This window comes from Thermobia domestica, chromosome 15, assembly GCF_964235325.1.
Source record: "Thermobia domestica chromosome 15, izTheDome1.hap1.1, whole genome shotgun sequence".
NCBI lineage: Eukaryota > Metazoa > Arthropoda > Insecta > Zygentoma > Lepismatidae > Thermobia > Thermobia domestica.
This window is the reverse complement of record NC_137468.1, coordinates 90,954,369-91,098,547: the sequence shown is the minus strand read 5'-3', so window position 1 is coordinate 91,098,547 and position 144,179 is coordinate 90,954,369. Positions and strand designations below refer to the sequence as shown.

At 35.8% G+C, this 144,179-nt stretch overlaps 1 protein-coding gene and 1 long non-coding RNA gene across 5 annotated transcripts; one reads left to right on the top strand and one right to left on the bottom strand.

Moving 5' to 3' along the window:
• The first annotated feature begins 29,916 nt into the window (after positions 1–29,916).
• On the top strand, positions 29,917–118,439 carry dsh (Segment polarity protein dishevelled). Of its 4 annotated transcripts, none has more exons than XM_081739961.1 (15): positions 29,917–30,178; positions 37,602–37,671; positions 44,109–44,227; positions 44,747–44,832; positions 47,315–47,383; positions 55,035–55,172; positions 61,844–62,078; positions 64,636–64,764; positions 68,214–68,341; positions 77,736–77,819; positions 80,140–80,274; positions 84,235–84,402; positions 86,874–87,101; positions 99,484–99,747; positions 117,410–118,439. In XM_081739961.1, exons 1-14 carry the CDS (start codon positions 30,018–30,020, stop codon positions 99,735–99,737), a joined length of 2,004 nt encoding a protein of 667 aa, XP_081596087.1. In that variant the 5' UTR covers positions 29,917–30,017; the 3' UTR covers positions 99,738–99,747; positions 117,410–118,439. The 4 variants fall into 4 exon arrangements, with proteins under 4 accessions (XP_081596087.1, XP_081596086.1, XP_081596089.1 ...); XM_081739960.1 differs by having other exon boundaries at positions 55,035–55,211; positions 117,407–118,439; XM_081739959.1 differs by having other exon boundaries at positions 29,918–30,178; positions 55,035–55,211.
• On the bottom strand, positions 95,417–99,477 carry LOC145671143 (uncharacterized). The gene is made up of 2 exons (XR_014128456.1): positions 96,967–99,477; positions 95,417–96,932 (listed from the first exon to the last, which is right to left on the bottom strand). It is a non-coding gene; the product is annotated as an uncharacterized LOC145671143 (long non-coding RNA).
• Positions 118,440–144,179: the final 25,740 nt, after the last annotated feature.

Below are 144,179 nucleotides of genomic sequence, written 5' to 3'. Positions count from 1 at the left end.
TAAAGATATTCGGGGGGGTGTAGGGGGGTGTTGGGGGGTGTAGATTACTCCCTGGGCCCAACATCAGCTCTTCATGACGGATGCTGCTCAAATCATTGTTTCTTCCTTGGATAATCGTCATGGACAACTACTACCAGCTTTTTTGCTCCTCGTTTTCATTCCACGAAGGTGAAAAGGCGGGTGGATGGCAATAGACATCGCAAAGTTTCTGAGCGCTCCACTGTCTCCATCGTCTGAATGCTTCCACCAGATCAGGATCGTTTCATTCAGGGAGATATGTTCACTGTTTGTTGAACTCGCTTCAGCAAAGAACCAACATTTGTTTTTAACCTCTAGCTCCATTGGCACGGACTCCTAAGATGCTCAATCTTCATCGTCACAGGCAATCTCAAATCCAACAATACAATAAGTCATTCCATTAGAATTAGGAACACAGATCCATTACTTTTTTCTAAAAAATACTTTGATCCAGAATACGATAACATTAAGTACATAAGGCTCTAACTTTGCAAATGTCTCCCTAGTATCAATATTACTCAAGACTTGCACCACGCTTCACCATCACCAAAGTATTTCGAACCCATAATGATCAAGGACCAACTTACATAATGCGAATCTTAAATAGATCACAAAAGACCATCGACACTTGGATACAGATATCTAATCTCTTTCCAATTGTAGAAAAATGTAGATGTAAACAAACCCACCTGACTACCATTTTGTCCATGACCAGTGATTTGTTATAACGATATTGTGCATCATTGCGTTAGATCACGTTAGATTACTTCCATTTTTGTATTTTGATTTCGGGATAACGGTGCATAAAAGTACATAATCTGTCATGTAGAAGAAGAAGAAGAAAAGAAATTATATTGTTGATTATAAATAGAAAGATTTAAGATTTAATCTCAATAGTTAAAAAAATATATGTTGGTTTTATAGATGTTGTCAACTTCATATAGTTGCTTGTTTAAAACGTTGCTAAGACAACTAACGGACTGTGGGCTAAAATATAATTAAAATATTTGTTTTTTGTTATATTTTAAATGATGCCGAAAACACGGAAACTTTTGAGATTAGTTTGAAGTTAAGTAAAGCTGTCTCAACATAACTTTCAACACGGAATTTACTTTACTAAGCAGTGGAAAAAGGATATATAGAAACATCAAAATGAATGTTTCTGGAAGTGAGAATATAAATGAAGGAAGTGGGGATGTAGAGCTACCAGGTTCGAACTCATCAACAAAAGTAGCTGACCTTATAAAACAGTTAGGTCAATCCTTGTCGCAGCAAATGGATACTCAATTTCGAGAAACGGATGCTAAATTTGAACAAATGGATACCCAATTTCAGCAAATGGATACTCAATTTCGACAAATGGATACTAAATTTGAACGAAAGTTTCAGCAAATGGATACTGAATTTCGACAAATGGATACTAAATGTGAACAAAGGTTTCAGCAAATAGATACTAGATTTGAACAAATTACACAGGTTATGACTCAGCAGATGTATAATAAATTAGATCAGATTACGCAGCAAATCAACACCAGATTTATAACTATATAAAGTGCAGTAGATGTGGTTGAAACACAGGTGAATGAGCATACTAGTCAGATAAGGGAATTGCAGGAAGAAATAAATGCAATCAAGGATAAATTTTATACGGCAAATGGTGAGCGAGTTCCGGCTCTTAACATTGATCCTGTTCCACATGGAGTTAGAGTAACAGCAGATGATAGGGATTCTTCTGAAGGATATTCAATGCTAGCATTTTGATAGATGGAAGAAGAAATCATTCGCAAAAACCGTAATAGAAATATTCATGTAAATCCAATCCTTGTAAGCACACTCGCAAGATTAGTCATTTTAGATCTAGTGAGATTAGGTCCTTGACGAAATTTAGTGGGAAAACATACGACATTCCGGCCAGTACTTTCTTGGAAAAATTCGAAGATGAATGTGATTTAATGGGAATTGATCAGTCTAAATTTCTGAAAATATTGCCTCATGTTTTATTACCCTCATGTTCTGTATGGTTTAAGGTAATCAAAAATAATTTACGTAATTATTTGGATTTTAAGAATGCCTTGCTTACTAATTTTGAGAATTACTTCATGTTGGCCAATAGGACGCCCTAGTTCGGAATCGGCATTTTAATCTGAAAATGGACCGAAATCTCACTGATTTGATGATATCTGTGTACAACGATTTAAAATTAATTAAACCATATCAACCGGAATCAAGAGTAATAGCCTCAAAACGAATCTTGTTACTTTTCAAGTTAAAATAAATGCTAGTTTCTGCGCAATGCGTTAATTTTAATCATCTCATTATGATAGTCCAAAATTTTGAGAGTAAATTCACGTTACAGGCTAATAATAATCGAAATCAAGCCAATCATAATCGTAATCAAGTTAATTATGTACCAGTACAAAGCATCAATGTGAGAGAACAAGGTGTTCGTAATGCGAGATATAACAGTATGTTCAATCGTAATGAAAATAGAGCTGAACCTATTTTTACCGGTATCAGAACCGAATCTAATTTTAGAAGGAACTGGAACAACAACCGTAATGCTTTTCGAAACCAATCGAATAACAGATCTAACTTTACCCGAAATAGATTTCGCAATAGATTCATAGGTGGCAGGAATTCACAAAATAGGGATCCGAGTACCGTTGAAGTACATAATAGGCAAGATCGTACACAAGATTGTGGCGTACAATGTAGCGTAACTGAATCGTTTATTAATGGCAATTTAAACTAGAAGTGACTGTGGGATGGGTTAAAGCCACATCAGCGACTTATCCACGAGAATGTTTTCTGTAAATGAGACTAATATTAAGATTTTAGATACTAGTGATAATTATCAATATATCCTCATCGCTAATTGCCATTTAATGTTCGATGATGATATAGAAAATGCATGCACTCCCGATAATGATTTTGTATTTTTGTAATAATTTAGTACTGCTAGAAAACGTCTGAAAATTAATGATATTCCTCTTGAAGCTTTGATTGATACAGAAGCTAGTGTGTCATTACTATCGTATTCGTTTTGGTGTAAACTTACAAAAGATTATTCTAATCCCAGATTGCAGAAAATAGATAATTTAGTTCTGGTTGATTATACAGGTAAACATAAGAAAAGGGTTATGGCAGCGTTTCCCAACCTTTTTCAACTTGCGGCACACTACAGGTGTAACTTGAATTCTCGCGGCACACCCATATTATATATATATATATATATATATATATATATATATATATATAATATATCTTACTATTATTATTTGTAAGTATAAAATACCGTGGTATTTTTCTGTGATTACTGATCTCCTTCTTACAGAGTAGAAGGCTCTATCACGGGGTTTCCCCCGTGGTAAATCATTATGCTTATTTTTCATTCTAATTTTAAAATAGAAAACAATTGCAATGAAATATAGGACTCGGGTTTTTAAAAATTCACTTTCTCTATCGAAAACTGTATCTAACCTTTCACTAAAAAGGAAGATCACTAAATAACGAACAAATAAACAAATCTCCTATACCTTTAAAACACAAATGTAGGTAATTTGTATGTATGTTTGCTTTGTTGAATTTATTGAATGATATGTTAAAATTTCAAGTTACGAAATAGTCCTAACAATAAAGAAGCAATAATGGTTATGACAATGATAAATACGTTTTTCAACATTAGAAATGTATAGAAAAGTAACACAGTATGAAACTTAAAATTGTAGATTTATAGTAGAGGTTCATAGTAATGTGAAATACAAATATACATTTTCCCCTATGTCTTGCAACTTGGTACCTATAGAATTAATAATTTGTTTCGATTTCCTCGCGGCACACCAGCGGACCATTCGCGGCACACCAGTGTGCCGCGGCACACCGGTTGGGAAACGCTGGGTTATGGGAAAAACACAAGTTGTACAAGGTCTGTATGATAAGTAATGAGACTCGCCGCGCCGCGGCGCGCGTGTCGCTGGAGCGGGTTTGTCGGTGATGGAGGATGTAGGGGGGGGGTCCGAGCAAAGCAACGCACCGCGCGTCAGTTGGCTCCGAGCCTTAGTGGAGCGCGGACAAGCCTTGGACAAAGCCCTTGTGAACATTCTTGTCACGGCGGAAAATCAACAAACATGGAGGGTTCCATCGAACAGCGTTATGCGATCAAATTTTGCGTTCGCCTGGGGAAAACGGCTACTCAGACGCTTTCTCTCATCACGGAGGCCTACAAAGAGGAAGCCCTATCCAAAGCCCAGGTGTTTCGTTGGCACAGTGCGTTCCGGAACGGCCGGGAAAGCGTTGAGGATCTGGAGAGGGCTGGACGCCCGACAACAGTGACTACGGACGAAACTGTGGCAAAAGTGAGGGATCTCCTGAACTCAGACCGTCGATTATCGTTGAGATTGATTGCTGATGAACTCGATATGAAGCACACAACAGTGCACAAGATTGTGACGGAACAATTGGGAATGAGAAAAATCTGTGCGAAACTGGTGCCGCGAGTGTTGACTGACGAACAAAAGCAACGACGTGTTGATTGTTGTCAGGAACTGTTGAACCTCATGAACAGTGACCCTAACTTTGAAGATGACGTCATAACAGGTGACGAGTCGTGGGTGTTCCAGTACGACCCTGAAACGAAACGTCAAAGCGCGGAGTGGCACACTCCTGCGTTCCCGCGCCCCAAGAAGGCCAGAATGTCGAAGTCAAAGGTGAAAACAATGTTGATTGTTTTTTTTGACAATGTGGGGGTGGTCCACAAGGAGTTTGTACCCCAAGGACAAGCCGTCAACGCCGCCTTCTACAAACAAGTCCTTGAGAGACTGCACAGGAGCGTCAAGCGGAAAAGACCGGCGATCGCTAGCCGGTGGAAGTTGCATCACGACAATGCCCCTGCCCACACCGCCTTCTTAGTGACCTCCTTTTTGACCCGGATTGGGGTGGAAGTCCTTCCACAACCACCCTACAGCCCAGATGTGAGCCCGGCCGACTTCTTCCTCTTCCCGAAGCTGAAGCCACGCTTGAAAGGAACCCGTTTTGCAGACGTCACAGCCATCCAAGCAGCCGTGACCACATTTCTAAAGGACATGCCGGCTGCTGACTTCCAGGGGGCGTTTGCAGCGTGGAAACATCGATTGCAGAAGTGCATCGACGCAAGAGGAGAGTACTTCGAAAGCTTTTAAGTCCCTGTACAGATCAGATCAATAAAACAATGTTTCCAGACCTGGTCTCATTACTTATCATACAAACCCTGTAATTGCAATACAGGATTATGAAAACTCAATTCCCATTTTGGTTATTAATGAATTAAACGAAAATCTACTGATAGGCCTAGATTTTCTTACTCAATTACGTGCAGTTTTGGATTTTGAGAAAACATTTTCAATATGTACCCTTCATGACAAAATCATTCAAATTTAATTCCTAGCAGTGATAACGTTGCATGCCAGTGTCAGCCTTTTATAAATAATGTTCTTTATGTAAATGAGTGTAATGATATGGAAAAGATTATGGATTATAGAAGCGAAAAGCCTATTACCGATAACAGTGATCATTCATTTCAGAGAAGTGTGAATGAAATTATAAGTAATGTAAGGACTACTAATAAAAATTTTGTATTACAATTCAAGGATATTCTTTATAAACATAGAAAGGTATTTTCACAGCTACCTGGATGTTGTAAGGACTTTGTGTACGAAATTGAAGTTGATACCGAAAACCCAATAGTGACAAAGCCATATATTATACCATACAGATTTAGGGAAAATGTAAGAAAACAAATTTCAGTAATGTTACAAGACGGAATAATAAGTCCTTCACAAACTGTACATTTGAATCCGTTACATGCAGTACCTAAAAACATGGCAAACGTCTGAGAAAAGTTTTAGATTTATGAAAATTAAATAAATATATAAAATTACAACAAGTAAGATATCCTTGAGTGGAAGAAATTCTTAGCTCATTACAAGGAAATATCATATTTGGAAATCTGGATCTCGTGATGGCATATAATCAGATCTTATTAGGAAAAAGTTCAAGACCTTACACAGCTTTTTCATTTGGAGGGCAATTATATGAATATAATAGAGTTGTTTTTTGTTTAATTAATGGTAGTGATGCTTTAGCCTCTTGTTTAAAAAAAGTGATAGGAAAAAATCTTCGTACAGATGTGATTGTCTATGCAGATAATATTTTAATCATGGGGAAAACTCCTAAAGATTATTTAGAAAACTTGAATGCAGTACTGGAGCGTTTGGAAAAGGCAGACTTAACTGTAAATATCGAAAAATCTAAATTTTTTAGAGAATCCATTGAGTTCTTAGAGTACTCTATAGACTCTCAAGGAATGTTTTAGTGAATCCAAGGTAGAAGCTATAGGAGATTTACCTGTTCCCACTAACTTAAAAGAAACAGGGCAAGTTCTGGGATTATTTAATTGGTTTAGAAAATTGATACCTCGATTTGCAGAAATCGCTCAACCTCTATTTTCAATAACTAAAAAGGGAATCCCATGGCAGTGGGGTACTTTACAAGAACATAGTTTTAACAAATTAAAAATGTGCATTATGGAAAACATTCGTATGAATCGGAATTTTTATGTGCAATGTGATGGTTCATTATCTGGAATTTCTGGCATATTATGACAACATAACCCTACAACAAATGAGCCAGCTGTTATTCATTGTGTTAGTCGAACATTAAAGAACGCAGAAAAGGGATATATGATTACAGAGATCGAATTACTTGCGGTACGATTTGCACTTCAGAAATTCGCTCCATACATTAGTGGATGCCATTTTACAGTTATAACGGGTCATAATTCGTTGCGACATCTTGAAAAGGTACGATTTAATATTCAATTATTAAGATGGTCCTTAGAGCTTCAATCTGATTTTGAGGTACAGCACATCAAAGGACTCGACAATGGTCCAGTGGATACATTATCGACATTGTTTCCAGATGATAATCATCGAATATTATGCATTAATGTCTTCAAAGTTTTACAGCATGAGCTAGCTAAAATATCCATTGAAGAATTGAAAGAACATCAAAAGAATTATGAAGATTATTCCAAAATTATATATCATTTAACTTCTTGCCCTCAAAATTGTGATTGTCCTCGTAATTGGAACTCCTTATATCAAATATCTAATGGTGTACTTTTGATTAAATATTTTAAATTTAAAAATAGAAGAAAAATTTGCATTCCTCCATTATTGGTACCACGTACATTAAAGGCATATCATGACGATTTTGATCATTTTGGATATTTGAAAGTATATTCAGTAATCTGTAAATCTTTTTCTTGGAAGTCACTTAGGTCGCAAATTAAAAGTTATATCAACGATTGCGAAGAATGTATGAAAATTAAACATAACTATCAGTCTATATATAAACCTATGATGTCGATACTACTTGAAAAACCTCATTCATTTATTTCTATAGACTTGTATGGACCTCTTCCACGAGCAGTTACAAGTGAAATTTTCCTCTTTACAGTAATGGATATTTTTACTTGATATTTATTGTCATATCCTCTGCGCCGGGCGACTTGCTCAGCAATTGTAAATCGAATTTTGAATGTATACATACCGCATTGTGGTCCAATAGAACATATACTTTGTGATAATTGTGGACAGTTTCTCAGCTATGTGTTCATCCGTGCCATGAACAATGCTAACATTAAAGTGTATTTTGTTACACCATATCACCTTAATAGTTCCATTGTTGAAAATGTGCATAGGAATCTCGGCATGCTACTTAGACATTTCTGTCGTGACAAACATACTAATTGGATTAAATACGTTACAGAAATTACCTACTTTTTGAATTATTCGCTTTCGGATACATTGGGTGTCGCTCCAGCGAATATCCATAATGGAACGGAGTTTATACAACCAATAGAACATCATTTTGATGTTAAGCTTAATGAAAATGAGGAAATGGACTGTTCACATCTTGTGAGTATGGTGCGTATTCGTAGAACTCAGAAGATTGAAGATCAACAAGCAGGTAAATCTAAAATTCTAGTAAATGATCTAGTTTTCACGAGGTTGCATCCTCAGAGCGATGCGTCATTAAAATTATTTATAAACTTTGTGACTTATACGCAGGGCCCTACTTGTGTATCAAACAAATTAGCCCCAAAGTTTTTGAATTGATGGATGTGAAAACTGGTAAACTTGGGTTTACGTAATATTGACGAATTGAAAATATGGCGTCCGTCAAAACATACTAAAAATAAATGGATACAGCTAGTTAAGACTAGTTCCTTCAGAAGTTTTATCCAAGATTAACTTAGATAATGTTGAATTTTGAGATTGATTCTTGATATCATAATTTCTTAACTTGTATTATTTCATGTTATGATATTGATTATTTTATTTCATTTTGTGTATTGTAATTTCTTTATATTTCATACTTCTGAATTCTATGCTAATTACATTTTATGCATCGATATAAATATTATTTATCTAAAGCTATGTTAATTATGCCCAAATGGAAGAAATAAGTTATATAGTATTTCAGCATATACTGAGTTGCTTTGTTAATGAGCTCCCATAATATCAATTTGAAGAATCTATTTTAGAACATAAATAATTAATAAATTGATCATGTTTTTTCGAATTAGTCCTCTTCGTCGATAATTTTATAGAATTAAAATGGAATTAATTGTTAAATAAATATAAAAATGAGATCAAATGAAATTAACGTACATATGTATTGTAATTTATATATATGAGGGCTATTCGGAAAGTAATGCAATCTTATATGTAAAGATAGGTAAAGGTCCAGGATTCTTTCTTGAATTATAACCAATTAAAGAAGTCCGTCGGGAGCCATTTATACAACGATATTATGTGTCATTACGTTAGATTACTTCCATTTTTGTATTTTTATTTCGGGATAACGGTGCACGAAGTACACAATCTGTCGTGTAGAAGAAGAAGAAGAAGAAGAAAAGAAATTATTTGTTGTTGATTCTAAATAGAAAGATTTAAGATTTAATCTCAATAGTTAAAAAATATGTGTTGGTTTTATAGATTTTGTCAACCCCATATAGTTACTTGTTTATAACGTTACTATGACGACTGAAAAAATAAAATAAAATTAATGGAGTCTTGATAATAAAAAAAGTAATAGTGATATAAGTTGTCGTGCCTGATTTTATGTGATTTTACCGCGTTGATATATTTTAAGAATTACACGGACTGTGGGCTAAAACAATAAAAAATATTTGTTTGTTGTTATAATATATATATATATATATATATATATATATATATATATATAGATAGATAGATAGATAGATAGATATAGATATAGATATAGATATAGATAGATAGATAGATATTGATATAGATATAGATAGATAGATAGATATACGTGTGTGTGTATTATTTAACAACAGATTTAGTTTTATTTCAACCTCACCCGTACTTAGACATATAGTATTTACTACGCATGTATATGCTTTCGCACGCCGACCCCGCTCGTTTGAAATTGTAGAATGGAGAGTTCCATGGCGACGACGAGTGACAATAATACATCTTCGTCTAGTGTTATAAAACACAAAAGACAACTGGAACACAGGCAATCTCGTTTATATAACGATTTAAGAAAATACAAATTTCCAACATAGCAGTAGTCAGTGCCAGTGCGTTAATTATTTACCAACCAACCGTAGCCTTACAGTTGGATATTATGCAATGACAGTAAGCTAGCAGACAATCTTGCTGTTCACATCTCTCGCTGCCGAAGCACGTGTGAGCCGCGGAGTAATACATTTCGCTTTGTTTACGTCTACTTTGTTCTAAGGCTGGAAAATTTTACAAAATAAGTCACCGTGTCAAACCATTTCAATCGTTAGAAGAAGAAGATCCGCCGCACAGTGAGGTATTCAATCTTGAAATCCGGACAAAAATATTTACCATTTAGTATCATAAAATAATCGATTAGGCTAAATTAATTCATGTTTTCCTACAGTTTTAAAGATATATTAAAGCCAAGTCCTAGTCCTGCAGTTTTGAACAGTCAGGAAAATCAGGGAAATTATATTATCTTGTTGATTAATTATTTTTTATTGCTTTAAAGTGTCTATGGCAAATACTTTGAAACATTTTCAAATTCTTAGTTTTGCTATTAACTAAGATTTACTAAATCAAATAACGGATAAAGAAAGTAACATAAACATAAAATAGAAGCAGCAATACACTTTTTTTTACATCTACTGTACGGGGTGTTGAAAAAATTCTGGAACAGGCCAAATATTTGAGAAACTATAAATGCAGTCGATCCGAAGTCAATTGGAATCATTGTTGGTGGTAGGGAAAAACATTATGACGTGGTTAAGGTTGTCAACCGCCATCTTGCTGGTCGCCATATTGGAATCAACTTGTTTATTTTAAATGGCAGTATGGTTATGTGACATATTGAACAACATCCCCGTTCGAACAGAAATCCAACGGTAAAATTCTTTTCAAACTCTGCAACGGTTTCGAAGTTGTAAATGAATTTAGGATAGGTTAGGTTATCTTTCAGACTTAAATTTTGTTATGTGTAGAGCATTGTATGGACGGAAACTGACAGTCTCTATTTTTTCTTGTAGGTAGGATAGCATGTTAACTCGAGAGGAAAGAATCGAAATTATCCTTTTGGTTGGAGGACGCGATTAGGATGTCTCTCATTGAAGACTGCTGCTATTATTGCTAAACTGCGTCCTCTAAGTCGAAAATATTTGTTTCTAGCCTCAGCTGCCTCCTCTCAGAGTTGCTCAATAGGCAAAATAGCATGTTTTATGATTGTTGGGCCATGAATTAAAGCTTTATTTAGGGCTGAAGTCATCGGGTGTCAATTATATAGTTTCACATTAAGTTCTCTAGTGGAAGTAGCAAAGATCTGAAATTTCTCCACGTCTATTTCGTGGCCACTAGAAATTGCCTACAAAATAATCTTCAAATTTTTAAATCAAGTTTAAATCCACACCAGTTATTTAGGCAGTAGTTTCGTGGTCAGCAAAGAGCCCCCTTGTAATGTTATAATCGTTCATATTGTCATGGCCTTGCTTAGGAACTCTTCTCTGAAGCTGGTTTTAAATTCTTTTCTTTTTCTCTTTAACTATGGTTTATTGGTTTTCTCTTCTGGTTTCCCTTGCCATTGTTTAATAGGGATTTTGTAGGCTAAATGTAATATTGATTCGAAAAACTATATCCTTGTATGAAGGTCAGACAATCCAAACAAGGACAGACAACAAATTTCATGTGTCATAATTCATGGTGCAGTTTATGAACTTAAAAGTTTCAGTACATGTTATTTATTACAGAATTAATTGCACGAAACCCTACTTCAATAAATTAATGTTACTTTTCTGTATAAACTCAATCAACTAAAGATTACTCTCACAGGAACATATCAGGGAACTGCTGTAAGGCCCTCTAAATTTATGTAAAAACAAATTAGACATAATTTATTTTTTTTTTTTATTTTCATGGGGCAGATTGAACTTTTAAATGCAAAAGGAATCCAACTAGAATCAGAAAATTTTAAAAATTCTTAACTTGTAAACTTCATATTTTTTTTCTTGCAAAAAGTTCTTGACATTTCATTACATATTTAATCACCAAGACTTATAGCTAAAAATGTTCACATATCATAAAATTAAAACTTTTATCAATGCGCTTTAAAACAATACAGTTGTGTTGATAATGACCTTAATACAATTAGTAAAATTAATAACTCAAAAACTGTACTCATCAATCAGCGCATCACAGCTTACTATCACAACTCAGTCTGTGAGTACTGTACAGGTTCTCACCCCACATATCTGTGTTCAAAATATACAGCTTCCGCTTCATTTAAATACATACAATGAACAACATTCTACTTACAACACAAGTGCAAAAGAAAACCTCAACAAGAATCTTTTCGCTCTTAGCTAGTAGCCCCACTCCATACTCATTACTCGTCCACTAATACTGAATTCCCCTTGTCTCAACTCCTGCTACGATTTGTAAACGTCTCGCTTTCACTACATTAGCCTTACAAAAGATACATATTTTTATTCTCCTATATATACTCCAAAATATCATTCATGTCGCTCGAGTCATTTTTCATGCTTCTTTCAATGCAACTTACTCTAACACGCTCGCACATTTTCATAAGACAAATTTCTTAACCTTTTCTTAACTATCATCGTCTACTGAACCTCATTATGGTTCTTATTCTTTAATATTCGATCTTTTTAAAAAAAAACAAACTCTCATTTCAAACGCTTCTGCTCGAGGAAATTGTCAACACTTTTCTAGTAAATGAAACCTTTCTTTGAAATGTGAACCACTATCTACATCGCCCGCTATAACATCCTTCACCACGACAACCTTCTTCCCGCTCAGCGAGCCAACGGTGAGTACCTATTGCTTTTTACCATACTTTACACTATTGGTACCATACTTGAACGTTTGCGTATCTTCCTGAGCATGTCATCACATTATTTTCTCGAACATCGCTATTACTCTCATCACCATCTATATTGTGGTAGTACTAATCTTAGATTTTATTTTCAAGTTAAATCTGAGTTTCATTTTTAGTTTATGAAATATGAATATACGGAAATAAGTTCACTTGTAAACAATTGTAGCTGAAGAATTACACCACGATGTAAACTCTGTTGTACAATCATGTCTGTGAATTTGTCTTATGTGCTTATGACAGCTTTACTTATAAAATTGAACTCATTACGAAAAGCTAGCACAGACATACTTCTTTCTTTCTAAATTCCGACATTTGTTCTAGAACTTCTCGATCCCGGACTCGGAATACTTTTATTTCTGCACGTGGCTGTTTACGTCACGTCCACAAGCTTTTAGATTATCATTCTTAATATCCTGATATAAAAATATTAGAAGAGACAGATCTGGGAGTTCATGGAGTTTAGGTAGCTTATGGAGTTGGTTCAGAATTTCTGTCCATCGTCATCATGGTCATAAGGAAAAGCTCTACTCTTTTCAAGTTTAACACCACCCAATCAGTGGGTGTTCGGCATAACCGCTGTACGACTAGTAAAGGACTACTAGTCATCAGTACTCTGTCTCTGAGGTAATAATTCACCATCAACAAGAACTATATCAGGATCGCAGCAGAGCAGTAATCAAAAGCATGGAATTGGAAGATTCATCCTCATCAGAACTTACCAGGTAGGTGTCAGAGAAATTGTTTGTGCGAGGCTTTCCAAGTTCAGAAGACAATTCATTATCAGACACAAATTCACAATCAAAATTAAACTCTATCAACAATCTTTTAAGTTTGATTTGAGATTCAATTATTGTATCTCTCGCAAAACACCCCAAATTAGAACCTAGAATTAGAAACAATCTCATATATCAACAATATCAGACCTGAACATCCGATTCCACTTGCTTTTCTAAAACATAACCAATAAAAACAAACATTATGTGCTCATTGCAGACATAAATCTTCATATTTTGTACAAATATCGAACATGCCAAGTTTACGTAATATGTCACTTCAAATACTGCAGGTATTATTTGTAATTTACCATTATCTCGCTCCGTCTCACAAATAACTCCCAATATGGCCATAGCCTGAAACACACTAGCTTTCCATTGCACCGAAGTCCTTGCACATCTTGGCAGCAATCACGCACTCATTAAGCTGATGTATACACATACGCAAGCCCCTCATTCTGTTAATCTAACATATCTCGCCCAACTATACGACAAAGCAGATTGCAACAAATTCCATGAATGCATTTCTGTGTCTTTACACAACCCAACACCAACCACAGACAAGCACTTGTCCATCATTATAAATGCCATCAATTCGACCATTACTCGTGCCTCTGACAATCACTCGAACTTCATACTTCATCTGCCTACTCTAATCCATTTAAACCGCATTTTCTACTTCAATATTACTCTATGGCTTATCCTTAGTATCAGTTGTATCGAGAAGCAGATTGGAAGCAGCATCATGAATACATTTCTGACTCTTTACACAATCACCCACTACAAACTACATAAGTCCCGTTGTCCAACACCATAAATGCCATCAACCCCACTATTATTCGTATCTCCAAACTTTGCATTTCGGCTCCAATTCTATTTCGAGTAATCTGCACCTTCCATGTTTATCTATCATTTTCTGGTTGATCGCCTCCCCGACTCTCTATCAATCAGCAGTTGTCTCATTCTATATTTCTTTTATTTGGAGTAACTCAAGGTTCTGCCGTATCACCCATCTTATACATCTTCGCAGTAGCCTAGCTAGAATTTTTTCAGGGGGGCCAATGAGGGGCCCAAGAAAATTTTAAGGGGGTCATCTCCAATGAATGAGAAATTCTATTCACACAATATTTTATATATATATATATATATATATATATATATATATATATATATATATATATATATATATATATATATATACAGTGGCGGAGGTTGGACGTTAAAAATGAGGGGCAAAGACATGATCTGAATATTTGCATATAAATGTTAGTTTTGCTGCTTGTTTCTATTATTTTGTTTGACGAAAGGTTGTATAATTAATAGGGTACTATATTTTTCAGTTGAAATACCGTATATCGTATTCAGGGTTGAAAAAAAAACATGTTTTTTTTTAAAAAAAGAACGTTTTTTATGTTTAAATCATGTTTTTTTGTTTAAAACGTTTTTAACGTTTAAAACAAAGTACTTTGTTTTAAACAAAAAAAACATGTTTATTTTGTTTAAAACAATAATCTAAATAGACATATATGTTACATTTTTACACTCTTAGGTATTGCTTGCCATCTATATTTAATATCTAGATCAAATTTCGGGAATTCCCTAATCTCGATCCGCCCAAATGTTCAATTCCGGAAAAAGAAATCGGAATTTTCTCGATCTCCGTTCACAGAGTATGTAGTTTAGTTTCTTTGTGTTACGTTCTACTGGTCGTCTGCATTCTTAATCTTTAAACGCCCATTGACGCTTGGGGGATAGATTCACAAAAATTGTTACGTGTAGCAATGAAGTAGGCTACTACATGGTAATATCGTGTATTTACACTTCTTGCTTATATGGGTAAGCAGGGAGGGGGCAAAGTTAGCCAATTTTTGAAGTTTAAGATTTTTGACGTAAATTTACATTTATTTTTACAACAAATATCAATAGCTCAGTCCTTAATTAAGCTAGAAAGATGATTTGGTACCAAAGTATTTTAGGGATGAAGCTTTCCGTCAGTTGCTTTTTATGTATATAAGGGTTCGTATGTACGGCCGAGAGAGGGAGGGTTAAGTTTTTTTTAAATTTTTCATCAGGTTTTGACGGGTATTCCTCCCCCCTTTGTGGTACATCCATAAAAATTGATATGTGAAGCAACGAAGTTGTCCCCTACATGATACTAACCTGTATGTGTACTTATTGTTCATAGAGGAAGAGGGGGTCAAATTTGGTTAATTTACATTTATTTTCGGGACGGGCCCATATAACATAAGATATATTTCACTGAAGTGGTTTAGAAGCATAATTCTTGTTCGTAAAAATGATGTGTGCAGTAAAAATGATTTGCATATGAGCGTGGTACTATAGTGAGGGAGGGGAGAGAATGTTTAATTCAATGAATGATTTTCTGCGCATATTTTTTAAAAAATATTTCGTACATAAAACGAATTCATTACGCAATGCCAGCAATGGTTACCATTTCTTATATTATTGTCACAAGTATGTGACCTACATATTAGCATCATTTTGTCAGTGTAGGGTGACTGCAAGGGTTGCCAGGGCCCCGCAAAGTCAATATTTTCATATTTTTAATGATTTTTTTATGTATGTTCTTTTTCTACAAATACGGCGGGAATTTCACGAATGTTACCTCGATGGAATTTGTGGTCTATAAGCTTTCCAATGGTGTATAACTCATGACTCTGTGATAATTAGGGGGTCACCAGAGCCCCGAACGTGGGAGTCTACCATTTTGTTAAAATCCCAGGCGGGTGTCTAGAGTTAATTGTGTTGTTATGCCGTAGACACTAATCATTATTAGCTACCCATGTTACAGATGGAGATGTATCTTGAAAACTGTTTAGTTAAAATATGTCATTTGCTTCTTGTAGGCTAGTCACTGCTCTTTTATGAGTTGTATTGTATTTGCAGAGCATTTCTTCTAGCTTATGGTGTGAGAACTGTTCATTATTATGGAAATGATAGTGATCAAAAAAAACTCAAGTTTTGAATTTGTGAATTTGGATCTTAGAATAGTGTATAGTGTGTTTAACCTCAGTTATTCTTGGAAATTAAGAAATGTTCAAATACTTCACTTGAATTTCTGTTGGTTTAGTCATACGCACACTGATGTGCAGATTATGTTCAGTAATTGCTGTTATAATAAGAATATAACTCTGCTTGTAATTTACTTCATGCACAAATCCTGCGGAGGATGGGTTGTTTGTTAGAAAATTAAATTAGCTTCTTCAATCTGGTATTTTAGTTGTTTTAAACATGTCCAACCACCATCGAAAAAAACACGTATAAAACAATTTGTTTAAATCGTTTAAAACAAACTGAATAAAACAACAGCCCTCGTTTTAAACATGTTTTAAACACTTGTTTTAAACATTTTGTTTTAAACATATCAACCCTGATCGTATTTCATATTTTATTAAGTAAATTGACAAGAGCAAGGCCAGTAGGTAGTAGCCCTTTGTACTCGTAAACAACAAAAGTGTAAGAAAAGATTTGATTCCTTGCTCATGAACATCTTAAAATTCTGTCTGGAAAACTGAGAGATCAGAATATTGAATAACAAATTTGCAAAACAAATAAATAGAAAGGATAATATTAATCATAGTAATAAATAATGGTGCTTGTTTTGCAAAAGTCATATTGAAACAGGGATTAATGAACAACTTAATTTTTAATTACACATGCTACTAAATGTATGTTATTACTCTTAGAAAATGAAAGACAGTAAATACTACAACCATATGCTACGACATTTAAAGAAATATTTGCTTTTGCAACTTTCCGAAACATGCTCGTTGCCATTAGGTGCAGTTTTCACTTTCTTAGAGCACATCAAAACACAATACTTAGAATCACTTTATACTCCAGTTATACAAAATAACACTAAAACCTAGAATTGTGTTGAATTCACTAAATTTAATTGTATATACACTCGTATACTACTAACACACCACTTCACTCATAAATTGCACTACAAAACAATGGAAAAGATAGAAGTTGTTTTTTATTACGCTTTTTCCCCTTACTTTACAAAGAAGACATTTTAGGAACTGTCAATTTTTGTGCAATTAAAAAATAACTTGTAAAAGACCTTTTTCTTCTTTCGCGAAATGCTCTCTGAATTAGTTTCAAAGCGGCTGACTAACATATCGAGCCCTTATAAGATGTGAAAGTATGCTGAAATTGTTGTGCTCCAATAGGTTAATTTTGGGGTTATTTTCTCTGGCAATTAAAACACAATTCCTGTAGTTTTCTTTACTCCACGGGAAGACAACCAATACATACTCACGGCAAATATACGGCATCATTTTTTCTATGAACCAGTAAATACATACAAAAACTTTACTTTTCTAAATGAAACTATATACATTAATGGGTTACTTCAAAAAAGAGTGGGGGCAATTGCCCCCCTAAACGCCCCCATATATATATATATATAAGGAAGTAGAAAATCCGAACTAATTGAGACTACAGGTAGTTCGGATTTTCGAAAATGACCAAGAAAATGTCATTTAGACTTAAATATACTGTACGCTATGCTCTTTTATCGATACAGTGGTTATACAGAGTAGTAATTGCGTGACTTGGCCGAAGTTTGGACTTTGACCCCGACATTTATGACGTCATAGGTCAAAGGTCAATGACCTTAGCCCGGGGTCAATGACCTAGGGGTACCTAGGACCACCCCCTCTAAATTTTGGCAGGGGTACCATGGCCCACCCCCTAAATTTTGGCAGGGGTACATAGGACCACCCCCCTTAAATTTTGGAAATTGCCAAATCTAAAAATTGGGTATGGTAGCCTAGGACCATAGTATGTACCCCTATCAGTATGGGGGTCTATGTCGTTCCCTTTCATGGGTAAAAAATTTGCCAAATATTCAAATTTCGGGGGTTTTTGACCTAATTTATCCCCTTTGATGAGGTGTTATTATCCTATATAGTTATATGGGCGTATACAGGGGTCCATTACCTTTCATAAGACATGGGTACATTGATGCACCCTTTAAATTTTTGGAAGGGGTACCTTGGCCCACCACTTAAATTTTGGAAATTGACCAATTTAAACATTGGGTATTATAGTACAGGACCCTAATATGTATTATGATAAATTTGGGTGGTCCACCTCGTTCCCTTCTAGGGGTACAAAATTGCCAAAAATATAAACGTAAGCAATACGTTATACCACGTGTTTGGTTTTTGGTCGATTTTATCCCCTTTGATGAGGTGTTATTATCCTATATAGTTATATGGTCATGTATAGGGGTCCATTCCCTTTCATAAGATATGGGTATATTTGTGCACCCCTTTAAAAATTTGGGAGGTTTACCTTGGCCCACCCCTTAAATTTTGGAAATTGCCCAATTTAAACATTGGGTATTATAGTACTGGACCCTAACATGTATTATGATAAATTTGGGTGGTCCACCTCGTTCCCTTTTAGGGGTACAAAATTGCCAAAATTTTAGTACAACCACGTGTTTGGTATTTGGTACATTTTATCCCCCTTTGATGAGGTCCTATTACCTTATATGGTTATATGGTCATGTATAGGGGTCCATTATCTATCATAAGACATGGGTACATTGGTGCACTCCGGGAGGGGTACCTTGGCCCACCCATTAAATTTTGGAAAATGCTCAATTTAAACATTTGGTATTATAGTACAGGACCTCAATATGTATCATGATAAATTTGGATGGTCCACATCGTTCCCTTTTAGGGGTACAAAATTGCCAATATATAAACGTTGTACCACGTGTTTGGTTTTTGTCCATTTTATCCCCTTTGATGAGATTCTATGATTACAGGGGTCCATTTCCTACCATAAGACATGGATATATTGTTGCATCCTTCTTAAATTTTGGCAATGGGGGGTCCACTGAAATTGTCCAATTTAAGCATAGTACAGGACCTCAATATGTTTCGGTGTTCCTATTGCCAAATTTTTAAGTACAACCACGTGTTCGGTTACTGACTCAATTAAGGTTATAAGGTATGGACGGGTATCCCCTTTCAATTTGGTAGGACCCTTCGGGTGTAGTACAGTCACGTGATCAATGATTTTGGTTTTGATGCGCGACGAGGTCCCTGGTCAATGTTCTCTAGGAATTAGGTGGAAACTTTGAACAAGATTCTTGGCATTTAAACTTTCTTTTTCAACTTTTCAAACTAAAAAAATCAAAACAAAAAATTGAAACGAAAACTTTTAAACAAAAATCTTGAAACTAAAAATTTTTCAAAACAAAAATTTGAAACGAAAAAATTTGAAACAAAAATTTTGAAACGAAAAATTTTCAACAAAAAAAATTTGAAACGAAAAATTTTCAAACAAAAAAATTTGAACAATAAATTTACAAACAAAAATTTCAAACAAAAATTTTGAAAAAAAAATTTGAAAAAAAATTTTCTAACAAAATTTTTGAAACAAAAATTTCAAAACAAATTTGAAACGAAAAATTTTTTAAATAGAATTTAAATCAAACAGTGATCAGCTTTCACGGTTAACCGTTAAACTTTTATCCGGGTTTTAACTATTCGATTAACAAATAAACGGTTTTCAACTATTCGATTAACAAATAAACGGTTTTCAACTACTCGATAAACAGATGAACTGCTTTTTCCTTTTCACACCAGTGAGCGCAAGAATTTACAAACTAAAACAAAAAAAAATTTGTACTCGCTTTAAATACGCATCATTTTTGAAACAAGGTGTTAGTGTTCATCATGGATACACAGTGGAAACATCCATTTACCTGTATTCTCGCAGGGCCTAGTGGATGTGGGAAAACGTATTTTGTGAAGCGATTACTGTCACATCTCTCAACCATGATCAATGCAAAATTTCGTAAGATATACTGGTATTATGCAGAATGGCAAAACGTGTATGCAACAATGCCGGTTCCAGTAGAATTTCACGAAGGACTTCCACGAATGAAAGATTTTCAGCCTCAAGATGGACCACATTTGATTATTATTGATGACCATATGCGAGAAGTGAATAGTGATATTGTTGATATGTTCACAAAAGGATCACATCATCGAAATATTAGTGTGATTTTTATAACACAAAATGTATTTCATCAAAGTAAAGCAAATAGAAATATGAGTTTAAATTGTTCGTATTTGGTGTTGTTTAAAAATCCACGAGACAAGTCACAAATCAAGCATATGAGTTATCAAATCATGCCTGAGCATCCACTGTTTCTACAAGAAAGTTATGCAGACGCAACAAGAAATCCACATGGTTATTTACTGATGGATCTTAAACAAGATACATCCGATGAAATGCGATTTCGTACAAATATTTTTCCCGACGATTTGCATCATTATGTTTACGTACCAACAAAACATGTTTAAATTATTGTGCATGTGAAAAGAATGACTTAGTCTGTCACGATGTCTCCTACAGTGAAACACGCTGATCTGCTACGTGCTCTGCACAAAGCTAAACCAAGATTGCGTAAAGCTATTATTGCCAATGCAGACGCTTCATTAATTCATAGTATTTGTGAATGTTGTTATAATGTCTTAAAAGGCAATGTTCCACTGACAAGTGCGCAGAAGTCAAGATTAAAGCGTTACAAGAACACGCTCCGCTATCTCGTAGACAATACAAAATCATTGGATAAAAAGAAGAAACATTTAGCCGTACAACAAGGAGGATTCTTACCTGCATTACTTGCACCTATTGTAGGAAGTGTGTTATCCAGTATTTTGTTTAAACAATAAACATCATGGAACATAGCAAGAAGATGGTTTTAGTGCCACCAGAAATGCTTCAACGAATGCATGCATCATCATCCCGTGTGAGTGAAAATCGAGAATCTAATCTCGATCGTGAAATGCAATCTATATTGGATACATCGTATCCAAGTGATGAAAAATGGAATCAGTACAATAAAATATTACAGAAATATCTTTATGTGATACGTAAACAAGAAGAACCAATACCACTTACAATTATATCAATGAAACCTGATAGTGGCGTCCCGAATGTTGACGATAGCACGAAACAAGAAATTTTAGCCGCAATACCACAAATGTATCGTAAGAAAGCCGAACTACTATTCCGTCGTTTAAAACAAGATGACGCAATTACGTGGGATCATAAAGGAACAGTGTACATCAACGACAATAAACTACATGGATCCAATATTGTAGATTTAATGTGTGATGTGACTCGACCGAGGAAACATTCTAATCCTCAAGGCTGGGAATTGTTTTGCAACTACCTTGCATCGTCAAACCCACCTCAAGAATTGATTGGTAATCCACGAAGATTAAACTATATTGTCAAGCATAATAGTACAACAGCATCTGAAGGATCTGCACCACCAAAACCGACACCTGAATTATTTTCTTCCGAAGAAGAAGAAGAAGAAGAAGAAGATGATGATGATGATGTTTTAGAAGTCCGACCAAAAAGAAAACGTATCATTCCACAATGGTCAACGTACAAACCATGAACAAAAAGTTGAAATCCATTTATTACAATCCAGCACACCCTGCATCATTTTCTACTGCAAAGAAATTATGGCAAGCCACAGGAAAATCTATACCTCTAGCCAAAATAAAACTTTGGTTAAACAAACAACCTACCTACACGTTACATCGTCCTGTACGTCGTCGTTTCCGTAGAGATTTTTATCTTGTCAACAATATTGATGATCAATGGGAATGTGATTTAAATGATTTACAATCCCTTCAAAACTATAATGACAATTACCACTATATTCTTACAGTGATTGATGTGTTTAGTCGGTACGGGTGGGCTGTACCACTAAAATCAAAAAGTGCCAAGGATATAGTGAATGCATTTGAAATGATTTTCCAGGAGAGGAAACCAATTGTGCTACGTAGTGATCAAGGAACTGAATTTACCAACAAGACAGTACAAAAGTTTCTCAGGAAACACAACGTGCAACATGTTACAACAAAGGATCCAGATATTAAAGCCAGCATCGCAGAAAGATTTAATCAGACATTGAAACATCGTATGTGGAAATACTTTACCAAATATCAAACATACAATTACATCAAAGTATTACCTTTACTTGTAAAAGCATACAATGAAAGTCGGCATTCCAGTATTAAAATGGCACCTGCAAACGTTTCTCAGGACAATTTACTGGAGGTGTGGCATAACTTGTACGACAAAAAGCTACAACGTTCAAAACAAGATACGGATTTATCTGCTGGTGATACTGTTCGTATAAGTAAAACAAAACGTATCTTTGACAAGGGTTACCTCGAGAACTGGACTTGGGAAATATTCAGAGTAAAAGCCATTGTACCAAGAAACCCACCAGTGTATCGACTAGAGGATTTAAATCATCAACTCATCGATGGTGTTTTCTACAGAGAAGAATTACAACCAGTACCGCTCCCTTCGACGTTCCTCATCGATAAAATATTACGTACAAGAACAAAAGGTCGCAGAAAGGAGTATCTCGTCCAGTGGAAAGGATATCCTTCCTCATTCAATTCGTGGATCCCTGCAACTTCATTGAAGAAGAAGAATGGAACCTGATCAAGATTTTTACGTTACACTTCCCAGTAATAGTTCCATGGATTATTTTCCAGAAAATACATTGACTTCATATATTACGAAATTACAACGACGTGTAGAGTTTCGTCAGAAATGGGATGTGGCAATTGTAGAGATTCATTATCCACATTCTTTGCTGAACATTAACAGTAAAAACAATAAAATATATTACAAATCATCAAGTAGTAATGATCAAGAACCGTGGAAGGTTGTAACGATTCCTGTACGCTATTATAACAATATACGGGATCTTATTCATGCAATTAATATACATCATAAAGAAACCAATTTATTTATATCTCATGACGCAACTAATAATATATGCCTCATAAGACATCCCAAAAAGGAAATCCATACTTCTGTACAAATCTCACCAAGTGTTAGTTTAATGCTTGGATTTGAACCGAAAAGTGATTTAAAAGATATGGAAAAGGGACAATATACACCGGATGTATGATTAGGCTTACCATCACAAATGTACGTCTATTGTGACATTATTGAATCTGTCATTGTTGGAGATACAGTGGTACCCTTGCTACGAATTGTCAACATGGATCCTGTGAATCATACTTTTGGAAGTCATGCAGTACAAATCTTTAATCCTGCACATTATGTTCCGGTGGAAAAAATGAATTTTGAGCAAATACAAATCGATATAAGGGACAGCACAGGTCATCCTATGCCATTCACCTTTGGAACGGTGTCTACAAAACTACATTTCCGTCGTCGTCGTCATGACTGATCCGTATTTGCAATACTACCAAAAACAAGCGTTATCCGGTATCGGCAACGTCTATGTGGGAAGTCCCTATCAAGCAGGACATGGCATTGGAAGTTTCCTTGGTGGCTTATTTCGTTCAGTGTTACCACTTGTGAAGCAAGGAGCTAAAACTGTGGGAAAAGAATTATTAAAATCAGGTGCCAATATGATTAATGATGTTGTGATCTCGAATCAACCGCTGGAAGAATCGTTTCATCAACGGATGCAAGAGGCAAAAACAAATTTACAAGAAAAAGCTAAAAATAAGTTGAAAACTATGCTGGGAAGTGGATATCATAAACGAAAATGGGATGACTGCTCTCAGTTTGAGGTTGACCTTCCAACGATCAACAACACCATCAATCCTACAAAGAGACGTAAATTATCACATAAGGAGAAGAAGAGATCATTGGCATCGTCACCAGATATTTTTGATTAATTCAACGATGGCTTTCTTACATCATCAATCCTGTGAATGTGTAAAAAGTGAATTGGACATTTTTTCAACATTACCCACGCAAACCAGTGTTCTGGACAATCGTATTATTGGCTACAAACCAATTAGTTCAATAGCTGAAAATTCACCAATAGAATTTGTAGTGAGTGGTAGCAGTGATGAATACATTGATTTGCCACAAACCTTATTATACATCCAAGCACAAATTGTGAAACCAGATGGTTCCCCCTTCATCAATACGGATAAAGCAATTGCACCTGTCAATGATTTTCTAAATGCTATGTTTAGTGAAGTACAAATCTACTTGAACAATAAACTGATTTCATTTCCGTCACATAATCATCCATATCGTTCGTACCTGGAAAAACTGCTCAATTATAGTGATGGAGCTAAAAATACACATTTACAAACAGCAATGTGGTTTCAAGATACGGCTGGTCATATGAACGCAACCACAAGTGAGAACAAAGGATTTCAACAACGCTATGAACTGACAAAACAAAGTATGAAATTCGATATGATTGGACATCTTCATTGTGACATTTTTAATCAAGATAAATTTTTAATTCATGGAGTGGAATTACGTGTGAAACTTATTCCTGCAAAGCCAAACTTTTGTCTCATGGCCGGTGAAAGTGGTGTCAATGCAAAAATCAATATTCTAGTTGCATCGTTGCAGGTGAAAAAAGTCAGCATCAGCCCTAGTGTCAAATTGGCACACAATAAAATTTTACAATCTACACCGGCAAAGTATCCTCTGACAAGGGTTCAAATGAAATCATTTACCATCCCGAAGGATATACAATCCAAAACTATTGATAACCTGTTTATGGGAACATTGCCAAATCGTATTATTGTAGGATTTACATCGAATGAAGCATCCAGTGGAACTATTACCACCAATCCATTTGAATTTCAACATCTAAACATTAATTTCTTTACATTGTACGTGGATGGAAAAGCTGTACCTTCAAAACCATTGCAACCCAACTTTGAAGAAAATCTCTACATTTCATCGTACCACACATTGTTCTCAGGCTCTGGCATACATTTTACCAATACTGGAAATACAATTTCAAGAGTCGACTACAAGAATGGATATACACTGTTTGTATTTGACCTAACTCCTGATTCTTCTGCTGGAGATTGTCACTATTGGAATTTACAACGACATGGAGCCATCCGATTGGAAGTTCATTTCCAAGAGAAATTAGCAGCACCTGCAAACTGTATTGTGTATGGGGAGTTTTTCTCACTCCTAGAGATCGACCACCAGCGCAACATTATCCTGGACTTTTAAATTACAAGGTACGTATACGTTATGTATCATTTCCATTCACGATGTTGAATACATTACAATTAGCTAGTGCTTTAAACGGTAGTCCATTATTCAGAAATCATTTTACCGGGGTATTTGCAAGCGATGAGTTGCCCTCACGGATTTCTCTTCCTCTGGCAATCATTGTAAATACAGATCGATCCACAAAATTAGGAAGTCATTGGATTGCAATTTATATTGATAATCGCGGTGTTGGAGAATATTTTGACAGCTATGGCCTTCCTCCTTATGTACCACAACATGTTGCATTCTTAAAACTTCATTGTATATACTATAAATATAATAATAGCCAAATGCAAAGTCTTGGTTCATCCGTATGTGGCTATTATGCTTATTTTTATTTGTGCTGTAAAGCCCAAGGAAAATCTCTGCGTGAAATTCAATATTTGTTCACAACAGTACCCACGGTTAATGATCGTAGACTGCTGCAATATACCTTCCAGGTAATTTTATCATATTTATCATTGTAAGTGTATTTGTTTTATCATCATCTATTTCTATACTAATCATCTTTTTCCTCGTTCTTTTTACAGAATTCACAATACGAAGTTTTGCAAGCGGGTGCTATGCTGCAAAACATGGAAACAAATCATCACAATCAAGAAGAGGAGGCGGTCTAATGAAGAAACCCAGCTCAATATACAAACATTGTCAATAAGAAAGAAAAAGAAGAAATCAGAAAAATGAATAAAATACAATTTATGCTTATTTAAGTGTTTTTATTGTCCATTCCGCATACAACGTTATCAGATTCTCCTAAAGAACTGTGCGATATAAGACGAGAACCCTGGGCAAAGTTTCCACCTAATTCCTAGAGAACATTGACCAGGGACCTCGTCGCGCATCAAAACCAAAATCATTGATCACGTGACTGTACTACACCCGAAGGGTCCTACCAAATTGAAAGGGGATACCCGTCCATACCTTATCAAATAGGATAAATTGAGTCAGTAACCGAACACGTGGTTGTACTTAAAATTTTGACAATAGGACCACCGAAACATATTGAGGTCCTGTACTATGCTTAAATTGGACAATTTCAGTGTACCCCTTGCCAAATTTTTAAGAAGGGTGCAACAATATACCCATGTCTTATGATAGGAAATAGATCCCTGTAATCATAGGATCTCATCCAAGGGGATAAAATGGACCAAAAAACCAAACACGTGGTACAACATATTTCTTACGTTTATATTTTGGCAATTTTGTACCCCTAAAAGGGATCGAGGTGGACCATCCAAATTTATCATGATACATATTGAGGTCCTGTACTATAATACCAAATGTTTAAATTGGGCAATTTCCAAAATTTAAGGGGTGGGCCAAGGTACTCCTCCCAAAATTTTAAAGGGGTGCACCAATATACCCATGTCTTATGATAGGTAATGGACCCCTATACATGACCATATAACTATATAAGGTAATAGGACCTCATCAAAGGGGGATAAAATGGACCAAAAACCAAACACGTGGTATAACGTATTGCTTACGTTTATATTTTTGGCAATTTTGTACCCCTCAAACTCGGGACCATTGCATAGTAATCACCATACGTGTACGGTCGCTTAGCGTTTGTCTCTAATGTGTGATGTCCCTGCTTCAATCCTCAGTCAAGGAAGTTCATGTTTTCCCTGTTTCGGTCTATCACCATCGTTTTCGCGGGAACATTAAATTAAATTCAACATTTCCAAGAATCGAACTCGGGACGATTGCAAGGTATCCATGTTCACCCCTGAAGCGGAACAAAATGGATTACAAAGTACTTATCAAATTTAAGGAAATCATTTTAAATATGCCTCCATATAACGTAATAAGGCTCCAAAGGGAACGATGACTCCCAAAAAGTAAACCATTGTACTCTATTATATAACGAAAATGTCTCGTGAAAGATAATAGGATAAGTTAAAAAAGTCCAAATTTTAATATTTTTATACTCATCAAAGGGAACGAGGTCCTATAACCCCCCCCCAACTCCTGATGTAAATCAAATGTGATCTTATGTGTCCTGAGTGATCCCTGCCCCTGAGTAAACATAAACAAAAATATTTCAATAGGTAATGCAATCCCGGGCCAAAACATCTCTAACTCATTCGCTATGGTCCATGTGGGGGGGTCCCAAAAGTGAAATAGGGTCACCCCGACGTCAAACAATCACATTACCTCAAAACCAAATACCTCTACTTCATTCGCACCAGTAATGAAGGTGGTGGTTCAATGGTAGAGCGTTCACCTCTGCTGTATGGGGTCCCTGGTTCAAACACCGCAAAAGTAATTTTGTGGTGGGTAACATTATGCTCCAGTTTCCTCCCACACTTTCATTCCTTTCTCATCGTCACCGTCTCCTTTAGCCTAATCGTGGGACGTAAACTAAAAATTTCATTTGCACCAGTGTTAGTCCATCTCATCAAAGGGATAACAATCCGAACCGCATGAGCTCCTTCCGGGAATCGAACCCTGGTCTCTCACGTTAAAGGCGCATATGCTAACCGGTTAGCCACAAAGGAACTCCAAAGTTTCCGAGTTTCATATTAATACTAATTTATACTATTACTGGGGTCTACTAATTCATAATGTAATAGGTCATCAAGAAAGAAATCAAACCTTGTTTTGGTAATTTTATACCCATAAAAGGGAACGAAACAAGCCATCATAAGCTCCAAGCTAAAAATCACAGTTCAGTGACGTCAAACGAACATATTAGATCGAACCAACTACCTCTAATTCATTCATATCAGTAGAGGTGCGGTGGCTCAGTGGTAGAGCGTTCACTTCTGCTGTATGGGCCTTTAGCCTAACCGGCATAATCGTGGGACGTAAAACTAAAGATTTCATTTGCACCCGTGTTAGTCCATCTCATCAAAGATATAACAATCTCCAAATTTTATGCCATAAAAGGGAACGAAAGCATTCGTAAACCTGTATTATTTCATAACATAATGAATCATCAAGACCATATTTTTAGTAATTTTAAAGAATCATCATGACCTCTGATCCAATATTCCCAATTCAATGACGTCATAGCATGGCCAAGGTACCTCTGACTCATTCGTACCATCTTGCATGGCCCCTGAATAAGCATAAGCAAAATTTCAATAGGTGACGTAATCCCGGGCCAAAGCATCCCTGATTCATTCACTATGGTCCATGGGGGACCCAAATTGGATAATTAAAAGTTCGGTAAAGTAACGCAATTACTACTTACAGTAACAGTAATTATAACACCGTTCTTAAACTCACACTTAAAACTTAACTTGTATAGGCCTAAGGCAAAATAAAAGTAAAAATATGTATGAGAAACAAATACATATGAATGAGCTTTTGTAACAACACTGACTTCACACAACGCCGACGGACAACCCTATTGTTTGTTTATCGCTAGCACTAACTGTAAGACGAAATGTAAAAAGCGTCGGAACCGCGTTCGGACTTTTGGCGCTCGGATTATCGACGTCCTACTATATATATATATATATATATATATATATATATATATATATATATATATATATATATATATATATATATATGTGTGTGTGTGTGTGTGTGTGTGCGTCAGTGTATGTATTCAAGGTGATTGTTTTCATCTTCGTTGCTCATGATTTTACTCTTTTAATAGTATATGTGTATGGAAATTCAATAGTGTATGGAATTCTGAATAATCCATTCTGTAGATTTTTTTTTTTTTTTTTTTTGTAGGAACGGGGGTCTTCTGTATGTAGTTTATTATTCACCATTGAAAATACGGTGCTTACTGTGCATTATTGCGGCGAAGAATTCACTCCCTGGCCAGCAGCTCCTCTTTACTCTTTCTTTCTCTCTCTCTCTCTCTCGTTTTGGGGGGGGGAGGAAAGGGTAGATTTTGTGTCAACAACAGAGCAGATATCGCTGCTACGGTTATTTCATCTTCGGATGAACTCATATTGTGAAATAGAAAAACAATAATATTTACAATTACGACAGTTGATTGTCTTGTACGTAACACAATCTTCAAGTGTTTTTCGTGTTTAATACAGCGACCACGAGATGCTCTACTGGTAAAACCTACCTAGTTTTATGGATCGTCTTAAACCCCTACATCACCTCAGGATAAAAGAAATTGCATGGAATTTAAGCGACACTGTCAAGTGGTAACCTGGGTTGAGGACTTAGTTCAGATCCTTGTGAGACGGGCTTAACGCAACGCAAATGTTTGCTGTAGCTATTGTAACTGCTATAATGATTATAGTTAATTAAAGCGTACATTTTCTTTGCATGAATCCTGAATGTGTGCATGGTGACATCTATGTGTATCAATTTAAGGTATAGCAATAATATGGATTATCACTTTGTACAATCTTTCGCCAAATTCTGCGTAGTGTTACGCAACATAAAAAAATGCAAGATGTCATTATATTTGCTATAATGATAATCGCAAACGAAATCATTGCGTCGCAGCAAATTTTTCCGGAATGTGTTCGTAGATTGCCTCTGCTAGGGTATTTGGGGAAGGTTCAACACTTCGATATATCGGCTACATTTGTTTATGTTGTTGACTCGAGGCGTGAAACGAGTAATCGAAGTCATCGAAACGATTAATAGACGAAGGAGAAGGGCAGAAGCCATATTAGGTTTGGAGGATTGTTATTTAGTGAATGGCGAAGTATTTACATCTCATTTAGCATGGAAGAGACTAAAATCATATATCACATAGATGATGAAGAAACGCCATATCTTGTGAAGTTATCAATAGCACCTGAGCGAGTTACGTTAGCAGATTTTAAAAATGTATTGAACCGCCCTAATTATAAATTTTTCTTTAAGTCTATGGACGATGATTTTGGGTAAGTACAAAATATTTGGTCGTATTTTTTATATTAATAGTCATTCTATTAAGTTACTGGTTCTTGAGTAGTTATAGTGGGAGATTTAGAGTATTTTTGACATATTTTCCCTATACTTCTAGTTTCTTGTGGAAACGGCCCAAGACAGCTATTGAAATGTTACGGGTGGGAATATTTACTTCGGAGTATTTGTAAGTTATTTATGTTTGCTTTTCGTTAGCTAAATTTTACGTCACAGACTAAATGATGTCACATCGTTGCCTCAACTGTGTACTGAGAAACACCAGCTCAAATTTTGAATTACAATGAATGTGGTATCCTCCCACTTTTTTGTTTTGTTACCTTTACCAACACAGTACATACTGTTAGTTGAAATAAGCTGTTGGGTTGAAATTAAGCCAAATTTAACACAGTTAGGGTGCAGTTTTACTATATGGATCCACAGATTGTAAAATGTACGGAAAAATTTTGGGGAAGTCTTTAATTTGCACATTTTATGTCGAGAACCGAACCCAACAAACCCTTGCGGGGCTTCTAACCCGTTCCTACAACTACTCTTACTCCTATTACTACTACTAAGTAAATGTTTAGCAGACAGGGTCCAGAAGCACGTAAAAAATTACAAAATTTAGGGAAGAAATGGAAGATGCAATTACATAAGACCTAACATAACCAAATCTAACCTAAACTAATCTAAACTGACCAAATTTTAATTAAAAGGAGCGAAGTTATATATTTTTTTCGAAAATTATGCCGGAACCCTACATATATAATCTAACAAAGTGACCTAACGTAACCTAAACTAACCTAGTATGAACAGAAACTACCGAAATTGTAACAGTTTTAGGAAAAAGTAGCTGGACCCCTTGTGTGAAACATTGTCCCTGGTACTTATACTATGCAGTACAACTGCATGCGAGTTCAGATTTGTGTTGACAGTCTGAGCCACAAAAAATAGTTTTTGTCAATTTTCAGTACCGTATTAATCATGGGTGATACCTGTGCCAAATATTGTTTCTCGTAGATATACTACATAAAATATACTTTGCACTTAGGTGATATCCCTCTGCCTCTGAGATAAAGGAAGGGGATAATTTTGGAACTGGAGGGCCAAAATCAGGTTTTAAAATCACTATGTTTACAGGGTGATATTACGTAAGGGTAATTACTAACATAACATAACGTAACCTAAACTAACCTAACCAAGCCTAAACTATCAAAAGCATAGAAAATTGACTAGTTCATCTGTGTCTATTGTCACAGGTAGAAAGGTGAGAAGAATATAGAATTTCTCTTAGCGCAGATAATTAACATGTTGAAATTCCAACATTTAAATCATACAATTCGGATAGCAAGCTCAAATAGTACTTATTACATGTAATGTTTTTATGAGGTGGTATCAGAAAGTTTTGAAAGTGCTTTACATACCTACGTTTATACATATCGCCTTCAAATTAGTTAGCTTGTACAGCAATACATCGCTCAGCGTTTCTTCCATTATTGAAGTGTGTCTTGGAAGTCTTTTCGAAGCGTGTCAAGACCTGCAATTCGTGCTCGATTTCCGCAGTGGTTTCCAAACGGCAACCTTTGAACTGGGGTCTTCAGCTTCAGGAAGTTGACTAAGTCTGCAGGAGCCAAATTTGGCGAGTAGGGTGATTGCAGAAGTGCGATCATCTTGTTTCTCGTGAGAAACTCATGTATGAGGAGAACACGGTGATGGGTCCATGACATTTGGGCGTGAGGTGTTTGGACGCATCACCTTTTATGCAAATAGGTTTACCTACCTGTATGTTATACTGTATTTCGTAACTACAGTCCGAATGTTTAAGCACTAAAATATGAAAATAGGCACTGGAAATTTCGAAAAGAAACTTTCATAAATAGTTCTGCAAAAGGTGAAAGTAACATCTTGAACACATCACACTTTCTGTACATCATGCACAACTTGTCTCTACCAGTTGAAAAGAAATGACAAGGAACTACAGCAGACTGTGACCGTCCGGATGGCGAGTATCCGGTCTCCATATTATGCGGCCTAGTTATATTTATATATATAAATATATATAGTAAAATAAGACATGCTATGTAATAAGGACATATAATTTGTGTTTAAAAAAATACGTACTTCTCTCGTTAATCTTCAGTTATTTTAAAGATGTGTGCAATACTGTACATATTTTCATTTCATCATTTTTGTTCTATAATAAATGATTAAACCGCATGGTACAAAACATAAATGTTTATTAAGTATAGCCCGTACCGAGAGGCCAGAAAAAATGAATGAGAGCTGGTTTTGGAATAAAAATGGTGTTTTTAATGCTATGTATGGGTGGTTCAGGAACTGAGTATTTATTGATTGATTTATTTATTTATTATTTTTTAAAATTATTATTCGATATACCCATTAGGCCGGATAGTTGAGACACTATAGTATTAATAAAAAGTTATTTCAGATTTCATAAAAGTAGGCACTAACTATACAGTTAAATAGGAAGAAAGGGCCAAATAAAATTTTATGTAGGTAGCCTGACACCCCAAAATAAAGTTCTGTCCTTTATAATACATCTAACGTAAAGAAACGATAATGACCGATTTGGCGCTTTATCGATGAATTTCGGAGGACAAAATAAGCAGAACTAGTGTACCAGGCAATGCTTCGAGGAGAAGACCCGCCCAAGAAAAGAAGAAAATATATTCTTGCAGATGAAAGAACGCCGTATTGTACAAAATTTTGAAACTGTTGACATTGTAGAGTAATGCTGGGTTTGGTCCATAATTCCGTCATGAAATGATAATGTCATGGTACGTGTAATATAAGGCAAAATAAATCATTCAATATGTATTCGGGGTATTAGATTTCACTGTTTACTTCTTATTTTACTGTTGTTTTGTTTCCAATTATCTCTGTTACAAATGAATAGTAATAAGCAGTAATACAATGTTATGAATAGCTATGAAGTTATAAATATCCAAAATGCCCATTCCTATACGGTAGAGATATTATAAAGGTAATTTCACAGAAGTTTATTTTGGAGTGTCATAGGATGCCTACAGCAAATTTTATTTTAGCCCAATACAGATTCATGCTGAAAAAAAATGCAGGTCATTGTCTCAGATTTTTCTGAAATTAGAAACAAAATAATCAGATCCTTATTATTTTTTTTTTCTTTCTGCATTATACAAAAATTTACTAGAACTAAACTGAGCACTTAATGCAATTGAGACTTTCAGTTATTGTTTACCATAGTACACACTATAACATAACGAAAGTTTAGAGTTTTGAAGATGGGTTTTTAAAGAAAATTGGGGTCAATTTCTAAATTTTTTAAATTTTAGAGTGTGTAGTTATTTCTTAAGACAGAGTTTTTTGTATTGTTAGTGCCTATTTTCAAGGCTTTTAGTGCGTAAACATGCAGGTTCTTGTTATGAAATGCATTATAACCGATTTAAGTAGATTAATGTATTCAGATATACGGCTTTGTGTCCATACGTCTCGCCCCCAAATATCTTGCTCCGCACAGTGACAGTGTCCATTGTCACCGTGGAGCAGTTAGTTTCTCGAGCGCCATAGATCTGGTCGTTTTCGCAGGATGTCCTCTCTCAGACGCTTGCTGTAGAATTCGCTGTTGACGGTTTGACCCATGGGGAGGAATTCGTGATCATGCTACGAATGTCGAAAAAGACAATAAGCATGCACTTGGTCCAGCTGCGGACCTGCCTCACATTTCCGGTCTTGGAGATGGGCTCTTCCACTATGAAGACTGTTGCTTTGTCTCAGTCTCGTACTCATGCCAAGTTTCGTCACTGGTAATGATCCTCGACATAAAGGACGGGTTATCTACGGCACGCAGACGGACTTTTTGCCAGACTTGCCGAAAAATGCCAAGCGTCTCTGGCGGATTTACCCAGTTTCACACAATTTCACGTTCGCTCGTAGTTCTAACTGCTGTCCACGATGAAATCACAGACGTAATAAGGCGCGTGGTCAGAATAGCACCAGCTCACAACTCCCAATGTACACAGAATGATGTCTCTTGACACATTGACTTATGAAGGTTGGTGCTTGCTGTGTGTGTGTGTGTGCAGCCTTGTAGTACTATCTGTTGGTATGTTACAGGATTAGTCTCGAAACTTTGATACGACCTTGTATATTGCAAAAATAGTGTTTACTATTTATTATTTGGTTAGACGTAACATCTAAGCTATATGAGAAGTGCTTAAAGTGGAATCAGAACCACGTGATTTCTTATTGGCGATCGAATCTGGGTCTTCGGAGCCCAAGTTGCGTACCGTAACCACATGACGACGAGGCAGTTTTTATGTGTTGTTTACACGACACAAACTGATAAATGGGTTATAAGTAATTATTGAATTAGAAATGCGTATTCAAAATGCACCTATTCTCTTTTAAGTTGGCCAGTTTTCAATGGAACGGTTGATAGCGAACATAAACAGGTTTCACTGTATTAATCGAAAACAGCTTTACTGTTTTTATCTGTCCTAAATACAGTTCGGTCTTCAGCCATGGTAAGTTTGTGAAAGACCCGGGTCACCACCGCCTAGAGACAAGGCGAAATAGCTGCTACAGTGACATTACACAAATGATCTTACCAAATGAGTATCTGACTCTCCAAAAGCTACAAACTTCAGAGGTTGTAGAACTGGAGAACTACTATTTACTATAGCGTATAATGTATTCAAACCTTTTGCTTATTCGTTCTAATATTTGACATGTCCCTGATAAGAAAGTGCATCTGCAGTTTTGTGGCCTTTTTTAAGCTTTGAAAAAGAACATATAACAAGTAAAACACTATCCTCAAATTACGACAATAGGTTATTGTTTTAGCTAATACTGCATTCACGAAAATGTTTTTCGTTTTCCTATTACCATAAGAGCATCGTTAGTGCACACTGGAGTAAGAATCATGACTTTACATCTCTCCAATAACATTTATGACTAGATTTTAATATTCAATATTAAATATAAGAGAAATAGAAGCCCTAAGGGAAAAATAAAATATGAATTGACTTTCGGTAATCTGGTACGCCTGTTGTAATTGCGATACATTAGAAGAATAGAAGCTAGTTGAAATTAAGTGTAGACTTCCAGCAATATGACATCTAATGTGGCGAATAAAAGAATTTTTTCCTGTTTTCATCAAAAGAATAAAATATTTTATTGGTTTTAATTAGCGCTATCTGCACGACAATTTCCAGGATTGTTGATCAATGTCATCAATAGTAATTACGATAGCAGATCTGGTTTCAGGCGGTGGCCCTTCCGGAGGCACGAAATTTCCCCTGGGGCAAATAACTGATCGTTCTCGATAAGGGTTACCTTTAGCCTTTGGGGATTCGACCCCCGGGAGAAAACATCACTGATGGTAAGTAGCGACATACACTTTAGAGAAAGAATCCCATTCGCGATGTTTTACAGGTTGTGAGTGCCCGAGTTACTATATTTTTTCAACAGGAAGGCATCACTCAATATCAAAGAAAGATACTGATGCAGTAAAGCTCATTTTTAATTCATTAAATTGTTAATTTTAATTCTAAACAAAGTTAGCAGAGGTGGTTTGAGACCCATTATGTATTTTGGAAGCTTTAATACGTTTGAAAGCTGTCTGTTACCTTTAAGCGGAAATAAAATGCCATGTCAAATAAGACTGAATTTTGATTTCATGACACCCGTCTGTGGGATGGTGACGGAAACGGATTAAATAAATGACAAAATTTTCAGTTGTGTTATAAAGCCTGTTAAACTCAACATTCGAGGTTCTCCTTTTTTAGGGCATGTAGTTAGTACTGTGTGGTACTGATCAACACTACAAAATCAAAATATTTGAGATATATTAAAAAATGGATTTATTTTGTTCCACACACACACACTATATATATATCTATATATCTATCTATCTATCTATCTATCTATCTATCTATCTATATATATATATATATATATATATATATATATATATATATATATATATATATATATATATATATTTCAAAAAATAAGATCAGAAGGCTACAACACGAGTGCTTGGACACATATTTCCAAACGAAGAATGTCATTTGAGTCATAAATTACCTTTCAGCTAAAACAAATCTTGAACGACTTCATAAATAGAGCATTTTAATATTGTGCCGAAATTCGCATGTGGGAAATGGCACCCGAAGCGCCATCGTTGGCGGCCTGTACCGCGTGCCAGGATTTTTTTTTATTATTTTACAGAAAAATTACAGATTTCGTACTTTGTCCTGAATTTTAACATCCGTTAAATTCAATAATATCTATGATTATCAAGATAAGTTTTATTTTCTTCCTGTCTGAATTGATCTGAACGAATCCAATTTTAACAGTGTTGTAATTTACATATCGTAGTTGCGCCTCGAAGAACCGCTATGTGACATTTTTATCGAAAAAAGTTATGCTGTGCAAATAAACCTGAAAGCTGTCAGGCAACGTCCCTTATGATGTGATAAGTGAATATTCAATTGTTTCATCACAACAATGAAAAAATAATAGGACATTAAAATTAAAGGCTTCAGGTTCTCACCACGTATGTATTGACTAATGTATACAATTGTAATGTATGCTTATAAAGGTGCAAAAGGTAAACCGACATGTGCTACGTATACACAGAAATAGTAATATTTATATTGTTGAAGCAAGTTAACGCAGGCACAATTTTATTATATTTTTTAAGTGTTTTCGTGTATATTTGGCAAAATTTTAAGAGTTCTGAATGTTTTGCTTTTCATGGAAAGTTGTGCTTTTAACACAGCGGCTCTTCGAGGTTCAGCGACGATGTGTACTCTTTCATTTACTGTATCTAATGTTTATTATACTATTAACTGTATTATTTCGATGTTCCCTGACTTCTTCCTCATTAGAGCGGGTAGCTCGTTGTCAGTACGTTTACAAATTATTTTTAAAACACTTCAATGCATATGCTTAAATTTTATAGTGTTGATTTTACATTTGTAACCAGTGTGCAATGAACAAGTTTCGCGAAAGATATCCAAATTGTTCGTGTATACTATAAAGATAATAATTACTTAATCAGATGGTACCAATATCTCTCAGTTTTTTAAAGAAGTGCAAGTAATATCGTTTCAATCTGGGCTTCTCATTCTGTATAACCTTTGTGTTAACAGAGTCCGTTAAAGATTTGAACAGATATATATTTAAAGAAGACTGTTCAAATCTTTAACGGACCCTGTTAACACAAAGGTTATACAGAATGAGTGGCCCAAATTGAAACGTGAGGAAATTAAGGTCTTTTGCCCTCGTTCTCTCCTACTTCTAAAGGGTTTTGTTAAAAATAAAAACATTATTAATGCTTTTAAAAATGTATTTTAACTGGTATTAGTAAATCAATTATAATCCAGCTATTAACTATGTATGTGTTTATTACAGTGTGGTGAAGGAGGAAATAGTAGACGATGAAGCCCATCTACCTTGCTTTAATGGAAGAGTAGTATCTTGGGTAAGTGCTGTAAAGTCCGTTTGACCTCACTGATCCTCTGATATGATAATTTCTCCAATATTTCGGGTGAAAAAGACCAACTGTCATCATTAAAATAGAACTAGGTTGTTTCGAAGTCTTTGGGAAGGGATATTAAAGATTTTGAAACTGGACTGCAAAATTAGGCTGAGAAAGCGCTGTTCTGTGTAATTGGGTTTTAATATTTAGAGCTTTCAACTATTGCTGCTCTTTTTGTTGTTTATGTTGTAATCATCAAACAGTAAAACCGACTTTTTTACTTGAAGACTTTTGATTTCCTTGAGCAGAGTTTGAATTTGGATTTCTTAAAATAGAAATTGATTCCAGTTTTTTTTTTATTTTTTTATTTATTTATTTATTTATTTTTTTTTAATGTTGACATCACTGGTGCTCAATTATTGTCTTCAAATGTATGCATGTGTGGGTATATTATCGTCTGTTATTTTGGAGTTCCTAACATTCTAATTATTGCGTTCTGTTATTGTCGATATGACTCATTACATTGGTAGACTGGTCGCTATGTTCCTGATGGAAAGAAAATGACAGTGTACTGATTCTGTATCCATTTAAGTAAATCCTTTACTTTCTTTGAGAAAGAGGAGGTTTCTTAAGCCTTTTTAATATTATATTGTCAAGTTCAGTTTTCTACAGTTGTCCCAAAGGTAATTATATGTAATTTGAGAAGTCCAAACCCAATAACTTGTTAAAGAAATTTAATCTACAATTTTGTTTTGTTTCGTTTTATTTGTTTGTAGTTTGGCGTACATAATCTTTCGAATACCGGAATACGAAATCTATAAATAGTTCATTTACTAATGACTAGTTTCAGCAATTAATAATATCTGATAAATATCGGTAAGACCTATCTAGAAGAAGTTGGACTAGAATGATCAGTAATTTTATTTATTTATTTATTTAGACATTATTCATTGATCTTCAAAGTAGAAGTAGCCGCGGTGGCTCAGTGATAGAGCGTTCACCTCTGGTGCATAGGGTCCCAGGTTCAAATTCTACTTCCGCCAAGTGAACTTTGTGGTGGACAAACTCCGTGTGCGTGGGTTTCCTCGGGGTTCTCCTGTTTCCTCCCACTTTCTTCATTTCTCCATATTCATTTTTCATCATCACAGTCTTCTTTAACCTAGCCGGCATAAACGTGGGACGTAAACCTCAAAAATTTCATTTCATTTTTAAAGTAGAAATAGTAATATGATTCATTGATCATATTGTTGGAACTAAGTCTCCGAGTTTATTGTACATGCGTTAATTGCTCAACCGAACGATACTCTATGGGAGCCCTCCTGCTGATCTGCTGGCTATCGTGTGCGCCCTTGTTGCACTAGCTTCTGGGTTCAATTCGCTGTGGGAGAATATTAAAATTTGAACGTTTTAGGGGATTCAAATTCTCCTTTAAACTATAGGTTCATGTCTCATGTAGCCTCGGTGCAGAGAAAGAACGCTAAACAACAAGGAAACCGAATACTGTTTTGGAATATGAGCTGTTCCATGTCTAATCAACACACCGTTTCAGATCGACCCCTACAAATCGCAATGATATTTTATATTCATAGTGTCTTCGATGTGTTGAACAAGCGGAAAGCTGAAGTTGACTTCTGAGCTGGTTTCGAAATTACAGGCCCCCATTAGAAGCTAATCTCAGCACCATTTTGTTTTCTGTTTGTTTTTACAGACTTTTTTTTTCACTTTTTTAAAAAAAATTAAATTCAAATGTTGCACAATTTGCCATTATTTACCATATTTCCACAACGGTTTGAGTTACCGAATTACTGCAAATCGTATTATGATCTGCACATCTATTGAAAGCCATCTATGCAGTTGGATGAGGTATTTATGTAAGCAGTTTTTCGAAATAACGGCTTTTGAAAAAATTCAAATTTTCAGTTCCTTGTATCCTTGATCATATTCATTCGAATATTTGAAATTGGAGATATCATGGCTATGATATTAGACGCTAAATTACTTTTTGATGTGTTTTGCCTCGTTTGTCTCACTTGTGTTGTTATTGCTATAGGGGAACCAGAATCTGGATGTTTGTGATGCTGTAACGTCTTTAGTTTGTAACACTGAATAACAAACGTAGTATTATGTTTTCGTTTATCACGTACATTTAAAATATGTAATAACCTGACTTAAAGGCATTTGAAAAAAATACAACTTTATGTTGGGTCCCCATTCTCTGCCACAAACTTATTATTTCTATTATTTCCGTCCATTTTACAAGAACTTAAAGCGATTTTCAACTCCACATTCGGAGGTGGGAACTTGTAACAAATGATTCGACGCTGATCCCAAAATAATACTTTAAGGATACATTCATAAAAGTCCGAGTATTTTTTATATAATTTTCAAAATATGGATTTTGAGAAATTCAGATTATTGATTTTTTTTCGAAAATTGGAAAAATTTGTGTATTCTGTAGTGTTATATACCATCTGGAAGCCCTTTTCATTGGCTTTAAAATTACACCTTAACCGACATCCTCTCTTAGTTACTTTTGGGGCACCTTGTATTTATTTTGGACAAAATTCCAGTCTAAATTTTTTCAATGATCCCAGTGGCAAGAGATATACAGTAGGTTCTGCTTCAGAATAACAGTTTCCAATGAGTATTGCTTTCTTCACTCTTTTTGCTAAAATCATTTCTACGAAAAAGAATACCTCAGATTCCTTATTTAAAAATGCGTATTATACAGGTTGTTAGTATCCATATGGAATTAGAACATGTAATATATGGAAAGTTTAGATCATGCAATTATCCAAGTGAACATAAAGCGGGCTCTGATAAGTACAGTGGTTGTAGCATTGCAATGGTTTCATTGGGAAATAATTGATCACTTGCTCCTATATAGTCTATATTGTATCTATTGATTTTCACTTCGTTGTACCACTAATGAACTTAAAATTACAATATTCAACGTAGTAGTAGGAAACTGGCGAAATGCAATGATGTGCTTGTTTCACTTAGCGTAAGAAACCATAAAATATGAAACAGAAACTAGAACAATATTGAGTGATTCCAATTCAAATCGTCCAGGGTGGTTCACACGACTGTCTCAGATTTAGTTTATTTTTTAAAATAAGAAACTATATACAAAATTATGACCCATATTTTTTTCTTTTTGCTGAAAAAAAGTTTTTCTTTGATATACAGCCTTCCAAAATGGCTGCCCTCCTCTCGGATTGCTCGAAAAACTGAAAAACATATCAAATTAAAAATTTTATTGTAGAGAAACGAGTGTACTTAGTAACATAATCGCAATAGGAGGAAGACTATAAAGTTGTATGTTTCAGTGGAGGACCAAAATTCGTCTATTGGTCCAATAGGAATTGCGCAATTCACTCGCAATGTTGCCAACTTTGGTGAATTTTTTGCTGACTTCAAACACATTTTTTTCTGTCCTCACGAGCAATATCAACCATCTGTTTCTAGCATCGAAATCTACTCCATAAGGTCTCTTGAAAATGTAAAGGACTTAGGTTTCTGATTATTACATCCCACGTTATAGCATGATGAAAAGCTGAAAATTTCATTAAGATGCCATGTTTGGACGCCATTTTCTCAAAAAACCCACCTTTTAAAAATCTAAATTTTTTTACATGTATTGAAGAAGTACCTAGGTATTTAATATCAACCGTTCATGCGGTTGTAGCCCCTAACATTCGCAATTAATTATTGAAATATCGATTTTTGTACTTGGAATATAAATATTTCCTATGGGCATTTAGGTCCTATACACAAGGCGAATTGAAAGGGAGTATGAAAATTTTGAGAGATGAATCCTGACATCAAATCCAGTAGAAAAGTTCCTATAAATATGAGTCGAATTCCGCTTCGTTTTCGAGTTACAGTGTTTCCAGCTCGGGACCCAAAATCGGCTCGGGACAATAGAAAATAAAATATGTACTTCGCGTTAAATCAGAAACTGTGTGTTAAAGCTTTGATAAAATTCAGAAAGTTGATTTGTATCAATATGATGATTCTTACTTGCGTTGCAAATCGGTTGGCAGTGTTGCCAACTTGGTAGAACTTTTGTTTCCAAATGACACTACGTGGATTTTATTTGATATTCGGTATTCATTAATGATTGTAAACATCACATGAAGCACAATTTTCCCCACATCACAGTTTTCGAAAACTTAAATGCATTTCATTAAAAAGTTTTATCTCGTGCGTTATTAATAGTTTGCGTGATTCGGTGTCGAGAACATCGTCCTAGTGTTCTCTGGAACCATGAAAATTGTTTTCACTGGTAACATGACATTGTAGTGCACTAATTACATTGTTTGTGTGAATAATAATGGAGAAGTACTGTTACAGTAAGGACCGTATTACATGTGTTGATTATGCTAAAAGTCATAAGAGGATTGTGTATAGAAAGAATTCTAGACAAAAATCTTATCTTGCGGTAAACTATGTGGATTACGTACAGCGTGTCTGCCCAAACGTACTATTAGGGGACCTAAATGCCCATAGGAAATATTTATATTCCAAGTAGAAAAATTGAAATTTCAATAATTAATTGCGAATGTTAGGGGCTGCAGCCGCATGAACGATTAATGGATATTATATACTTAGGTACTTCTCCAATACATGTAAAAAATTCAGATTTTTAAATGGTGGGTTTTTTGAGAAAATGGCGTCTTAATGAAATTTTCAGCTTTTCATCATGCTATAACGTGGGATGTAATAATCAGAAACGTAAGTCCTTTACATTTTCAAGAGACCTTATGGAGTAGATTTCGATGCTAGAAGCAGATGGTTGATATTGCGAGTGAATTGCGCGATTCCTATTGGACCAATAGACGAATTTTTGCCCTCCACCGAAACATACAACTTTATACTCTTCCTGCTATTGCAATTATGTTACTAAGTACACTCGTTTCTCTACAATAAACCTTTTAATTTGATATGTTTTTCATTTTTTTTGAGCAATCCGAGAGGAGGGCAGCCATTTTGGAAGACTGTATATCGAAGGAAATTTTTTTTTCAGCAAAAAGAAAAAAATACGGGTCTAATAATGTTGCATGTAGATCCCATATATAAAAAAAAATGAAATCTGAGACTATGATGGGGACCAATTGTGGTTTGCCTGGACGATTTGAAATGGAATCGGTCTATTGTAGCAAAAGTCAACAAGTTCAAATGTTGTTACTTTTATGTGCGTAGCTCCCTGTGCGCGATTAGCGGACGCGCCTTTGGCGTGGGAGATCCAGGTTTCTATTTGTGGCAGGAGCTCGTGATTCGGATCCCACGTTACTGTAGGTCCACGTCTCATATAGCCTCGCTCGTGAAAGGGATGCTAAACTCAAAAATCACATCACATTAAACTATGTATCCTGTAGCAGCACTATATATATATACCAGTGTAGATATGGTAACTAAGAAATAATTAGTAAAAGGTAACTAAGAAAACAATAACATTAAAAATTGACGGAACAGTGCAATTATATTTCAGACAGGTAATTGTGCATATGTGTAAATTATTTTTTTAAAAAATTATTTTAGTAAGGAACCGAAAGGTCGTTACAAAAAATGTTTGTATATAATTAAATAATATTGGCAGAGCAGTTCTTTAAAGCAAGTTCAGTCAACGTATTAAGATTCCCGCTCAGTTTATAAAGAGAAAAGAATATTTTTTTTCTCTGTATAAATCAGTGGACTGATAAATCTAGATGGCCCAGGCACTCATCACGCCTAATATTGTAGGGAATTGCTGCTATTTTAATCCGAGCTTCATGACGCGTGTGGTGTTATCATGTTCTGTCATATAGGACGGTAAAAGCTGTTGTATCACCAACTGTTGTGTGAGAGGTTCATTTAAGTGTACTTGATACTTCTTAGTAATAGTTTTCGGTGTATTAATCATCCTTAGAGATTTAATATAAAACATCCGATGTAATATCGAAGAAACTTTTTTTTTTATTATGTATTTAGTAAGAACAGCTGCTCTCAAGTATTTTTTGTTTAATGGATGTTGAATAAGTATTGTTTTAAATGAGTTGTTCATTCCTTCTTCATTCTGTTATTAAAGTAAATGTTGAAAAGGATGTTAGTTCTGGTGACAAGATTTTTGAAGTTGAGCCGTTAATTCTTTTAGTAGGCAAATGGGTAACCTACTACGACAAAGCTGGAAATGTGTGTGTTAATTGTACAACAGTGTAGAATAGCTGTGTTGGATAAATTGAGAATAACCATACTTATTGTACTGATGTTTATTTATTGCATGGTCGATATATTTAAGGCTTAGTAAAGCATAGGGCATTGGATCATCTGTAGTAGTATATAGCCAACTTAGATATAACAACAGTGTAATATCTCGTTATATTGTTTCATGTATATATCTGTCAGCATTGGTATTTAGCATAGTTATTGATTTAATCTGTTTTGTATGTTATTCGTAGCTTGTATCTGCTGAAGGTAGTAATGTGTCGGATGGGACTTCTCAATGCACAGAGAGTATTACACACTCAGATATTAAGCTTCCCATTGATCGAGGAGATGGACCGCAAGCTCCATTTCAGTAAGTACAGTTGCTAGCTATTCAAGTGGTCTTGCGTGTATAAAGCTCTCAAGCTTTTATTTATATATATATATATATATATATATACTCTCTCTCTCGCTCTCTCTCTCCTGACTAGTTTGAGTTCTAGAAAATCAGATACTATCATTAAAAAAAAGTACCTATCTTTTTCATACTTCAGAATTTAGCTTTCATTTAATCTGTAATTTAATACAGTCTATCTGAATAAATGAAATTCCTGCACATTTTAAAAGAAAAGTGGGTTCTTAGTTTTAATTTGTTCAGTTTTATACACAATGCCTCTTTTAATTAAAGAGACTGTTTCATTTATAGAAACAATTTAGCGTTCTCGTTTGTTTTAATCAATAAATAACCTTCCTATCTGTTTTTTGTAACTACACTGTAGACACTGCGTGAAATAAAGGTATAAGGTAAATTATAACTATTGGAAATATAATAGATATGTATTGAATTCCTGTACCTGTACTGGTAAATTAAATCAAATGTTTCATATTCCAGTATTGGAAATGTGCCTCACCCAGGAAGGACAGCTATTGAAGATTCAACATGCACAGAAACGGAATCTATTATCAGTTCGAGACAAGGTAAGATTTTAACTTGTTATTGTCTTGTCATAAATGGAACGGCTCGGGGATACAAACTGGTAAGGACAGAAAATGTACTGTTTAAGGTTCGTCATAATTTCGACCGATCATCATTCTGATACAGCAGCATTTGGAACAAATTTTTCACTGCAATTAATCGCCTTGCCTCTTCTGTTTTCTTTTGTACAAATAGGTCTATTGTTGTATTATATATGTATATTGAATAACGTGTAATATTCAAATAATTCTATAATTTTTGGATCAATACTAGCTGTACTACGCTTTCACGAATAGAGACTAGGCTTATTGTAATCTTCCATATAACGAAGTATTCTGCTGTAATTTTTACGTTGATGAGCGTTATATTAATCATTATAAATCAGGATCTTGTGAGATTTTTCTTCTTTAAAAAAATTCATTTCCGGTAATAATACTATGTAATAGTAAAGTAATAACTCCAACTATATGTGGACGAATAAAACCATGCCGTAGGGTTCTACATTTCAACATGGATCCCACCGGACGCTTCACACCTTTTCTTTTTTCTTATCTCCTACTTCATCGCCTCTTCATGAGGAGAGGCTACGGTGGCTCAGTGGTAGAACGTTCACCTCTGATGCGTGGGGTCCCTGGTTCGATCCCAGCTTGCACCAAGTGAACTTTGTGGTGGACAAACCCCGTGTGTGAGGGTTTTCTCGGGGTTCTTTCGTTTTCTCCCATTTTCTTCATTCAACCATTTCATTCATTTCTCGTCATCACCGTCTCCATTAGCCTAGCCGGCATAAGCATGGGACATAAAACTCAAAGATTTCATTTCATTTCCTCTTCATGATGAATCAGTTAAGCAAAATACCTTATATTGTGGTGTCTTTATTTTGTGTGATCATATTTACACTACGTTCTTGTAAATCATTTCCTGTTTCTGTGTTCGAACAATATCAAATAATGAAACATCGTAACAAAATGCAACTGTATCTGATAAATACACTGGACTATTTTTAGCTTTCAGTATTGCTTGTATTAGTTGGTCATGGAGTAAGAGGTTTGAGTGGACTAGCTGCTCGAAATTGGCCCTACACGTATAATAATATTTAAGTCGAAATATTGTTGCGGTCCAGAAAGGGAGTTGAAGTTCATCCTCATGTTCTCAATCCAGACTTGAATATGTTGTTGGAAACAAGGAGAAAGGCGCCCCATCGGACTTTATTACTCTCTCCTAATCGTCGTCGATCCATATTTTATTCACTTAGTACTATCTTTTTTTGCGTTACCAGTTTCTAAATCGCATATCCGCCACAGATGTTAAGGTTAAGCAGCTCTTCGGTTGTAGGAACAGCTCGCTTCAAATGCGATTCGATTTGCAGTTACGTGTGCCACATTAGCTCTACGGTTCTTGGTGACGACCGTAGAGCCCCCTTCACCGAATCCCCCTTAGTGTTCGACAATCCCTCTTTTGGACTTTGTTTCCCTTCACGATTCTTCTTTTTTAATAACGTTTTGCCACGAGTTGTGTACTGTCACACCACCTTCCATACCGGTTTGTCTGTCAATTTCGGTTACACATGCTCCAACTGAGCACTCACCTGCAGTTTGCACTACCAACGACTGGTCTATTGCATACTTGAATCCGCACCACACCCTTTAGCGTATTTCACAGTATCATCCAACAGAGACTAGCCCGAGGCAGTCGCAGTGCACGAATGTCTGCTGTCATTAACTGGACAGGTACATGTCATAATACATAGATATTTCTATTATTTTGGTAAGTGTGTGTTTGTGTGTCGTGTATATAGTGAAAATATAATCATACACACTACGAAAGGCAAGAGGGAACGAAACAAAGAAACTTTGAAATGGGAATGAAAATAATTATAAGGAAATTCAGTTTGTTCGTCTCATTTTCTCATATAATTTCTCACAGTTGAAGATACCATACAATTCGGAATTGAGCAATGTGACGGGTCAGGATTGAATCTGGATCTCTAGATTTGTTGTCCGGCAGTTGGTTGTATGTAATTGGGCTAAACAGCTATCGTATAAGTGAGCGCGTGCTGCCAGTCTAGGGAGGGATTGTGTAATAAAGTGAATAATGCACTAACACAGCAATTCGAGACTGGAATCGCACTTTTTTTAACTCTGAATTTTGTTGCATTTTTGTATGTAGAGAATTTGGTATTAAAACTAATAGCTTGATGTAATAACGAGAGTTCAAATGTGCATTAAATGTTGAAAATATCAGGAAACGTCAATTTGCAGTTTTTGTGTGATATATTCCAAATCGAAGTTGGAGTTAAATCGGTTATCTTCCGGCAGTTGTTCAGCCACGGAACAAGAAAGTTGGAAAATATCTGCCACCTCCCATTAAATTTAATATTAAATTTAAATGCAGTTTTTATTTATTTTCTTAAGTTTTATTTTCTTTATTTGCTCTCATTTTTTTTAAGTTTCTAGCTTCGTTTTCTTATTTTCCTATTTATTTTAGGACATCATAATATTCATAAAGGTTCAAGACATCATGGTGAAAAGTACGAAAAATACAATAAGTACAATGGTAAGTTTTTAGTTTCTTTCTTGTGCCAGTTCTTGTAGTATTTTATTTTTGCTGAATTGCGTACGTTCTGTTTGTTTATTATTGTTTGTAAGTTAAGACCGTGAGTAGTAGTAATTCCCTAATGTGTTCATGGTGGAAAGTTAACTTTATTGTATTAACAAACGTAGTAATGAAAGTGGTGAAGAGTAGAAACGTCATTGTGTTGTTATTGTGCAAAATAGGCATGAAAAGTGTCTACATTTGAAATAATTCTGTCTTGTGCGTGTGTGTATAAGCACATGTGTTTATGAAACATTGAATGTGTTTGTTAGTTATTTGACAACGTGATCTGTCTTTCGAAGTGATGATACGAGAATAATATATAATTTTAGACCGTTAATTACAGTTGCCAGCAAACATGTGTTTTTCTTGTCAGTAACTTCTTAAAGTGCAATGAAATGAAAAATATTCAATTCGACGTTTCAGGCGTATGACCCTTATCTAAAGAAGATGGTAGAGCGTTCACCTCTGGCGTGCGGGATCCTTTTCCCGATCCTAGCTCGCAACAAGAGGGTTTTGTGGTGAACAAAGATTGTGTGCGTAGGTTTTCTCGGGGACCTCTTATTCCTCCCACTCTCTGCGTTTCATTCGTTATCATTACCGTCTTCCTTATAAAACTTTGAACTAAAAGGAGATGAGTAATTAATTGCAATAAATGATAATGAAAAAATATGAAATGAGAATGTGGGAGGAAGCGAGAGAACCCAATAAGATGTACAGACACGATGTTCCATCTCAAACTCCTTTGGTCAGGAACCTCTAACACCAGGGCAAAGCACTCTACCAACGAGCTACTATTTCCCGCTCCGTTTTAAATAAGTTAATTCATATGTAATAGCTTCAGTAGATAAAAACATTATCTCATTAGTTTAAACGTTTTCATTAACAGAGTGTCTACTGAGTTTCATTTTCAAAATTCCACTATATTCAGTTTAACTATCAGCAAAATTCCTGTACCTAATACAATGATTTTTTTAAAGTTCTTTAGGAATAATCACAATCTTGATGGTTTCAGGTTTGTAATTGTTTTACCATCAAAAGAGTATTTTTAATAAATTTAGTTATCCTTTATTTTTTTTAAATACAATGATTTTTTAACATTTTTAAAGGATCTCCCAACTCCCCTCACAGCTCTCCACTCCACCCATTGTTTTAAATGTCTAATTACAAAGTGTATACAACTCATTTCATTTCATTTCGGCCTCCAATTGGACACCTTCTTCATAGGCACGACGGTTTAGATCCAGTTGTCTTCTTCCTAATTATGTAATAAATATGACTATAAAATATCATTCGAATTAGTGCTTCACATGAACCTTTGTACTTTAGAATTGCCGGGATTCAATGGGTTAAGTTCTGTAGATTTGACATATTGTATTAAATAAAATTGTTAAGAGCACTAAATTGATACAATAAATTTGATTTAGTTTAAATAGTAATTTCCTAGCTATTCTTTTTTTTTAAGGTGGTTTATTAATTAAAGTTCTTAAAAGTGTACTTTTATATATATATATATATATATAAATTTAGATTGTTGTCTTGGATGAATTGTAATAATTTTGTAATTAATTCCCAATTTTTTGTGTATATAATCATATTTGTGGAGACTGGAAAAGTATGGAAGTAATTAAGATGTTGTTTATTGAAAATATTTCTTTTTTGTTGTAGCAGTTCACATTGGAATATTAGATGGTTGATGTTTCCTATTTCTTTTCCACACCAGCACTTGTTTGTTTCTCTTTTTTGTATTATATTCAACTTAGTGGGCGTTAAAGCAGTATTAAATATTAAACGATAATATAAAATTATTTTTGATCTAGGCCAACTTTTGAGAGAATCCCATGTATACTCCTTTGTTATGTCTGTTAGATTCCAATAATGGATGCCAGGTCCTTCTTGTATTTTCCTTTTCCATGAAATGATACGTTCTTCCATTTTATTTCTTATGAGATATTTAAAGTTGTAAAATGGAATTTTAATGTTCGTTATCATTCGTGTATTCACTGCTTTCTTGGATAATTTATTGCGTTCTTCATTCCATTTTATATTTACATGCGCCTTAGTGTATATTAATGTTATTTTAAAATTGTTGTTTTTTAGAATAAGATATAGCTTTTTAATCAACATTATGTTCCATGAATTTTGTATGTGCCACTTCGGATTATTCACTGATTTTATAACACTTAAAGCATCCGAACAACTACATGCACATCTGATGTTAAGTTTTTTTATGTGTAATAATGCTTGCCTTATTGCAAAGGCTTTTGTTTTGGAAAAATTAACAATCTCAATGGATACAGAATTGTTTTTAAGACTATTAAAACAATTACAAAAAAAGTATTGTTGACAAGTTACCACTTTCATGATTTTTTCAGTATGTGGATCAAAATTCCCGTATTTCCAGTATCAAAATTAAATTCAAGTATTTCCAGCATCAGTAGACATCCTGATTAATATACAACGGTTTTTAAAAAAAATCTACATTAATATTTATAGGAGGTTTTGACAAAGGAGAGTGTAGGGGAAAAGTAAGCAGTTTTGCTGGTGACTGTAATCAATCAAATCTGTGTTTTCTGGTCCTACTATGATTATTTGTTGTCCTGATTTTTTTTTTGGGGGGGGGGGGAGAGGTAGTGATAAATTATTTTACGAAGATCAAGTTGGGCAAATTTTGTATTCTTACACATCATGTGATTCATGTGGATTGTCTAAATTGTTTCCTGTTTTATCGTACTCGCGCAGAGTAGTGATGTTCATTCTAATGCCACACCATTTAAAATAAATAAATAAATAAATAAATAATTATAATAATAATAAAACATATCTAAAACTATTCTCTCTTCTTTTGATTTTGACCCTTCCTGGAGTCTTCCTAGTCAACGTTACTGCTTGTTTCTCTTTTTTTTCCTTATACACTCATCGTCGAGGAGAATTTCTTAAGTATTTGAAAAACTCAGTAACATCCAAAAATCCCTTTTAAATTTGTAGTATCCCATGTAGATTCCCGCACTTCCTCACTTGCAGAAATTAGTTCTTTGATATTAAATTTTTAACTTACCAATGCCACTGATGTAATTAAGAAAATGCAACCATCGTACAATGGTTGAAAAAATACGTTCTTCCACCCAAACGACGCGTTATGGTTCCAATTTACAAATAAAAACATTTCTATTTAATCTTTTTGGATACAAGGCGAGTGTTTTGTAATTATAGATAATGTTTTCTGTGGTATCCATTAGCAAATGACTACGCATTCATTTATGTACAGGGTTTGTATGATAAGTAATGAGACCAGGTCTGGAAACATTGTTTTATTGATCTGATCTGTACAGGGACTTAAAAGCTTTCGAAGTACTCTCCTCTTGCGTCGATGCACTTCTGCAATCGATGTTTCCACGCTGCAAACGCCCCCTGGAAGTCAGCAGCCGGCATGTCCTTTAGAAATGTGGTCACGGCTGCTTGGATGGCTGTGACGTCTGCAAAACGGGTTCCTTTCAAGCGTGGCTTCAGCTTCGGGAAGAGGAAGAAGTCGGCCGGGCTCACATCTGGGCTGTAGGGTGGTTGTGGAAGGACTTCCACCCCAATCCGGGTCAAAAAGGAGGTCACTAAGAAGGCGGTGTGGGCAGGGGCATTGTCGTGATGCAACTTCCACCGGCTAGCGATCGCCGGTCTTTTCCGCTTGACGCTCCTGTGCAGTCTCTCAAGGACTTGTTTGTAGAAGGCGGCGTTGACGGCTTGTCCTTGGGGTACAAACTCCTTGTGGACCACCCCCACATTGTCAAAAAAAACAATCAACATTGTTTTCACCTTTGACTTCGACATTCTGGCCTTCTTGGGGCGCGGGGACGCAGGAGTGTGCCACTCCGCGCTTTGACGTTTCGTTTCAGGGTCGTACTGGAACACCCACGACTCGTCACCTGTTATGACGTCATCTTCAAAGTTAGGGTCACTGTTCATGAGGTTCAACAGTTCCTGACAACAATCAACACGTCGTTGCTTTTGTTCGTCAGTCAACACTCGCGGCACCAGTTTCGCACAGATTTTTCTCATTCCCAATTGTTCCGTCACAATCTTGTGCACTGTTGTGTGGTTCATATCGAGTTCATCAGCAATCAATCTCAACGATAATCGACGGTCTGAGTTCAGGAGATCCCTCACTTTTGCCACAGTTTCGTCCGTAGTCACTGTTGTCGGGCGTCCAGCCCTCTCCAGATCCTCAACGCTTTCCCGGCCGTTCCGGAACGCACTGTGCCAACGAAACACCTGGGCTTTGGATAGGGCTTCCTCTTTGTAGGCCTCCGTGATGAGAGAAAGCGTCTGAGTAGCCGTTTTCCCCAGGCGAACGCAAAATTTGATCGCATAACGCTGTTCGATGGAACCCTCCATGTTTGTTGATTTTCCGCCGTGACAAGAATGTTCACAAGGGCTTTGTCCAAGGCTTGTCCGCGCTCCACTAAGGCTCGGAGCCAACTGACGCGCGGTGCGTTGCTTTGCTCGGACCCCCCCCTACATCCTCCATCACCGACAAACCCGCTCCAGCGACACGCGCGCCGCGGCGCGGCGAGTCTCATTACTTATCATACAGACCTTGTATATTCTTCCGTATATCTAACAAGGTACATTCGCGAAGTTTCCCCTCGGGATTAGTCTAAAATTGATTTAAATGCAAAGTTCTCCGCGGTCCAAAGTGTATTGTACTACTTTTAGCGGCTCATACGGGTAATTTGCATATTTATGGGCCTTCATATGTCCGGAATTCATACACCACTATAACGCTTGGTCACAAAATTTCTTTTAGTTTCTTTAGATGTAACTGAACATGAATGTGGGCATATGCAAAATAAATTGGATCAAGTACTGCTTCTCTGACACGTGTTATCCACACCAGCCACCATCTTGGATCCGCTATATTGAATTCAACTTTCGGTTTTTCAAATGGAAATAGGTGCATGTGATACATCAAATTCATACAAAAATTTCTCGGAAATTGATTGGTGTAGTGAGTTTTACGGTAGCTTGTACCATTTGCAAGATATTGCATGTTAAATGTAAGGCACTTCACAAATTCCACTATTAAAAAGTTGTGCAGGACCCCGAATGTATATGTAATCTTTTGCGTGATTTATTGTTGACGAAATGTTTTCTGAACGTACATACATACAGACAGACAGACGTAAATAGGATATGGTAGATCTTCATCAAAATCTGGTCGTATCTAGATTTACATTAGGCATTTTGTTAGTAATACTATACTTCCTTGTTATAGTATAACATGGAAGTAACAACAATCACTCACAGAAATGTAAGATTGACACCAATGTTGTAGAGAGTTTGCTTATACCTACAGTACTTTTCCAGTTAGAAATTGTTTTGATTTTGGGGCCGCGGTGGCTCAGTGGTAGAGCGTTTACCTCTGGTGCTTGGGGTCCCGGGTTCGATTCCAGCCCCCGCCAAGTGAACTTTGTGGTGGACAAACACCGTGTGCGTGAGTTTTCTCGGGGTTCTCCCGTTTCCTCCCACTTTCTTCATTCCACCATTCCATTCATTATTCATCATCACCGTCTCCTTTAGCCTAACCAGCATAATCGTGGGACGTAAAACTCAAAGATTTCATTTCATTTTTTGTTTTGATTTGTCAACATCAAAAACGTAAGCGTAACTGATATTACTCTGCAATGTCTATTCACGAAGAGCCTAGAGGGATTTAACATGTAATATCTCGCAAATGGTACAAGCTACCGTAAAACTCACTGCACCAATGAATTTCCGAGAAAATTTTGTATGAATTTGATGTATCACATGCACCTATTCTCATTTGAAAAACCGAAAGTTGAATCCAATATGGCGGATCCAAGATGGCGGCCGGTGTGGATAACACGTGTCAGAGAAGCAGTACTTGATCCAATTTATTTTGTATATGCCCACATTCATGTTCAGCTGCATCTAAAGAAACTAAAAGCAATTTTGTGATCGAGCGTTATAGTAGTGTATGAATGAATTCCGGGTATATGAAGACTCATAAATATGCAAATTACCCATATGGGCCGCTAAAATTAGTGCAGTACATATTGAGCCATGTAGAACTTTGCATTTAAATCAGTTTTACATGAATCCCGAGGGGACACTTCGCGAATGTACCTTGTAAGACTACTTTTTACTTCTCGCGTGTGGTACAAGTGCTGGGTTCGATTCCCAAAGGTTTGGATTTCTTGATAAATTAAATAATTATGTCTGTGATAGTTTCCGCCAACCTTTTGACAAAGTCGATATAAATGTAACAGACTCCAGGAAGACTAAATGTATTTTTCTATCTTTGGTTTATATATTGACTATAATTTTAACCAACGTTCTCTTTTCGTGAGAAACTGATTCTATTTTGTACGAAATATAAAAGAATATACCATATGAATTACGGTGTTTCACGCAGCGATGAGTACGTTCGTTTTATTTTTTGAAAATATGTTTCAGCGTGGTTATGTTGTAATCCAAGTTTCTTAGATCTTTTTTCGCATCAATCACTTCTCGTGTTAGCTTCAGTGGTCAGTTGTTGCTCATAATACACTGCTCTAGTTCATGTTGTATTCAAATATCGTACTCACCGGCATAACCGTGGGACGTAAAACTTAAAGATTTCATTTCATTTCAAATATCGTAATACTGTTTTAAATAGAAAATGGGAAAAGTCACAAACTTTACTGTTCAACTTAATAATAATAATAATAATAAAATTACAACGGGTTACTACGGAACGTGAGATAAAAGTTAACTAAGAGTGGAAGGAAAATAGCAAAGAACAAAGCTAACCAACAAGAACGTTTTAAATTTCAAGTTTATTATTATTATTAATCTAGTGTGAAGAGCCATTTTTGATCTTAAGTATGTTATTGTGATAATTTAGAGAACGCTTTCAATAGAGAACTGTCCTCATTGTATCAGTGCGAAACGAATGTATGATTGTAGGAATTCTGATTACAATTAAAAATAATAATAAAACCTGTGCTGTTCAAATTGACTCGTTTTACTGTAATTGTATTTCTTATATTTCGAAAAGAAATTTATAAAAAATTGTTTGCGCTTCGTGTAGATATAAATACTTTTAAAAACAATGAAGTAAATTATTAAAATAAGAATTTTTTCTTTTTTCAGTCAGCTAGCTTTCGCATTTCTTACCTTTTTGATTATTCTTGTAGCCTAATAAAGACCATTAAATTGAATTCCAGATGCGATTAAGCAGATCATTCGGCTGCTTAAAAGTTCATATTCTGAGACTTACTCTTTGAGGTAACTCTAATGCTACTAAAATTTTAGACTGATTGTGACAAATTAAAAATTTTTTAGATTTACTTAGTCGCATTGAGTTATTTTTGATGAAACACAAGTAAACTGTTTTCGATACGTATAAAATTTCTAATTGCCTATAAGTGTCAATCATTTCTTCTTCTTCAAAAACTGTTCTGTTTGTTCACTCTTTTGGTTGTCTGTGTTCCTATATGTAATACATACATTGGCATAGTTGAATACTAAAGGTTACTTTGGTGTTATTCGTTTCGAACGAATATTTTAGTTATTATTAAGATTAATTTCGTATATTTAATGGTGCGATATTTTACAGGCTTAAGGATCAATGGTCATAGCAAACATCGTTCAGGACATGGCTATGAGTCTTCGTCTATGTTGAGTTCAGACCTGGAAACGACAAGTTTTTTGGAATCTGAAGACGATGTTTCCAGTAGAATTACCACTACAACAGGTAGAGCAACCAACATTTCTGTAGACAGGGGAACAGCAGGTATTACATTTGCTTTGTTAATTGTGAGTGTGAAAAAATATTATTGTTGACGCTTCAATTATAGTAGCCTCGAATATTGCGTTCGTAGAAGTTCTAGTTTATGTAAACGGCATGCTAAACGTTGTTGTGTTGATTGGTATGTTATAATATTGTATATGTCTGATGTACATTTTTAAATAATATATAATTGTATTTCCATACCTTTTGAACCGAATTTCCAATCCGTTACTATTTCCTTACTATGAGTACCTGCTGGTCCCACAATGAGAACATTGTATCCTGTTCTTGAAACAAAAATTGTTTAAAAAATGTACACAGCTTTCTTTTATTTTTGATTGGTTGATGAGTCAATAGTGTTAATTTATTATCTGTACGTTTTTATTTTTGTAGTATTATGTGGACAATGGAGATGTTTTAATGAAAGTATTGTCCTATAGCTTTTGTTTTTCATGATTTCATGTACACTATGTGATCAAAAGTATCCGGATACCTGGCTGAAAATGACTTACAAGTTTCATGGGGCCACCATCGGTACTGCTGGAATTCAATATGACGTTGATCCACCCTTAGCCTTGATGACAGCTTCCACTCTCGCAGGCATACTTTCAATCAGGTGCTGGAAGGTTTCTTGGGGAATGGCAGCCCATTCTTCACGGAGTGCTGAACTGAGGAGAGGTTTCAATGTAGGTTGGTGAGGCCTGGCACGAATTCGGCGTTCCAAAACATCCCAAAGGTGTTCTATAGGATTCAAGTCAGGACTCTGTGCAGGCTAGTCCATTACAGAAATGTTATGGTCGTGTAACCACTCCGCCACAGGCCGTGCAATATGAACAGGTGCTCGATTGTGTTGAAAGAGATACAATCGCCATCCCCGAATTGCTCTTCAACACTGGGAAGCAAGAAGGTGCTTAAAAACATCAATGTAGGCCTGCGCTGTGAAAGTGCTTTACAAAACAACAAGGGGTGCAAGCCCCCTCCAAGAAAGAAAAAAAAGACCACACCATAATACCACCACCTCCGAATTTTACTGTTGGCACTACACACGCTGGCAGATGACGTTCACCGGGCATTCGCCATACCCACACCCTGCCATCGGATCGCCACATTGTGTACCGCGATTCGTCACTCCATACAACGTTTTTCCACTGTTCAATCGTCCAATGTTTACGCTCCTTACACCAAGCGAGGCGTCGTTTGGGATTTACCTCCGTGATGTGTGGCTTTGGCTTATGAGCAGCCGCTCGACCATGAAATCCAAGTTTTCTCACCTCACGTCTGTCATAGTACTTGGAGTGGATCCTGATGCAGTTTGGAATTCCTGTGTGATGATCTGGATAGATGTCTGCTTATTACACTTTACGACCCTCTTCAACTGTCGGCGCTCTCTGCCAGTCAACAGACGAGGTCGGCCTGTACGCTTTTGTTCTGTACGTGTCCCTTCACGTTTCCACTTCACTATCACATCAGACACAGTGGACCTAGGGATGTTTAGGAGTGTGGAAATCTCGCGTACAGACTTCTGACACAAGTGACACCCAATCACCTGACCACGTTCGAAGTCCGTGATTTCCGCGGAGCGCCTCATTCTGCTTTCTCACGATGTCTAATGACTACTGAGGTCGCTGATAATGAGTACCTGGCAGTAAGTGGCAGCACAATGCACCTAATATAAAAACGTATGTTTCGGGAGGTGTCCGGATACTTTTGATGACATAGTGTATGTTGTTTTGATAGGTGACATTATATTTTTTATTAAAAGAGTTGTAATTTGCAAAAATATTTTGTATAATGATGAATAAACCAAACGGATACTTTTTTCATTTATTCACTCACACAGCAGTGCAGTTGCTAGCAAAATTGTGCATCTTTGCCTATATGTTCTTCTGTCAATAATTAGGGTGCATGGTAACTCAATGGTAGACGCCCACCTCTGTTGTGAGTATTTTGTAGTTTAGCCTCAGATCATGTAAGTTTCGTAGTGGACATCATCATGTCTGTGGATTTTCTCTCGCCTCCACCCCCTCCCCCAGTTCACCAATTATTTTATAATCATTCATTGCCATTAATCATCCGTCTCTCTGCAATATATTTTTCATGACAGATTTACTCAATAGTGACAAAAATAAATGTTAAATAGATGCACAAATAAAATCATCTGGTTATTGATTCAGTTTATCTTTGGGTAAATCGTAAATTCTCAGTATCCATCTAATAAATTTGAATAGTTAATGCGAATATTGCGATTAGCGTACCTTTGCACTCATCTGAAATTAGTATCTTTGTGTTGTAGTTGTTGATAAAAGAACATGCAAAAAGTTATGGATTTTGCTATCGACTTATATTATCATATGCAAATACCAGGTGATTTTTTTAAAAAAAGAAATAATAGTTAAACTTTCACCAACTGCTTATAAAAGGTGGTAGATTACAACACTAAGCAGCTGATGTTCATTTTTAATATTACTGTAAGAGAGAGAGTTCTGTTGTGTTCACTCAAGGGTATATTTAAATAATTAGTGTTCGATGCACTAGAAGCACTGAAAATTGTTGGTAAGTTCGAGGAAATTGGTTAAGCACAAGGTAAGGTATCGGGTGTCGGTAACGAGGATTCCGGAAAGTGTTCTTGAATATTAGGAAGTAGTGTTACCAACTCCAAACAAACGTTAAGTAATTTTCACACTAGATATGCACAGTGTTTTTAGGAATTTTACCATTCTAGCAATATGGTGTTTGTAATATTAAACAATGTATGTTCCATTTTTAATTAGCTACCGTTCTAACTAGGGAAGGTTGCGAGGTGTTACTCTGACTTCATATTGATATTATGCTCAATCGACTCTTTTTAACATATGAAACAATTATGCAAACGGAGAAATCCTCGATTGGAAGCGCGTTCGAATTACATGCGTTCAAAGTTCAAAATTGAACAGATTTTGCAAAAGTTTGAAGTAACTATTCTTTTTTTGAGATACATGCTTCAGTTTTGATATCGGGGGGTTTTCTTGGCTGCCCAGTACAGTGGTGAGGTCAAAACGTACGCATTTTGCAAGATAAGAACACTTATTTTGTAGGAGGTGAAGGGTAATGGTGTTTTACAACTTGCAAATTGCCTTCTGTTTGGCACACCGGGTCGATAGGCTGATAAAATCTATTCGCCAACCTTATTCGACTGTATTGTCATTCAAATGGCAATTTCCTCTGTGGCCACATTTAAATTGAACAATTACATTTGTCTCCGAAACATTTGGCCGCGGAACTAACGTGAACGGGACTCCGAATCCAGTCGGCCTCTGGAAGACGGTGTTTCAATATCTCATCACTAGCAATTTATATATATACTCGCTAGCAATTTGTCAACGGATTTTAATGGCAATTGTTGAAAAATAGAGACCAAACTTCAGGGAATATTTTACGATAATCGGCGATAAATGTGGCCAAGAAACAAACATTCGGCTAGTGACAATGTATGCAAACATCAGTTTTCTTTAGAATAAAAGTCACCTTTTTCACAGCTTTGAGCGCACATTCCCGCTAATCATTTTCTTTTTGTAATTTTTCGGCCTATTTTGTCGCTGAATATCTTCAAATATCCCGGGCGTTTGACTAATATTTTCCCAAAATCGGCATTTCAGTTCAGTGAAAAGTAAAAAACATGGCAAATGATGATGTATTCAAACACTGTCTTCCGCAATGCTTAGCATGGCCTGACTGAGTTCAGAGTACCGCTCAGGATAGTCCGCAGCCGACCGCTCTGGCGCAGCTCGATTAGTTTGAAACGCCAATTCCTCGCGATTGACTACAAATAAAATGCCGGTGGGTAAGCTGGTATTCATATTCATTGTCAGTGTCAGTCAGTGCAAAAGTTTTGTTGGGCAGCAGCTCTGGACAAAACAACACATTGGTGACAGAACCTTTTAAGAAAATGTTGATCTCATTCCTACCTACAAAAGGGAAAGAACATCAGAATATAGATTATCAGAAGATTAATTATGAATACTATGACGTTCTTTATTGAATTTCGCACTCCTGGCAAAGCGTTTTGGAGCCAAATGTCACTGTTCAGTTTGAAGATGGCCACACAGGAAAATGAAATTTGAATGATAATACAGTCGAATTGGGGTAGCAAATATATTTTAATAGCTTGTCGATTCTGTGTGCCAAACAGGAGGCAATTTGCAAGTTGTAAGACGCCATTACCCTTCACTCCTTTCCAATAAGTGCCTTTGTCACGCAAACCGTTCGTTTTTACCTCACCACTGTGTTGGGTACCCAAGAAAACTCCCCGATACCAAAAATGAAGCGTCTACCTCAAAAAGTGGTAACTTCAAATTATTCGCAAAATCTGTTCAATTTTGAACTTTGAACGCTTGTAATTCGAACACACTTCCGATCGAGGATTTCTCCGTTTGTGTAATTGCGTCATATGTAAAAATGAGTCGATTGAGCATAGTATCAATATGAAATCAGAGTAACACCTCGCGACTTTCCCTTGTAAGTTTATTTAACACGGTGGCTCAGAGATAGAGCGCTTATCTCTGGTGCGTGGTGTCCGTGGTTCGATCCCGGTCTAGTAAATTTGTGGTGGACAACATCGTCTGGGTGGGTTTTCACGGGATACTCTCATTTCATCCCACATTATAATTCCACCAATTCTTCTACCTCATCATTCACTTGCCTAAATCAATCATCCGTCTCCCTTAGCCTAAAGGACATAACCGTGTACGTTAAACTGAAGGATTTCATCTCATATCTAAGTTAATGTAGTTGTTTTCAAGAAGAAGCGATTACTGCCATTGGAACTTGTAAATCATTTCTACTCACATTCCTAAGGAGCTTCGGGGGCGCGGTGGCTCAGGGGTAGAGCGTTCACCTCGGGTGCGTGGGGTCCCAGGTTCGATCTCAGCCCCCGCCAAGTGAACTTTCTCGTGGTTTCCTCGGGGTGCTCCCGTTTCCTTCCACTTTCTTCATTCCATCATTTCACTCATTATTCATCATCATCGTCTCCTTTAGCCTAACCGACATAACCGTGGGACGTAAAACTCAAAGATTTCATTTCATTTTTTTTTCCTAAGGAGCAAGTCTCTGATTGTCTCTAAAGAAAAAATTGACTTTAAAAAAATCACAAACGCATGTCTTTCTGCATTCTTACTTAGCGTTTGAAATCGGAACTTCGGTTATATTTTGTATTTCATAATACAATAATGTTTTTAGCATTGATATTAGCGTACTTGACTTTGTGTTTCTCATTGTCCGTTTTAATTGCCCTGTTTTTATCTGAAAGTTACTTCTTTTCAGAATAAGTTTCTCTTGTTTAGCTGTGTTTAAAATCATTTTCTCTATTCTTTGGCATACATTATTACTAGGTACACAATAATTGCAAATTTAGAACGAAGTGATCGATCTTTATTTATTATTCATAGATATATTTAGTGGATCAGTTGTTTTCGTAAATGAACATGACATGTAAATAATTGTATTTGGTATATTAGCGAAAAACATAATGGCTTTGAAAAATTGTGTTCGCAGAACAAAACGAAAAGGGCTTCGCCCTATTTCTAATGTTGAAAATTCTGTTTTTCATTGTTTACAAATAGAATTCAAATGTTTTTCCAATATTAAGTTTATGGGCATCCCCTTTTTTCGCTGATTATTCCTGAATGCTATGTCCGATCGGGACTTGGGAACCATTACGATACTCAGCGCGTGCGCTCTAGATTCACCGTGTCAAATTTGATTAAAACGATTCAGGCATCTAGGAGGAGTATCCGGACAAACAAACGCTTAAATTGAGTAAAGAGGAGCTTCACTCCAATTATGCAAAGATCTAGACGGTCTTTTAAGGTAGAAATTCTAAATATCTGAATTTTTCAGAAGTTAGTACATAAGATTTAGCAGTAAATGATATCGTAAAAATGTCAGTAAGATTTTTGTCTAATACCTGAAATTTCCGTTATAGTTTCTTTTCTAAAAATTATAAAAAAAATGGGTAAAATAGTTAGTATTTGTGTAGATATTATTCATTGCTGGAAAGTGTATATATATATATATATATATATATATATATATATATATATATATATATCCAAATTAATTATAATGAAAAGCCCATTGATCAATATGTGGAGTGACACTATCTTGGAATAAAGTTTGCATTTACAGGAAGCTGACTGGATTCAATGTCACAAAACTTTTTAACTTACAGAAGTAAACATAGGTAAGCTAACACTGAATACCAGAAAGAACGCTCAGCTACCTCCTGGTCGTATGGTTATCGTACGCGCCTTCGGCCCAGGAGATCCGGGTTTGATTTCTGGGCAATGGTCTGATTTCATAGTTCTACCATGTTTCATATAGCCTCAATACTAAAAAGGACACTAGACCTATCAGCCAGAAAGAATTACCTTATAATGATACTAGGAGGGATAATCTATAAATTTTCGATTTCATAATTTGTTCAGTTAATCACATACGTAAGTGCAATCCAAATTATAATACTGGAGATGACGTTTAAGGTTTTGCTTTTTTACAAATCTAATATAATTTTCCAGTTTATAGGGTTATAAACCTAGGTGTTCTTAATACATATCCATCAGTGTACTTCTAAATTCTAATCTGATGGTTTTGTTTCACAGATCACAGTAGCGTATCACGTATACATGTTCGAAGACGTCCGAGGAGACGACGGCACCGTCTACCGCCAATGTCTCGAACGTCATCGTTTTCCAGCATTACAGATTCCACAATGTCCTTAAATATTATCACTGTGACGCTCAATATGGACACCGTGAACTTCCTTGGAATTAGCATAGTGGGCCAAAGCAATAAAGGTGGCGACGGTGGAATCTACGTGGGATCCATAATGAAAGGGTTAGCAACTGCTCAAAATATAAATGTGATAAAGTAATAAGTACTATGTTGTAAGTTGTGGTTGCTGTTTTTTTTCTTCACATTATATATGTAATGTAATTTTGTGTAAAATAAAATCCGTGTCATTTTAGTACAATTAATTTTAAATCGTTCGGTAAGGTTTAAATGCCTAACTTGTATGTTGCTTGAGAATGCAATTTGTAATAAATTAGTTAAAGAAAATTTGTATATATTTAAACAATATGTAATGTGGTGTATCTAACATGGAAGACGTATTTCCAGGGCATATAGTGTTTCCGGTAGTAACCAGAAAACCTAGGACCGGGAACGCCTCATTTAGGAAATAAATATTCAAGCCAATTATGCACCTTGATCGTAATTGTAATTAATGTACTGGTAAGTCCATCGCACTCTTTTCAATGAATTCCATTGCTTGACAGTCACTATCATCAATTCACATGAACCCCGAGAGGTGATGGTACGCATTTAGATTTCCAACAGTAAATACAGGTAGTTCATGGTGTTGTAAAGCTTTAATATATCGGCTGCCGAAAAGGCTTGAGAACAAGGAATATATAATAAATAAATTGTGGTCAGATGAAGAAAGAAAACTCGCAAATGCAGTTGCTTGCAAGCTGAAAACTACGTTAATATGCCGAGAATAAAGGGTATCGGATACACTGATGGCTGCACCGTCAGCAACACGATCGTGACCGAGTTTATCATACCAGTGCCGGCATAAACTAGATGTGTGGGCTGAAAATAAAATTTCTGACAACTGAACAGTGAATGGTCAGAGACCAGTTATGTCAATTTCTCAATGTGACTGCTGGAGCCGTTATTGTTAGAGAAACTCTAGGTTTTGAAAGCTCAGCGTTTAAGACAAAACTTGTTTTTTCGTTACCAGTTAGTATCTACTTACTATCTAGCAATTCGCCAGGAAGCCATATCAGATTTAGGACGATAATTGGAGCACCTGTATTAATCCCTGCTTGCCTTCGCCTTGAAGTTAAAGAATCATCTTGAGTTGTTCTTCAGCTTGTTCTGAATTTTCCACTACTTCCTTACATTTCAACAAGGTTCTCACACTAAATTGTTAGTGGATTATAAACTGGTACACGTACTAATTCCCTTAACACTGTGAAAAAAATTTAAAAATATATTTAGTAACGAACAATTTGTAATCAAATTCCCTTCGCACAATGGGAAGAAGATTGCTGAATCCTATGTTTGAGTTGATCTTGTGTGAAATAATTTGCATTTATGAAAAGCTACAGATGAGTCGTTGGCGTTCTCTCAGTACGTTGAAGATTTGTATTAATTAGAATTAAGAAATATTTTATTACGGGATTCCAGCTTTAGTTCTTCATCAAACAATGTATTCTGTGGTATAAGAATTTTGGAATGCATAATTTGCGTTTATCCTTGCTGTTAATGATTAGTAGTTTTAGTAGAGCTAAAAGGCGTAATTCTACGAAGAAAAGTACGCAAGGTATGTTTGTAATTTCCTTTTATTAATAAGTGCGTATTATAGAAAATATAAACCTTGACGTAATGAGGTACGTAGTTACATTTAGTGACGCTTTGGTAGAGTACTTACTGATTCTCGAATAGCGAGTCCACAGGGTAGAAATATTTTGTTCTGGTGATATCTCTCTCTCCAGAAAACTCCGTTTTTTTTAACCTCGTAGCTACCACGTGATTCAACATTCCAACATACTGCCCACATATCGCATTCCAATATATCGCTCACGTAAATGCTTCTCAAGATTTCTTTCTTTTTTACTTTATGTACTTCTTATCCTCCTATCTGTTAAGGCGTTTTATCAGAAGAGCTTATAATGTACTTTTTTAAATAGATTACTTAACAAAAAAGAGAAAAATACACAAATTAAAAGAAGTATATTATGAGTACTTTCGTTAAAATGCCTCATCAGATATTAAGTGGAAGACGTAGGAAAAAAAGAAAGGAAAATTAATAACAGGCAGAAATGTCAAGGTGGGCGGTGCTGTCTTGAGATTCAATTGCGAAACCGCGTATAATGCAGTCTTGTTAAAGAAAGAAAGAAAGAAAAGAAAAGTGATCACCCACACCTGTTCGAAAAGTCTTGCACTCTTACCTAGGGTTGAAATTAAATGAAACAAATGTGGATTTTGTTAGGCCAAGTGAGATTTTTATTTAGAGCCAAAGTTAGAATTTCCTACATACCGGTGATCGAATATGCCCTTTTAAAGCAAGGTGAATAACGAAGACTTATTTTTTTTGAATAAAACTGTATATAAGGGACATTGTGGCTCAGTGGTATAACGTTCACTTCTTTTGCGTGTGGTCCCTGGCTCGATCCCAGCTCGCGCAGAGGGCTTTGTTGTGGACAAACACAGTGTTCGTGGGTTTCTTCGGGATTCTTCCGTTTCCTTCCGCTTTATTCATTCCACCATTGCATTAATTTCTCATCATCACCGTCTCCCTTAGCCTACCCGGCATAACTGTGGGACGTAAAACTGAAAGATTTCATTTGTACATATGTATAATATTTAAAATATTTATTTTTTTCAGTGGTGCTGTTGCTCTTGACGGAAGAATTGAGCCTGGAGATATGATTCTTCAAGTGAACGATATTAATTTTGAAAACATGTCGAATGATGAAGCTGTTAGAGTATTAAGAGATGTAGTGCAAAAACCCGGGTAAGTTACTGTTTGCTACTAATAAGTATGTTGTATTTTGATTCAGAGCAAGTTGCGTTTTTATATTTATATTCCTGTTACCAGTTAACCTATATTTGTGACATAGTTTATAATGTAATCCTGGTACAACAAGGTTGATAACTAGAACGTCCTCCTGTCAAGGAAACAAACGAGTCGATCAAATACAAAACTCGCCTTGTCTGCATACAGATTTTCGGTAAAACAGCAATATTTCTGCAAGCAATATATTTAGCGACTATCGCATTTCAGAATTTCTCGAACGAGTTGCAAATAGATGGCTTTATCAGTCCAAATACCAGTAAACAGATAACTGAAAGATTTATTATTGTGTCTCATGACTTTCATTTCGTCTTGTTTGGAATAAAGAGAATTTTGTATTTGATCGAAGCAAATAATACTAAAAATAATTAACTCTTAAAAAATCACAGGATTTTTGAAGAAATTGTAGACTTCCTCTTTGGAAGCTGTTCGTACGCTAATTAACCTAGATTCGTTATTCGTACATCATATGCGCATATGTTACGGATCAATAAATTTGGGAGAAATGATCCCAAAAAGACTTTTTTCATTATTATTATTATTATTATTATTATTATTATTATTATTATTATTATTATTATTATTATTATTAACACTTGGACACCCTTATTCGGTAGCTGCATGAATGGTACTTCGAAAGTTACGGAATGTCCTATACTGTGTATTTGTCAAGTGTTATTGGTACGGTTATTAGGTATGAATATAGAACAAAGTTTTTGAACCAAACAACATTTTTTGGTGTCAAAACATCTTGCAGAGAGAGAAAGAGAGAGAGACAACATGTGGTCATGATTTTTTCTTTTTATGCTGCGAATATTTCAGAACCTACGGCTAGTCCCTTTTGAACAAAAAGAAACGATTCGAAGAATTTGTTTCGTAGGTAAAAATTTAGTTTAGTTTAAAGAAAGTGTACGATATTATCTGTAATACGTAGTTTTAAAAATAATAATTTCCATTTAACATATGGCACCTAAACTATTATGTGGTAACAATTTCTTATTATTTACGTATTTATTTATTTTCGCCATTCTCCCAGGAGACCTGGAAAGTAAGAGCAAGACACTAGAGCACCTTCCTCTCGATTTTCTTCAGCTGCTCCTTTATTGTGCTTTTGCATAATAAAACGGAAGATTTAAAAAGAATCTGGAATTTGTACGTTTACCGCAGCCGTAATAGCTTTTAAGTACAGTATTAAATAATAATGCAGAGAGGATAGTGGAGCTTTATTTATTTATCATAAAATATAAGTACATTATAATACTTGTTGAACAATTTTCATGGGTACCTTTCTTCCTTAGATTGGGGTTTTCACCAAATAGGGGTGTTTGGTAAGAAGTGCGCATCATAAAAAAGTTTCACTAAGATAAATGTGATGTTTTAACACATTGTGTGATTTTAAACAGTAGGTCTGAATGATTTTGATTTGCACCCATTTAAGGATTGTCCATTTATAAAGAACACGAAACTAACATATTTAAATAAACATAGAAATATCTTGCTTCGAAAAGGTTGTTAAATCACAAAACGTTGAATCTATATACACTATCAATGTTTTCACCTTACCAAGACTGAAAAGTACTTCAATGAAAACAGCTTCCATAAGAACGAACTCCGAAGAATCACGACTTGGCTTTACGAAGTACACGCTTACCACCGTGAAATCGAATTTTATGATAATCAATGGACATACCAGACCTAGTATCAGTCAATTACTAGGGAAATAGTGACACTAGTTTTTGTCGACAGTTATTGAAATATCCATATACAAGTGAACTTAGCGATTGTAATAAACTTGGCGTCGCATGAGGGATATATATCAAAACTTTCTATTTACTAGTGATGATACTTCGCATTTTTTTCATTACTAATGTAGTTTTCTTTTAAATGTGAATTTAAATGTATTATGTGTACATTGCGTTATTTTTCGGTACTAAATTGATCTTCGTTAAATTTAGGAATGTCAAACTGGGGTTACATTGTATCCATTATTAAATTTAGACAGAAGTAATAAAACAATATTGGATCTCAGTAGTAGATATTGTTTGGAAAGATAGAAGACGTGGCCACGGTCCAAACACTAGGGACTCTGTTTCTGTATATTATGGTTAGACAGACAACCTAAGACTATTTGGACTCCGCTATGTATAGCACAGCATTTACGTTCTTAAGAATTGCTTGCCCATGAGACGAAATACTGTTACCTATTGTTTTATATATCCGCTCTTTTGTATACTTGGAAAATAGTCCCACGAGAATTTGATACTCAGCACTGTAACTTCCTTTCAAAACTTGAGTGATAGGTATAATTTGCAACAAAAATAATATATATTTTGTTTATGGTGTATTAAATTTGCAATTTTATTTTGTCATAGGTAGTGCTGGGTTACTCTTTAATTATTTTACAGTTTTAAATAGTCCCTGTAGGATGTTGTAATCTGGAAAATCAACCAAAAGGCTGCTCACTCTTGTGCAATACGTTAGCAAAGATGTCCATCACAATTAATTTACAGGTTTTCTTTTTTCAACAAAAAGACCTGTTTTGACTCCTACAATGGAAGCTATTACTTTTTTTTTTTTTTTTTGTTTTGTTTTGTTGCGCTTTGTAGAGTTGAAAGTAAGATGGATCTTAGAGGAACAATGTCATCGAAGAATCTATTATTAATAATAGACTGGCAGAACAATTAGTGTTCCTAATTTTAATGTAGTGGTACAAGTTACATAGTAATAAGAGTACACATAAGCGATGGCATTGAAGACAGATAATGTTGTTGACAGAAGAAGGTAGAAACTTTCCTAAGATGGAGCTCCACTTTGTGTATGGTCACCGAATGTAGTGAAGTTAATCAGATTGAGGTATCGAAGATTGAGAGTACACGTGGAGAGCGTAATATTGTAGTTTGAAAGACTGTAACCGGGCCAAAATATGTGGTTTATAGTTGTAAAGATAATACTAGAGAAATCGATACTAACGATTTTGTTTGAAGTGGATTCATGCAGGACAGGCTACAGTAGAACTTTTTATTTATTCTCTATAAATATACATATATATATATATATATATATATATATATATATATATATACATATATATATATATATATATATATATATATATATGAGAGAGAGGGGGGGGATATAGTGTGAGTTCACGAAGTGCATTTGAAGGTATAAATAGTGTTCCATTGTCGCCAGTAAGAAACGCAATGTAAAATCACATTCGACTTTTACTCTGATAGGTCCAAACTCAAGATTAGTTTAGATAAATGTTGTTTCTATTTTAAACATTAAATTGAATAAAAGGGCTATGTGAAATTGAGATCATTGTATGCATTACATTAAAATAAATTTACTTTTATTTTTTTATTTAATTTAATTTCATTTCTTTCCAGACCAATCAAGTTAGTCGTTGCCAAGTGTTGGGATCCTAATCCGAAAGGGTATTTCACAATCCCTAGAACGGAACCTGTAAGACCTATTGATCCTGGAGCATGGGTGGCACATACTGCAGCTATCAGAGGTACTAGCTAACAATATTAGTATTGGCATTTTTCTTAATTATGTATGTGAAAATATTAATTATTAAGTAACATGTACAACTATTCTTTCAAGTATTGTGCTGTGCGGATATGATGGGAGTCACTTTGAGCTATTAAATTCATTATTTGCCTCAACTAATACGTGCAATTGCTATACAAGTGAAATAACTGAGAAGTAAGTTTTATAGCCAACACTGAATTTTCCACTTCACATTCAGTCCTTTTTGTCGTATTTTAGAAGCTGTGTTGATGATGATTATTCGAATTCTTTGATGGTCCATCTTCAAAGTTAGGTATAAGTTGCGAAAAGGTTATTTTAGACAGATATATGAGATGTGTATAGTTTGTGTTTATCTAATATCATATTTTCTTAACTTAAACCTAGAATCAATTTTATTTTCGTATAATGTAAATAATTTGGAAACATCAAAGGAGAAGACAATAAAAAGTGTAACTTTCTTAACTTTTAATCTTCTAATTTTATTTATAATTATTAAATTACTTCTCTCTCTCTCTCTCTCACACAGCTTTGCACAAAGCAACTATAGGAAGGGGGGACATCTATCTATATATTGGGTAACATCACCAGATGAACAGTGTTGCCAACTCAATATAGTTATGTTTTTTTTAAACGAAATGACTTAGATTTAATTTCATAATTCGAATCAGCAATGGAAACAAAGACAAAAGAGATGACACTCGCAGATCATTGTTGCATACTTTTTGAGAAATAATGTTAAACATGTGTCAAATTTAAACGCTTTTAACACACACAAAGAATGAAGTAGTGGCTATTTGTGCACATTAAATTAAATACTGGAAAGAACTTGTTAAGATGACTTCAGGTTTAGAAAGATTAGTCAAGCAGTGTTGCCTCAACAGAAGAGAGAACAGTTGAGTTTAGAAATAGTACAGTCACTTCGAAAAGATCCCCAGTACAGTATTGTCTAAAATTCATAGAGCAAATCAGTATGTCATAGGGAGCATTGTCACTTTTATTTGAGATCGATAAGTCAAGTACTTACCGAGGTATTCGGTACTTTCAAAATCTGAGAATTTTGTCGTGTACAAGATGGTAACACTGTTTCAAAATTCCCTGTTTTCCCTCAGCGTTGGAGAAATCCCCAATGATTAAAACGAAATAAAACATTAATGAATGAACATACAATGAAATGAAACCCATTTGAGTTCTTGAAAGGACTAATTAAACGTAATGTTGTGGATATTAATGGTTCTTGAGTTAGTAATACGAATTCACATTTCAACAAGATGGCACAAATACGTTTACGAGAGTTACCTAATAGCTACTTTCGTGCGGTGAATATACTTATTCTCGTGCAACTTTAAGGGAATAATATCGAAACAATTCAATATTATCTGTAAATATTACCGACTTGTTACCATTTCTTTTTTAAACACGAATGAATGAAATAAGTAACAGCTTGTTGCAATTGAAGCAATACAAAGGATGATTTGCAAGCACAATTTCTTCGGCTGAGTGGTAGCTGGTGGGGGTAGTCAAATGGGTGTAACCAAGAAAATTACTCACTTCCTTCGCTTGCTAACACACGTCTAAGGGGATCATGCAGAAGTAATGTTCAAAAAATTCTACATATAAGATATACAAGAGGTGATTATTACTGCTATGCCCATGATCGCTAACAAAATGGTAAATATTGCTTTGCGTTGACGCAGTCCATATCGGAATGGTCCCCTAAATCTCTCGCATTACCCATTAGGTCACGAAATATATTTCTTTGTGTGGTATACTTAGTACAGATGAACTTCCACTTAGAAACTTAAAATTTTAAAGTTATTAGCCCCAACTGAGTATTTGTTTATTTATTATTATTTTGCTACTATATTATAAATCTCTGCAAAGGTTAGGTGTATGAGTTGTAGCCTATATGCACCAATGAAATGGGCATTATTCTGGAAATATTTATATTTACCATAAAATTCGTGTATTTTTTACATTTTTACTTTGCCGCCAGCTTGTCAAACTGCACGTTATCTTCTGTATTTGACAGCTCATTTATTGAATGTGTATTTACAATTCATCGAATAAGTTTGAAATGTGCTATTGCCTTTCATCCGAAGTTCGACATAATGTTTTAAGCACATATTTTGGAATATTTCTCGTGCAGATTTACTTTTCCCGCACCACTCGAAATAATTGTTCAGAAATTACAATTCTTCCACAAATCCCTTCTTATTGTTTGCTAAATGATTTTGCGCTGGGCGACATAAAAAACTGTCAAATGGCAGTTAAATTTTTCAAGGGGACCATCATAATCAATTGTTGAAAAATTAAAATTCTTTTATGATTTGCATGTAAATACGGCGTCTGGATGTATTCATAAAAACTGCGATGCAAAAAAAAAAAAAAAAAAAAAAAAAAAAAAAAAAAAAAAAAACACGAAACAACCTGTGCTAGGAGGCTACTACAAAGCACGAATGCTATCTAACCGAGTCACGGCATTGCGAAGCTGGAGGGCCTGAGCTCTAGCGAAGAGGTGCGTCAGCGAAGGTTGGTATATGCAAAAATGAGGATAGTGAAAATGAGAGGATTTTGGCAAAGATATGAGTTTCAGTAGTACTTGTCACGGTTTCATATTAGTAGCGTTCCACTTTTAAACATAAAATACAACTTCTGCACACTGTGCACAGATACAGCACCGGTGGAAAATAGTTTCTAATACAACCATCTTTCATATGCACTCACTTGTTTTAGCTGTAGTAAAGTCTTGTAAGGATTTTACACTAGTGACCCTACACTTGTAAACATAAAATACAGGTGTATTACTTTATATTTAATTTTATCGCTTGCAGAAAGTTGTTCTTTATAAATATGTCTTTTTCATGCGAAGTATTGAATTTTACATGTAAATCTTTCAAAATTTGGTGCGCCAAAAGTAACTAGCACCATATTTATTATAAATTCAAAGGTAAATAAATTGACCAAAATACAAGTAGTAAGACTGACGTAATGTACTATACACAGGCTCACACACATAAATGCTTATGTAATATAGTGCTGATGGGGTCACTAAAATTTTACTTAGGTTTTTTTTTTTCTTTCTTTTTGTCCTTGAACATAAAATATGAATTAGGATAGGTAGGTTGGCTTTGGTTTGCTTAGCAAAGTATACATTTGGTAAATTCCTTCTATGATACTTCACCAAACGTAAAAATATGTGAATTGTGCATTAATATCACACAAATCTCAGGTTCAAGTTTTCTTTTACATACGCAGCAACTAAGTCGTAATTAATGAATGTCTTAAAATGTTTTATACGGCTTCATTCTGCAGTGGATTCTGTTAAAACGAAATGTAAATTTTTACGTTTTAGTTTGCGGTACTTGGTATGCAATTATAATAATTTATTTTATTATTTGCGTCCGTTTGGGATCCGCATATTTCGCGAACATTATTACGAAATTAGACTCATATACTGTTACTTAGTGTGGCACATAGACTGTTATTTGTTATGGTACCAATAGTTCTAGTGTTTACAATGTATCCTTACGTACAATGTTATGTCCTAGTAAGTGTTCGGAATATTATTTGCGATATATTGTACGACAGTCTTTTCAAAATTTCTGCACACTGAAAGATATTATGGAAGTAAATAATTTATTATACAAAATACCTTTACAGGCCTTCAATATGATATCCATACTTGTTTATGACAACGTTTTGGTAAAATTCTGTATTCTGGTAAGGGTACCTTCATTGTTGAGGTGTCTGATCACACTCGGGTTACCTCGCTGAAAGCTTCGTCAGTTGAATCAAAAGGTTTTGCACAGAGTGGTTCTTTCAATTTGAGAAACAATTCAAAGTCTGGTGGGCTCAAATCAAGACAATATTGGGTAGGGAAGTATTTCCCATTCATACTTGTCGAGTGTCACCCTTACTTATAGAGCAGTATACAGTCTTTCATTATCGTTCAAAATGAGGACACCAGCTGCAAGCATGTCAGGATTTCTTTCACGAATTTCCGGGCGCAAAACATTTTGCAGAAACACTTCGCAGTATACGCCTGGTACAGACGTCGCCTGTGACACTCTATTATAGCCATCTCTCCATTCATATCATACGCGAAGATCATCGTGAGTTTTAACCTTTGATTGTTGGTGGAGGAATTCTTGGGACGTGGAGAGTCTGAACTGTTTCATTGTAACGACTGAGTCTTCAGTTCTGGTTCAAAATCCCGAATCTAGCTTTCACCAATTGCAACAGTCCTTCGTAGATAGTTATCTTCTTCTGTTTGATAACGTTGAAGCAATTCTTCTGCGACATGCTTTCTGCTCTTCACTCAGATCATGCGAACCCATATAATCTTCAGCTTCAGCTTCTCAGCATTGATTGTGTAAACTGAAGTGGCAGACATTTTGGCCTCATATGCAATTTTCTTACATGTTTTCGTCGATCCTCTCTCAAAATGTCATTCACAATAATCTGAGGTGTAGTCTGTTGCAGTTGATGTTTTTCACTTCTTGGGGTGTCCGCAGTGCTTACACGACCTTCACAGAAACGAGCTGAGCACCGTAATACAGTGCTATGATTCACTACACTATTTCCACAAACCTCTTGCAAAGCATTATATATTTCAGTTGGATTCTTTCCACATAGAGTTTCAATTTTGACATAGGAACGCTTGTCATCATGTGTAACCCAACCTCAGTCTGGTTCACCACTGAATTTCTCACAACACAGCTACGCAAATCAGCAAATACAGAAACAATCCTCAAGCCCAAACTCTGACCGACAACTAAAAGTGAACTTGATCAAACAACTCAAACAGTCGTGCATGGGCTGTGTGCAAGACTTGAAATGACCCTCGTACTTTTAAATGGACCCCTCTCATTTTGTAACGGTTTGCGTCAACGCAAGGCGAAGATAAGCATTTCGGTTTTACTTTCACGTACTGACGTGTTTGTTTTCTACGGACACAGTCCCACGTTTGCTTATGCTGAACTCCAAGAATGTGTTATATCATTATAACGGACGTAGCACAGGTTGGTGCTCGATTCTCTCCTTTGTCTTCCTTTACGCGCATACACACTGTTGCTGACATGCCTCCTCCATACGGACACAAGCCCGCGTGAGTTTCCAAGTTCGTTCTGTATTTGGAAACTATCAAATAGATGAACTTCTAGTGACCACCAAGCAGAGTTTTGTACGTATTTTTCCGAGAATAATCGCTTTTCAGACATACCATTTTGCAGTATATCATAAATCTGTATTCAATTATTGTGAAGCATTCTACAAAAAGCAAAAGATTTCGATTGAATTATAATAGGAAAATTGTGTGGTTATGCCTTCTTCAAGATAAGCTGCAAGGGTACGGTGGCTCAGTGGTAGAGCGCTTATGTCTGGTGCGTGGCGTCCCTGATATGATTTCCGGTTCAGTAAGTTTGTGGTGGATATCATCGTGTCCATGGGGTTGTCGGATACTCTCGCTTTCTCTCACATTATCATCCCACCAATTCTTCCATAATCAGCCACTTGCCTTAATGACTGTACCTCTTAGCCTAAATGGCATAATCGTGGGCCATTATAAAGAAAGTTAAGCTGCGCTGGGAAATACGATGTCGCTTATAATTTGCAGAAGAACTATGGAATATTGTTTCACACATTATGTTTACACTATTTTGTTTAGAAGCATACCCACCTTTGCTAACGCGCCTGGTCCCTATAGATATCTCGAGTTTCCACTAGTTTCGCCCTGCCCTGACTTGGTTAAATATTTCCTTGCTTTTTGTGGACATCCAGCACAGGTTTAATCATGTTTTCGTTACCCTGTACTCGTTTACTCGCCAGCTCGCTAAGGATACACCCGTTCATGGACACACCACGTTCTCCGTTTCTTGACCAATCAAATACGTTTCTTGTTTTTAATGGTCACCTAATACAGGTTGTTTGGTGTTTGTTCCATTATAGCTTTTATGGCATATATCTACGTGCTGTATTTTTATCCATAACGTGTAAGTCCTCATAAGGGGATCGGTCTATGAATCCATAAATACAACTTACTTCTTAAAAGCCAGTTTGTAAATTATTTGAAGTTAATTTCATGGTGAATGAAATACAAAATAAGTTGTGTATGTTCCTCTAAAATAGAACAGTACGTATAAATATTGGATGATCTGAAAAATTTTGCTACAATTTAACATAACTTAGCCTATGTATTTTCAATTAAAATTTGGCAACTATTAATATCTACGTTTTATTGTCTTTGCTAACTTATATTCAGGATAAAGACATTAAATTTAAGAAAGGTATGTTTATGATGATCAGGAAACAATTATTCGTAGCATGCATTACAAAATTCATGAAACAGAAAAAATATTGTGTTTCGTTATTTTAAATGGTTTGCTTTAGTACAGCATGTCACAGAAGATAACTTCTGTCTCAGATTACTACTTTAATATTTCTCCAACGCAGAGGGAAAACGGGAAATTTTGAAACAGCGTTACCATCTTGTACACCACAAAATTCTCAGCTTTTACAAAGTACCGAATATCTCCGTAAGTACTTGACTTATCGATCTCAAATATAAGTGACAATGCTCGTTATGACATACTGATTTGCTCTATGAATTTTAGGCCATACTGTACTAGGGACCTTTTCCAAGTTATTGTACTATTTCCAAACTCAACTTTTCTCTCTTATGTTGTGGAAACAGTGTTCAACTGATCTTTCTAAAATTCGATTTAAAAACAATAATTTTATATTGGGTTGGCATCACTGTTCATCTAATGATATTACCCAATATATGGATAGATGTCCCCCTTCCTATAGTTGCTTTGTGCAAAGTTTCGCTCCTCTCCCTCTCTTGGTTCCTCTTTTATAAAGGTGGAACATAATAAATGGTGCACCCGGTATATATATTATGCGCCAGGAACAATTTACAAGCATCTGTCATTGTATAAATTACACTTGTTATCTTCCGCTGGAGTTTTTACTTTAATAGCAGTAATGTAAATTCTTCAATTATTAACATAAGAAGTCCGCTTGGAGATCATTTTTGACCCCATCAATATTATTTGCATTATATTTCTGATATGTTTACTTTTGTTAAAACGATAGCTTGGACTTTATTTTGGAGAGTTTTTCATTATGAATTACTTGATATTAAAGAATGTCTTTAAATATGCGAGAAAGAAAATTATATTTATCAGATAATGATCTGCGTATTTGCGTACAAAAAAGACATGTGAACTTCGCAAATATTCCTAAAAGTGAGATTTTTGCTTTTTTGTAGTTATAAATTGTAGTGTATACGTGGTAATCATGCTGAATACTCAACAATTGAGGACTGCTGTTCGTCTCACAGTATGTGTGTGGTTGTGTCGTGCGTTTTTCTAAGCTGAGATTGTAAGAAAACTATGTAGCTTTGTTTTTGTTTCGCGAGGAATCGAAATTTACATTTTGTTATGGAAAATCTTAGGTTTGTACCAAGTAACAGTGCTGAACAAGCAGAACATGATTTATTTAATGATAAAGAGGAAGAATGTGATGACAGTAATGGCACTTATGCGAATGAGGAGTTCACAGAATGTACAGAAGAACTGGGAGAAGAGGTTGGGTCAGAAACAAGCGAAGTAGAGCTCGAAACACAAACTGGAAATAAGAAAGATTTTCTAGGCTAGATGGAAATATCAAATGAACTTGGACACACCCCGTTATCAAAAGACAACCAGCTCGAAGCATTGTTTGTGCTCCTTATGCACTAGCGAATAATGTTCAAGTTTGAAGTGCAGTTGAGTTTTCAAAATTTTCATTACTGGTTAGCTTTTAGATATGATTTTTATCACACTAATGAACTTGCTGAAGAACTAAAACGTCCAGGAAAACTTCTTCGTTGGCATAACACAAGGCGTCGAGATATTTTGGTTTATTTGATTGCTTCTTTTTGACGGAGTAGAGAAATGCCGCAACAAACTTTTGAAGGAGCTTTGCAGCACGAAATGCGGATTTCCAATTTTTTGTGCAACAATAAGTCGTCAGTGAGCTCAAGATATTTTGAGGTGTTTTAGATTTGACGACAAAAGTACAAGAAAGATAGAAAAGCAAGATCGGGGAATAAAGCTAAAGCGATACTACACATAACATTTGCAGATCAATGTAAGGTAGTATTTGTACTATTCAGTAATGTAACATTGGGTGAGCATTTGTTTGCTTTTAAAGACTTTTGCGGATTCAAGGTGTATGTTCCGACCAAACCAGGTAAATATGGCATAAAAAAATTGGGTAGCAGTTGATTGTAAGAATAAATATATAGTTAGTTCACAGATTTATCCTGGAAAGACTGGCGATGTAAGGCAGATAAATTAAAGAAGAATAGTAATTGACTTGATGCAACATTTGAGTGGTAGGGGGAGAAATATAACACTAGATAATTTATTCACAAGTTATATTTGGTTATAAAAATAGAACTGTGACTTCCTTATATTTCAAAGAAAAACAAGTCAGTAATTTTACTCCCCACCCATAGAATACACAATTCCTGAAATGATCAATGAGAAGAAGGAACTGGAAATCATTCTGTTCTATAATTCAACAAAATACGTTGTCGGTACTTTTGACCAAATGCACAGGGATTGTACTGCGAAAAGAAGTGCCCGAGGTGGCTTCTTGGCATTTTCTGTGATATGCTCCATATAGCAGATTTGAATGCATATGTAATTTATTGCAAGGCAATTGGACATGTAAAAAAAGGATTTCTTCCAATCTTAACAAAGGAATTAGTCAAAAACGAAGGTTTTCGGAGAAAAATGCCACAATAGTTAAGTGTAAGCGACACGTACAATAATGTACTCTACTGATGGAAGCTTCATGCGTGTATGAAACTTGTAATTTATTATATTAATAATAGAAAACTCCATAAGAAAATGAATGAAAAACAAGGAAACGCCAAATCTTTTTAATAAGCTTAGAATGCAGATAAAGCCTTGGCTCTTTTTCTAAAATACACATACATGTAAATTGTTTTCGAAAAAACAACATTGTGAAAATTTTCCTCAAATTACAATACAAGATATTAAAAGATAATAGTCATTTGCACGATCCTATCCAATTTCTGATTGCCCCATCGGTTATTAGTCCTTCACCGTATCCACTTCATATTTATTCAGCTGTCGTCTTAGCACTTTTAGGGGTTAGGGACAACAGTTTAATGTAACGTGCACCACACAAAATAGTTGCCAGAAGACTAACTGAATCTTTTATTTATTTCGTGCAAGTAAAAACTCATTTGTCCCGGTAACTCATGATGGGTAGATATGTACAATAAATTTTACCTAGCTGCATCAGAAGTTATTTAGTTATTTGTGACTCAACGTAATAAATCTCGTCTTTAATTCTAGGTGAATATCCAGTGCGACCTCCTTCTGTAAGCACACTCACTTCGACAAGTTCTTCAATAACGTCAAGCATGCCAGATTCTGAAAGTAAGTATGTGCTACGTATGATATATATATATATATATATATATATATATATATATATATATATATATATATATATATTTTTTTTTTTTTTTTTCTGTCTCGAGTCAAGGTTGTGCATGGCCGTATCTGGACATGATTATCGATAATTTAACCATTTCGAGTGGAGTATTCAGAGTATACATACTTGTAGCCAGAATGGAAGTCAATGGAGAGCTTTTGTGAACATGGCATTAGACCTCTGGGTTCCATAGATCATAGAGTTTTTTATATATTGTCTCCAAAACTTCTTAAAGGTTACACCCTCAACAAACTTTCGTATTATGTGAAACTATTAATTTCAGTTGGCAGACGAACTTACAACAGTTTATTACAACAATAACCCAGATGTCTGAAATGGTAATTTAAATCGCAAAGTATGTTATTTAAAATTAGTATTTCAAATTAGTATTAGCAGTGTCCGTATTTATTACTAGGGTACACATGCTCTATCAAGTTCAAGGAATTATTATTCATTTACGATATGTGTGATATGAAGCCAAAAGTGTTCCATTTTTTCATAGATTTCGTCAGTTTTCGTGATACTTTATTTTGCATTAAATAAGTTCAGTTTGAATTACGAGATTCCTACAATCTGAAAAATTACAAAATTTTTGTTATAACGAAAGAGAAAAAAGATTGTTAATAAAGAAAAGTGACAACATTTTACAGTGTATTAATTAATATAACAGGGTATGAATACCTGATCAATTGTGATGTATGAGATTTCTTTTCGTTCTTCCAAATTTCCATTATTAAATTACTGTCAACTCAAATTGTGTCTTTAATACTCGTATGATAATTTCTAAATATATTGATAACGTTCTATGTATTTTAATCTACCAATACTGTTAGTTTTTGTTGTTTATTGTACTTTTTTTAATTATTAATGTGAGATACGTGAATTGGAAATACTGTAATTTATTATTATTATTATTATTATTATTATTATTATTATTATTATTATTATTATTATTATTATTATTATTATTATTATTATGGAACGACCACATGACTAAAAGTAGTCTTCTGTAAGAGTGAAAATAATCCAGTTCGAGATTTCGACGCATTTATAAGTTTCATAATTTTGTAGCAGCAAGTTTTGGATGTGCCATTCAACAAGTTGGAATACAATTTTAAAACCCAGATCCCAAATAAAGCAAGCTAAAATCGAAAATTAGGCGTTTCTAAGAAACAGCTCTGATGATTGTGTTCGTTTTTCTCGGACTAGTTACTTTAATTAAGCTGTTCATTACCTGTTAAAAAATCCATAAAAACATTTTGCCATGTGGGATGAGTTTGCTTGTAGTTGCGCTAACAATTTCGTTCATACTTCGTCGATCAATATGTCTTATTCCTCCTTTTTTTACATGTAAAGAAGGTAGTTAAAAAAATAATGCAAAATCGATAAATTCCGCTTAGGATTTACCTTTGCATCCCATAACCATCGTTAATTAACAGAAAAGTAATCCACACTGCATTTTATCATCTTAAGTGCTGTTTTAGTTGTATCCTCAAAGGAAACAAAATTTTTGTCTCGTGTGTTATTATTATTATTATTATTATTATTATTATTATTATTATTATTATTATTATTATTATTATTATTATTTATAAATGTTGCAAAGTAAAGAATGCAGTTAACTATAATAATAATAATAATAATAATAATAATAAAAGAACAAGAGATTTATGTAATAAATTTCGTCCACTTTGAAATGAAAATGTGTAAGACTATGGTCAGGGAAATAAATGTTTTGGATACTCAAGGAAAGATCACGTAAATGTAAAGGAAGATATGCAGCAAAATCTATGAAGTTGCAGTTAATTATCCCAGCCGGGCAGACTTGATTTAACTTTTAAGTTAAATCAACATATATATTAAACTTTGTATAAAGATTATATTGCTCGCTTAATAAATGCGGTATGTAAAACTGTAAAATTGCAAGTAATCTTAAAACGGTTAACTTCGTTAAATTAAGGAAGGGTTGATGTTATGGTCAAACTCCAAATTTATATATAACCTCTATTTCGGTACAGCGTACGAAGGTATGGCCGGCCAGATGACGCTGTGATACGTGGTCAGTGCTTCGGTTCCAATGCCATTATTTGCGCCTTTTTAGACATATGTAATTGTTACATGTGTGAAAAATACCGATAAATAGAAACTAAATAGAGTACATTAGCAAAATAGATATAAAGTATTCTTAAGCTTTATTTTTCTAAGTTTTATTTTAACCACTGAACTTTGTATATAAATTCGCATTTGTTTTCTTTTGTATAGGGCCTTTAGAAGAACTTCATCTCTCAGTAACTACGAACATGGCAACTGTTGTTCGAGCAATGGCAAGACCAGATTCAGGGTTGGAAATAAGAGATCGGATGTGGCTAAAAATTACAATACCAAATGCATTTATAGGTAAGTTTCTTTCTTCTCCTTACCTTAATTCCTATATCTCGTGCAAAGAGTAAAAGGAAATACTTGTCCCTTTATTGACAATTGCTGTTCGTAACTGGTTTCATCTGTTTCGAGAAAATCACTTGTTTGTTGTCTGTATGAACCCTTTAAAACATGGTATTTTTAGTATATACATTTAGTGAGGCTCATACCGGTCTTGAGATACATGTGTTTCTTCTAAGATACGTTGGGCAGGATTTTTTTTTCTTCGATCTTGTTCCGTAAAGATCATTTATGGTTTGTGGAAATTTGCGAAACAGGCTCTTTCAAAGAAGATATTTGTCATACTTTCTGCACTTCAGATTTTTTTCATGTGGCACAAAACACTGACCAGAAAATGTTCAAAGGAATTAAATAGATTCTGAGAGTTTTTTCCGGCAATCTGCTCGTACCATCTCCACATGTTGCTTGGCGTGTACAACTGAAACCTGTTCCCAATAGCGTTTGAGTGTCAGTTCTTGAAAATTCCAACAGGTCCAACCTTTGTTCTGAGGTTGTCTTCTTGACAAATACTGCACATACCTTGCATCGACTACGGCTATGTTGATAGGATTTGTGAGAAGAGGTCATCACTCTTTTTTTTTCTCTGAGTTGCTGTTTGGTGTTCCGTTCAACAGCCAGATGATACGTGACGTGAACCTACAGCATAATGTAGTATCCCAACCACATGAGCTCCTCGCGGGAATGAAACGCAGGTCTTTCGTACTGAAGACGCGGACGCTAACATGTAACCACGAAAGAACTCTCATCTGATTGAGATTCTATATTTGTCTATGTACTGAATTACATTTGTTCATATACTAAATATTGACTGAATGCGTTTGAGTGTGTAACTTTCACCTTTTTATTTTTTGCAGAAAACCATCTGTTTACTTTCATGTTGGCTTAGCGTGCCCGCGTTAAGTTGCAATGCTAATATCATTTCATAATTAGTATATCGTAGTATCCTGTAGATTGTTTCTTCATTGCTGCATTTGATGACAAGCTTTATATCCTTCATGCTTTACAGCATTACAAGGAAGTCATAGCTGTATAAAAAAAAAAAAAATAAATAAAAAAAAAAAAACATTTCTGTAATTTTCTTTACCATATCTGTTCCAAGAGGAATGTGCTTCTCGCTATCCTTGCTTCGACGACGAGTATACATTTCAAAGTTGTAACAATGCGTGATGAGGTGCAAAGTCCCTAACTTTGAAAAAACGAATTTATTTGCCACGAAATTTTTTTGGTGATGATAGAAATATTTTACCATCTGTTCATCTATATAAAAATCACAATGAAAGACACCAAATGGAAGAAAATTTTTCTTAGTATATCAAAAAGTATCCTCAGCTTGAATATTTATCCTTATTTCCTGTTCTGTTGCTAGCAAGATGTAACTATCTTCTCATATGAAAATGAATAAAGTGCTTTGGCGTGCAATCTGAAACTTGTTTCGCGTAAAGTATTCATTCAGACACCACTATTGACGCCTTTTTGGTTCAATGTATGATATCCCGACAAGACTTAAATCCTGAACAGGTCAGGTGAAACACTAAATTAATGCTTATTCTTGACCGAGCGTAAAGATCAGTCTGTTCAGCAATATGTAACATTCATTTTCTTCCCTAATGAGTGATTCATGTTATTTGTTTTAACGGTTTTTCTGTTGGATAACATTTATGCCCTTAGATGCTAAATTCTTTACACAATGAATTTCAGCTGTTTCTGAAATTCTGTGGGGAACGCTGAATCAAGATCATGATCACAAGGTTCTTCGTCTGTAAGTGGCGGTAGAAAAAAAAAGCTAGTTCCGTTGCATCACAATCACTATTCACAGATTCATGAAGAATTGATTGAAGTGACAAGTACTGACTCTGAGGCAGAGTTCACTAGTTCTAACCGTTACAAACAGTGCATAAATTAATAAACGGTATTTTGTTTCAGTTACATGTTTTTCTTTTATATTGTATCAAAAAGACATTTCTAAGTGGAAAGGAAGACGAACCAGAAACTATGCATTCGTTAACGATTAAGAGGTATACCAGTAAAAATACTGGCTTTAGAGGTATACCAGTATTTTTTCACTGTTGCAATCAAACACATCACAAATGAACAATTTGTAAATATCTTCAGTTCTACCAAACGGTTCATTCACGATGTATTTTCAATATTATGTAATGTTACACTTTTCAATGGACAATTGGATAATAATATAAAACAGGTGAAAGGGTGAGCTAAAATTCAGTTGCGAGAAAGCATTATTTTGAAATTATGCAAAGGAAAGTAGCCTTTTATTTATAAAACTTTAGTGTGCAAGATTACAACATGTAGAAACCTAAGTGCATGCTAAGGAGTTATTGGATTTCTATGAAATAGTAAAAGCTCATTGACTTATTCTAAAAATATTTTCAGAGAAAGGGCATATCTTTAAAACTAATTTCTGATGTAATTCCTTTCAATTCAGAATATAATATTCTTACTTCAAAAGAAAAATCACATCGCCGTTTAGAAATCTGCACATATTAGGTATTTTGAAGTTAATCGCCACAGAAAATTGTTCCAGGACAAATAAATATATTTATACGTAATATGTATGTTTGCGTTATATTGCAGTGTTATTTTTGGATTCAAGGTGTCTGTTGACCTAGAAAACATTGAAGATATGAAAATCAGCTTGAAATTTATGTTGGTTTAATTTCAAATACACTGGAGACACTTAAACTATATTGTAATTGTTACTATGTATAAATGAAATTTATGAAAAAGTTGGAATGAGTCTATCAACTTAAGTCTGTGGAAAATATACAGAGAATGGAATCATGAGCTTTCACATTATAGAGATTTTTGCTAAATAGAGAGGAAGTTTGCTGTTACGCTAAAAACTAGTCCCTTCGGTACAGAGGTACTGTTATATAACCTTTCCTCAGGATCGTATGAACTCATTCTTTCTCTGTCGTGTGATCTAGTATAACACAACTTAGATTAGTTTAAAGTTTGTTGATTTGTTTTCTATTTCTTCCTCATGGTGTAAGTATAGAGTTCGGAAGACTTGACTGCATATTTTATCAGTGTTCATGTGTAGTGTAACCATCTTAAGACAGAATAAAGTTAGATAAAGTTCTAAACTTGCAGTTATAATTGCTTCGCAACGAGAGGTGTTGGTAACTATCTGTGTTAAAGCACATCAATGAAATGGCTATGCATTTATGATAAATTGTACACTCACGTTGATGATGGTTTATCTAAGACAAATTATTATAAATCCGGAGTGTTAATGCACAGAAATACATCTGAAATCATTAAACCAGCTTATAAATAACCGACTTGTACGGGGGTTTCTGTTCTACATAAATTTACAACAGATATACTAATTTTTTAAAAACTTTACGTGAGTAACCGATGTTTTCAGGTTAGCATCTACTTAGGTACATAAGAGTTTCTCAAAATGAATGAGGTTAGGTTAGGATTTAGATTTCTGGGCTTTCGGCATTTAAGGCCATTTAGCCCGTCACGTTTTGAGGGATGACGTCCCTCGGTGAGCACACAATCCGGGGAAACGGAAAGAAGAAAGGATGGGGGCGGCCTGGCACCTATAAGTTAGGTATCACCCCGGCATTTGCCTGGTGTGAATGAGAAACCTCGCTCAGAGTGGCTGGCCTTAAAAAGCGTTTTATACTTTTTCGACCGAGTGCCCCTACCGGGAATCGAACCCGGGACCGCTCGCACCGAAGACGAGAGCGTTAGCGACTACGCTACGCGGGGCCACTCAAAATGAATGACTGTGCCGTGATCCAATAATGTAATGTGATGGTAAGCCTAGAATCGAACTTGTCATACTCTTTACCATATACTTGCCGTGCCCTTACCGGTGTTAAAAGCAAGATAATATTTGTTCTAATGTTTAAGAAGTAATGCTAAGAAAATTTTTTTGTTTTTTAGGTGCTGATATAGTGGATTGGTTATACACTCACGTTGAGGGTTTCCAAGACAGAAGAGAAGCCCGAAAATATGCTTCCCATATGTTGAAAGCCGGGTTTATTCGTCATACGGTCAATAAAATAACGTTCTCCGAGCAGTGCTACTATGTTTTTGGTGATCTTTGTGGCAGTAAGTAATTAGTGTAGAAAATATTTCTTTTTAAGGATTATTGTGATATCATTAAAATGTAGAACTTCCAAATATCTTGAAAATATTTCGTATGAGAAATCAGACAATTGAAGAAATTATTGCTATGATTTAGCTGCAGTAAAAACTGGTTATTTGATGGCAGATTTCCTTTTTCTGTGAATAGTTATCTAAAATAAATAAGTAAATAAAAAGATAGGCAATCCAATTTTTGTAATCAGAGAGAATATTTCTTATACTGTTTTTCGAAAAGTATGACACTATATCTATCTTGGTTCCTCCTAGGAAAATAAAATTAGTTTTAATGGTTACTACACTTACAAAGAGATGCTTTACGGAATGTACATTCAGTGCGAAAGTTCTTTCCATTTGGTAAAAGTTTGAAAACTACGATGGTATGGCTGGAACACTAATTACATTACATTCCTTCTTAATTTACTGAAAACTACTCAAATTGTCTTCCATTCTGAAGTTATTTTACGAAAATAATTACATCAAACGGACAGAACTTTTGTCGTTGACTGTACAAGGCCTCATATGAATGCAACGATATCTATGTTGAACGACAAAAAGGAATATGTGCACTAAAATAAACATATCAGATGAGAAAATGGTAGAATTTTGACTTACAGAACCGCAATCTTCAGAAGCAGCACCTAATTAAGTTATGACAGAATTGTTTCATAAATAGATTTTGTACGAAATAAGAGGTTACTTGTTCAACAACTTTACTAATAACGTTAAAAATTTACAGTAGTCAGTTTTTTAAGATACCTTTATTGTAACATATCTAAGGTTAATGAAACATCATTCAATTAACATATTAGACTGACTTGATGAGTAAACAGTCTTCCTTTCTTTTAAAACTCTATGAATATGATTAAATTCAAGTTCGCGCATTAATTAACTTTATTATGGAAATAAACTTTAAAAGATATACACCTTGCTCTCCTGTGTCCATTTAAGAATTTGTTCAAAAATGTCATATTAAATGTTGAATTTTTGATGACTACAGTTAGCAAAACTTCCACGTTTAACATACTTTTTTGAAACAAATTCTTAACTGGATGCAGATAACTAAAGTGCGCATCTTTTGTTCTTACATATAAAAGTGCTTTTGAAGCGGCTAACATTAACAATAAATTTGCATATATTTATTTTCTACTTTAAGTGAGCTTTGTGGTGGGCAAACACAATGTGCGTGGATTTTCTCGGGGTTCTCTCGTTTCCTCCCACTTCCTTCATTCTGCCATTTCATTCAATTTCTCATCATCGTGCCCTTTAGCCTCAGTATAATGGTGGTACGTAAAACTTAATGATTTTCATTTTCTCCTTCGTTAATCTTGATCTTGTTTATCAGTTCTTCAGAATAATTTCTAAGATTTTGTACTATAATATAAGTCGAACGGGGTAGTAAAGGTGAACTCGGCAAGTTTTGTTGATCAGAATTTTACCTTGCAGCTCAGAACTGATTCCGAATAATACACTCTGTAGCAAGCGTTAGCAATTATATTGCGTTAATGTCGAGTTCGGCCTTACGATTTGGAAAGAAAGAAATTGGTGGCACATTGTATTAACGTAACACCATAGTCAACCTGTCTTATATTTTAAAAGTATTAAGTATAGTGCTAGGTTTAACTGCGAGTTTCGTGAATTGTTTCAACTACTTCTTCTATCGCCTGTCTGAACAGGTAAGTCACTCACATGAAGATTGAATCATTTATGAAAATTTCTTGCACTTCTGGTGCATAGTGTCTAACAATGAAAGACTGACCTTTTGATAATTTGTTTTTAAAAAACAATTCTTGAACAATACTGCAGAGAATATAAATTTTGAAGACTCAGTCTTTCATTTTTTTATACAATATTTTGAAATTCATCCGAAAGAACTGTAACAAAAGGTATATGATGTAATAACAACCACCAAACACATTAAAATTAAAGCGAATTATTAAAGTTTTTAAATATATATAGTATGAAAGGAATCTTGTTTCCATCATTTTCAGTGACCTTTTTGTTCTAGTTGTCCAAACATGCAATTCTAAGATGCATATTTAAATAACGCGAAATGGCAGACCTTTGTATAACATATTAATTATCTATGAAACCACATTCGATATAATTACTTGAAGGGCATCTTGCTCCATCGTTTGTGGCCCAGTTTACTTAATTTTGTATGAAGCAAATCATCTATGCCTAATTTGGCAGCTGAATCGAAAATTAAAAAATTCGTGTTCATACGAACTTTTATTTCAGAATAGGCAGTGTTTTTCATACCGAAATACCGTATATATGTAAGTTCACAGTCCATCCTCAATTGGTTTATTGCACTAAGTAAATATTAAGCTCTTGAAAGTGCTACAATTGCTCTTTGATTGCCATATATTATGTATTGGCAATGATCATATGTTCAGTCTTCAGTAGGAATTGAAGTATTTATTTCTTTATCTTAGATATGTCAGCATTGAAGATCAGTGAAGACACAGTATCAGAAGCAGACAGAGACACTGTCGGTCCACTTCCTCCACCCAACGCACCTTCTCCATGGGGCGGTTCTCAGATGCCTTATTCAGGCACCTTTTTACCGCATTCTGGTGGATACGCTCCAATGCCATTCAACTACACAAATGAACCTAGCATTTATGGCTACAATAGGGAAGAAAGTGTGCACAGTGGGTCGGGTAAGTATAGTTGTATTCCTGTAAGTATATCGCTTGAAAAAGAGGTCAGTATGAACACAGCATATTAACAAGCTACGAAAAAGTAGGAAGTAGTTCGGTTACTGACATTCTTTAAAGAAAAAGTAAATAAATACAATAATTCGGATAAGACCTTCTGATGACTTCGATCGTGTTGTGCTGTTAGACTGCTTTTGTCAGTTCTTTCTACCGTTAAGCTTCTGTTTTTATTAGTTGCTTTTTCGTAAGTAGTCATTTCATTTAGCCCGTGTTTATTTTTGATCGTGCTTGTCAGCTGTAGATGACATTGGCAGCATATGAAATAGCATCTCAGGACGTTATCTCTAGTGTCATGTATAACTTTAGAACAGACTTTTCTGTTAGATTTAATAGAACAGTTTTAATAGTTGTTAAACAAATAAAACGTACTTTTAAATTAATTGTAATAGTAGTAAACAAATAAAACGCATTTTTGAATAACTTGACCATTTAAATGATGTCCTATTTGTCTTCATTTGATGGGAACTGAAGACAGCTAGGGAAATGTATGAGACAATTGGAAACTTCGTCGTGAAGGTTTCCATTCATGATACTGATAATTTATTTATAAACTTCTAATAAGTTTAATGGAAAAGTGACAAAAATTAATACTCTGACGCGTAGATTTGTATGTTCAGACATTGTCTGTTTTGTATAGGGTTCCGAGTGTAAGCACCATATATGTAGGTTGTCTTGGAAGATTTCTCTTCCCTTTCACTATATCGTTCTGCTGATTATCTCCTCATTATTTATTTCCTGTAGTCAGTATAGCACTGGCTTATAAATAAGCTTGGAACATGTTACTTTTTACATCTTGAAAGTAAAGCGCAGGAAGGTAAATGATCAAAATAAAACAAGAAAATCAGTACCTCAATCTTGTACCAGTATCTCAACAACATAGTTCAAAACCATATCGATTTTCAGGCGAAATTTGATATCAGTCTTCGGGATGAAAGTAAGAGGAAGTTATATAGTCATTGTAAACTTCTTGACGATCTTTCTTACAAATTAGCTGAAAATGTACCAACCTTGTCCTTCTCTATCCTGGTACGAATTCATTGAAACCATTATTACCTATGTAATAATTTATAATAACCTATGTAATAACTCTACAAGTTATTAAAAAGGGGGACGTTTTCAAATTATTATAAACATACATCAGTTCATGTCCTTAATTAATTAGTACCTGTCTAATAGATTTCGATCCATCATATCTTCGCTAAACTTTTTTCTTTCGAGTTACGAAATAGTTTACCTTGAAAGCGTTGAAGTAGACCTTTTCATTGTGATATTTCGTTTCCCTACTGGAAACTTCATCGGGTAATCGACTAGGAAAAATATCGTAGTGAAAAGGTATAAATCAGCACTTCCAAAGTAATTCCAGTAAAAAGTATATAAAAATTTAGAAAACGTTACTATGCATTCTTTAACGTTTTAATTTTTTTTCTTTTTTATGTCTTGACAGCTGAGAATATAATCAGCAAAAATTTTAATCCGTAACAATACAGAAGAGCAAAAGAGTAATACCTTTTGAGTTTATACTCTACAGAATTTTTTGTAGGGTTACATGAAGAAATAATTGAGATTTATCTAATTTTAAAACCTGCAGCTGATTGTGTATTCTTTGCTGTAATGCATGTGTTCTAAACGGATAAATTCTATGCATTTTTATTCGTGTGTATAATTTGTTCTATAACATCGAAAGGGTCAAAATATGCGACTAGGCCAAAAATCGAACTTTTGCCATTGTATTAACCACAACATTGCAAAACACCCAGACCTCTGCTATACTGATAGTTGAGTCAACTTGGCAACCCGGTGATTTATAGGGATGCACGTTTGTGTGCTTATTCTGAATGTCCGTTCTTCACACGGGGAGAATAGTTTTACGTAAAATATTTAAACCGTCCTTAGAATACGCATTTTAATGAAAGTGTAATGATGATAATTCATTATGTACTCTATTTTTCGCAGAAGTTTTGAGCTACCCCCCTTAGAATGCACCCTTTATTCAAAGTAGCATGATAAAAATCCAACTCAAGGTAGATACTGTGTTCCAAAATTCATTTTAAAATGTTCATCCGTCCCCGTAAGGCAATCACAAACAACAGGCAACATCTTTTTCTATGTGAAGAAAGGAATTATAGAAAATGACACCTCCCCTCCTTAAAATGGAAATTCTCAAAAACTCTGGGACAGTGTCCGCTTATTTTTAATGAGTTCATATACTAAGTTTCATCTTAACTTAACTTGAAAGGATTGTGAGAAACTGAATTTTACGCATAAAATTTGCCCGTCTGCTCCTCCTTGGGATACACATTTTAATCAAAATAATGATAAAAACTCAGTTCGAGATAGCTGATAAGTGTACCCAAAAATTCATTTCAAATGGTTTAGCCGTTTTCCCTGGTTCAATCACAGATAGGATAGCTTTTTTGTATTAAATATATTTGTAGTGTTTTGTGAAGTTTTTAAAGCTTAAGTTTTTAGTAATTAATTTGCTTCATATTATTTTACAAGGTACTTACCAGAAAATAGTTCTAAAAAATTATTACACGACACGAAAGGTATATTATATGATTGCTATATCCAACGCTTCAAATAGGAAGGACAAGAAAACGAAAGAAAATAAAAATTTAAAAACAAAGTAATCTTACTTAACTCTCTGTTCCAAAGAAAAATGAATTTTTGAGAACGTCCTGTGAGCCTTCTTACATTCCACTGCCGCTTTTAATGGATCACACTATCTCAGAAACAAGTGGTTGTCTATGAAACAGTCTGGGGGAAGAATTTTGAAGGTAGCTTAAGCAGAAAATGTAGTTAAGTGTACTGTTGATTGGTTGTGTGTTCTGGGGTAGGAAGATTGGAAATTTGAACGCTGTAGGGGCATCGGTAGTATAGAGGCTGATCCATTTCCATCTTGCAGACTGCCACATCTGTCAAACCTGGTTTCACAACAGCATGCCTGTACACAAATGGTCGTAGTCCCTTAGCTATTAAGTTGTTCTAGTGATCAAACTGCCGCCAAAGAATCTCCCTGGGAATGGAATGGAAATCATGGGTCGGTCTTTGCATACTTTAGCATATCCTGCATAGTAGAACAGTGTCAGTACAATGGCTTTGTTGTAGGACAGTTACACATCGTTAGTTTGCCACATTGTTAGTATATGAGTAAACTTTATGAACAGCAGCCTCTTGTGCTACCTACAACTACTAAATCTCATCCAAAAAAAAACGTCAGTTAAATTTACAAGACCTGTGTTAAAGAAAATCGGTATATGGCGGCCTGTGAAAATCCATTGCTATACAGTGATTCATTTATATTGAACCGAAGTCAATGTGCAACAGTACCGCGCATACGCAACCCATTGCCGCAAGATTATCTCGTTAGTCACTCAGTAGAGCAATATGGTCGAGTGTAGTCTGATGCCCCCGAAACAGCAGATTCTGAGAGAGGTGCATTGTTGCCCTTTCCGACGCTAAATTCATGGCGTCGCGCATAGTAGAAATGTGTAAAGTCCGTAATTTTCATGTATGTTGTACCATTGTGAATCGTATTATACGGAAATATGCAACACACAGTCTTAAACCAAACACAGAGCAGCTAGAAACCAGCGTCCCGTAAAAAGTGCCCCGCCGCTATTGCATGCGGTTCGGTGTATGGCGATCTCCGAAAATCCCCACACACAGCGATAACCTGCAAATGCCGCACATCACAGGCGACAGTCAGCCTCGCCATTCACAGGGTTTGACATCTCATGGTGTTCGCAAGAGCAGTGTGCACGCCCTGAAACCGTGTCATGTTGTTGAGCGAAAAAGGAAGTACAAGAGGCTGTATGAACATCATCTCGTGGGCAATCGGTAAAAGTTCATTGTTACCTACCCTTGATGAGGCGTAGATTTACCTCACAGACTGTAGTAAAGTTCGTGCCATTACATACAGATCTGTTGAAGCCAAGGGTCAAAGGATGTTCTTCCGCCGGTGTGGAAAAGGGTTCGTGAATGTGGTGGGTTCTCGTACAATGGCAAACTGTGTCACCGAAAGGTAGAGCAAAACGTTGGAATCAGTGCTTCATACTACCAGACTCCTGTCCTGACTGAAATGTACCAGCATGAAATCCCAGCGTTGTATGAACAAGATGTGAAACAGGTATTAAGCGAAGACAAGGCATCCAGCTACACTGCGAAAACATAGCTGGAATTCTATCGCCGTATGGAAAAGAAATCTAGAATTTCGGAAATTTCCTTCTCTGACATCTCCGCAAAGAGTCCAGATAACTATTGTGCTTTCGGAGTACTCAAGCGGTGCCTGTCCCATTGTCAAGTCCATACCATCTCCGGTCTGTAAAGAGAAGTGGGATACAATGCTCATGGTCCAGCTGCAATGCAGTCTACTGCAATGGAAACTGTGATGCCGAACAATAGTCAGTAGAGGTGGCCTGGATATCGAACACAACCCGTAATGGAAACACGGCATTTCCTAGGTAAGTGGCACATTCAAATTCGACTCAATATAAATGAATAAATCTCTGTAGCATGTTAAGTCAAACGATTCATGTGGCCGAGTCAGCAGGGGAGCGTATAATCCATCACAAATTGAGATTCAAACTATCCGCAAGGTCAATGTGCTTGCGTTAAAACTACGGCGTATCGCGGAGCTAAAGAACAAAGGCAGAAGTCTGTACGAGTAACACTTAGTTGGTTACCGCTGGAGATTTGTTGTAACATGGACGAAGCATGGGTCCATCTAAGTGTTCTTGTAAAAGTTCGGAGCATCACCTACAGAGGTGTTCATGAGCAAGATCGATTAACTTTGTGCGTCAATGCACAGAAAGTTTCGGGGTCACGGTAGTTCAATGGTAGAGCATTCAGCTCTGGTACATGGGGTCCCTCGTTCGATTCCAAGTCGCGCCAAGTGTGCTTTTATGGTGAACAATCAATGTGCGTAAGTTTTCTTGGAATTCTCCCGTTTCCTCCTCCCCATTCATTCCATCATTTCATTATCATCATCCTTAGCCCCAGCTTACACAGACGAAATACCAGCATTGTATAGCTACGACACCCATGATGTGCAGAAACCTTCAAGTCACGCGGCCAAAACATCTCTGGCTTTTTACCGACAAATGGTAGGTGCAACTTGCATTATAGTAATCCTTTCGAAGATATTCTCTTTAAGAGCCCAATTGTGATTCCATGGATTACTGTGCTTTTGAACTTCTCAAGCAGCGGCTCTCATGTCGTTAAGTTCACACGATTAACTTCCTTTGGAAAGTTTGCAAGCGGGAGTAGGATGCTATATCCTTGACGTGGGCACAGTTAAGGTTGGAAGAATCGCAACTGCCAAAGCGGTGGAAAGTGTCTAGCACCTATCTTCTATCAGGGTGTTGGAAGGCCAGACTGGTATCGAATATAGCACAAGTTTTCCAGCAGGGTTTCTGGCATTTGCCCGGTAGAAATGCGAGCAAAGTCTTTTAAAAAAAAATAGTTCTCGTAATGAGGGCGTGAAGATCATTGGCTTGTCTGAGGGCAATACAAAAATTGCGATATATTGCAAGCGATTTAAGTAAGTGAAATGAACTGAGTACCTACCTTAAAATAACGGCGTGGCTGATCAAGGGGAGGACAGGTATCATAGTGATTAACGCAACGGCAAAGCGGGTCGAAGATTCGAGCTTTTCGTCGGCCAGTCGCATATTTTCACTGATTTTATTGCATATTTACCTGTGGAGAATTAGTTATAAAACAAAACAGATCTCGGTGTTTCTCACTTCTGTATAACCTATTTTGCAGTGTTTCTACTTACGTTGCTTTATATCGTTTTGACTTCCATTCTGAAGGTGGGCATCAAATTTTGCCAGAAATCTAATTGTTATATTCAATTATTGGAATATTCTAGTAAGGTGAAATTAGAATGCTTTAATTTTATATACCATCTAATATTGGATTCAGACAAGGTGCAATGTGAGAAAAGAGGATTGAAACCAGTTAGGATCTTCGTGCAGACTGTTTTGTTACGGCTACTTTTGTACGCAATGTAAAAAGAAATATACCTTCTACTGAATAGTGCAGTTTCAAAATATGTCCATAGGCTTTCAGCTTCAAATCAACTGGAAATCCGGTTTCTTTTAATAGAATTATTTGTTCTAAAGGTCAGATGATGATGGTGATGATTCAAAAAAAAGTAGTCGTTATGTATACAAACAAGTCTTTTTACCCTGTTTGAACATCTCAAATTCAAGAGTTACATCGCTTTCCAGTTAAATGAACTACAAAGCTTACATATAAATGCACGTGATCAAGATCCTGATATAAACTTAGTGTTAGTAATGACTTAGAGGACATATTGATGGAACGTAATATAAATTAAAACTCCAGATATTCCCGACTCGCTTCAGTATCTCACTTGTGAGTAGTGATACTTCTGGTGGAGAAAGAGATCCGTATTTTGGGAGTCAGGTAGTGTAATATGTACTTGTAAATATTATATTATTCAGTAAATTGCTTTTTAGAGCGCTTTATAGCTTTAAGAGCTGCTTGCTTGCTTACACAATTTCATACACAGCTTGAGAGCACCTTGGCGATTGGAGGCAATATACGTAGTAAGCTTTCTTTAAGAAATTTTAGATATGGATTTAACTTTAATCTTTCAACCATTGACAAGAAAGCGGAAGTAATTAGTGATTTGCTCAAGAGTTTTGAGTTCTCTGCTAACTATAGAAGAGTGTATTTTTCAATAATATAAAATAATTTGAAAATATTTTTTTACTTGTGAAGATGTATTCGTTATTTTAACTTTGCAAGCAGGTTTTGATGATAATTGTAAACTTTTTCCGCGTTTTAAGGGTTTATCTGGTTGCTGCACCGAGAATTTAAGATTTACCACTTTAAGGCAGTAGACAAGAGTTTCATATTTATAAATTTAGTCCATTGATTAATATAGAATATAGTACAATATGGCTACAGATATCGCGTTCCATGGTTATTAGTCGTTTGTTTGATATATTTTCCTTCCGCATTTTTTTCTTTTTGAAGAAGCGTAAGCGAGAAAACCGTATTTCCTGTTTGAAGAAGCGTAAGCGGAAAAACCGTATTAATACTTTTGTGCTCCTCTTACCAAGTTTGTCTGATTTGAACAGATACTGAAAGTATTAAATAATGACACTCCATAAGTGTGTAAGTAACTAAGTTTTAAAAAATTACCGTAAAACATATGAACGTTAGTAATTAAATAGTTTGGGTTTTTGCCTTTAAAGCTTACTGCGATAAAATATTATTTTTATAAATATTTCGAACATTGGCATCGCCACAGGGGTCGAGGAGTATATCATTTGAAAGGGCTTAAGGAATGAAATAGGTAGTATAGTTTTCGGCTTGGTCGGTGAGACCTATCGACAACGACAGATCAAAATTAGGGTGCGCAAAAGACCATCATCACTCCTATAATTACGTAACAGCTGAAATTGCGTGAAAGCTACGATACACGTCTTCACTTAGATTTGACGAAGAAAATTTTGAGCAAAACCAAACTGACCCCAAGATACATTTTAACCACCTGTCGTTCTTGATAAATATACATGCACATTTGGCAGTTTGTGTTCTGGAGTGTATTGATGTGTGGGGATCATATTTCCCATTTCTTTATGCTCTTGTAAATAAGCTATCAAATAAAAAGTAAAATGTGATGTCTCGTTTACCTCAAACTGAAGAGAATTAATTCAACGGAAGTGGCACAGAACGGTGAGAATAATGAAACGGCAGAGATATTAAGGAGAGCAGAGAGTCAAACTCAAAAATTGTAAATGGCAAGAAGGATTGTGTAATATATCATTCGTAAAGTCTTCTTACACGAAGCTACGTACAGTAACACCTTCTACTTATGCTCCGTGTGTTCAAAATGGTAGACGATCAAACGGTGAAAAGAACTTTTCTGTTGATAAGGTGTAGAAACGCTAACATGAAGACCAAATGAGATATAGCAATGTTTTGGGTGGGGGGCTTTGCTCCCTGCATGTTGCTAGTCCCATTTTCTAACCTGCCTCAAGAAAAGAAAAACAGGACATAACTGTAAACGTTTTATAGCTGTAGAAACTGGTATATTGCGAAAGGAAACGGTCAACACTCGGAATGACACTAGATTCTATCCAAAACACAAATAATTATTACCGTACGTATACACTTTGGATAACAGGTACTTGGTGTTACTGTACGTTGCTTTGGGTAAGAAAACTTAGAAAAGTGAGATATTATACGATTCGTATTACCACTTGCAATTTTTGAGTCCTCCCCCCCCCCCCCCATCTTCTTAAGGAACATTCAGGAGTCATTTTGGTTTTACTTCGTCACAACTAATTGGACTTAATTGTTTCATAGTTTTCACACAGTTTCAACCGTTTCGGAATTATAGAGGAGGAACAGTCTTTTATGTACCGTAATTTTGATCTGCCACTGTCGGTAGATCTTATAAACAATCCGAAACATGTACCACACATTTCTTTCCATAAGCAGCCCTTTTAAATGATATAATTCTTCCTCGACCCGCTTTGCAGTTTAAAATACTTGAGTTGCCCTCGCTCACCTCTGTGGCGATGCTACCGTTGGAATCCACTTTGCTCAAAATATCAACCTCTTAAAATAAAGTATATTGAAGTATTTTCAAGAAATAATTACATTCTTCAAAAATAATATTTATTCATTGTTCTTTTTTGTTATACGTAATTAATAAATTCTCGACAAAGTATACGCTCCGAATCCTTTCTTTACATAAAATGTTCAGTTGAATTTGATTTTTTGGATTTTTTACAATAGGTGTGTAGCTTCACCAGATGCCAATGTTAGTCTCGAAATTACAACCAGCTTATCGACATCTTATCGAAGTCAGTGAAGTCATTTATATTGTACCTGGAATATAGAAATGTTCAAATTTACGTATAAAGAATATTTCCTTTCTTCTAATTTCACGACAGACTGATGAAAGTACGGCTACGATTTACAGTAGGTCATCTTGAATATTGTGCTAGTATGATATGGAAAGACGTTTGGCTAGGCGTCAGTATGGAGAAGTGGCAAAGAAAGTCCAAACGAGTATGAGTGAAGGAAGATAGAGGAAAAATAAAAGTAGAGAAAAAAATATTTAATAATAGTGGCCTTGCTTATTGTCATCTTTATTACTAGAGGTTGGAAAGGACACGGAAACAAGATTTGAAGAGGAAACATTGAGAGAAGATGATAATAGGCGGTTAGTCCTAACGTATGGTTGATTAGAAATGTGTATATGTATTTTGTTCTCATACCTTTGTGAGGAGAGAACGGAACTTAACTGGAGGATTTTTAAGATACACAAAAATTTGATCGATGATTAAGTTCTGTGGTCTTGTATGTTCGGTTACGAGTAAATGGGAATCTAAATATTAGTAGGGTAACTATGATCATTGTTGCATGTAGATAGAGAGGATTTCTCCGATATAGAATGCAGGACAGGAGATGCATTCTAGCAAGCACATGAAATTGAAGAGATCACAACTACCAGAATCACTGAAATAATGTATTTTGAGAGTTCTGGAGTGCAGAAACAGCCAGGTTCGAAAGTAGAACAAGGTTTTCCATCTTGTTTTTGGCATTGGTTTAGAATGAGGACGGGAGGCTTTGAAAGCTCAGTTCTCGTTTGTAAATGGCGTATGCAGTTAGATAATTTGCGGTGAATTATTTTGGGACGCGAAGATTGTTTTTAAGTTCCTGGCGACAGTCCTGTCTTAACAGTATTAATAAGCCCTTAGGCAAACCAATGTACTGGAGCCTCTGCGACAACCAGTTACAGAAATAAAATGTAAACGGACTACTTGCATGTGACGTGGTACTATGGCAGAGAGATGTGCGACATTAACCGAGATACTAAATGAGAGAGAAATTACAGTGCCCGTTTGTAACACAAGAATATTGCAGCAGTTTAGTATAGTCTAGACCACTGTGTAGTAGTATTAATTTATAGCAAGTCACTTGACATACACAGATTAGCATGAAGGCCCTGGGCAGGTGCCCATTGGGCCCATGTGTTAAGACGAGCTGGCTGACCTGGTTGACGATGAGGTAAGTATAGGAAAAGGAAGGTTCAGGAATTATTTTTAAAAAAAATTGAATGGTATCATGTGATAAGACTCAGATTGCTTTGTAGAGCTAGAAACAACATAGTAGAAATCAGTAAAAATCAAATTTGAATCGTTTTTAGCAAAAGAGGGAAACAGGTCTTCATGTAAAGTAAATGGACTAAATTTTTAGTATGTTGTCTAGTCTACAACCTTACTGAATTAATTTAGCATAGTAACAAACTTTGTTTTCGATTATGAACCATCATATTTCTTGAACTAAAAGAGTTAAGATTAGAGCCTTAATAATATATTATTTATTCCTTCAAATTGTTTCACCGCTTTTGATAAAATTCGGGGGAAATCGTTACAACTAAGTTGATAGTTATCTTACGTATTTGTGTTTGTGTAGATGTTCCTCTGTTAAGAACACTGTGTGCGTTTGTATGTTTTATGAACCTCGTGGTCGATCACCGAACACTTCAGAAGCTTCGTTAAGAATTAAATGACTGTATATTAAATTCACTTTCAAAGATGCATGTATTTCTATATGGTCAGTCGTTATGCAATAATCCATGAGGCCATCCATTAGAACTGCTTGAGAAAACCAGGAGCGCTTTAAGTATAGTATTTTAATTATTCTCTCACGGAAGAAGGCATTTTGATTACCCTGTGAATTGTAATAAGTCTGTATTTCCCATTTGAAACTGTATTTGTTTAAATAAAATATTGGAGTTTGTTTAACGTATAAATATAATGTTATTTATGCATTTACGTGGTGTATTAGAAAAGTAGTGAGACTGATTTTCATTTAACGATAAATTTTATTATTTTTATAAATCAAGGTAATTCCCTTCAAAATAGTCCCCTTGGTCAGCTACACAGCGATGGAGGCGTTGTTTCCAGTCTTCGTTTCAGTGTTGGAAAGCTTCTGCTGAAATACCTTACAGCCCGTCGGTGACGCTCTTCTGATTAGTATCGAAAGTATCCAAATGGCGCCCTTTTCAAGTGGCTTTTGAACGAGGGATATAAAAAGGAGTCACAGAGACTGATATCCTGTGAATGGGGGGAAGGGAGAGTGAGGAACCACAGGAAGACTTTTTCTGACAAAAATTCGTTGCACATGCTGTGGTGTTATGATGCAGCATGCATGTGCGTGCAATGCCCTTTCTCACACTTCCCACCCATTTTCTAAATCTTTCAAGAACTTCTCGATGTAAAGTTCGATTGACAATTTGTCCTGGTGACACAAATTCCTTGGAGACGATGTCTGTATTTAAAATATATATATATCTTTATTGGGATGGTAAGAGTTTGTAGGGTACCACTCCCAACTATGACGTTTTGTGTCAGAGTCGTACTCAAAAATCCATGATTCATTATCTATGAAAACGGAACTGAAGAATTCTGTCTCCCTGTTAAAGCAGTCCAGAAGATTAAGGAACACATCCCTCCGATTTTTAAGATCACCTTAATGTACACTTCTCTTATCTCCAAATCCTGTGTTAAAATTTGATGGATGACGGAAACGTTCAAATGTAACTCAGTGCTGATCATTCTCACTGTCAATCGACGATCTGACCTTACAAAACTTCACTCTTCCCACATTGTCATCCGTTTTTGAGTTGAAGATCTTGCCGCACGAGGTTCGTCTTCCACTTTTTTCGGCCTTCTGAAAAGAATTTATGCCACTTGAACACACGTCCTGGATAGGGAATGTTTTCTATAAGCGCTTCGTAACTTTTCATAAGTCACAATAGCGGATTCGCCAGGCTTAACACAAAATTCTATGGCACAACTTTCTCAAACTTTTTCCGGCCCATTTTCGTTACGTATTTCACAAACAACTTTACTTTAGACACCCACACCAGTCTTTTAAAAACTGGAATAAGTTCAGAATTGTATTCAGTCAGCAGCAAGGATTTACTTAACTACCATGTGAATGTAGAGGCAGCAGGTCGGTTTGTGCACAGTATTGCGAGTCTCATTGCTTTACTAACACACCACGTAAAATTTTAAATAATACCCAGGTTTTGGAAAAATTTTGCTCGATAATAATGTATGAACGTTGTTGAATTTTCATAGGCAGAAATAACTTTAAAAAACTGTTGGCGCTTCTAGTTAAGGTAAATAATGCTCAGCGCGCTGTGCATGTGTATTTTCGAATTCACTAATAAGCTTAATTTACATGAGTGATAGGTGAAGGTAACATAAAAGTGTTAGATCAGGAACTTCATGACTCAGTAGAATGCATCTCCATTTCGTAGGTGGCAGTAGTAATGGTTCAGAGCATCAAAAGGAGACCCCTGAAGTGAAGGCTGGAAGTCCGGCGGGTAGTGCTAGCGAGAGTGAGGCAGGTTCCCGCCACAGTAGCAGGCGCTCCCGCTCAAGCGGTTCCGAACAAAGTGCCTCGACAGCACAGCACCCACTTCAACAAGTGCCACAGGACCTTTCTGGTAGTAGGCAGTCCTTCCGGATGGCCATGGGCAATCCATGCGAATTTTTTGTTGATGTGATGTGAACTCACTTTGGTTAGTTGTTTTATCGTGTCCCCTATTTGTTTTAGGAATTATTTTAGTAATCTAACCTTACGTTTTACTTCTTTTTAGTTAAAAAGTATTTAGTTTTTATTTTAATATTGTTGTGTTTATTTTATTAATTTTCTTCTTTCGTTTCAGTTTGAAATCATAATTTCACCTAAAATTACTTTTGATTACCGTATTTAATAATTAATTTAGTTTTAGTTTTAAGTTAAATTTGTTTTAAAAAATAAATATTTTTTAAAAAGTTAATAATACTATGTGTTGACTGAATGTGCTAAAAGTATTGCACCACAAAATTTTATTTCGCATGAATTGTCTTGCATTTTTAAAATTTCAGACTTCTATTGTTAGCTACTTATCGAAGATAAAATTATATATATAATCACAGTATGTATATTGCTTTGTAAAACCACTTCCGCTAATTAATTTAATATTGCACTTCCATCTTCACTTAATGTTGTAATGTGGTAATGGTTTGGCACTATCATATTTTCAAGCTTTGTCATTTTTCTCAGAATCTTCCCTTGATTCATTCAGACTGATAATGGCATCCTGTTCCACTAACAGTGAGATAAAGCTGAATCCAAGCCGATGAAAAGTGATCGAATATTTACGTCAGTGGATTTCAGCTTTGTAGAGATTCTCTTAATTTCTTAACCATTTTCTCTATGTCATGTATTATGTTTCGTAAGTAGTATTGTGCGTGGTCTCTTATCGATCCATGGTGGAATACTAAGCGTCCGAGTATTGCGTGGATCTCACTTTAGGTAGTAGGTCTCGTCAGATACTATCTCGATGCTCGGAAGGGACGAAACATTGAAATAGTCACTCGCGTATGTTGTACTGCATTACTGTATTACTGTTGTAAAATACTTAAATGAAGAAGATAATATTAATTTGGTGGAACGGAAAACTGATGAGCTGTCAGTAGAAGTTGAGAAGTGACAAACAACAGGACTAAAGGTAGTTACATTAAACCTTTATATGATAAGTAGAAGAGAATATTGCAGTTGAAGAGAATATTGATGGGCACTTGTTCATTTGTTTTTAAATTATCTTACGTTTCTTGTGGCGACATTCAATATGTTAAGTTGGAGTTTGATCTTGACCTGGCTATAAATTAAATTGTGTAATTTTTAAATGTCTAAGAACCAACAAAAACCTTTCTCGAAACTTGAGATCTTTGTAATTATCCCATTGAATTTCTAGTTTCGGTATATGCAAAAAATAGGCAATATTCGGTATGTAAACGGTGATATAGACAAAGCGAAGCAGACAATAGAAACATCGCTGGAATTGAAGCAAAGAGCTCCCCTTCCCCAAATGAACTTAAGCACGTTTCTTTTTATCGTATCTTTCACATTAAGAAATAGGCGTATTGTTATGATATATCCGGTTTATAGTAATAAGAAACCCAGTGACTTCTCGTGCTAATGAGAGGGATGTGCATTCTCTACCTGGGATAGTGTTGTAATTAGAACCTGTATCGCTTCACATTGAGTTTTGCACAATATTTGATCACAGCAGCCGTAGAATACTCGCACAAGTAAGTTATTAAAACAGAAAGCCTTTTGACTAATAGCGCGTCGTACTCCATTTTCAGTCTGTTCCTGAACAATTAGAGGTATACTGGAATAAAGCGAATTCTCGGACTATTGTCTGACACTAAATTGATTATTATTATTCAGCGGTATAAAAATAAGAAATCTCAGTTCAACATTGATTTGTGATCCACTTGTAGTGTTGTTTTCAAAAAAATATTATGGGAGGACAAAAGGAGCTCGGCGTCTCTGCCACTATATTGAACCAATGTATGTCATCGCTCTGCGTTCTGCAGGCACCTTACTACTTTTATGTCCAAAGACATGGTGGCTCAGTGGTAGAGCCCTTATCTCTGGTGCAAGGGCTCCCTAATTCGATTCCAGATTGTAAGTGAGTGGTGGACAGCATCATGTCCTTGGGTTTTCTCGAGTTTTTTTTACGTTCCCTTCCGCATTCTCATTCCACCATCTATTTCATAATCATTCACTTTAATTATCTATCTCTTATAGCTTAAAAGCCATATCCATAAGACGTTTATCTATATATATATATATATATATATATATATATATATATATATATATATATATAGATATATATATATATATATATAGATATAGATATATAGATATATATATATAGATAGATAGATAGATAGATAGATAGATAATATTCCTTTCCTCTCGGCCATTGCCACAGTACGTCATTCTGTTCTTTAGCTTTCTTGAGAAAATGTCATAGATGTAGCATTGTTGTGCATCCTTCTTTCTTATTCCCTCTCTCTCTTTCTTTCACTGAAATGCATATGACAACCTTGGGTGACGTATTATTTTTCGCATTGTTTTCCACACAGCATTGTTCATTACCTCCTACCCAGGCCCGTGTTTATATATTGTGCACCCCTGTGCTCTAAATAATTTGCCACCCCCTACACAAACTTGTTTCAAACAAGGAAACAAGCCGTGATTTTGCAAACATACCAGCTCTAGTTGAGTAGCAATATTGGTATTACAAGTTACAACGTAATTTTAATTACCTAATTCTCTCAACGATGATTATGATGTGGTGGTCTGTCCGAAGGTGTTTGACCCGAAGATCACTGGGCAAGGTGAACCTATGATAGTTTGCCATTGCCTTCCATGGGATGATGATGATGTACTAAGGATAGGATCTACAGCTTAACTTGGGATCCGAACCACTTGTGTCCCCACCGGTAATTGAACCCGGGACTCCTTTATTACAAGGCAACGAGCTTAGCCACTCATCCATTGGGGACACATTCCCTCAATACTAGCATGTAATTTATTCATGTAGGTTTTAATTTACTGTCCGGAGAAAATGCATGCTATTAATTCTCAAGCTGTCTGTCTGCAGCGCTTTTCAACTGGAGAACCATAATGGATAGAAACATGAAATTGCAATAAAACTCTCAGAGAAATGATCAAAATAACCTGTTCCAGGTCCTTAGGGGATCACGCCTGAGTTGAGATATTGGGGGTTGCAAAGTCCCCATAAGAATAACATGGGAGCATTTTAAAATAATCGAAAACGAGCAATATTAGAGTTGAATTCATAGTTTTGGGGGTGACTGAGATGAACAGTAACAGTTTTAATCCAATTCAGCTTCAAGGTTATACACCACTCCCCAGAGAGGGGGCGAGATTTAGAAGTAATCGAAAGATGTTAGTGTTGAATTCATAGTTTTCGAGGTCGCTGAGTTCAATGGTATCAGTTTTCATGATGTTCAAGCCCATCCTCACCCTTTAGGATGACTTTTTAAAAATAATCAGATAAGGTGGCTAATTAGTAACTACTGTAATGAGAGATGAGTGAATTAAACACACATTTTCTCGCGCTTGCCTCTGACTGTGGGTTGTTGGTTTGAAATATTACTTTATTGTGAATCTTTTTTAAAAAATCCAAAATTTTGTCAACCCCTAAATTCTGCCGCCCTGTGCTGGAGCACAGAATAGCACTTACCTAAATACGGGCCTGCTCCTACCTAGTGTTACCAACAGCAGCTGAAAGTACATAAAGAGAGGAAAGACTAAGACGGCTCTCTGTCGCTAGTAGCTATTCCAAAACAAACAGTTCGGACAATAGTGGACGAAAACCAAGTTCTGAAGTCCCTTGAGATTTCTATTTTTATTTTCTAAATTGCCTCGAGATACTATACACTACGAACCAAAATTGAGACGACAGTCAAAATGAGTGGTACCACCCATCGCCCCTCTACCCCTACCCAAAGAACTGTATTATATTTTAATAATAATGCTCGCTTTTCTCATCGTGTGTTGATTAAATGTTTGATGTGTTCACAATCTGTTAAATATGATACTGCTATCTTATATGTGTGTTTTTGACATGTTTGTGACTTCCTAAGTACTATAATTTACCACATATTATAATTTTCCAATTTTCGTTGGTGATTATGTACTTGATCAGTTATTGTTTACTGTTAAAACAATATCTGCATCTGTTTGTTCGCTGTATGTACTTTTTTCTGTAATTTAAGATAGTTCGTAACATTATTGAATCTCTTACGAGATATCCAGGTCTGGTAATGATAATTTCTAAATACTGCTTTAAGTTAGACCACCATAACTTTTATTTGTAGGCCTAATTTTATCCTCCTAAAAACTTGGCTAATTTATGTGCACACATATAATTAATTCTATATATATTTTTCTGCAAATACGCATTTAAATTGTACTACACAAAGAGTGAACAGAAGATTACATCTTAAGAAAGCAATTATTTAATTAGTAACCAGATCTTTTCTTCATTTAAGCAGAAGTTAAATATTGTCATAAACTAGAGTTGTATCGCACACCTACAATATTAATCCTTTACATATTGTAGGACTACAGTATAACTCAGTTCAGCGGAGACTTTCAGCGACAGTAATTTTTTGTTAACAGCAGAGATAGAGAACTCAAAACGACTGATCCAGTTTTGGGCGAACACTAAGAAATAATGAGCTATTAATACAGTATAAACTTTTTTTGTAGTTCACAGAGCTCTTATCTTAATTTTGGTTACTTATGGTAGATAGCTGCAGTTATCGTATAAACTGATGGTTTGCTTTTTACTGTTGTAGGACCTAGACTGTGTTAGGTTTTTAACAAAAGGCGATAGAAAATAAGATCTTGCAGTTTTTATTTCTGTTGTATCAAAAAATGCAAAAGTTTCCATCTTCTTTTGAAGCAAAGCATTGATTTTAAGCAAATAGAGAAGTAAAATTTAAAAAAAATCATCATAAATATATCTTGAGTTAATTGTGCTGAAAATAATTTGAAATTGCTAGAAATTAGTTTGGAAGGACATATTTTGGGCATAACAAGGTACGATGGGTCTGCGTTATTCTTAAACTGTCTAGCGCTAGTGGGCGTCACTTTTTGACTATCCGAACGCATAGTTACAGTGTTCCTTAAAATACTTGGAACAAGTTAAAAAAAAAAAAAAAAAAAAAAAAAAAAAAACTTCCCTGCAACCTTAGTACTTGATTTTTGGGGGGAGAAAATGATTTTGAACTTCCATAAAGAATCTTCGCATTTAAATCAGGTTTTTAAAGTACAGTGAAACCTGTCTTTAGCTGAGTCGAGCGGGACTCGCAAAAATTTCCGCAAAAAAAAAAAAAGTCAGGTTTCCGCTTAATAGAGGTAGACCTTGCTTTTTTAAAAAATACAATGCTTATAACGGACACACTGAGAAAATATATTGCTGTATGTACCTTGTTCAATTACAGTACTTTTTTCTTCTACGAGTTAATACACAAAAAAACTAAAATGAATTCAAAATATGCTATGCACACATTTTCTTTATTTTTTTCCAGTAGTCAAGCAGGGTTTCCAGTGTGTATTGCTGCTTGGCTGCTCAGCTTTCCACACACACTTTAGCCTGAGAAACTGCACTAAGTAAATCAGTAATTTTCCCGTAAGGCAAATTGTTGCAGTTCCTTTAAACTTCTGCGAGCATTTTGATACGTCTTTATTCTACACTCTTTGAACTCTGTACTGTATTCCTCTTCTTCCTCCACCTCGTCGTCTTCTTTCCGACTTCCCGTATGATTCGTGACTAAGTGGGGAATTAAGGACAAATTGTGGGGGGGAGGTGAATATGAGCAGTGGTTGGGGAAGGTCAACATTGTCCAGAAAGATTTAACAAAAGAATGAAGATTTTATCACAAACAGTGTAATGTATGAGTTTACCCTCTCACAGAATGTGTAAACATTTTTCCTTAGTCCGGAACTCAAAACTTTCTTTTAAAGGTTTATTTTGCTAGTTTCCGCTTAATGAAGGGACTTCTACACGTTGTGTACTCCAAAATTCATGGGACCGTGAAGTACTTCCGTTTAAGACAGTTTTCCGTTTAACAAAAGGTCCGTTGAAGGTAGGTTTTACTGTAGTTTAAATTTTATGTGGGTGGTTATCATGATTTCTCCGTTTTATTTCGAAAATTTTATTAACTAATCGCTTTTTCAGTACTCGTCCCTTTATAACTAGCATATATTTTTACAATGCAATGTTTTTAGTTTATTTATATAACCAGGGTGGCAACAAACCTGAAAAAATCTGCAAATTTCGAAGAATTTCGAATTTATAAACATTAAAACAAAAATTGTAAGATGATTTAATTTTTTTTTCCAACTTAGAAACATGCTGTGTTTTCCACTAATGTTCTCCAACAAACGTATATTCTATGTTGTGCGCATAATCTTTTGCTTTCACTTGCTTTACTTTCCAAAATGAAGTTGGAATTAATCGACGATTAGTACCGTGACAGCAAACTTCGATAAAATTGAAACAACTGGGAAAACTGAAAAAGAATGGAATTATGTATGCATCGAAAATGAATTTACCATTCGATCGTTGATCCAACTGCATTTACCAATTCACCAATATGATATTCCACTGCACAAGCGAAAGCAAAAGACAATACACACAACTACAGAACATAAGTTTGTTACACATCATTATTGGAAAACACATAAGCTTCCAAGTTTGAAGTTGGCAAATTAAAAAACAAGAACTCAATCACATCTGAAATCATCTTAGAATTTTCATTTTAAATGTTCATAAAATCTTATTCTTATAAATTCCGTGATACTAACAGAATTTCCTGACTTTTCTCGGTTTTCCAGGTTTGTCGCTACCCTGCTGTATAAATAAAGGAAACGTTTTCTCATTAAAATATATATGAATATATGGTACTTATAAAGGAGCGAGTACTAGCAAAGGGATTAAAACCTTCGAAGTAAAAACGGAGAAATCTAAATTACTTTGAAAACCGGAATTTAAATATGAAGATTCTTTATATGGACAGCTCAAAATCATTTCTCTTCCAAAATAAATTGCTAAGGTCGCAGGGAAATTTTTAAACTTGTTTCAGGTATATTTTTAAGGAACACCATGCGTTCGAATAGTTAAGAAGTGACGGTAAGATCGAAACAAAAACAAAATTGGAAAGACATTAGTGCTAATTAGTTTATCGTTATTAAGAATAACGCAGACTCATCGTGTTAGTTATGCCCAAAATATATCCTTCCAAAACTAATTTTTAACTATTTCAAATTATTTTTAGCACAATTAACTCAAAATGCTACTTCTCTATTTGCTTGAAAACAGTCGAGAAGATGGAAGCTTTCACATTTTCTGGTAAAACAGAAATAAAAACTCCAAGTCTAATTTTCTATTGTCTTCTGTTAAAAACCTAATACAATCTAGGTCCTACGACAGTAAACTCCCAACCATCAGTTCACACGATAGACGCAGTTGTCTGTCAGAAGTGACCAAAATTCAGATAAGAGCTCTGTGAACTACAATAATACGAATATTTATACTATATTAATAGCTCATTATTTCTAAGTGTTCGCCAGAAACTGAATCAGTCGCTGTGAACTCACTATCTCTGCTATTAACATAATTATTGTTGCTGGAAGTCTCAGTTGAACTGAGTTCTAGTTTTAAAATATGTAAAGCATTAATATTGTAAGTGTGCGATACAACTACTAGTTTATGGCAATCTTTAACTTCTGCTTAAATGAAGAATAGATCTGGTTGCTAATTAAATAATTGGTTTCTTTTAAGATGTAGTCTTCTTTCGTTCTTTATGTAGTACAATTTAAATGTGTATTTGCAGAATAATAAATATAGAATTGATTATATATGTGAACATATATTAGCCAAGTTTGTAGCAGGAGAAAATTAATTCCGAGAACTGGTTGTACTTAAACTACCTGAAAGTATTGTTGTAATGTTATAAAAGCAACTTTTGTGGAATATACTTCTTAAACTTGGGGGTGGGGGAAGCGGAGTTATTCAAGACTTGGTTAGCAGCATTCCAGGAATGAATGGTTTCCATATCAGGCTTTAATTACCGAGAATATATGATTTTACAAGAAAATTATGTGCTTAAAATTATTCTCTGGTAATAGTCATTTTTAGTATTGAATTCTACAATGCAACAGGAGCAATTTTGTCATGTACTAATATTCACATTTTAGTGTCTCCAACGCCTGGAGCAATTTTAACCAAACTTTCTTGGCGCAAATTGTGTCCTTCGAAATGTGGATGGAACGGATTCCCTTTGTGCGACAAAGGAATTTCGTAGTTTCATATGAACAATAGAACGTTTAATGCTTAAATGGTATTTTAAGTAGGAATACACTAAATTAAGTACCTAATTTAATCAAACCCAATTTTGCCCAATGAAACCTACTAGGCTTTTTTTTTTAAACCTTGAGTATTTTACAATCCTGCTTATAAAACGTTTTTTTTTTTTTTTTTTCAGACGTGTAAAAATATTTTGTAACCGGAATGCATCTTTTTAGAAGAGCACAAAAACTCTTCTAGGGTTTGGAGGATATGCCATGGGGATACCCCGACTAGCTCCCCTCTCCAAAAATGCGTAACAATGCCTGGGTTTATTTATATAGAAATTCGCAGTGAAATGAATGAAAAGCGGACGGTTGGGATTTGCAATTTAAATTATTGTAAAATAATACTCATTTGTTTTCAATACACTGTTAGGGTCCCCACCGACCTGGAAAAGTTAGTTTTCATGAAATGCTATTTAAAAAAAAAATAAATAAATAAATCTTAGAACCAGTTTCTCTTTTTGCCTTACCCGATTCTTTGGCAGAGGATATTTTGTAAGATAAAGTATTTCGCAAAACTTCCCAATCTATACATACAATATACACAATTGAGTAATCTTTTTGACGGGGAAAAAATGTTTTTTTACGTTACATATAGGCCTGGAAATTTCCAAATCGTGACCTGGAAAATCTGAAAGTGTCAGGGAATTCGTCCTCGGCAAATTAGTGGGAAAGTCGTCTGTGAAAGTAAGAAGTTTCATGATGTCCAATTCCTGTTTTAATGTTGACATTTTTATACCTTCATTGTAGAAAAAAAAATTGTAAATGGGATATCCATCATGTTCATATGTTCTGTTCCGTATTTGTTTTACGCCAAAATCCGTGAGTTTTGGAAGTAGAGAAACGAACAGGTTCCTTGTTCCGGACAGTTCATTATCAGTATTACATTGAATGAAGGAAACTGATTCAACTTATCGAACATGTTTCAGATGTGTGTGTTTGAAATATTTTGCGTGCTGATGCTAATACACACATTCGGTGAACGTATTTGGTAGCGCGGTCACTTCTGTCTCCAAAGTTTCTGCATCCAAACCATAAGTGCGAGATATTATTTTTTGTGGCTAATAAAGAGCGAATTCTCGAGGATTCCCGTTTTCTCTTCTATTCGCATTACTTTCGTTCTTCCATCATTAACTCAGTAATTAGTATCTCATTTGTGGAAACTAATGATTACTGTAAAGTATACATGTTAAGCAACGAGCTTTCGTATAGATAATGTTTCGGCCGGACAAGATTTTGTTTTTTCAGTCATAAGCTGTTTTGCGCCCGCTTTCCGGCCTAGAAATTTACTTTTCGATATTATTTGTTGCTGGAAAATAGAATTTTGTAGATAAGATTGTACGAAATTAATTAGTACAAAGTAATAAAGACATTATATGAAATGCCAAATGAATAAGTAGGAACCTGAGAACGAGTGTATGTGCTTTATTATAGTGTATTAAGAGCGTGATCGTGTTTAGTTGTTTTAGTTCATAATTTTCATTTCTTATCCTAGAAACTTAACAATACTTAAATACCTTGACGAAACTCAACAACTGACTGTCTCAAGGGAAAGAAGTAGCAAGCGCAAGATCATTTCATGCAGTGACTCGAGGCGGCGTACGTGGCAAAGGAAAATATTTTATACAATCGCAACAACAGAGTTTTATTTAGGACAGCATTTTGTTGTATAGAAAAGCTATCGAGAAGCGGGGGAGGGAGGCATAATAACGACTTTTTTTAAGTTGCAGAGGCAGGATCGAAAAGGAAGAGATGATGTAGTGTGGTGTTCGGTGTATCCAGTGCCTGTGCAGATAACAAGGATGTCAGTTTCCAAGTATTGCCGAACTACGTTCATTTCTTTCTGGTTGTTAGATAATTTTTTATCATAGATTCAATGAGTACTAGGTGGCAGATTTTCTGCTCGCTGCGCAACATTTACAGAAGCGTCTTTTCACTGACTAACATAGAATGGCAACTGGTAACAAGCCACATGGAGGGTAAAACGCATATGCAGATGGCCGCGTCTGTGTCACTATTACGAATAGTTAGTGCCTTTGTGAATTGAAAAACAAGCCAGTACCTTTTTGGTTAAAGTGTCATCCTATTTGTACATCATCTGCACAGAACATAATGGTTTCTATGACGTTACATCCTTAAATGCGATTTCTACGATGTGAGTGGGTACAAGTTGGGGGACGGAAGAAAGTATTTGGCTGGGAATCCTCGAGAGAGAGAGAGAGAGAGAGAGAGAGAGAGAGAGAGAGAGAGATAAAGTAGAATTACTATCGTGTGTTTAGAGTGTAAAGATATATCCTCAATTTTTACTGAAATATTCAAATTTACGTTCCCAGACAGTGGGATGGCCTGAAAAATACAGCTGCAGCGTGACAAAATAGCATACACTTTCGTTTATGGATTATTTTTACCATATTTTTGAAGTAAACTAATTCAGTTGTTGGAGACAAATGTGCATTTCTGGAGTGCGAGGGCAAATGTGCACGCGTTGACACTCATTTTTGGGGAATTCCAATCACGATGTTAACGAATGGTCTACATTGGACCGAAGACTCGAGCGCAGTAGCTAGTATTAATACTTTTTGTGTGTGTGTCCTTTCAAAATCTTAAAATTCGACTGATGACAATATGCCAATCTTCGTTGAAACTGTATTTCATAAATTCTTGATTCACGAGTAGTATGTACGTCAAAGAATTTTTGTCACCGTTAGAAAAAGATGAACAACAAGCTTCATTCGACTAATTTATGTATTTATTTATTTTTTTTTTCATATAAAGTACATACATATTTTGTCCAGCAAAATAGAAAACTATCAGATATTAGTAGCAACGAATGACTTTTTATCGACACAGAAGTTCCTTTTTCTATTTTCTTAAAATCTACGCGTGAGAAATTTACCTTCAACCATGTCATTTTGTGTAGCGTGGTGTGACTCATCTACTGATCATCAAAGATATTAATTTAAATATCTTTGAATATTTAAATTAAATTGAAGTTAAAATTTAAGAATAAATTATAATTTTAGGCTAAAAATAATTAATCATAGTCTTGTTAAAGTCATAATAAAGAGTATATTTCAATAAGTGAGGAATGGTTCTTGTACAGCATCATTTTTTAAGTTTATAAGGAAACTGGTTTTTCTTCTTTCTCGAAAACAATGCCTAAGGTTTTGCAATCACACATATCATTTTGTTAAATTCAATAAGCTGTATCGATTGGTATATGTCTAGACTACATATAATTCGGCTAAAAGACCGAGACACTCTACAAAAGTTTAAAGTATATTCGTAGTTGCTCCTTGTTGAAATATTGGTATACTAGATCAACACTCACCAAACATAGGAATCATATACACATTGTAGAGACGATCAGAAGTACACTGTCGTTGGTTGGCAAAGTAGATTATTACTATCAAACGAGTGGGGCTGGAGGGTCGCGGTGGCTCAGTGGTAGAGCGTTCATCACTGATGCATGGGGTTTCAGGTTCGATCCCAGCTCGCGCCAAGTGAACTTTGTGGTGGAGAAACACCGTGTGTGGGGGTTTTCTCGAAGTTCTGCTGTTTCCTCCTACTTCATGCTACCATTTCATTCATTTCTCATCATCACCGTCTCTTTTAGCTTAGCCGGCATAACCATGGAACGTAAAACTTAATTTCATTTCCTATCAATTTATTATCAACGACTAATAAAACGTTTATTATTATTATTATTGCTCAGATTACATTAACTTACGTTTTGGAGGAAAACGGGGACATTTCGAATCCCGAACAAATCCTTTGGGACAACAGGACAGATCCGTATGTAAATTCTAGGTTGAAAAATTTATTATATCTTATTACCATCTAGAAATTAATGATTTTCTGTGCCATACCTAAAGTAAACAAAAAAAAAGTACGATTATTAGAAAGTCTTCTAAAGTATCTATCTATTAAAATGCTACAGTACCAATTAAGAGCGACCGAGCTCTAACCTATAACCTTAGCTTTCAAACCTTTGATTTACGGTTATTTGTGATTTCACGTTTATAACAAAGACAAATATTTTTAAAAGAGTGTACTTTAAATAAATTACGTAACGAAATATTTTTCACAATGTTTATCCTTTAAATTATTGTTCAAAGGCCTTTGCCTTTAATAAGCCTTCTCCGAAATAAATGCAAATGAATTGTGCTGCCATCTTTGAAGCTCTTTTAAACTACATTTTTATGTTTGTGTCCAATCCTTTCGACAATGAGATCTCGGAAACTACAGGCTCTAGAAAGATGACGTTTTCACTGATCGATTGCAAATTTCATGTAGATTGTCCAGTTCTAATTGAATATTAAAAAAAAACGTTGGCACTATTTCTTTTATTACATTTTTACGGGTACATTGGAAGTATTGAAATTAAAAAAAACTAAAGCATCAAGTAAAAACTAAGCATTATACATTGCAACACCACACTGTTGTATATGTCTCAGGCGTTTGTTTCATGGCCAAATAATAATGGAAAAGGAAGGATAACCATTTCTCCAGTCTAAGATGAACCTTTTTTGGGGAGTGTTTTGCCCAATGAACACCATATATAACTGACATTATAATTAATTGTGTATGTAATGTATTTGCTTATTACATACTGCATGCAAGAAGAAAGAAAACACTGGTCATACATGAATTAGAAACTCCAACCGGAAGCAGGCTCAAATCTTGCAAACGGTGCGAAATATTGAGAAAAATAATCGTAAAAAGTCTCCCCTTTATGATACCTCTTGGCTTTTTTTTTTTTAAATCAGTACGTCTTTCTCTTGTGTCTGTAAAGGGACATGTACAGATGTAACGAATGATAAGATTTATGCTCATATGCGAATGATGCGCTGTGTAGAGAGCGCAGGTTCAGCTAGTCTATCTATTAAAATTCTACGAAAGCTGTAAAAATCCCTGTACTCCAACCTCTAACTTTGGATTTCAAATCTTTGATTTACGGTTATTTGTGATTTCACGTTTAACAAAGACAATATTTTAAAGTATGTGTTTGAATTGTGCTGCCATCTTTGGAGTTCTTTAAAACTATACATTTCTGAACGTTTGTGTGTTTGTGGCCAACCCTTTCGACAATGAGATCTCGGAAACTACAGGCTCTAGAAAAATCACGTTTTCACTGGTCTATTCCAAATTTTGTGTAGATTGACCAGTTCTAATTGAATATTTAAAAAACATGGCCATTATTTCTTTATTACATTTTTACGGGTACACTGGAACTGTTGAAATTAAAAAAGGTAAAGCATCATATCCTACGCACTATACATTCCAACACCACATGATTGTACACAGGGGTTGCATATTCCTCAGGCGTTTGTTTCATGGCCAGATTATAATAAAAAACAAAGGATAACCATTTCCCCAGTCTAACAAGGAGAAGGCAGAGTTTGGTAAGTGAACTTCGGGGCCATTTTTTGCGAGTTGGTATTGCACATTAAAGGAGTTAATATTGCAAACTGGGAGAGCGCAATGGCCAAAAATAACAGAGAAAAACCGTCTTAAAGTTTTCTACTCGCTGCATATATTGTACGACGCACACATTCATCAAATGTCGGCGTGGCAAAGTGAGGAAAATCTTTGACTCGTGAGTAAAGGGTTTCGGGTTCAATTCCTGTTCGTCATACATTTTTTTTTTTTTTTTTTGCTTCAATCAATAAAGTACCGGTAGCCATTTGTAACTATAATTAAAATATTAATTCACTATATGTTTATAATGAATAAAACAATAGAAATATACAAATCACGTAAAATTTTTCAATGTTTCATGTTAACTACGGTAGGAACAAAATTTAATCTATTCCGTAAATTTTATTGTTACCGCAGTCGTAGTGTAAAAAATGTTCTTGACGCTTCGTGTCTACATCTGTAGACATGTGCGAATTACGAGGGGAATGAGGAGGAAATCTCCTTTGGTTATAGTAACATCCAGTATTAACAAAGGGGATTTCCCCTTCAACTCCTTTGTAATTCGCAAACTGTCAAAACATGTAGACACAAAGCGTCAAGAACGTTTATTACACAACGATTGTCGTAACCAGTGGCGTATTTAAGGGGGGCGCTTCCGGGCTTAACCCCTCCGAATTTTATTTACTAAAAAAAAAAAAAAGTAAATTAAATAGCTTGGAGAATTTTCACATTTCCAGGACTAAAGATGCCAAAGCCCTCCGAAATAAAATAGTAAATACGCCACTGGTCGTAACCATAATATAACTCGTGATATCAGTATATTTATGGAATAGATTAAATTTTGTTTGCCAGTTAACATGGAACATTGAAAGATTTTACAAGTGGTTGAAAATTTCTATTGTTCCATACATTATAAACAAATGGTGAATTAATATTTTACTTATAGTTACAAATGCCTACTTTATTGGTTGAAGCAAAAAAATATGTATGACTCGAACAGGAATCGAACCCGGGACACTTTAAACATAAGTTACAAATTTTACTCACTCTGCCACACCGTCACTTGGTAAATGTGTGCGTCGTACAATATATGCGGCGAGTAGAAAACTTTACGACGGTTTTTCTTCGTTATTTTTGGCCATTGCGCTCTCCCAGTTTGTAATATTAACTCTTTAAATGTGCACTACCACCTCGCAAAAAATGTCCCCGAAGTTCACTTACCAAACTCAGCCTTCTTCTTGTAAGTTGAATCTTTAATGTTTGGAGTGTTTTGCCCAACGAACACCATATATTAGAGACATTATAACTAATTGTGTGTGTAATGTATTTGCTTATTACTAGAGCAACCCATATTATGCTTTATTTTTTCCAAATTATGCTTTATTATGCTTTATTCTTAATTACAATCATTGTTTTACATTAATCGTGTATAATGTATAACATTTACTATACATTAAATATTCTAAATATCTTGATCTATTTATTAATATTTAATGCAACCAGTTTCTTTCATATTTAATGAACTTTCTACTTAATGCACTGTAAAGAGAGATACTTTACTCGAGTCAGTTTTTTCTATCACTTGTATGCGCCTTAGAGGTGCATATATACAGAAAGGAAAGATAAAAGATGTCACCAAAATGTACAAAAAGTGCTGAAGTTCAAGAGATACACACAACAATGCAGTGTAGAGTTTTTCTGTACTATTCATTGTTGGCGGAAAGTTTTTTCTTCTCCTTTTTTTTCTTTTCTCCCATCAAAGATTACAGTGAAAAGAAGTTTACAGAAGTAAAAACAAGCTTTGCATTGTTGAATTGTTCTTAATGATTTTGCATTATAAATATTGGTTTTAAAAATATTTGTACAGTATGTTAAACTTGCATTTAAAGAGAATTTTCCAAGAATTGTGCTATATATATTTTAAATTATGCTTTATTTTCTAAAATTATGCTTTATTATGCTTTTAAAATTAGTTTCTTCTGGACCCTTAGAAAACCACAACCATGTTCAAGATACCAATCATATGTGTAAATTGCTATTATGCTTTTTATGCTTTTGGGTTGCCCTACTTATTACATACTGCATGCAAGAAGAAAACACTGTTCATACATAAATTAAAAACTCCAACGGAAGGCTTAAATCTTGCAAACAATGCGAGATATTGAAAAAATAATCGAAAAAATCTCCCCTTTACGGTATCTCTTGCCGATTTTTCTGAAGACCTCTTTCAGTTGTGTCTGTAAAGGGATATGTACAGATGTGAGGAATAACAAGGAGATTCATGCTCATATGTGAATGATGCGCTGATAGAGAGCGCAGGTTCAGCTAGTCTATATATTAAAATGCTAGGTTTATATGTTAGGCTCCAATCCTTTCGACAATGAGATCTCGAAAATTATAAGTGGGCTAAAAACGTGCCGTTTTTACTGGTCGATTCGAAATTTTGTGTAGATTGTCCAGTTCCCATTCAAATTTTCAAAAACCGTGTCGTTATTATTCCATTTTAAGCCCATAAGATTAACATTGTTGCAGCCCGAAACTACGGTGTTAGGCAACCAGTAGAGAAGTTACGCATAGCGGGTTGACGGACATTGCAGGCGCTTTGCTTAAATCTGAATGGCAAAACCTATTGGAAGCTGACACCTTCAAAGGCCTCAAGAGACCCAATGAGATGTAGAGCTCCTCCGTGGCTAAGCGGTTAGCGTACGCGCCTTTGGCGTGGGAGGTCCGGGTTCGATTCCCGGCGAGAGCTCATGTGGTTCGGATTCCACGTTAATCAGTAGGTCCACGTCTCATACCCTCGCTGCTGAACGGGACGTTAAACTCAAAATCAACTCAACCAATGAGATGTACTCCGACGGATATGGATTTATTAGAGAAAAAAAAATTTCCACTTAATATCGTGTTACTTCTACAAATTTGCTACAAACTCACTCTATAACATCTATGCATAGCAATTCACTTCCTTTGTGTCTCTCCTATCCTTTACTTGTGTGAGTAAAGACACATGCTCAGTGGGAAGGAGATTCTTGGTCATAACAGAGCGATGCGCTGAGTAGACAGCGCAGGTTCAGCTAGTCTATATATTAAAATGCTAGGTTTATATGTTTGTGGCCAAGCCTTTCGACAGTGAGTTCTCGGGGACCATAGGCTCTAGAAAAATGCCGTTTTCACTGATCAGTTGCAAATTTTATGTACACTGCGCAGTTATAATTGATTTTTTTTTTAATTTCCGTTATTTCTTTATTAGGGGTACACTGGAATAGAATTATTTTAGACTGCTATGTTTTGTTAAGCTTATTTTACTGGAAGTGTTGAAATTTTAAAAAAGTGAAGTATCGTATCGTAAGAATTAAACATCCCAACTTCCAACACCACACATTTGTGTATGGGGTTAGTATATCTCTCCAGCGTTTGTTTTATGGCCCAATGATAACGAAAAAGTAAGGATAACCATTTCTCCAGTCTAAGATGGATCTTTATTGTTTGGAGTGTTTTACCCAATGAACACCATATATCACTGACATTATAATTAATTGTGTGTGTAATGTGTTTGCTTAGTAGATATTGCATGCACGAAGAAAGAAAACACTGATCATACTTGAATTAGAAACTCCAACTGGATGTTGGCTCAAATCTGCAAACGGTGCGAGATATTGAAAAAAAAGTCTCCCTTTTATGGTACCCTTTGCGGTTTTTTTTTTTTTTTTATTATCACGATGTATTTCAGTTGTGTCTGTAAAGGGACATGTAAGGATGATGTGAGGAATGACAAGGAGATCCATGCTCATATGTGAATGATGCGTTGTGTAGAGAGCGCAGGTTCAGGTAGTTTAATTAAATATGCTAAACTGCGAAGGTAACCTGAGCTTCTGTTGCGTGAAATAATGTCGATAATTAAAGAAAATTGTTGTAGATTAATATGTTAAATAATATGATGGTAAATATTTTTTTCATGTTACATAGTAAATATTTTATAGAGAATTTTTCTTTACACTTTCTCTTCCGATTTTTTCTTGTTGCAGCAGAAGATGGAATCTTAGAATACAAGTATATGCAAAAGTGAAAATTCCTTTCCGAAAATGAGATGAACCTTCTTTTCGGGTCTCAGGTGGAAAGTAACCTTGTCTGTGTCATTTTGCAGTACGTAGAATCTTGCATCATAAGACTGAACCAGCAGTCTGCTGACGATAACTTGTGATATTAAGCTGCTATGGGGACATCAGAGTTCAGCGTTGGTGATAAAGCAGATCATATTGTAGTATTGTGATGAAAACTCGAAATATTTTTAATATTTTACTCAGGAATTCTAATCTTTTTTTAGAAAAATAAGGGGACTGCAATAAATGACTCGGGCCGACAAACTAAATCATGTCGTAGTTATTTCAACACGTGACAATTATGCCAAAAATATATGTAATACAGAAAGCAGTACAGTTGTATTAGGGACGTACTGTAGTTTTGCAGGATATTTCTGCGATTACGAGGGGCGAGGAGAGTTTTATTTTATTATTTAGTTAATACATAGCAGTTTAAAGAGATGAAATCGGATTATTTTAGACTGCTGTGTTTTGTTAAGCTTATTTTTATCAGGTTTAACAAATTCAGTGCTTGTTTTACCAAATACGTATTATTTTAGTTTCTCTTGTCTGTACTGTTTTATATGTTCATATATATATATGTATACATAAAAATACTATTAATTTTTGTATATACCTCTATCACAAAATAAGGTAGCTTTTCGTTCCTGCCTTGTGCTATTATTCAGTATAGACACCAATATTAAATCAAATATTTATATTTATATATAAATATATATATATACATGGTGTATGTATCCCGGTTACTTGTACATAAGTGTGTTTACTTGAGAGAATATGATGAATTGACAGTATATAAAATAATTGTTGACCGTATTTCAGTTGTGTCCATGTGTAAAAGATTTACCTAATTAACAAATATGAATGTGTACAGTGAGATGTGAAGTCTGTGTTTAAATGCTATATTACTCATTTTGAACAATACTTATTTAAGAAAAATAAACACTTTTATATATAATTGTGTAGTTGTATGTACATAAATTTTTAATCCTTTGCCTTTTACGTACGGGTATATCCACATAAATGGTAAAGCAAAGAATATCCATGACTGATAAATCCACGGATGAATGGATCATATTTTACGGTTACTGATAACTTACTACTTGTCGATGTATTATCTTGCACGCATATGTGCTTGGTTCTCGACCAAGAATTCATTGCTTCACTGATATTCGAACTGGATTGAACACTGAAACTGCAAACTCTTCTCCACATTGCCTTTTAACATTTTTTATACCGTTAAAAATATTAACTAATGGCTAAGTTCCAGTATTTTAAGTAATTTGACGCGTGTAGCGACTGTCAACTCTTGAAAGAATCTAGTTTCACTGCCTTTAGCGAGAGATTTAAATTTGGTAAGCAGGATTAAGGAACACTTTATTCTAAATTACTAGGAATCTTACCTTTATCCCTACTTCGAAGCATCCGGTGGAATGCTTTACTGCTGAAAGCATTTTGTTTCTGCAGAATAGGAAGAGGAAACACCTTGAATTTCATTTAACAACGAATCTTCGTAAGGTGCGCGGTAGTAGGATGCCGTAGGTGCTCCGAAACAGTACAAAGGAGTAAGGTGCACCGGAAGCTTGGAAGGAGAGAGGTATTTTCGTAATTAAAGTATACATTAGGTAATCATTTCTAATAACATAAGCAATCAGGACTTTAATGTAAAAACAGTCACGTTTCAGTATAAACTAAATACCATCTGTGAAGATATAAATATTAGGTCAACTATGCAAAAGTTATAAGTTCACACTAGGGACATGATCTTCGGAGAGGAACTAAAGATATTCGATCTCGCCAACTTTGGAGAGAACTAAAGACGCTCAATATCACTAATTTATTTTAAACTTCAGTATACAAAATGAAAATTAGAAGAAAAATAGAATAACATTAATAGTAGAGAACAGTAATAGTGTAATAAAATGCCAGGTTGAAGTCTCAAATTGTGTAATAAATGAAATGGAAAAATGCAAAATTAACTTCAGAATAAACTTAATTATATGAAGAGTGTATCATATGTATGTACACGAGCAAAAGTGCATTCACATCTCCAATTTTCATATCCTGCAACGTTAGACAACCAACAATACTGCTAAGGTTCGTTGGTTGAGAACTACACAAGGCGTTCTACAAGTGCTCTAGTTTGTTTGAAAAATGTCAGTGCAGCAAACAGCAAAAAATAGAAAAATACCCATGCCTCTGCAACGAATAAAAAATCACAAGACACCGTTTAGTATCTACACAGCAATTGATATCATGAGAGAGTTAGAGAAATTTTATTTAACTTTAGATATACCAAGAAAAAATCAGTGTTGGTCAAAAATTCATTTTATTTCACATGCTACATATTTCGTAAAATCTCAATGTTTTACATTTTTCGTTTCAACGTTACCTTGAGTTTTGTTAGTTACCAGTTTTAATATCTACAAGAACTTTAAGAAAAAATATTTGGTCTAGGAATTAATTCGTGCGGTTGGTACGCACACATTGAAGCTGTAGTACAAACACAAAATACATAAATACCTTAAGAAAAATATTGTCCATCGCTAGCCACCACTTTCGCCCATCTGTCAGGCAATGTACGGATTCCGTGGCGAAAGAAGCCCTCATCCTTGAAAGCGATCCAGTCAGAGACCCATGTTTCGATATCTTCTGAAGAAGTAAATCACTGTCCAATCAAATCGTTGTTCATGCAATCGAACAAGTAGTAGTCCGAAGGAGCAACGTCTGGTGAATACGGCGGGTGGGGTAAAACTTCCCATCCGACATTTTCTAAATAGGTTTTGACCGGTTTTGCGACATGTGGGCGAGCGTTATCATGTTGAACAATAAGTTTATCATGTCTGTTCTCCCATTCTGGTCGTGTTCTGGCCAGAGCTTGCTTCAAACGCATTAATTGTCGTCGATAACGTTCTCCATTCATAGTTTCACCCGGTTGCAGCAGCTCATAGTACACCACACCTTTCATATCCCACCATATGCACAGCATAACCTTTGCACAGTGAATATCTCGTTTTGGTTGTGATGGACCTGGTTCACCTGGTTTCACCCAGGCCTTTTTTCGTTTAGGGTTCTCGTAATGGATCCACTTCTCATCACCCGTAATAATTCGATGCAGAAACCCCTTTCTGCTCTGTCGTTGAAGCAGCAATTCGCAAATGGTTTTTCGTCTTTCAACGTCTCTGTCTTTCAATTCATGTGGAACCCAATGTGACATCTTTTGAATCATTCCCATGGCTTTCAAGCGTTTGGAGACTGTTGTTTGATCAACGCCTAATGCTGCTGCAAGTTGTTCCTGCGTTTGACACGAATCCTGCTCGAGCAATGCTGTCAATTCTTCGTCTTGAAATTTTTTTGGCTGTCCAGCTCGCTCTTGGTCTGCCAAGCCGAAATCACCACTTCTAAACCGTGCAAACCACTTCTGACACGTTCGCTCAGCTAGAGCATGGTCACCATACACTTCCACCAAAATACGATGACTTTCAGTCGCACTTTTCTGCATGTTAAAGTAATGCAGCAGGACACCCCGCAAAAACACTTTATCAGGCACAAATTGCGCCATGTTCACTTAACTACAAACTGGTGTTGTTGACGCTTTAATCCACTGCCCTATACTACGAACGATACGCGATGACAGGGGTTTGCAACACATGTGTGGATACACGGAACTGTGGGACGCTCCGTTCGTTGCGCCATCTCTTGTCCACCCGCACGAATTAATTCCTAGACCAAATATCAGGTCGAGATGATTTAACTCCCTTCTCTGTTTTGCGAGAATATTTTTTATCAGCAAAACCATCGTAGTTTTGATTTTTTAAATATATTATTATTATTATTATTATTCATTTATACATTAAAGATAACAGGAATATTTTCTGGCATTATATTACTGGTTTCCAGTGTGTTCGGAAAATGAAACAAAAAAGAAAAAAAGAAATACAACGGAAGAAAAGAAAAATAATCTAAGAAAGTAAAAACAAGGTGTGCAGTGTGTGTCATTTCAACTCGCGAAAACCATTGCATCAGTAGAAAACATGTCATGTTTCAAATATAACAGTCGTATTATGTGTGCACATGAGTTTGTGTAATTTAATCCTCAATTAATAATACAGGCATGCTTTTATTAGAAGCATATACGATATCAAAAGAATACAAGTTCTCTCTTGTAATACGCCGTAATATATCATTCACTATCCCTTGCTATATTGTAAGTAATCGAGAACTGTAATTTCGTGAACTAAAACAGAATCAAGTACGATATCTATGAATGTTTCGGATAATATTTCAATTGGAGATACCTCCACTCTCTCGGTTAACATTTGCATGATCCTTGCATCTCATCTCTAGATGGAGAACTTTGAGACGAAAGAAAAGTCATGATACACCCTGAAAGAATAAATTAAATTTTTAAGTATCAAGTTGACTTAGAGTGGATTAGAACCCAGGACCCCCGGATTTCCAACCTAGTGCTTATAACACCTCGACTATTCTTACACTACTGCCGAAGTCTCCTAACTTGAGAGTTATGTCATAAATGATGGTCGGAGGGAGAAAGAAATCAAAACTGAAAAAATAAAAACAATCAAATAAAAAGTTTCGTTTGCCGAATGAAGGCTTAAGTCTCGGTTAGGACAACCCTTTTGAAGAAATTTTGACTATATGACAATATTTCTTTTCTACTATAGAAACCTGTGTGTCTGTGTGTTTAATTAATTACGCTGAAATCTAAAAGTGTCTTGTGTGGTAAAATAATACATTACTATCTGTCAAAAAGATTTTTGTCGCAAGTCAACATTGTTTTACTTATCCTGGAATCTATATCATGAACAATTAGTCCATACAATACGCATCCACTTCGTAATTTAATTATGTATAAGAAAACTATTCAAGTAGCAAATTTGAATAAAATATTTATTTACATTTAGTTTACTGTTGCAGTTCAGACAAGCTGTAAAAAGATAAAAATCAGAACAAATTTTCATAGTTTAGCATTTAGTGTTAATACAACAGAAGTATAACAACTAGTCCCAGATAATACGTTTGTTACAGAAATTTCTGTTGTGCATTGTAGGGCAGCCCTCCCCGTTGGTCTAGTGGCTAGTACTTCTGCTTCTTTTTGACGGGGTCCCAACTTCAATTCCCGGTGGGAGAGCCTTTAGAATTTTAACTGTCCTAGATATGTATGTGTTCGTGCGCATGTCGCATTTAATAAAGGTTAAAGAAGCCTTGTATACGAGGAAACTGAGGTATGATTGGTTTAGCTTTTCGAACAACAAAAAAAGTTGGGTATCGTACTTGACCACCGAAATAGCCATTAGGTGTCTTACGTTGGATTTTCTGCCATCTATATGATTCTTTTTTCTAATGCTTGTTAAAAGACAACCATAAATAAAGGGACATTTTAATTATTTCCATTCGGAGCTGACCACATGGTCCTTATGCTTCAATACTACGTCGAACAAACGTTCGTTCATAATTTTGCTTTCAGCCTTCCACTATATCCCTGTATTCTGGTGTGTGGACCGCTCGCTGTGAGTGTCGTACGTTTAAATTTCCCTCTAGACATGGATGGTTCTAACTGTTTACGTCTACTTGTATTTTTGTTTGATAGTTGTTAAGACTTCGGAATACTTCGTGGAGAGCATTTAGCTGTTAAGAAAGAGAACTCTATCTTTGTTGGTAGCTATCACTTTTGTCGTTTATGAGTGCATGTTGTAGTTGCCTACTAAATAGCCATGTTGAATTGAAATCTTTGCTAAACTTGCCTTGAGGGAAGCGATAGGTATCAGAATAGTCATGGTCAACAACTTCCTGTACGTGGTATTTAATATAGTTTCTGGAGGTGAAGTGTTTTCAACGATTGCACACATACATATATATCTCAACAACTCTTCTTGAAGAGAAGCGATCGGTCTCCGAGTTAGTCACTTCTGGTAATCCATTTCGATAGACGATATTTAATACGGTTTCCACGGTAGTTTTTCCAGCAATTACACACATGCAACATATATATCAATCAATTCGTCTTGACGAAAGAAAACGATTAATGCCAAAATTACTCACTTCCGGTTACCACTTTCGGAATACGATGTTTAAAACAATTTACGGAAATGAAGTGTTTTGAGCGATTGCACACACGCAACATATATGTTAATCAACTCTTCTTGCCAAAAGAAAATGTTCGGTAACGGAATTATTCACTTTCGGTCAAACATCTCGGTTTGCACACATGCAACGTATATATCATTCAACTCGTCTTCACGAAAGAAAGTGATCGCTAACGCAATTCCGGTGAACCACTTCCATGGGGTATACATTAGTTTCCGAGGTGGGGTGTCAAGACGAGCTAATTGATATATATTTTGCATGTATGCAATCTCTGGAAACATACAACCGTCGGAAACTCTAAAACTATTAGATACCGAATAGTGGAAGCCATTAAACGGAAGTAACCGTTTCTGTACCGATCTCCGTTTTTCATCAAGAATTAAATGATACATATGCTGCATGTGTGCAATTGTTGGAAAGACCTTAGTGCCTGAAGCTGCATTGTATACCGTGTACCGGAAGTAACTCATTTTGTTACCGATCGCTTTCTTTCGCCAAGCCGAGTTGATTTATATATATGTTACATATGTTCAGTCGTAGGAAATAATAATAATAATAATAATGCTTTTTTGAAGCCAAATTGATTCAGGAAACATTAAATTTGTATGATTTTCCAAATTAATGTGTCTTATTTCGCAGTATTATAAAACAAGGAAAGTGAGGTATTTATTTTTTGTGATGAAAAGTACTTTTATGAAGTCTTCATTAATATCTATTTTCATTTATAAAATAGAAAACATTTAAGGAACAGTCTGAACCCTTTCAGGCATTCGCGTTCTTTCCTTGTCAAATAATGTTTCTCTAGTGACTTAGAGATACAATCAAAGCTTCAGAGTTATTCTAAGTATGACTAAAATAATTGAAGCGAAGCTCCTCTTTATCGTTTTCAGGCGTTCAGTTATCCGGATACTTCTCCGAGATGCCTGAACCTATCTTAAGGAAATTTGACATGGTGATCCGAACTCGCATGCTGAGTGTTGTAAGGGGTCATGTGTTCCGATCGGACATACCATTGAGGAATAATCATCAAAAAACTTGATCTCTGCGATGCCTGTACTCTTCTTTATCTAATTCGACACGGTGATTCGAGATCGCTCGCGAAGTATCAAAAGGCGTCGCATGTCCAGATTTGACATACTATTGACGACTAATCATCCAAAATGTGATGCACATAGACAATATTGGAAAAGCATTTAGCGCTCGAATCCTCGTTGTAAACAATTTTGAAATAGAATTTTCAGCAATAGAAATAGGGCAAATCTCTTTCGGGTTCAAAAAAAAAAGAAAAAAAACCTGCAAGTGAAGCTCTTCTTTAATCAACTCAGTCCAGTTGACCGAATACTCCTAACAAAATGCCTGAACCCCTCTTAACCAAATTTGACATAGTAATTTCAGAGAGCAAGCTGAATGTCGTTAGAGGTCGCGTGTCCCGATTGGACACACTATTGAGAAATAATCACCTAAAAAAACTGGTATAATCAATAGTCTATCGCTTTGCTCTAAATTTGCAATTATTATATACCTAGTACTTAATAGTTTTACAAAATAGTATTAAAACTGTCAAATTTGTATCAGATGTGGTGCCGTGTTGGATTCCTAGCAGAACTAATCTCCGTTGTTGACCTGCATAGTTTAAAAAAAAAAAAAACGGAAACACGTGAATAAATAAGTAGAATCCGAAGTCCCGAATTAACAGTATTTAGTTTATGTAAGAAATAATATCAAATTTCTGATTTAATAAGATTGCAATCAAATTAAATACCGTACGTATATAAAATAAATGAAACAGTGCGCACGCTCAAGCGCATATGTATAAAAGTGTTGTAGAATATATTATGCTTTTCACCCTTTGAACATTAAAGTCCTTATGTCAGTCGTCGACAGTTCTAGAGTAACAATTCTCTAGCAATGTGTGAGAATGTTTCATCAGCAGCGAGACCATGTGCCTTTCTGAGAGGCTATCAAACCTAAAGATCTTATATTTTAGACATGTTATTCACGTCAAGAGTTGATTCATCCACAAGCAGCAAGGGAAGGAAATATAGCTCATGTGTTAAGGATCAAAGGAACATTTTTGTTTCTATTGTATTTTAAATATAAGCAAACTTTAGTACGTAATACATGAAGTCTTCCATTATTTTGTAAAATACATTTATCTTATAACAACATTATTCATATCCACATTAATCTTTCCACTATCAAACGACGATGACTCACTGCTGAAAAACAAATTACCAGTTACACCTCGGAATGGACTTGTCTGTAATGTTCTGAAGGCATGCTGTTCTCAACAGAAAAACCTGAGAAACAATATGTGCTGCACTTCACAACACACCTCTCTCTGTCTTTTCCTTTGTATGTGTTTGTGTGTGCTCGCGCGTTGAAAATAGACATAGGTTTTTACAATCGTATAAAAAAAGTGACATCATTCGACATGTTCAAACAATATATCATATTCTCCAGATTTTAATACAATGTAAGTAAACTTAACTATACTACAGAATATAAATATATATATTTAAAAAAGTCTATCATTTGGAAGAATGTAATTTGAAAGGGATATTTTCTACAAAAAGAAAACATAAGCTTAAGTGAACTTCGAATTCACGACGATTAGTTAGCAGTCGAACACACTAATCACTCAACCAGCCATCCACGAATCCCTGTTATACGCTGCAGATATGGATCTGGTCCTAATACTTTTGCTGTGGAAAACTTCGGAGAGAAAGTTTTATAGGTATTTTCTGCTTGTTGTTTGCGTTTGTCTTGGTTTTTTTTTTTTTTTTTTTTAGTTAGATATTAACGAAGATTTTATAAAAATATTTTTCATTACAAAAAATATAATACCTTACTTTCCTTGTTTCATAATACTGCAAAATAAGACATTAATTTGAAAAAAAAAACACGAATTTAATGCTTCCTGAATCAATTTGGCTTCAAAAGTGATATTATTATTATTATTATTATTATTATTATTATTATTATTATTATTATTATTATTATTATTATTATTATTATTATTATTATTATTATTATTATTATTATTATTTGGTCTAGGAATTAATTCGTGCGGTCGGTACGCACACATTGAAGCTGTAGTACAAACACAAAATACATAAATACCTTAAGAAAAATATTGTCCATCGCTAGCCACCACTTTCGCCCATCTGTCAGGCAATGTACGGATTCCGTGGCGAAAGAAGTCCTCATCCTTGGAAGCGATCCAGTCAGAGACCCATGTTTCGATATCTTCTGAAGAAGTAAACCGCTGTCCAATCAAATCGTTGTTCATGCAATCGAACAAGTAGTAGTCCGAAGGAGCAACGTCTGGTGAATACGGCGGGTGGGGTAAAACTTCCCATCCGACATTTTCTAAATAGGTTTTGACCGGTTTTGCGACATGTGGGCGAGCGTTATCATGTTGAACAATAAGTTTATCATGTCTGTTCTCCCATTCTGGTCGTGTTCTGGCCAGAGCTTGCTTCAAACGCATTAATTGTCGTCGATAACGTTCTCCATTCATAGTTTCACCCGGTTGCAGCAGCTCATAGTACACCACACCTTTCATATCCCACCATATGCACAGCATAACCTTTGCACAGTGAATATCTCGTTTTGGTTGTGATGGACCTGGTTCACCTGGTTTCACCCAGGCCTTTTTTCGTTTAGGGTTCTCGTAATGGATCCACTTCTCATCACCCGTAATAATTCGATGCAGAAACCCCTTTCTGCTCTGTCGTTGAAGCAGCAATTCGCAAATGGTTTTTCGTCTTTCAACGTCTCTGTCTTTCAATTCATGTGGAACCCAATGTGACATCTTTTGAATCATTCCCATGGCTTTCAAGCGTTTGGAGACTGTTGTTTGATCAACGCCTAATGCTGCTGCAAGTTGTTCCTGCGTTTGACACGAATCCTGCTCGAGCAATGCTGTCAATTCTTCGTCTTGAAATTTTTTTGGCTGTCCAGCTCGCTCTTGGTCTGCCAAGCCGAAATCACCACTTCTAAACCGTGCAAACCACTTCTGACACGTTCGCTCAGCTAGAGCATGGTCACCATACACTTCCACCAAAATACGATGACTTTCAGTCGCACTTTTCTGCATGTTAAAGTAATGCAGCAGGACACCCCGCAAAAACACTTTATCAGGCACAAATTGCGCCATGTTCACTTAACTACAAACTGGTGTTGTTGACGCTTTAATCCACTGCCCTATACTACGAACGATACGCGATGACAGGGGTTTGCAACACATGTGTGGATACACGGAACTGTGGGACGCTCCGTTCGTTGCGCCATCTCTTGTCCACCCGCACGAATTAATTCCTATACCAAATATTATTATTATTATTATTATTATTATTATTATTATTATTATTATTATTATTATTATTATTATTATTATTATTATTATTATTATTATTATTATTATTATTAACTAAATTATACAGTTTCCGGGGTTGTGATGTTTCTACCAATTGTCCACATGCAGCATATACAGGTATTTCAAAACAACACCGACAACTTTTTGGGAGGTGATTCCTGACACCAAAATAAGACAAAAAGTATAGACCAACCTGGGTGCACAAATGCTTCCTTTCGGAGTTATAGGCTGCCGAAAACATGAAAAATGAACTTTAAAGGCCCACAGCTCCAATACTATGGGACCTACCGTAGTCGGGTCAAGACTTCACTTAGGAACTAACATGTGCCCTATTCGAAAATCCATGTTTCAAAATCCTAAGATGCTCACGCAACAATTTTTATAGAAGCAGTTTAGCTACGGGCATATAATCTGAAGTACTCACCAACTACCTTTATAGAAATTGTTGCGGAAGTATCGCAGAATTCTGAAACATGGATATTTGAATAGGGTACATATTAGTTCTTAAGTGAAGTCTTGACCCGACTGCGGTAGGTCCCATAGTTTTGGAGCTATGAACCTTTAAAGTTCATTTTTTCATGTTTTCGGCAGCCTATAACTCCGAAAGGAAGCATTTATGTACCCAAGTTGGTCTATACTTTTTGTCTTATCTTGGTGTCAGGAATCGCCTGCCAAACGTCGTCGGTGTTGTTTTGAAATACCCTGTATATCAACCACGCTGTTACCGATAGAAAGCAAACGGCACGAAATTAGTTACTAGTGATATGCGGTACCTAATACAGTTTTCAAGTGTGAACAATTTCCAGAGTGCTCACATTTAACATATATATCATTCAACACGTCTTAACGAAAGAAAGCGATCTGCACAAGGATAGATCGCTTTCGGTGAATCACTTCCGGTACACGGTACCTAATACAGTTTTCGGATATGGGGGAATTTTCTACGACTGAATATATGTAACATATATATCAATCATCTCGGCTTGCCCAAAGAAAATGGTCGGTAACAAAATTAGTTACTTCCGGTATACGGTATATAATAATTTCAGGGAGTTTTCTATGCTTGCACACATTCACCACATGTATCATTTAACTCTTTTGATGAAAAACGCGATCTGTACAGAATCGGCCACTTCAATCTAATTGCTTCCGCTATTCGGTATCTAATACAGTTTTTAGTTTCCGACGGTTGTATGTTCCCAAAGGTTGCACACACGCCAAAAATGGGATAGGATAGGATAGGATTTTAGATTTCTGAGCTTTCGGCATCTAAGGCCATTTAACCCTTCACGTTTTTGAGGGATGACGCCCCTCGGCGAGCACACAATCCGGGGAAAGAGAAGGAAAAAAGGATTGGGGAAGGAAGGAAGCGGCCTGGGACCTATAAGTTAGGTACCACCCCGGCATTTGCCTGGTGTAAATGAGGAAAACCCAGGAAAAACCTCATTCAGGGTGGCTGGCCTGAAAAAGCGTTTTACACTTTTTCGACCGAGTGGCCCCACCGGGAATCGAGCCCGGGACCGCTCTCACCGAAGGCAAGAGCATGCAATAAATATATCAACTCGTCTTGACACCCCACCTCGGAAACTGTAATATATATATATATATATATATATATATATATATATATATATATATATATATATATATATATATATATATATATATATATATATATATACAGTATGGAAGTGGTTCCTTTGAAGTGACCGGAATTGCGTTAGCGATCACTTTCTTCCGTGAAGACGAGTTGAATGAAATATACGTTGCATATGTGCAAACCGAGATGGTTGACAGAATGTGAATAATTCCGTTACCGAACATTTTCTTTTGGCAAGAAGAGTTGATTAACATATATGTTGCATGTGTAATCGCTCGAAACACTTCATTTCCGTAAATTGTTTTAAACATCGTATTCCGAAAGTGGTAACCGGAAGTGAGTAATTTTGGCATTAATCGTTTTCTTTCGTCAAGACGAATTGATTGATATATATGTTGCATGTGTGTAATTGCTGGAAAAACTTTACCGTGGAAACTGTATTAAATATCGTGTATCGAAGTGATTACCTCTAAGACCGATCGCTTCCCTTCAAGAAGAGTTGTTGATATACATGTTGCATGTGTGCAATCGTTGAAAACACTCCACCTCCAGAAACTGTATTAAAAACCGTGTACAGGAAGTTGTTGACCATGACTATTCCGATACCTATCGCTTTCCTCAAGGCAAGGTTAGCAAAGATTTGAGCTGAGCTAATTTTGAGTTTAACGTCCCGTTCAGCAGCGAGGCTATATGAGACGTGGACCTACTGATTAACGTGGAATCCGAACCATATGAGTTCCCGCCGGGAATCGAACCCGGGCCTCCCATGCCAAAGGCGCGTACGCTAACCATTTAGCCACGGAGGAGTTCTAGCAAAGATTTGAATCCAACATGGCTATTTAGTAGGCAACTACAATATTCACTCATATTTGACAAAAATTTTAAGTATTTCGTCATATCTTTATGTTAAAAAACAAAACATCTAAGACCGAGTTTCGAAATCTCGCCTTCAAGTTTTTTTTTTTTTTTTTTTTTTTTCGAAGGCCAAAGCGGTTCAACACGCTTGCTACTGGCGGTACATATGCGGCTTGCAACTAATGTCTGTATAAAGAACGGAGGGAAAATGCAATTCACTCAGTATAGATCTGTGGGAATTGTGGCGGATCTAGGCTTACTTTCTTGGACTTACAAGGAGGGTGTCCGAAGTTCAGATCGTTAGGGGGGATCATGGAATAAAGATCGGCACAACAAATTTCGGCGGAACCCCATTTTTGGGTGGCGCAGTGTCCCATTTTCGACTTTCGGCTTTCGTAGTAAAAATCGGCCTTTCGATTTGAAAATTGACTATTGTTGTCGACAATCGTTATCATTCGTCTTCATATGCGTAAATATACTTCAATTGTGGGTCGAGGATCCCTGTGTGTGGGTTGAGGTCCCCAGTGGCGAATATAGAAGGTAAAAACTGGGGGAAGCCGACCCCATACTATGATACTATATCATGAGTTTACTATAAACTTTCAAGAATATATAAATAAAATTCTTCAATTATTTTTGTCACTAAAAGAACTGGGAGCTTCCCCCCAGCCCCGGGCTAGATCCGCCACTCGGGTCCTCCTCATAAGTGTGATACATATTCCCCCTTCATTTTAACGAGGTGAATTCAAATATGTCAATAAAAATTTTTTGAGGAGCACATGTGCGGCACAGGTCTCTACCTAGTTTCAGGGATGCCGAATCACAAGTTGAAAGAGAACTGAAGGGCTGAAGTTTGGCAGAATTCGTGCTTACTTTATTTATTGTATGTTTTACAGAAATGAAACTGCTCGAAAAAGTGTTCCGCGCAAAAACTTTTGCAGCACCAACTACATTTCAGGAGTGTTATATCTTCGCACTCATCACATATGATAGTGTCGTTTAAGGAAAATGAGAAACTCACTAGATTAACATATTCTGGCGGTCTCGCATCTACATATCCGGATTTATACCAACTATATTTGAACACATCATGGTTACTTGGCGATGATAGTTGTTCATAAACTAGCGATTGCAATTTAATAATGTTGTTACGTTGTGAAGTAGTATATCAATTTGGTGTAAAATTTCGAAATCTATTATTTTCCGTACAAAATTCTTCCATATTCTAAAGCCCCAAATATCCAGTGATTTGTACAGTCCAAGTTGCTCCTGGTGGAATCTGTTTACATAACGTTTTTTTTTTTTTTTTTTCGTCCGGAATGTATTGCTGCGTCTCTTTCTCGTTAAAAGATGACCATGAATCTACGAGCAAGACACTTTTGTCCCCTATGTTAGGAACCAGAACGGCACGGATCCACTCCTCCAAATGCAGCTTACCCATTTTCCACATTTTGATGCAGAAACCTTAACATTTGGGGGCTGGAATAAAGTTTTCTTGACCTGTGCTCCAAATTTTCCTGTCGGTTCTGGGAATACAATCTATAATGGCCCAACTAATTTTCCACTGGCAGACATAAGGGGTATTATTGTATAGCTATGAGATAAGGCATTATTGGATTGTGCAGAAGCTTCTACTTTTTTCCCACCTTGTATGCCTAACATACGATTATAGTGCAGTTTCATTGTAAAAACACTTTGATCGGAATTACAAGTATTGTCTATATCGAATTCCGGTAACGTATCCCTGACTTCTAGCTGGAAAGATGTACCGGTAGCTGAAGTTTCTATTTGTTGTGAAGTGTCAACGTCTGCTCACGACACGAATTTTGTTATTTCTCGCTACACAATATTATGTTTCCGTTTAAAACGGGTGCAGGAACTTTTGGAACCCTTAACATTTTCAAGATTAATTTCTTTCGCTTTTCAATTGCCCATTTCCGAACATCTATGTCATGTACAGGTATGAAATCTCTTTTGGCTTCAATCCATACAGTGAGCAGTGATTTTGCCAAACTTCTATTTCAAGCCCTTCAGTTCTCTTTCAACTTGTGATTCAGCATCCCAGAAACTAGGTAGAGACCTGTGTCGGACATGTGCTCCACAAAGAACTTTTAATGACATTTGAATTCAGCTCGTCAAAATGAAGGGGAAAAATGTATTACACTTGTGAGGCGGATCCCCCCCATACATAGGGATCCCTCACCCACAATTAAAGTATCTTTATGCAAATGAAGACGAATGATAACGATTGTCGACAACAGTAAGTCAATTTTCAAATCAAAAGGCCAATTTTTACTACGAAAGCCGAAAATTGCAAATGGGGTTTCGCCGAAATTTCTTGTGCTGATCTTTATTCCATGTGCCCCCTAACGATCTGCACAAACATTTTTGAAAACTGAGATTTACTCTTCGGACACCCTCCTTGTTAGTCTCTGAATAAGTATACAAGTTTAGGTGAACAGAAATATACCACTGAAACAGCCCCAAAATGTCCTCAATCTTGTTGAAATAGGACGTAATATTGAGGTCTCAAATCGTCAGGAATAATAATAATAATAATAATAATAATAATAATAATAATAATAATAATAATAATAATAATATAGGAGACAAATTCCAAGTGAGGACAGATTGTATTAAAATCTGTCCGCCCTATGCAGAGTCGTTTTAACGTATGATTAGCGTCATATTAAAGGCCTGACTACTGCACGAAACATGTTAGTCGAACTCTTTAGTATGACACTAATCACGCGTCAAAACGACTCTGCATAAGGTCTCGTAAAATCACCCCAAACATTAAGCAAAAGTTACACAATAGTCGAGATTGGACAGAAGTGTCCGGACCACCAGGACATATCCCCTGCGTACGTCCCTACAACTAGCTAGGTGTTAACACGTTCTCTGCCCTAGTGTAAAACTGAGTTTGAATCTAAGTGTTGTACGAGCCACCGTGTGTCTCGTTGAAGCGTACAGAAACGAAGTATCGCACGAGCCACCGGTGACTCGTAACGCAGCGGACGTGTTTTAAACGAAAGGTTTCCAGTGAAATTTCATGTAGAAAGTAGGCCTACTGAACTCTCAAGAACCCTAAGAAAAGTTGTTTTTAAGTTTTACGTTCCATGGTTATGCCGGCTAAGCTAAAGGAGACGTCGATGACGAGAATGAAAGAAATAGTGGAATGAAGAAATTGGGTGGAAACAAAACCCCAAGAAAATCTGCACACGCGACTTTGTTCAGCACAATGCTTACTGGGCGGATGCTGGGATAAACGCAGGGATACAAACTCCTGAGCTGAGCGGGCTATGACTAAAACTACCATAAGAAAGCGCTTAACCTTCTTGGAATAGGGTAAACCATTAAATTCACAAAACCAGTAATAGTAATTGTATTAAAATTTTTAAAAGTTGCCTTAAAATTAGGTAAAACTTACAGAAAAATCGGGATTTCGGGGATGGGGTCCGGACCTGCAGGACATATGTCTGCAACTACCCAAATTTTAAACGAAAGCGTTCAACTAAAATTCTATGTAGAAGGTTATCTACTGTACGTTTTAAGGAAAATAACTGAATATCACTGAAAAGTAAGGTATATAATAAACTAAATTTTAGGATATGCAGAAGTAATTATAAAAGCTTTGCTACAAAAATACGTACACAGATCATAATTTGATAAACTCAGAAATACAAAATAACAAAGTAGTGTATAAGATTCAGTCTACAGAGCAATTGTTACTAAAAGAATGGGCATACACTATGTTGAGAATCAAGATAAGACGATAAATTTTTACGATACTTTTCGTCTCGTCTCGATTCTTATCTCTAAAGCGAGAATAATTTGAGTTAGCCTTGTCCCGTCTCGAAAGTAAAATGTTCATTCTTGTCTCGACTTTGTTTGTTTTGTTTGAGAAACGAGATGAGAAATTCCTCTTCTCGTGGGCAACACTGAACAAAACCGAAATATTCTTGCCAAGTGACACGTTTCTGCTTGTAATGGTATGACCTGAGCGATAATAAGCTCCTAACTTTTAACCTTCTACGAGATAATAATAATTATTAGTTTATTATTATTACTATTATCATACCTGAAGATTTGATAGTTTAGTATTGAAACATCCGAGTACTCAACTATCTGAAGATAAAAGCCTGTATTATCGCCGATCAATCGCCACCAAAAATTCTAAAGTACACTGCTCCACAAAAACTTAAGCAATCCGAGAGAACGTGGTATAAGTGACGTGTGGGGCCCATTCAACACTGGTTAGTGGCATGCACATACACAGAGACACACAGGCAAGCCGTACACTCACTCTATCGCATAAGCAGCACCGTTGCAAGCGCGGTGAACAACATATGCCATGAGGCGTACACCACAGCCCAGTAGTGTCCGAGGCTCCAAGCATTGAGTTAGTGGTTCTTGTGTGGGGTACACACCTTGCAATGGCTGGTAGACGACATTTGATGTTTGAGGTTTGATTTCATGGCCAAATGATAATGACAACGAAGGATAACCATTTCTCCACTCTTAGATTAATCTTCATTGTTTGGGGAGGGTTTTTGTTTCAATAAACACCGTTTATCACTGACATAATTAATTGTGTGTGTACTTTTTTCTTATTAAATAATGCTTGCATACACGATATGGGTATTCAGTAAATGGATACTTGAAAATTTGAATTCAATTATCTGTACAAGCCGGCTACGAGTCTTTTTTTTTTTTTTTTGGCCACGGGTGCAGTCCAAACTACTCTTTGGATTGGGCTTCTTACCGGATGTGTAGCCTACCGAAGGACCACACAGATGTTATCGAATGTATTGTGCTATTGTTTCTTTGTATGCATTGGCAGAAACTTCTGTATATATGGAATTCCGTCAGTGAAATCATATCTAGCATCTTGGTGCTAGATCTAGCATAATTCACTCCCATTTAGCATCTAGCATCTTGACTTTAGCATCTTGGCAAAATCTCATTCTTTCCTCTGGAGAACAGAAAAAGAACAAAAATTTAGATGACTCACTGACCGTTGGGAATTATCATTTAGTTGAAGCGATGGTTGGAGTAATAAAACCAATTAGTATTTCCGCTGTTGTATTGTTGAATTCACAGAAATGTTCAAAAATAAGCAAAACGTGACTCTGCACAAGATGTTTACTTACCCATAGTTTTATTATTGTCAACTGAACCCTGAGTGTCTGGGATGTTTCTGTCCCTTCTCACTTTACAACTTGAGAGGGGAGGGGGTATGATCGTCAGAGTATACCGCTAAAAGAAATGCTTCAGTGCTGGGTCGGAAGCGGCATGTTTTGTGTATATTTCTTAAAATGTTATCCATTCATAAAGTATAAATTCCCCCTTCCTCCCCTGATTCTCTTTCCAATACAGAGAACCGACTCTTTAAATGAAGAAAGAACCCTGAACCCTCCCGAAAATGCAAAATTGAATGATGCGTACAAATAACAAATCTGTGGATGAATCAAATAATGCAGATACATGAGAAGATGATGATGAAGATAACAGTGCTTGATGCAGCGCAGTCCACCACATGTAAATAGATTTGAAGTGTTCATATTTGTGTATGTGTACGTGTGTATGTGCTTGTTTCTGAGTATTTATATGCGCGTGTGTCTTGTAATTGTTATATTAATATCCACTGGATTAAGTGAAAGTATAAAATGGATTTGATGACTGCCAAATTGACGTCGGATTTGAAACACATGAGCTCCTACCGTGAATCAAACCTCGTTCGAGAAAGGCGCATACGCTAACCACATAGGAACGGGGAGCTCAACATTTAGTAATATGTATATTAAGTTGTAAAACTATATTCGTTTAATTTTCACTAATATGATCTTCACAATGTAAAGCATTCGCTAGGCACGTTATCTTATTTAAAAACAAAAAGCCTATCTCTTATGTTTCCGTCTCTGGGTTGGGCTGCGGGATGATAGAAATCCGAAAGAGATGTTTTTATTATATTTTGTACAGTAGATCTGCTCCTCCATAATCTCCGTGTTTGATAAGAATGAACCTCCCTGGCTCACGAAAATGTATACGTAATATAACAAACCATGCACATTAAATGCCAGACTATATAGCAAACATTGAAGATGCCCCCCTAGAAAATTGTCCGGAAGTACACAATTTCGCAACTCAGTGGATACGATGTGGATGTATTCAAAGTCCACTGATTTACCCATCATATTTAAATTTTATAAAAATATATTCAGTGAATACTAACCTAAGGAGAACTATTTTTTAATTCTATCGCAAAAGTTTTTTTTTTTTCACTAGGTCTCGGTAATCGTCCGGCACGAAAACTGAAATTTCTACAAGTGTTACTCCAGCAAATTTTTTTGAGAAAGGAGTCCTCCAAGAGTCCTCCAGTAGGAGCGGGTCTTTAAAATTAGTTCGGAAAGATAATATGAAAATCTGGCATAATTTACAAGAATCTATCTAGTCTAATATAAAAAATAGATTGTTTGTGTTTGTCTGTCTGTATGCGGCCTGGGGACCCGACGAATGGACCGAGAGTTACCAAATTTTGGTCAGTGGTACCTTGGCCCAGGCCCCAGATCAAAACGATTCATTTTTTTTCAAAATTCGAACCAGGGGGTCTCAGGGGGCGCTTACAGGGACATGTAAAAGTGGTACAAAATGGCCGATATTATTGTCGAATTCATAGTTTTCGCGGTCGCTGAATCAATGGTGAAACTGTGATCACATTAACTTCCAAGTTTATCCTATTCGGGCCGGGGGTCACGGGGGGGGGTCGGACACCGAGACAAGTAAAAGTAATCCAAAATGACCGATATTAGTGTCAAATCCATAGTTTTTGCGGTCGCTGAGATCAACAGTGACACTTCCATTAGCGATGATTTGCAAATTCAGCTACAATGTATGCGAGCCGGGAGTCATCGGGAAGGGGGTGTAGGATACCGAGACATCTAAAAGTAATCCAAAATGATCTATTTAGTCCCAGATCCATAGTTTTCGCGGTTGCGGAAATGAGGGTAATACTTCTACAGGCCTTGACTTCTATGCGAAGAATGGGTATATTTAGCTATATATATATATATATATATATATATATATATATATATATATATATATATATATATATATATATATATATATATATATATATAGATAGATAGATAGATAGATAGATAGATAGATAGATAGATAGATAGATATATAGATATAGATAGATATAGATATATATAGATATATATATATAGATATATAGATATAGATATAGATATATATAGATATAGATATAGATATAGATATATAGATATAGATATACTGATCAAAACATTAGGGAATCAGATGAAAACACATGTAAAAATTCTTACGAATAATGTGAGAACACTGTATCTTGTCCAGTTCAGATAAAAATCACCAAGGCCCAACGTGCAAACGAACCGGTTGGAACATCTGTGCACGTGATCAGTGACGTGGCGTTACCAGATATCATTTTGTAGTGTAGCGCTGCCAACACATTTCAGCTCCAGGATACCTTTGTTCTTATTGTGTTTAGTGCGTCACAAATCTACGTTGTGAAATTGCGCAACAACGTGATTTGCCAGAATCGTTGGCATGGCGAGCTGTCGGCAGATTGGAAGCTGGTCAGTCATGATAGGAGGTGGCACATGCCATAGGAGTGGAACAAAGTGTGATTTTCTGATTGTGGAATCGGTTTCAAATAACTAGAAGTGTTCGAAGAAGACAAGGACAGGGCCGTCCACTAGCAACCAAAGCCAGAGACAATCGGTATCTCTTGTTAACAGCTCGTCGAAACCGGCGTCAGAATACAACTCTGCTCCCGCGAGCCTTCCGAACAACAACAGAACGCACAATATCTACTCAAACTGTCCGCAATCGCCTTCAAGAAGGTGGTCTCTACGCACGTGGGCCTATGGTGTGTGTCCCATTAACTGCACGACACCGTGTTGATCGAAGAGCGTAGGCGGAGGAATATCGTGGGTGGGGACGCAATGAATGGGGCAATGTTTTGTTCTCTGACGAGTCTCGATTCAGTGTAGAGCCTGATAATCGACGTGTGTTCATCTGGAGAGAGTGTGGAACACGACACAATCCCATGTTTGTGCGAGAAAGATCCCAGTATCATGGTGGTGGAGTGATGGTGTGGGCAGGAATCAGTATTGGTGGGCGTACTGACTTCCGCATCATCCGAAATGGCTCTTTGACGGCTCTCAGATATAGGGATGAGATCATGAAAACTCTTGTTCTTCCTTATGCTGGTGCCATTGATGATTCGTTCCTTTTCATGGATGACAATACTCGTCCTCACAGAGCTCGGTTAGTGGATGAGATGCTGGATGCTGAGGGTATCGCTCGGATGAAGTGGCCAGCATGCTCTCTGGATCTCACCCCAATTGAACATGTCTGGGACATGCTTGGCAGACGAATTGCCGCAAGTCCAGTACCTCCAACAACCATTCCAGAGCTGGAAGTCGGTCTTCTGGATGAGTGGCACAACATTCCCCAAGAACTCATCGATAATCTGATTGAATCCATGCCACGCAGGTGCGAGGCTCTGTTGGCTATTCGAAGTGATCATATGACATATTAAGGAACAATCAATGTTGTTGCCTTGCCTGTTTGTGAGCAGTTCGAGAGGTGCACATATAACCGTCTTGTGTCATGAGCCACGTGAACAAGGTTTTCCGTGCCCAACACCAGTATGTGCCCCATTTTTCTAGTGTATCTTAAAGCATTCCTTCTTGTATGATATATATGAGTTAAACACAAACTTATTCATGCACTATCTTAAGGTCTTGTGTGATATTTCAGCTGAACCCCTAATTTTTTTGAGCATTATATACAGTATATATATATAGTATATATAGTGGCGGATCCAGGATATGGTCAAGGGAGGGGCTAAACCATAGTTTGCAGTTTTATCCAGTGTAAAGCAGAATTGAAGTCCATTTTATGCAGTGTATACTTGAGTGTGAAGGGGGGGGGGGCTATAGCCTCCTTGGATCCGCCTCTGTATATATATATATGATCGAAAATGGCCTCGAATCCATACTCACTGAGATGAACAGAAGATGCCGTTTAAATCCACAAATTCAGCCCCATTAGTACTCTAAGGAGGATGGTGATATGTAAATATAATTGAAAATTATTGATATTAATGTCAAATTCATAGTTTTGGGGCTCCACAAGTTCATTGGTGACAGATTTGGTGCCCTTTGTGTCCAAAATGAAACTATTCTACCCGTGCGAAGAACGGATATTCTGCTAGTCTGTAATAATAACTAACGGAAGTTTCACTTAATATATTTCTCGCTGCTCAAATTTACTCACTTGTGCGGTATATGTGTGTAAAGTAGAATTAAAACCTGTTGCTTTTAGTATTTTTCCGTTAGCGAAATACATTGTATATACAGTAGGACGTCGATAATCCTACCGTCAAAAATCTGAACGCGGTCCCTAGAAGCTTTTTACATTTTGTCTTAACGCTAGCGATAAAAAAACAATAGCGTGTCCATCGACGTTATGTGAAGTCAGTGTTTTTACAAAAGTTCAGTTATATGTATTGTCATGTACTTTTATTTTTATTCTTTCTTAGGCCTATAAGATTTAAGTGTGACTTACAAGAACAGTGTTATTTAGAGTACAAGCAAGTTCTTCAGAATCATTAAATGTAAGTAGCCTTACGCACGGTATTGTAATTACTGTATGTACTGAATAACCATTGTATCGATAGAAAAACATACCGTACAGTATATGTAAGCCTAAATGGCATTTTCTTGGTCATTTTCGAAAATTCGAACAATTGAAAATCCGAATACCTGTGGTCCCAATTAGTTCGGATTTTCGACTTCGCACTGTATATGTTGCAAACATGTTACAGCAAGTACGATTACTAGCATCAGGCCAACAAATAGTTTTTAAACTATATTTTACTGTTTTTGCCAATATTTCCGAACAAATGATTTTTTCTAATGGTTTCAAAATTTCCGGAATTTTACATAGAACAATGAAGATATCTCTATGAAATATATGTTTGATTTAACATATTAACTAAAATGATTCTGTGATTAACAAAAATGATGATTCTGATAATACCCAAATTTTCCGTTTTTTTCCCCAGCTCGGTAAAACCGTAAGAAAAAACTGTTTTTTTACGCAAAATTTCCGTTTTTTCACAGGCCTTCACAACACTAGTCTGAACACACAGTGCACCGAACACTCCTAACGATGGCGAATGTTAACACCACGACATCGGCAACTATAACTGAAATGAACACGTGACCATCGCCACTAGACCTTGGGACAATGGCAGAGCGTTGCATTGTCTGATGAATCCTGATATCTTCTTCTTCATCAGGGAACAGGTCCTTGACATCTGTACTGCGGGACGGAGACAAAATGGCTGCGGCTTAATTATTATCTGGGGAACATTCAGGTGAGCATCCATGTGTCTAGTGGAGCTCGAGCAAGGCACCATGACGGCCGCGGCGTCGCACGCTGCTTGCAGACTACGTACACCCCTTCATGACGGCCATGTTTCCAATCGGTTGTGGCATTTTTCGACAAGATAATGCACCATGTCACAAGGCCAGGAGTGTGATGAAGTGGTTCGAGGAAAACAGGAGCGAGTTCCAAGTGATGTGCTGGCCCCCAAACTCTCCGGATCTGAACCCAATCGATCACATCTGGGATGTGATTGAACGTGACGTGAGGGCGCATCACCCTCTCCCCGGAATTTACGGGAATTAGATGACCTGTGTGTGCATATGTGATGCCAACTCTCTCCAGCGACCAACCGAGGAACATTGCGACAATGCCAAGACGCGTTGCCGTTGTTATTCGTGCAAAAAGGTGGACATACTAACAATTAGGTAGGTAGTCATAATGGTCTGGCTGATGTGTGTGTATATTTTAACTCGTATTTTTTGTCTCGACTCGAATTTCGAGACGTCTCGACTCGAGTCGAGACAGAAACTGTCGAGTCGAGACAGCAACATATTTTCGAGTCGAGACAACATTTTCTCGAGACGAGTCGAGACAGGCTTAAATCTCGACTCGACTCGACTCGTGCGCATCCCTAGTTATCCAAATACATATTTACTCAAATCAGTTTCAGAAGTAGCATTAATCTTATAATAACGTAATGGCTGTAAGAGTTACCCTGAAAATGTATTTTGTATGTTTTCTTTTTTTCGTAATTCAGGATTTTTCCTGAATTTCACTGGAGTTATGAGGAACCTTAAATTATCAGGAACCCCACTTTAGTCGCTCTCCCTTCACCCCCAATGCGACATTGGGTACATTTGCACCTTAGTGCAGCTTAAAGAAACCATGATCGCAGTAGAGTACCGTTAAGTTTCGCAATGGGTAGACAGGATATATATATATATATATATAAGGGCGGATCCAAGGGAGGATATAGCCACCCCTTGAGCTCAGATATACACTGGATAAAACGAGCTTGAATCCTGCTTTACACTGGTTAAAACGGCAAAATATGGTTTAGCCCCTCCCTTGATCATATCCTGGATCTGCCACTATATATATATATATATATATATATATATATATATATATATATATATATAGAGAGAGAGAGAGAGAGAGAGAGAGAGAGAGAGAGTTCAGTGCTACACGATTATGCTCTGAGACCGAGGCAAATGGTGATAAGTTGGATAATAGTGGTGGAGTGACGAAAGTGAGAGAGAACGGGAGAGAATCTCGAGAAAATGTACCCACACAGTATATGTCTCGTATAAAACCAACTTGGTGGGATTTGGAATCTAATCAGGGACCCTACGCGTCAGAGGTCACTGCTCTGCCACCGAGCTACCGAGGCTTCTCTTAAAACACTTGTTACAAAATTTTTCCATTTATATTATTCCATAATAACAATAGCTTTAGACTTTTCGATTTAACCATTTTCTTTATTTATTTTGGAATTATTTGCAGTTTAAAACCTCATTGAGAGAGATTGACGTCTCTTGTAACCTAATATCCACATGTTTATACTCCACATATATCCAAATATATGAAAATTATCAATTATTTGGGGCCGAGGTGGCTCAGTGGTACATGGGGTCCTAGGTTCGATCCCAGTTCGCGCCAGTGAATTTTGTGGTGAAAAATACCTTGTGTTGGGTTTTCTTGGGGTTCTGCCGTTTCCTCCCACTTTCTTCATTCCACCATTTCATTCATTTCTCATAATCACCGTCTACTTTAGTCCAGCCGACATAAGCGTGGGACGTAAAACTCAAAGATTTCATTTTATTTTTAGTCTATTATTAGAAAGAGCAGTCACATTGTGCAAAATATCGCATCGATATCCAGATTCTAATAAAATTATGAGTTTAAGGGTTTTACTTCCTGCTGAAAACCTCTGAATGAGTAAAATTATAGGAACTCTGTTTTAATAATAATTTCCGTAAGAAACATTTTTAGTGTAACAATTTTTACATTTTCATATATATATACGAACTTCGGAACAAATCAAATCGACCAATTTTAATTCGTTTTCTTTGACTATTGAAAATTTTAGTGTAAGAAATCGTTTTCTTTCTCACAGAGAGTATCTGATCCTTTGTACAATACCGAGGTTAGTTTATTCGCAAGTTAATATGGAGGATTATATATTTTTCTTTTCTTTTCTTTTCTTTTCTTTTTTTTTTTGCTTGTTACTTAAAATGTTTTGCAAATAACTTCAATAACTTTTGAAACTGTTTGTCTTCACTTGAGCATATGCGTGAAGTGGTTTATTACGAATAGGACAAAAAAAAAAAAAAAAAAAAAAAAAAAAAAAAAAACTGTGATAGATTAATTACAAGTAATCCGGCTAGAAACACTGCTGCTTGCATTTTAGTTCCAAAACCGGCCGCCCGTACTCGTTCGCTGGTCAGGTAATAGTAGTAGTAGTAGTAGTAGTAGTAGTAGTAGTAGTAGTAGTAGTAGTAGTAGTAGTAGTAGTAGTAGTAGTAGTAGTAGTAGTAGTAGTAGTAGTAGTAGTAGTAGTAGTAGTAGTTGCTGTTTGTAGTGTTGGAGTTATTGTTGTTCTTCCGGCGTAGGCATAAATGAGCTTGTCTGTCCGAAGCTAAAGAAAATTTGACGGAGTATAGTTTACCGTCAAAGGATTAAAGATCGCTATATTTGATGGCCGAGATTCGCCAGAGACAGGCTCGGCTCGGCTCGCTTTGTATGTTGTACTCACTTCCTGCTTACGCTCCTGGTTCTAAGGGTGAATTTTATTCATACAATTCTCTCCAAAACAGCTCAGTCGATTTTGTTCATATTTCATAAACAATCTCTTAATTTGACGTATGTAATTTCTTCTGAAAATGTCTACAATGGGTAGTTCATTCTTGGGGGAGACGAATTTGTCAAGAATTACTCAGGTGATTTTGTTCGTATTTCACAAATAAACACAATAATAGTAACAACGAGGTTCTACAATATGGCACATACCACGTCAAGTGAAAAATCAACAAGGAGTATTTTAGTTTGAGACCAGTGGCGTAACTACAACGGAGCGAGTAGAGCAGTTGCTCCAGGGAGCACAGTAAAAGGGGCAAGGGCGCCGATTTCTCTGTAAATTTGGGAGGGGGCATTCAGATGCAGAAGGCATATATATGAGGATTTTAAGACGAATTCCATTCAAATTATGACAAATATTGTATATTCATAAGTACAATAGGGAGGCCCACATGAGCTTTGGGGCCACCCCGGCCCCCAGTATCGGCGCCCTTGGCAAGGGCGAA

What these genes read in the sequence shown, in the direction of transcription:
- dsh (XM_081739960.1), top strand. Translation starts at nt 30,018, where the DNA reads ATGGAAGAGACTAAAATCATATATCACATAGATGATGAAGAAACGCCA. An exon ending in AAAATACAATAAGTACAATG is followed by an intron (nt 47,384 to 55,034) that starts GTAAGTTTTTAG and finishes GATATTTTACAG; the next exon opens with GCTTAAGGATCAATGGTCAT. An exon ending in ACATACTGCAGCTATCAGAG is followed by an intron (nt 68,342 to 77,735) that starts GTACTAGCTAAC and finishes CTTTAATTCTAG; the next exon opens with GTGAATATCCAGTGCGACCT.